At 31.8% G+C, this 134,074-nt stretch overlaps 12 protein-coding genes and 1 pseudogene across 15 annotated transcripts; 10 read left to right on the top strand and 3 right to left on the bottom strand.

Moving 5' to 3' along the window:
* The first annotated feature begins 577 nt into the window (after positions 1 to 577).
* LOC108321735 (2-alkenal reductase (NADP(+)-dependent)) lies at positions 578 to 4,465 on the top strand. The gene is made up of 5 exons (XM_017553581.2): positions 578 to 1,095; positions 1,183 to 1,363; positions 3,221 to 3,387; positions 3,551 to 3,633; positions 3,815 to 4,465. The coding sequence occupies exons 1-5, from the start codon at positions 865 to 867 to the stop codon at positions 4,191 to 4,193; spliced, it is 1,041 nt and encodes a 346-aa protein (XP_017409070.1). The 5' UTR covers positions 578 to 864; the 3' UTR covers positions 4,194 to 4,465.
* Positions 4,466 to 13,468: 9,003 nt separating this feature from the next.
* LOC108321711 (14-3-3-like protein A) lies at positions 13,469 to 16,250 on the top strand. 2 transcript variants are annotated; one of them, XM_017553545.2, is made up of 5 exons: positions 13,469 to 13,621; positions 14,090 to 14,600; positions 14,685 to 14,807; positions 15,329 to 15,445; positions 15,977 to 16,250. In XM_017553545.2, exons 2-5 carry the CDS (start codon positions 14,121 to 14,123, stop codon positions 16,025 to 16,027), a joined length of 771 nt encoding a protein of 256 aa, XP_017409034.1. In that variant the 5' UTR covers positions 13,469 to 13,621; positions 14,090 to 14,120; the 3' UTR covers positions 16,028 to 16,250. The 2 variants fall into 2 exon arrangements, with proteins under 2 accessions (XP_017409034.1, XP_017409036.1); XM_017553547.2 differs by having other exon boundaries at positions 13,617 to 13,756.
* A 1,436-nt stretch (positions 16,251 to 17,686) lies between these two features.
* On the top strand, positions 17,687 to 23,621 carry LOC108321704 (glycine--tRNA ligase, mitochondrial 1). The gene is made up of 7 exons (XM_017553536.2): positions 17,687 to 18,729; positions 19,120 to 19,314; positions 19,401 to 19,625; positions 20,047 to 20,106; positions 20,873 to 20,953; positions 21,051 to 21,456; positions 23,197 to 23,621. The coding sequence occupies exons 1-7, from the start codon at positions 17,743 to 17,745 to the stop codon at positions 23,427 to 23,429; spliced, it is 2,187 nt and encodes a 728-aa protein (XP_017409025.1). The 5' UTR covers positions 17,687 to 17,742; the 3' UTR covers positions 23,430 to 23,621.
* Positions 23,622 to 25,108: 1,487 nt separating this feature from the next.
* LOC108321605 (uncharacterized) lies at positions 25,109 to 31,109 on the bottom strand. Its single transcript, XM_017553416.2, has 14 exons — positions 30,950 to 31,109; positions 30,508 to 30,825; positions 28,062 to 28,199; positions 27,810 to 27,891; positions 27,563 to 27,639; positions 27,192 to 27,298; positions 26,731 to 26,845; positions 26,524 to 26,640; positions 26,337 to 26,428; positions 26,145 to 26,211; positions 25,981 to 26,059; positions 25,811 to 25,902; positions 25,560 to 25,703; positions 25,109 to 25,445 (listed from the first exon to the last, which is right to left on the bottom strand). The coding sequence occupies exons 2-14, from the start codon at positions 30,751 to 30,753 to the stop codon at positions 25,419 to 25,421; spliced, it is 1,383 nt and encodes a 460-aa protein (XP_017408905.1). The 5' UTR covers positions 30,754 to 30,825; positions 30,950 to 31,109; the 3' UTR covers positions 25,109 to 25,418.
* A 14,338-nt stretch (positions 31,110 to 45,447) lies between these two features.
* LOC108321612 (uncharacterized) lies at positions 45,448 to 48,121 on the top strand. Its single transcript, XM_017553427.2, has 2 exons — positions 45,448 to 45,856; positions 47,518 to 48,121. The coding sequence occupies exons 1-2, from the start codon at positions 45,552 to 45,554 to the stop codon at positions 47,939 to 47,941; spliced, it is 729 nt and encodes a 242-aa protein (XP_017408916.1). The 5' UTR covers positions 45,448 to 45,551; the 3' UTR covers positions 47,942 to 48,121.
* Positions 48,122 to 50,219: 2,098 nt separating this feature from the next.
* LOC108321700 (uncharacterized) lies at positions 50,220 to 56,295 on the top strand. Its single transcript, XM_017553530.2, has 4 exons — positions 50,220 to 51,658; positions 53,679 to 54,250; positions 54,375 to 54,594; positions 54,799 to 56,295. Exons 1-4 carry the CDS (start codon positions 50,414 to 50,416, stop codon positions 56,146 to 56,148), a joined length of 3,387 nt encoding a protein of 1,128 aa, XP_017409019.1. The 5' UTR covers positions 50,220 to 50,413; the 3' UTR covers positions 56,149 to 56,295.
* An 8,402-nt stretch (positions 56,296 to 64,697) lies between these two features.
* LOC108321619 (uncharacterized) lies at positions 64,698 to 65,987 on the bottom strand. Its single transcript, XM_017553434.1, has one exon. It carries the CDS (start codon positions 65,985 to 65,987, stop codon positions 64,698 to 64,700), a length of 1,290 nt encoding a protein of 429 aa, XP_017408923.1.
* Positions 65,988 to 73,276: 7,289 nt separating this feature from the next.
* LOC108321618 (protein SAR DEFICIENT 4-like) lies at positions 73,277 to 74,304 on the top strand (annotated as a pseudogene).
* A 3,325-nt stretch (positions 74,305 to 77,629) lies between these two features.
* Positions 77,630 to 80,018, top strand: LOC108321617 (protein HEADING DATE 3A). The gene is made up of 4 exons (XM_017553432.2): positions 77,630 to 77,852; positions 77,937 to 77,998; positions 79,655 to 79,695; positions 79,789 to 80,018. The coding sequence occupies exons 1-4, from the start codon at positions 77,652 to 77,654 to the stop codon at positions 80,016 to 80,018; spliced, it is 534 nt and encodes a 177-aa protein (XP_017408921.2). The 5' UTR covers positions 77,630 to 77,651.
* A 13,201-nt stretch (positions 80,019 to 93,219) lies between these two features.
* Positions 93,220 to 95,815, top strand: LOC108321659 (protein FLOWERING LOCUS T). The gene is made up of 4 exons (XM_017553477.2): positions 93,220 to 93,429; positions 93,507 to 93,568; positions 94,627 to 94,667; positions 95,417 to 95,815. The coding sequence occupies exons 1-4, from the start codon at positions 93,238 to 93,240 to the stop codon at positions 95,638 to 95,640; spliced, it is 519 nt and encodes a 172-aa protein (XP_017408966.1). The 5' UTR covers positions 93,220 to 93,237; the 3' UTR covers positions 95,641 to 95,815.
* A 14,623-nt stretch (positions 95,816 to 110,438) lies between these two features.
* LOC108321706 (uncharacterized) lies at positions 110,439 to 114,462 on the top strand. Its single transcript, XM_017553538.2, has 7 exons — positions 110,439 to 110,733; positions 111,741 to 111,912; positions 112,069 to 112,118; positions 112,723 to 113,023; positions 113,301 to 113,489; positions 113,583 to 113,765; positions 113,931 to 114,462. The coding sequence occupies exons 1-7, from the start codon at positions 110,543 to 110,545 to the stop codon at positions 114,174 to 114,176; spliced, it is 1,332 nt and encodes a 443-aa protein (XP_017409027.1). The 5' UTR covers positions 110,439 to 110,542; the 3' UTR covers positions 114,177 to 114,462.
* Positions 114,463 to 118,352: 3,890 nt separating this feature from the next.
* Positions 118,353 to 121,265, top strand: LOC108321637 (protein NRT1/ PTR FAMILY 6.1). Its single transcript, XM_017553448.2, has 4 exons — positions 118,353 to 118,851; positions 118,980 to 119,197; positions 119,476 to 120,056; positions 120,155 to 121,265. The coding sequence occupies exons 1-4, from the start codon at positions 118,626 to 118,628 to the stop codon at positions 121,023 to 121,025; spliced, it is 1,896 nt and encodes a 631-aa protein (XP_017408937.2). The 5' UTR covers positions 118,353 to 118,625; the 3' UTR covers positions 121,026 to 121,265.
* Positions 121,266 to 123,048: 1,783 nt separating this feature from the next.
* On the bottom strand, positions 123,049 to 127,037 carry LOC108321737 (uncharacterized). 3 transcript variants are annotated; one of them, XM_017553585.2, is made up of 9 exons: positions 126,451 to 127,037; positions 125,737 to 125,820; positions 125,525 to 125,612; positions 125,108 to 125,287; positions 124,827 to 125,006; positions 124,539 to 124,712; positions 124,171 to 124,322; positions 123,912 to 124,038; positions 123,049 to 123,313 (listed from the first exon to the last, which is right to left on the bottom strand). In XM_017553585.2, exons 1-9 carry the CDS (start codon positions 126,615 to 126,617, stop codon positions 123,302 to 123,304), a joined length of 1,164 nt encoding a protein of 387 aa, XP_017409074.2. In that variant the 5' UTR covers positions 126,618 to 127,037; the 3' UTR covers positions 123,049 to 123,301. The 3 variants fall into 3 exon arrangements, with proteins under 3 accessions (XP_017409074.2, XP_052729343.1, XP_017409075.2); XM_052873383.1 differs by lacking the exon at positions 125,108 to 125,287; XM_017553586.2 differs by lacking the exon at positions 125,737 to 125,820 and having other exon boundaries at positions 126,451 to 127,035.
* Between the last annotated feature and the right edge of the window lie 7,037 nt (positions 127,038 to 134,074).

Genomic DNA, 134,074 nt, shown 5'->3' with positions numbered 1-134,074 from the left:
TAAGTAAAATCCACTGACACTGTAATTTATTTTACACTATTATGTAATTAAAATTGTTGTCTATAATTATTGAATTTTAATGGTCACGTTTAAACTAGATTTGAAATAATTTTTAATTAAATACCAATGTATTCTTTTTACAACTATATGAACTTGATCGCAAACTATAGATGGGGTCGCATCATTCACCTTGCCTATTCTCCAAGTATGTCCTTTTTTCTTTAAGTAAAGATTTGTTTTCAAGTTTTATGTATAAAATAAGATTTTGCCAAAAATGAGAATCCCATCAATTTGTAAATAAATAATAGGAGATGAATAATCTGAATTAGGATTATAAAATGAATTTTAAGTACAAATGAAAAATGTTTATCGACAACATACTTTATTACTATTTGTAAAAAAAATATCAATCTTGTTAAATAAAAAAAATAGTGGAAATACATATTATAACAAAAATATATATCATTAACCAAATTTACTGAAAATTAAAAAACTACGCAATTCTAATTTTTAATAATCAATAAAAATGTAATAAAAAAAATCATATATTTACATATTTACATTGTACTGGTGTTCCAAACCAAACAAACACTATAGTTTTGCTACTCTTACATGATTCCATTAGAATGGCGATTAGAAAGGTCAACAAGTGACAGACGTGAAGGGTGGTAGGTAGAATGAAGAAGACAGCGGCATCGGAACACGCGTCGCAAATCTAGCTACTCGGAGGATGAGTTAATTAGGTGCACGTGTCATGATTCAAACGAACATTTTCCATTGTTGAACTTTGACAGAACTTTCAGTTCTAGTAGTCTCTTCTCCTCTTGAAAAGCGCATTTCAGTTGGATTAGATCTAATCCCATCATGTCAGAAGAAGTAGTGCAAAACAAGAAGGTTACGTTCAAAGGCTACATAGATGATGTTCCCAAAGAAACCGATATGGAACTCAAGCTTTCAAACATTGAGCTCAAGCCTCCGCCGCAAGGCTCGGCAGCAATTCTCGTGAAGAACCTTTATCTCTCTTGCGATCCATACATGCGAGGTCGCATGCGTGATTTCCACGGATCTTATATCCCTCCTTTTGTCCCTGGCCAGGTTACAAACTACTAGCTGCTTTAATTCTGTTATACTGTGATGCCATGTGATACAGTGAATAACTGATTCCTGTGTGTTTTGACGAAGGCACTTGAAGGATTTGGTGTGTCTAAAGTTATACACTCTGATCATCTAGATTACAAGCCTGGTGATTTGATTACCGGGTTCACTGGCTGGGAAGAGTATAGCCTCATCCAGAGAACACAACAGCTCAGAAAAATTCAGCCTGATGATCGCATTCCTCTCTCCTTCCATGTTGGTCTTCTTGGTATGTGGCTCCCCTCAATCTTTACTATCGACTTACCGGCACATGCTTCTTTCGTTATTTTGTTTGCTATTTGGATTTATATCTTATAATATGTGCTTGTGCTTCTGGATATCATTTATGAGTTCATTGTTAGTTATTAGTATAAGAGCATAATAGTGCAAACTTCACTATATTGATTGTGACTTGGCCCATCTTAAGCTAAGTGTGAGACAATTGATGCACTATAAAACAATTTTTCCTTCGATAATTGTCTCACTAGGATTCAAATTTCTCGATTGTTATTTGGCTCACCTATCCTAGTAGGACAATTGATGCAATTTGCAAGATTTTCCTTCTCAACAATTTTCCTACTAGGAATTTGAGTTTTCAATTCTGACTTGGGCAATCTTAGGAATAATTGATGCTATCTGCAATTATTTCCCCTTTAACAATGTCATGAAAAATCCTAGATTTGAGGATTCTTGTGTCCCGCTGTAGTTAAACGGTGTTAAATGTAGGTCACCATTGTTGTTTGAGGGTAAGGGTACCAATTTCGAAGAAATGTACACTTGAAGGGAAGATTGTCAGGATTTCAGGCGTGAGTTTGAATTTCACTTTGAGTAAGAATGAGAAAAATAAACAATATACAAGGAAATAAAACCCACAAACTCATTATGTTTAGATTTTTTATTTAGAGACGGCGTCGTAATCTCTTATATGAGTTGTCTCGTTATTAGTTGGTATCAAATCTCCTTTGTATGCTGATGATTTGTTTGTCTTGGTGGCTTGTTTGGATGAGTACAATATAGATTGGATCTTGTATCGAAAATTTGGTACTCGTGGTTAAAAATGTTTATGCTCAAAGAGTAATATACTAATTGGAAGGCACTCATATTTCAGAGTTAGATTGTCAAGAATCTAACGGTTAATTTGAGTTCCACATTGACGTGTGAGTTTTAATTCCCACAAGCTCTTTCTTCAATTCCTTCTTTATAATTTTACTCTTTCTATTGTTTTCTTTATCTATTTGTTTATGAACAATGTTCTGAAACCTGTTTCACAGCTATACTGAGAGAAAAATCCACCACTGTTATGGGCTTCTTTTAATAAACTGAACCGATGCTAGTTTTGTTTGTCTTCAAATTTAATTTGTTATTGTTTAAAATATTTAGTTTTGTGTTGTGTTCAATAGTTTTAAGGATGATAGACCAAACAAAAATGTTAGTATTACTGATGAGAAAAAGTGCAGAAACAGTGGAAGAATTAGACTGAGAAACAGGTAACCCTCTCTACCCACGAACTTGGAAAATCATCTTTTCCCAACCTACAACCAAAAACTAACCAGATTGATCTCCCCTTCTCCTCACTCCACTTTGTCTAAATCATAACTAGCTTCTTCCATTGTCTGTGTGTGGCTCCTCTATGTATTATAACATAATAGAATACGCTGCTGTGTGTAACTTCCTTTTTTTTTCGGATTTTAGGCCCAACATCGCCCTCATTCATAACCAAGTGCCACTAGATTTGGTTTTTAGGTTACTGAAAGTGTTGATAGTTCCTTTGTACCTATAGATTCACTCTGTTGTTGAACATTATAGTCACTAATTGATAAAGTAGGATTCCTTCATTTTAAGTTTAGTCATTATTTTCAGATACTGCGGTTGGAAGGAATCCTCTAATTTTAGAGAGTTCCATATTTTTATCCAGTTATGTCTTTTTTTGGCACAGTTGTTATGAACATGTAAATCCTTTAAACATTCAGGCTCGGTGTTTATCTTTCTTTGACTTACGTATGGAGATGAAATCACTTTCCATTCCTCTACTGGTGCTCTGGTTTGATAAATAATTAACCATTCATTTTTTCTTTTAACTTTATAGGAATGCCAGGTTTTACTGCATATGCAGGATTTTTTGAGGTTTGCAGCCCAACCAAAGGAGAATATGTTTTTGTATCTGCAGCATCTGGTGCGGTAGGTCAGCTTGTAGGCCAACTTGCAAAGCTGCACGGTTGCTATGTCGTTGGAAGTGCTGGATCAAAGGAAAAGGTCAGTTTCACTAATGATTGCCAAAAGTAAAACTGAATGCTTGAATTAGTTGTTCCTTCATGAACACAATAGATGAAGTATTGACTTTTAGACACATCGATGCACACAGACAGTATTTGAACCTAGTATTTTGTTCATTTTCTTATTGAATTTGTTGTATTAGGTTGACCTTCTAAAGAATAAGCTTGGATTCGATGAAGCTTTTAACTACAAAGAAGAGTTAGACCTGAATGCGGCTCTACAAAGGTTGGTAACAGTCTCGGGAACATAAAATTGAATGGCTATTGTCTACGGAAACAAAAATGGTTTTTTAGAAATTTTCTTGAGAAATAAGATTCCAATTATTTCTACTTCTCACTGGTTAGTTATCCTTCATGACACTGACATTCAAAATTCCAGACATCATTTATCCTGGCTTACATGACAGGTATTTTCCACAAGGCATTGACATCTACTTTGACAATGTGGGTGGGGACATGCTTGATGCTGCTCTCCTTAACATGAGGATTCATGGTAGAATTGCAGTTTGTGGGATGGTATCTCAGCAAAGCCTTTCCAAGCCCAAAGGAATATACAATTTATTCAACCTCATCTCAAGGCGCATCAGAATGCAGGGTTTTTTGCAAAGTGATTACTTGCATCTATACCCGCGCTTTTTGGAAGATGTCTCAAATTATTACAAGCAGGGAAAGATTGTGTACATTGAAGACATGAATGAAGGCTTGGAAAGTGCTCCATCTGCTTTCGTTGGACTTTTTCATGGCAAGAATGTGGGTAAGCAAGTCATTCGTGTTGCCCATGAATGATTTTTAGAGTATCGTGCTAGGCACTGCTAGCTGAAGACTGATATGTTTTAAGCATATTTTGTTGAGTTTTTTGGATTTACTTGAACTGCGGCTTGGCCTTACTCTATCACCTTCTACCTTTTGGAGAAAATGTAAACTTTGTAATATGCCTAAATTATCTAGAAGATAAAGTAGCTTCATTGGGTATTTGGCTCTTCGAAAATGAAAATACGTGTAAAATAAGAGAATCAAGAGTAAATATATCCATGATCTCACTTTTTCTCCTCCCTTAAGAGACAGTTAAAATTGCATCTGGTTTGGTTAAATTAGAACAACAAAGATAATTAGAACTGTACAAGAAATAGATGAGAGGTATAGAGCTACGAAACTCAAATCATGTTCTCTATCCGAGTTTCATGATCAGTTGAAATTAGAAAACTTCAGCATAACTGTGAAGGGTATAGCATAGGACTTAGCAGTGAACATAACCAAATGCTGAGGGCTTTCTGATAAACCCATTCAACGTATTCTAATTACATGTGATATTTTTGTAATTGTGTCTCCCCTTTCCTGTGGAACAGTACCCCTAAAGCAATAAGAAAATGTCAAAGGGAAAGATAAATCAGTACTCTTTCCGCTCGATGAATATTTACTCTGTAACCATTTCTATATTCGTGTAAATATTCGTTATTCGAGTACTCATTTTTTTTAATATACACGGATATATGTGGATATCTGTAAATATTTATAACAAATATTCTAAAAATATTTTAATCATAAAAATGTATAGAAGAAATTATATTAAAATATAAAAGTTATAAAAAATTGTATAGTTATGAATATAAAAGATATAAAATTACTGGTATCCGTTTATCATCTCTTAATACGTAAGTGTGATTAAGGCCGAATGAACTTCTGAGGTGAAGAACTCCACTGCACGCTATTTCTTTATGCCTAAAGCCCAAGAATTTACACCTAGTTATGCTAGAGGCTTTAAAATATTTAAGTTGTAGAGAGGATTTACCGTTGACAAATATACAAATGACTTCACTTTAACTAACCCCCACCGCACCTAAGTCCTACAAGTATAAATATACTATGCACACGTATTTTAAAGTACTTTTACTTCCATCTCTTCACCAGTCAGCTTCATCTATATCTCCTATCAAAAGTAAATCTATGGAGCCTTAGGCTCGACCACTCAGTTAATAGACATTACAATTCGACATTTAAGATAGTAGAAACAAAAAAACCAGAAAGCATTTCCCTGTATTTATGAAAAGCCTTAAATAATCCTAGAACAAATTGACGATATTTTAATAAAGTTCTACTCTTCTTTGAGCACCAATTCTACGCTCCTTTACAAGTTCTTAGACAATTTCTTTAGGATGTATGGTCACATCATCACATTATTATACATTTTTTACTTTTCTTTAATTAAAGGTGTCCATTTGTCCTAACTGGACCACTTTCTTTTTTTTAGGTTTAATATCACTGTAGGTCCCTATTTTGATCATAAATTTTAAATAGGTCTTCTTTCTTTTCGGCGTATCAATTGAGTTCTTATTTTTGTAAAATTGAATTAATTACAGGTCTGCCGTTAAATTGGACAAACGGCCGTTACAGTATTGGTTACGTGGCATGGTTCAGTGCAGTTATTAATCAGACGTGGCATTTAAAACGATTTTTGTATTAAATAATTGGTATGCACAGATGTATATTAAGTTTTAGGTAAGGGCAAACAAGGAAATATGAAAAAATTAAAGGGCAAGACGTTTTAATTGAGGAATGCAACTGAGATTGGGGAAAGAAATTGAGGGTTTTTATTATTAGGGTTCGCGTGAGAGGCCAAAAATCGCGATAAAGGGCAAGACGTTTTAATTGAGGAATGCAACTGAGATTTGGGGAAAGAAATTGGGGGTTCTTACTACTAGGGTTCGCGTGAGGGAAAAAATCTCATTCTTTCTTGGATTCGAAGCGCCGGTGTTCGTGGGTGAAGATTATGTAGTTGGAAGTGGGAGGGTGCGCGTTCTTTGTTCGATTCGAAGTGATGGATAATGAAGTGCAGAAGTCGCATTCTTGTTCATCTTCGACATGCAATGGGTGGCGGAATCAAAACTGTGATGTCGTTTTTCGTGGTGGTGGAGTATCTACCATTGATGGTGTATCACCCATTTGCCTCTGTGGAGAGAAAACAGTGGTAAGAACAGCTAGAACTGCTAAGAACAGAAGGAAGTAATTTTGGAGCTGCCCTAAGTACAAGGTAAGAACGTGTAGAAGTAGTGTTTTGTTTGAGTGGAAAGTCGTTTTAATTGTTATTTTTTTCACAGACTGGACATGAAGGTGGTTGCAATTTCTTCAAATGGTGTTTTGAAGACGGTAATGACAAAAGCTATACGAATGTGAAGTGGGAAGAAAAGCATGAGTGTTTGTCAAAGACAGGAGAAATGGGAGGTGGATCGAAGATGATGAGTGATTTGATTAAATCTGTCAACATTGTGGAGAAATGGATGAAGGTGTTGCCAAGATTGGTTATTTTTATTTTTTTACTTAATATTATTGTAATTTCAATATGGATTATAAATCCATAATGTAGTAGTGTTGATCGTATTCTTAGGAAGAAATTAGCCGGGTTTTTCTCTTTGTTAGGATGGAACTGTTTATGTATATGACAAGATGTGAAGGAATGAAGTTGTGTTACTGAAGTGATAAACATAATAAATTGAGGTTTTGGTTTAATGTAGCAGGTTTTAAGGCCTTTTGAAAATTGTTTAATGTTTATTTTATTCACAGCAATGTTATATAATAATTAACGCTCGGTCCGGTCATCCTACCGTGTCTATCGCTCGTCCAACTAGCTCCATGTTCCCTAGCGTTCGGTTTGGTCGTCCTCCCTCGTGTACCGCTCGTCCAACTACGTCCATGCTCAAGACCGTTCGGTCTGGTCGTCCACCCTCCTGCATCTCTCTTCCAACTACCTCCGTGTTGAAGACCGTTTGGTCTGGTCATCCTCCCTTGTCTACCGCTCGTGCAACTACGTCCGTGCTCAAGACTGTTTGGTCTGGTCGTCCACCCTCCTGTATCGCTCTTCCAACTACCTCCGTGCTGCAGACCGTTCGGTCTGGTCGTCCACCCTCCTGTATCGCTCTTCCAACTACCTCTGTGTTCCCAACCGTTCGGTCTGGTCGTCCTCCCTCTAGCGTTCGGTCCCCCTCTCTCTCCCTCCCACACCTTCTTCTCTTGTACACTTTCCAGCCCCTAACATGTGCTCCCTGCCTTCCAACGTTCGACCTTTACGATCGATACCGTTCGGCCTCACTTCTATATAAGACGTCAAAGAAGAAAATTGTAATATATCCAAAACATTGTAATACATCCAAAATAGTTCCTGGTCATTGACAAAATAGTTCCTGGTCATTGTAATACATCCAAAACATTGTAATACATCGAAAACCATACATAGTTGGCATCATTTTCATTCATTAAATTACATAGCAGTAAAACTATAAACCTTGTTCCTTAGACTATTACATAATAAGATCCTTAAACTTGGCATCATTGTCATTTATACACACATCTATAGTTGAGCTTCCTGGTCATTCATACACACTTTAGATAACTGTGATGATGGCATGATTGGTTCTTGGGTTGCTTTGGGGCAACGACTCCTGTTGTGCCCAACCTCCCTACATAGCCCGCATCTCTTCCGCAAACCACCCTTGCTCACTCGTGAATCATCCTTTCTGATCTCCCACTGCTCTAGTCTTCTTTTCCTTTTAGGTCTTCCAGGCATAACCTTTTTCCTAGGAGGCATGACATCCGGATATGGTGTTAGGTCCCACATGTTGTTTCCGTTGATGGGATATACGATTGATGCATAGGTTTCTTCATAGGTGGACTTTAGAAAGCAAGCCGGAATGAACTACTGGCCATCAATATTAAGAAACTTCATTGCGGCTAGGGAGTGACAACATGGAATTCCTGTGATGCTCCATCTCCTGCACGAGCATGAGAACTCGTCTATGTTTACAACAAATTATTCTCCACTTTGGGAGACGTGTCTTACTTCAAAGAGTTTGTGTGCTGACCAGCTATAAAGAAATAAAAAAAAAAATTAAACAACACATTTAAGTGTCTGACATAAAGTTTACCAAGGAATGAATAAACATTTATGAAGTTATGAAGAAAGTTACCTAGGTATCCAGTTCTTGGTTGCTTGGGATTCCTTTGTAAATCTGGCCTGGATCTTTGGACAAATTGGTCCTGAAAATGATTGTATCTTAGACCTGTTTTTTGCCCATCTTTGCATTATGTATACCCTAATTTCTTCCAGCATTGTTATGATTGGTTTAGTCCTGGTGTGAACCAAGACACTGTTGAAAGCCTCACTCATATTGTTGACCAATGTGTCACATTTTGGTGTTGGACTGAATCTGGACCTTGACCAATATCTACAACAGATGATATATACACATGTTAAAACTGCAACTAATATGGAAAGACATAAAATAATATAGAAAGGGCAAAAATAATTAATACAAACTGTCAACCTTGGAGGGATGGCAATCAAATGCTTGAATGCGTCTTCATTTATATCTTTAATGTTTCTCATCTCCCTTTCCCAGTTTTGTGGATGAGTGGTAGTAGCTGCCCTCCACATTAGCTGTTTCAGATTTTTACCAGGAAACTTTTTCCTAAAGTTTGAATATAAGTGTCTGACACAAAATCTCTGGTCAACACCTGGGAGTAACTGTTGTATGGCTGGTAGTAGACCCTGTGGTGTTAACATAAAACATTTATCACCATATCAAATTAATGAACCAATATACGAAAGAAGCAATTTAAATATGATTATTACCTTTTGTTGGTCGGAGACAAAAGTAATTGAAGAACATACTTCTCCACCACCAAGATCATCAATCAAAAGTTTCAAAAACCACATCCATGAATCTTTGTTTTCCACTTCTACCACCGCATATGCAATGGGCAACATTTGATCATTTCCATCCCTCCCAACAGCCGTCAACAGCTCACCACCATACTTCCCTTTCAAAAAGGCTCCATCTAATCCAATTATTGACCTACACCAGACAAAACTGTCTTTGCATGCCTTCAGACAACAGTAAAATCTGTTGAAAATTAACTCACCCTCATTATTCTCAACATGGACCTTAACTGTAGATCCTGGATTTCTTTCCAACAACTCATGCGCATAATCATATATCCTCTTATATTGTTCATTAAAGGACCCATCAATTTGATTAGAAGCAATAGCTTTGGCTCTATAAGCCATAGACCTTGATATACCTATGTTCCACTTCCTTTGAACTTTTTCACGAATATCAACACCCTTCATCTTAGGATTTTTCTTAACTGTTTTCACCAACTTTTTGCTCAACCACTTGGCGTCAACTAACTTCAGGTTGAACTCCCTACTGCATGTATGAATGTCTTTTTTAGTTCTCAACTGCCATGATTTTACAGCCTCCATATAACAAAGTATATGGTCCATGGGCATTCTCCTTTTGCACCAAAGCACTTCATCATCAATCTTCTGTTGTCATTTTTTACAAACTTTCTATTCCTCCCATTTTCCAAGGCATACCCTTTTAGAGCATCTAAAATATCTTGCTTTTCTGCAAAAAAAGTCCCAACTTCCCATGTAAAGTCTACCATACTTTTTGGCATACAAAAAATACCAAACCTCCCATAACCTTCACTGTCATTAACCTCTTCATCACTATCTGTTGCACTAAGAAATTCCTCAGATTTCCACTCAAAATCTGACAATCCTCTATCGTCATGATCATGACATTCAACACTGACATTATCACGGTCATCATCACTGTCATAAAGACTTTCTACTTCTACTTCTACTTCGACATTACCATCTACATCACCATCTATATCACATTCAACAGTCACATCTACTAGGCCCTCTAAGCACTCATTATTTCCATGTACATCACCTTCTTCGGTAGATGTACTCCAACTACAAACATAAACTTCATCCTCCACAAATCCTTCACACACATTCAACTCTTGCTCTTCTTCAACCTCATGCAACTCTTGTACGTGACCATGACCTTCAACCTCTACTTCAACAGCACCACCATCTTCTTCACCCTCGTTCACCTCTTCTAAGTCACCATCAACTACACCATTTACTTCAACACCGTCACCATCTTCTTGACAAACATTCACCTCTTGTAAGTCACCATCAACTACACCATTTACTTCAACACCGTCACCATCTTCTTGACAAACATTCACCTCTTGTAAGTCACCATCAACTACACCATTTACTTCAACACTGTCACCATCTTCTTCACAAACATTCACCTCTTGTAAGTCACCATCACCTTCACCATTTACTTGAATAGAATCACCATCTTCTTCACCCTCTTTTTGTACTGTACCATTACCTTCAACTTCTCCTTCATCATTAGTAATGTCTTCAAGCATATGAATGACTTCGGGATCAGAAACTACATGGACAACGTATAAATGAACTTCACCATTAAGCCTAGCTAAGTTAGCCATATGCATGACACCTCTGTCATCAATCAATTGTTCCAACCTATTTTACAACACTAAACCCCCTCCTAAACAGTACCATAAATCTTTAAAATTGTCATATCCTAAACTTTTGACTACACTGACAACCACAAAAAAACTCCACATGTCAGGGTCAAAGGACAAAGTTGTTGTCTCCCCTTCATACTTTAGGGTACTATCATTAATGAACTTTCCTCCATGGTGGAAGACACACACAATAGCGTCCTCCATTACGCACAACACAACATAAATATATCTACAGACCTATTATGAAAACATATCACGACAAAAAAAATATATATTAAAACAGGCACAGAGATCAAATAACTTTAAACATACGCACTCAAACAAAGTCAAATAACTTTAAACATACATGGGGGACCACCAAAATGCAATCAAAGCCAGAGACCAAACCATACATCAATGGGGGACCACCACCAAATATTGTAGTTTGATTCAATAAAAACGAAGACAATAAAGCACAAACATTGACCTTCCTTGAGATTAACCTCCACTCACCACGTGCTTCAGCTTCTTGCTTCCAACAACAAAAGGACCCGCACCTGACCTACCGAGACACGAACCCCTGCATGCACTATGCCGCTTCAGCTCGAACTTAGGATCGCAATTTTTGGCCTCTCACGCGAACTCTAATAATAAAAACCCTCAATTTCTTTCCCTAATCTCAGTTGCATTCCTCAATTAAAACGTCTTGCCCTTTAATTTTTTCAAATTTCCTAGTTTGCCCTTACCCAAAACTTAATATACATCTGTGCATACCAATTATTTAATACAAAAATCGTTTTAAATGCCACGTCTGATTAGTAACTGCACTGAACCATGCCACGTAACCAATACTGTAACGGCCGTTTGTCCAATTTAACGGCAGACCTGTAATTGATTCAATTTTACAAAAACAAGGACTCAATTGATACGCCGAAAAGAAAGAAGACCTATTTGAAATTCATGACCAAAATAGAGACCTACGGAGACATTAAACCTTTTTTTTATTTATAGAACTACAGAATGAATGTGGAAAAAAATATAAATTTCTAAAACACCCTCTTAAAGTGAATTAAAGTAAGGATTAAACAGAGTTTCACTTCATAACAAGACTTTAACTAATTTCTAAATTCAATATTTTAGTATTGTCTAGCTGAATCACTCCATGAAAATTAAGTTCAGTCCATCCAAATTGAAATTCTTGCCAAATGGACTTGTAAGGTAAGGTTTGAACCACCAAATTATAATATATAAGTGAGGTTCAAACCTTACCTTACAAGCCGGTTTTGTGGGGTTGAATTAGTCTTAAAGTCCACTTCTAACATGGTATCAAAACCATGATTAAAGTCTATCCTAACGAGTTCTATGTGGACATTTCTGTTTTCACCAGTTGTCGGATTCCTATTGGACCACCCCATTAATTTCTTATTTCTTACTTTTTTTTAATAATTATCTTTAATTTTAATTTATTTTTTATATTTCTACCATGTCAACGTTCTCTTTCTTAACCTATCTAAACACTACAGTAATATAGGTTAACCCACCGACCACCTATCATTAAAAGTTAATAGAAGAAAAGAAAAGAAAAATAGAGATGTTAAGAGTGTCAACTGCTGCAAAAATTCTCTTCACTTATAATATTTACTGAAGAAATAACTGGAAAATCAATTCAGCGACAAACAGATTCTCTTTGTTGTCCAAATTGTCTCACTGTCGTTATTTTACTCTACAACAACCCCTAACAAACATTTGATCAATTTATCAGTTTTGGGAGGAAACCAAATTCCAAAATAATAATAATAATAATAATAATAATAATAATAATAATAGTAATAAAACTGAATGAAGTTTTAAGTTGGATATTAACTCTTATTTTTAAGCTGAGTTGTTAAAAATTTTCATATTAAGTATTTAAAATTGTTACACTTCTAATTAAGTTATTGTTATTAATTCATATTTTTATTAATTAAGTACCGGATATTATTTACTTACTTATTTTTAACTAATAGAAAATAACATTATAATTAATAAAAATAATTGTTGTTTTTTTTTATTTTAATTAAAAATTTACTATATAATAAGATTGTCATTTTTTTGTTATCGTAAACGATGATTTTATTATATAATTATAAAAGGTATTTTCAATCAAAACAATAAAACTATTGATTATTTTATACAATGTAATATTTTTTTAATTAAAAAAATATTTCTTTAAAACACCTGAAAATAAAATGATCAAGATGGTGATATAAAATGAGAAACCATTATCACCTAATTAAATGAAAATCTAAACTAGAAATATTCAATTAATTATTATTAAGTCTAATAATAACAAGATTTGGCAACATTGTGGAAACATGCATGCATCGGTTTTATGACTAGTAACTCGTGGTTTGTTGGGTCCAGTGAAAACGCACGCAAGACAGAAGAAAAGTTGGCATAAAAAACAAAAAAAACAAAAGCACCATGTATGTTACCGTGAATTGAAGGCGAGGATGGGCCCACTTCAATCCAACTAAGAATATACATATTCAGGAATTTTAATTAAACCTAATAATTTGGTATTACAATATCAGTAAAAACTATATGATTAAATTACAAAAATTCAAAATATACCATTATTCACTTATTTACTATTAAAAATTTTAATTTTGTTCAGAAAAAAATAATTATAAGTTATTGTACAGAAAACCACAAAGACAACCCTACTCATCCACTGCAACTCTACTAATTCACATTCCGCAACACAGGTCAACGCGTCCCACTTCCCACGGAATCTCCGCCAACCACCACGTGTCAGATTGTCATTGGACCTATACTCTCCTATATCAACGCCTTCATCTTTGGAACTTTTCCCCCTTTATTCATTTTCATCCTCTCTCTCACAGGTTCGTTCTCTCCCCTCTCTCTTACCTCATCACCGCACTTTCATCTCTTTTTAGGGTTTCCATTCCGCCTATATTTTTTCTGTATTTTGTTTCTCCTAGGTTTCATTCATCCAGATCTGCATCTTCTATTTCTAGGTTTTCAGTCTCACCACTCACTCCTAATTTTGTTTATATTCATGTTTCCTAGATTTATTTTTTCATATCATTTCGTTTATTTGAATGTAGTCCAATTTCCTCTTCGTACGGGAAAAAAAGTTTAATTCGATAAACGGATTTTTCTGTGTATCGAGTTATAGTGAAACTGATCTTTATTGTACAATAAATTAGTAATTATAAAATTGGGAGTAATTTTGTTTATTCAGTGGGAAACCTATACTCAAAATTGTTAAAATTTAAATTAGTTTTAGATCTAGAATAAATTCTGATTAACTAAGAAGTGATTCTAGGTAGTGAAATTTTGCATTGCAGGATTACGTGGTGAGGTCCGCATATCTGAGAAATGGCAGATTCTTCCAGGGAAGAGAACGTTTACATGGCGAAATTGGCCGAGCAGGCCGAGCGGTATGAGGAGATGGTTGAGTTCATGGAGAAGGTAGCGAAGACTGTGGAGGTTGAGGAGTTGACTGTGGAGGAGAGGAATCTTCTCTCTGTGGCGTACAAGAATGTGATTGGGGCGAGGAGGGCTTCGTGGAGGATTATATCCTCCATTGAGCAGAAGGAGGAGAGCAGAGGCAATGAGGACCACGTGGCTATTATAAAGGAGTACAGGGGAAAGATTGAGACCGAACTCAGCAAGATCTGTGATGGGATTTTGAACCTCCTCGAGTCCAACCTCATCCCTTCTGCTCAATCTCCCGAAAGTAAAGTCTTTTACCTTAAAATGAAGGGTGATTACCACAGGTACCTTGCCGAGTTTAAGACTGGGGCAGAGAGGAAAGATGCTGCAGAGAGTACTTTGCTTGCTTACAAATCCGCTCAGGTATGTATACTGTTGTTTATCTTATGGAATGGTAGTTGTTACTACTTCGTAGCTGAACTGAAAATTTGTGTTCATCTGATGCAGGATATTGCTCTTGCTGACCTGGCCCCCACCCACCCTATTAGGCTTGGACTTGCTCTCAACTTTTCTGTGTTCTATTATGAAATCCTTAACTCACCAGATCGTGCTTGTAATCTTGCCAAGCAGGTATATCTAAAGCCTTTTAATGTCTTTTTCAATTCCTTGCTGTTGTTGGTATGTCTCAATTGTTCATGGCTTAAAAATTGTTTGAGTTGTCGTGTGTGGACTTCAGTCTTTGTTGATTGGTCTGATTTTCTAATCAGCTGGTGCTCAAGTTCCTCGGTGTCTTGATTCACTGGAATCTGTTGTGTCCACTCATTCTGTGTTGCTTTGAAAAGTCAGTTTTTGAGCAGAGAAGTTAAAAAATGCATTTCACAAGTCACAGCATATGCAATTCATAAAATATATAATAATATCAAATGCGCTCATATGTTTTTTTTCGAAGATCATCTGAACTTACCATTGTGATACTGCTTTCAATACTGTTCACCCCTTAAAATTTACTTTTTCCTTGTTTGACAATGTTAATGCCCCATTTCATGTTATGACGTGTATGGATACTCTGATGTATTTTTTTCCTTCATGCATTGCATTCCTCTATTCTGCTTTCCCTTTGGTGATCTTGGAAAAATGCTTAACTATGGCAGGCATTTGATGAGGCAATTTCCGAGCTTGACACATTGGGTGAAGAGTCGTACAAAGATAGTACATTGATCATGCAACTTCTCCGTGACAACCTGACTTTGTGGACATCAGACATCACGGTATCTCTTTCTCTCTTGTACTGTATGGTACTAAATATTTTAGTTTTGCATTTAACTGTAGACTTCAGAGTAGAATTTTTTTCTGGGCACGTTGTGTTATCTCCTCTCGATTGTTGGAGAAAGTTATATTGGAAAGGAACAAGCCATGGTATATGGTTCTTTAATAAGCTGAACACCAACATAAACCTTTCATTTGTAAGATTCCAGCATAGGAAAGTTGAAAACTAATCTAAACTTGTTGGGTTTTACATTATTCTAGTTGTGGAAATCGAAATACTAAGTACCCTCTCTGATACAGTTGATGTCATGTCGTAGTTTGATAGTCTTTAAGCTTTTCTCAATGGACTAGTTAAATGTTATCCTCAACTCAAATAATGACTAACAGTTAAAATATATTGCGCTGACTATCTTTCTGTTGCTGTTAATAGCTTGTTTAGATATATAGGGAGTAGTTTTAAGTTGCCTCTTTTCTCATCCGTTTGAGATTGTATATGTTTCGAGTTTTTCACTTGAATTGCCTTTAATATTCAGGACGATGCTGGGGATGAGATCAAGGAGACAACCAAGCAACCAGGTGAATAGGCCATGACAGTAGTGATGTGTAGTTGATGGGATATGTATTAACCCTAAATTAATATAGATCCAATGTGGCGTGCCATAGTAGGATTGTATTAATGAATTTCATAATTTCAAGTGCGAGTTGCGCTTGGGATTTACAATGTTTCAGTGGTTCTCTGTGTTTTATTGATGAGATGAATGTGGCTTGGTGGTTTAGTCATTTATAAAATTTTTATTGTTGCGGGTATATGAATTTTAAGATTCATTTTTGCATTTAATGCCTCTTTCTTTATGCTCCCGAATCTCTTGCAGGGCCCAATCGAGCTAACCAAACTTTCTTTTATAGCAAACAAATTCAATTATCTTGAAACTTAATATATGTTCCAGGCTAATATTTTATTTTATGACATGTCTTTAAATTCTGCCGAGTTTTTGTAAAATTAGACAAATTCGACAAAAAGATATTTTTGTTTTATTTTCAAAATATTCCTTGTGCATTGTTTTTTGGATAGGATACAAAATAAAAAGAGAAAGAAACACGTACCTGTTGTGAAAAAATAGAAATATATTTATTATTAATATTATTAATTTAAATTGCTTAATATATTTTTGTCTCTTTTTTTAATGAACGTCTTTGTCTCGTGAGTGATTTATCTTTATTAATGTGAAATAATAAATAAGATAGCTGGTGCTATAACTTTCAATAAATTGCATCATTGCTATGCTCAATGTTACAATAATAAAATAAAAGATCTATGCTCCATCAATAACCTAGCTTGCTGACGAGTAAAAACTAGGATATATAATGTTCTTTAACAACAAATAAATCTGTACTAATGTTTATAAAAATAACATGCTACCTGTTGTAATAAATTTTTATATCACCGAATTCTCGATATCAAATATCAACTGAATTTATCAATTTCTATTAAAGAATTTGACTGAGAGGATGAAGAAAGGAACATACATTTCTATAGTAGAATGTTCAGAATTTGCTTATTTCACAATTGACTAACATTATTTGATCCGTGATGCTGTCACAAACTATAGTCATTTCTTCTTCCATTTCCATGCTTTCTTCGTCTATATTTTTTCCAGATATTAAAAAAAGTCTAAATTATTATAATTTAGATTTTTAGATAATAAAACCTTAAAATATATACTGTTCTCTAAAATCTACAATAAATTTTTTAATTCAAAACTATATTATGAATTTTATATCTATTTATAAATTTCTGAATTAAATAATTAATCCTGAATATGCTTTTAAATTACGTAATCTAAAAATATATTATAAATTTTAATCACATAATTTGGAAACGTATAACTTGAAGTTTAAATTATGAAATCTGAAAACATGTATTAGGTTGTATAAATTAAACTATGTAATTCAAAAATACATTAATTCAGAATATAGTCTCGAACATGATCTCGAAATTCTAGAATGAAATTTTCAAAAATTAAAAAATTCACTTTGAAATATTTTTAACATAACTAAATTTCTAGATCAAAATTTTCAGAATGTAGATTATACCTTCCAAATCAATTTTTTTCAGAATAAGTTAATGATTTAATATGGAGGTGCAGAAAGCAAAATCCCCGAATAGATTATTGAAACAAGAAGTCCAACCGGCCCAGTCTGATTAGACACCAAAAAAGACTTAGCCATTATTACCCTATTGTGTTCATTGGTATTCCCCCATCCCAGTGAACACTCTCTTTGGTCCCTGCGAAATGGTATGCTTAAGCATTTAGTGAGAGTTAGAGTGAGAGTGAGAGCGATAGCAATAGCAATATCTTCTTCACCTAAAATATCTTCTCAACTTCCAATTCCATCCACTTTCACATTCGCCTTCTCTCTGTCATCTTCTACCATGGCCGCCACCGATGACTCCCTCCGCAAATCCCTTGCCGACAAGCACGCCGCCGTCGAGGCTCAGGGCAACACCGTCCGCGCTCTCAAGGCCGCGGGCGCCCCCAAGACGGAAATTGACGCTGCCATCGAAGCCCTAAATGCGCTCAAGCTGGAGAAAACGTCCATCGAACGCTCCCTCATCGGCGGTTCCGACACCCGCGAGGCGTTCAGGCAGGCTGTGGTGAACACCCTGGAGCGGCGTTTGTTCTACATCCCGTCGTTCAAGATCTACCGCGGTGTTGCCGGCCTCTTCGACTATGGTCCTCCCGGCTGCGCCGTGAAATCCAACGTCCTCTCATTCTGGCGGCAGCACTTCGTTCTGGAAGAGAACATGCTCGAGGTGGATTGCCCATGCGTCACTCCCGAAGTCGTTCTCAAAGCCTCGGGACACGTGGACAAGTTCACCGATCTTATGGTAAAGGACGAGAAGACCGGCACGTGCTACCGCGCCGATCACTTGCTCAAGGATTTCTGCAACGAGAAGCTTCAGCGTGATCTCGCCTTGTCCTCTGACAAGGTTTCGGAGCTGAAGCATGTGCTTGCCACGTTGGATGATCTCTCTGCAGAGGAGCTTGGCGCTAAGATTAAGGAATATGAGATTGTTGCTCCTGAGACTAAGAACGCGCTCTCTGCCCCTTACCCTTTCAATTTGATGTTTCAGACTTCCATTGGCCCCTCTGGGTTGAGCCCTGGGTTCATGAGACCTGAGACTGCGCAGGGAATCTTCGTGAACTTCAAGGATTTGTATTATTACAATGGGAACAAACTGCCTTTTGCCGCGGCACAGATTGGTCAGGCGTTTAGGAATGAGGTGAGGGTGTTTTGAAGTTGCTGTTGCTTTGTCGAACTTGGTTTGTGTTGATTTAAGAGTTTAATTTTGATACTTTCTAAATTAAACATTAAGGCACTTTTGGATAAGGTTTTCCACCCTACTCCACAAGAGGAGAAAATGTGAAAGTTAAGATAAATAAGGTTTTTCAAGAAACTAGTTCTAGTGTATGGGAAATTGATCTCACTCTTTATTTTTTTGTAAGTGCTGATGGAAAATTTTATCTCAGCATAACATAAGCTGCTAACCGTTGAAAGCCGTGATTTTTAATAATAAGAATGCTTGTAATTGCACGACAGGTGGCAATGTGAAATTCTTTACTCTTATGGGATTTGGAATGAATTAGGGTTTATATGGTTTTTGTGTGTGTAGATATCTCCACGGCAAGGGCTTCTCAGAGTTCGCGAATTCACATTGGCTGAGATTGAGCACTTTGTTGACCCTCAAGACAAGTCTCATCCTAAGTACGATGAGGTTGCGGACTTGGAGTTCTTCATGTTCCCGAGGGAGCAGCAAATGTCTGGAGAGTCTGCCAAGAAGATTCCTCTTCGTGATGCTGTTTCCAAGGTTGGTTTGGTTTCATGTTTGAAGTTATCATGGTGGTTTTTGAGCTTCTGTTCTTGTTCCGCTTTTTTATGGCTTGTTCTCATCAGGGAATTGTCAATAACGAGACTCTCGGTTATTTCATTGGGAGAGTGTATCTTTTCTTGACGCGTCTTGGTATAGACAAGGACCGATTGAGGTTTAGGCAACATCTTGCAAATGAGATGGCCCACTATGCTGCTGACTGTTGGGATGCGGAGATTGAATGCTCCTATGGATGGATTGAGTGTGTTGGAATTGCTGATAGATCTGCTTATGATTTGCGTGCTCACACGGTAACCACTTTGTCTAACTCTATGCAATGGTATTGTAGTTCACAGTGTTTTCTTTGTTGACTTTAAATACTATCTGTTGCTATAATTCAGGGTTGATGGTGTTTAAATATCATATTTAACTAAATGTTCACATTTAGGTTTTATGTTATACAAAAAACAAGTTGTCCTTTTATTGAACTCTCCCGGTTCTTGTTTCTTCATCACTTGACCATCTATAAGTTTAGTTTTAGGTATTTGGACTCTAGCTAGTATTTAATTTGGCTAAAAATGAATACTTTCGCTTAAAATTAAATTACATTGACATTGAGGAATGGCTATATATTGATGGGGTAAAATGTATTTAATATTGAAGCAAAAATAATTATAGTCTTATGATGTGTGAATTTATTCATTTTCAAAATGCTCGATTTTGATATCGCAGGATAAAAGTGGTGTTCCACTAGTGGCTCAAGAAAAATTTTCAGAACCTAAGGAAGTGGAGGTACTATTTAATGCTGAAGTTGTTGTTTCTCTTATGCATATCTATGTAGCACAACCACGGAGCACCATGCATATATATATATATATATATATATATATATATATATATATATATATATATATATATATATATATATATCATGAATTATTTAAATTGACAATCGAGATTTATAGGTACAAAATCATCTATAATAGAAGTTAGTCAAATATAACAATATGAACTTATTGTTACCCAATACAAAGTAATATAATCTACCCATCTAATGTTCAAAAAATGAAAAGAGAGTTGTAATTCGTTTAAGAGATTTTATCCCCTTCTTGATCATCATTAAAAGAAAAGGACGCTGACTGAGATTCTTCTAAAGACAAATTAACCACTTATAATACATATATATACTTATAAAAGGATCACATTATATAAAGATATGATACAAGAATAAATGAAAACTTTCCTAATAATACATATATAATCTAAATTTTCCTGATTATATAAGATATGGTACTTATTTTTATAATTATAATACAAACTTACACAATAAGTTTGAGTTTTTAACTCGTTATGTCTAATCTTATTCATGCTATGTTGGAAATGTTTTTCAACTTGCATACTTCACCAATATGCGATATGTGTCAGAGGCAGGGACACCATTGAGAAGGCGTGTCTGAGCTTCTTACTTTGATATGCACGACTTGTCCCTTCAACTTCATGCACAACCCTAAAAAAGTATTTTGGCCATCATTGATCAAGTTGATTTTCACTGTTTCAGAAATTGGTTATAACTCCTGTGAAAAAAGAGTTGGGTCTGGCATTCAAGGGAAACCAGAGGATGGTGGTTGAAGCACTTGAGGTAATTGATGCTGTTGTCTTTTATGCGTCTTTAATAGAACCATGAGTCTTTTACAAGAGCTGTTTTCATTACTTGATTCTCCAAATCTTCTCTGCAGGCAATGCCTGAGAAAGAAGCTTTGGATATGAAGGCTGCTCTGGAATCAAAAGGGGAGGTGGAGTTTGAAGTGTGTACACTTGGGAAAAATGTGACTATTAAGAAGACTATGGTGACCATTCAAAAGGAAATAAAGAAAGAACACCAGCGAGTTTTTACACCCTCTGTGATTGAACCATCATTTGGGATTGGACGGATAATTTATTGCCTCTTTGAGCACACGTTCTACACAAGGCCAAGCAAAGCGGGTGATGAGCAGTTAAATGTATTTCGCTTCCCTCCACTCGTAGCTCCAATTAAGTGTACAGTTTTCCCACTGGTTCAGAATCAGAAGTATGAGGAGGTTGCTAAACTCATTTCCAAGTCCTTAACTGCTGCTGGAATTTCACATAAGATTGACACTACAGGTATGTGGGTGACGTTCTCTTTCATATGTAAAATATACTGCCAGTTGATAATGTAAAAATATTTTAGGTTTACAGTTTACACTTGAATGATTGCATAAATAAATATAAAATGAAGAAGTTAATTAGGATACAATGTGGATCATGGTTATCAAAATTGCGAGTCAACTCGTAAACTCGAGTTTACATTCTCACACCCGGTAGAGTTGTTTTTTGGTAGGCTGTCTAAACTCGAGCAAACTTGGTTAAACTCGAGTGAAATCACGAGTTTAGATGAGATTCAGCAAGCTCAGTTGGACATTAGAAATTAGCTAGAAATTTTACTGACTTTTTTTCTAGGTCAAAATATATGCAAAACGCATCTAGGGAATGCTTTCATGGTTCATTGGCTCTCTCTTGCAAGAACCTGGCTGCTTTGGGTGCTGATGTTGATTCACCTATTGCACCAACAATTTCTCCTGATATCTTCTACGCTTTGCTCCATCTTTGTGTTTTTGTTTATGATTTTCCTCCATGCTTTGCCATATCTCAGTACTTTCATTTTTTCTCTCAGCCTCACTTTTAGGGCCCGCTGCACATGTTAGGGTTTTAACTTTTTCAGTTTTAATAACCTCTTATTATTCTGGACTATTGGGCCTCCCTTTTATTATGCTGCACTTTTGGGCTAACATTTAAGTTCAACAAATTTTTTTATGTGAAGTATAAAATATAATCAATTAAAATTATAATAGAAAAATATTTAAAAATATATAATGATAAACTAATAATTATAATCCTGTAAAAAATAAAAAAATATTTATAACATTATCAATATTAAATTATAATGTTATTTATATTTATATGAAATAAACAGTTACGAGTTTATAAAGCTCCCACAAGTAAGCACAAACTCTCGAGTTTGACAATATTGATAATATTGATATAGATAGGTTTTTAGAATTTGGGCCTTGGAAGATTAGAGATCCTTCATTCTGACAAATGTAAAATGAATCAGAGAGAGAGCATAGTTATTCAACTAAATCTTCTCAATTTCAATTTATGGCTTCTAAGGTAATCCCCACTTTAAGGGACAACATACTCACTAAATAGAAGCAATCTCCGAAGCTTCACAAATCTTTTCTTGAGCCGAATAAACCTCAGAATTATGTACCACGACAACACTAAAGCTACTCAGCTAAATTGATCAAGGGCACACCCTGTTTTCCTGAATAAGCTGTCAAACTATGTTTTACTCAAATTTCTTTTTCAAAATTAGAAATGCAACATTTTGGGTGAGAGACCGAGGATCCTGTTCTTAAAGGTCAATATTTTTTGTTTTTTAAACTATTATAATTATGCTTCTCAAAATTGAATAATTTGAAAGCTGAAGGAATGTCCTCATTCAGGGGATAATGCCACAGTTATTAATATAACATTGATCACGATCTGTGGGATACTAGCCATTCCAAAATATCTTTGAAACTGCCTTGCGAGAACAATATTTTTTCTAAATCACATTGGGTATGGCTGAGAGGCAGATTTGGTTTTCCATACTCACCTGTGTTGTTTCTTTTTTTCCTTTTTGTGCAAGGCTTTGCTTTAGGCTGGGTGAAAGTTTGGTCTTTCGCTACTCTGTTCAAGAGTTTTTTTCTTAAATTAATGTGTCTTGCATTCATAATGTATCCCAATTTTGTTATAAAACCCAAATACTAATTTATCTTTTTGTTTATGAACTCGTTAATATCTTCTAAAACTGTTTTGTAGGTACATCAATTGGAAAACGATATGCAAGAACAGATGAACTTGGCGTGCCATTTGCTATCACTGTAGATTCAACATCATCAGTGACTATTCGGGAGAGGGACAGCAAGGATCAAGTGCGTGTTGATGTGGAAAAAGCTGCCATTGTTGTTAAGGAGGTAACTGAAGGCCATAGGACTTGGGAAGATGTGTGGTCAACTTTACCTCATCATTCTTCTACATCTGCAGATGATTGAATTTTAATAGTCGCCATCTAGGTTGAGATATGATAGTTTTCTGTTACCAAATTTTGTGTTGTTTTTGAGCTGTGAATCAAACCACAGGGATATTACTGATTGTCAACTAGTAGATACCCCTTTCTTTTGTTAAATGTTTCTTGAACATTTGCAATTGTTTGTAGTCAATAGATAAATGCTATTTTGACAAAATTCTGATTTTCTAATTGCGTCTCCACCTTTTCTCATTGGAGATAGAAGCTATTATCTTTTCTAACTGCAATCAGGGCGGCGGATCTGAAGAGTACTTCATACCGTTATGCTACATGCCTTAACCTAGAAATGATATATTTTTAATTTGGTTTTATCTGATATTGTTCTTCCCACTTCGTTATTTGTTCAGGTTTTATCGGAAGCAAGCATTGTCATAAATTTCGTAAGGTAGCTGCGTCCTTGTTCTTTTTTTTCATAGCATTTTATATTAAAGAAATTTGCTATTTATCTCTGTAATTTAAAGTCATTCTTGTTAATTTTTAATGTTTTTTAAGAAAGAAAAAGAATTTTTACTTTAAAGATAAGATCTTAAAGAATTTTTGTATATAACGTGTGGAAAAATTATATCAGCTGTATAAACATCTAATTTAGAATACAAATGAATTGAAATTATATCAAGAACAATATTAGATGCGGTTTAGGAGCAAACGCATGCGTAGTCTTAGGAAGCAATTGCCACCTTAGTAATGTGTATATTTGGAGTACTTTTTCAGGTAGTTGTTATAAATAAATAACATTATCTTTTTAGAGTATATATTTTTATTTTATTTTTTAATAAGTAGTGGTTTCTTTTAACTAAAATAATTATTTTATGAGTTTTATTTTTTAAATATTGTTTTTTAATTTGACCATTTTCAAACAAATACATAAAAAATATATTTTTATAAAAAATATTTATATTTACTTTTATAATTATAATTTATTAGTTTTTTATTAAAAAAAGGAAACATGTGTTTGGATAATGAAAATTTATTATTAATCAATAAAAAAATATAAATTTCTAGTTAACCGACCCACTTTTAGAAAAACTGAAAGGCTGTGGTATATTGGCAACCTTCTATCCTTTCGTTGGGATAGGAATCGTTGGTCACCCACTTGAACCACACTTTTCGACCACAAAAAAGCCCAAGATATATATTATCACTTACAAGTGATTGTTAGATAGCCCAGAGTGATTGGTGGCAAAAAGATAAGACCCAATAAGGTTTTGCTTTTCAGACACTTTATCTTTATCATTTTTTTTGGTCTACATCCTTCGAATTTTCCATATTCGTTTTCTTCCTTTGGACTGGAATGGGCCACACGAAATCTTTATTCTATGACAATAAGTGTAAATAATCATCGAAAGAAAGAGAAGATGATTTGCACGAATGAACTAGAATCAACTAATGCTTCCGGTCGCATGTGATTGATTATTGATGGAAAATGATTTACATCCTTTAATTCTGTTAACTCAATAGTTAAATTATCAAATAAAGAAAGACACGCAGACAATATTTTTAATCTTGAGATTAGTTACCTTGCGTATTAAGAATTAAGCTATTTGGATAACACAAACGAAGAGAAGCTGTGTATGGAAAAAATGGCATTTCTAGGCTAATAATAGTAACAATAAAAAAATATATAAACTAAATTATACATGGATATCGTGGTCCAATGCTTACTCTATGATTTCAAAGATATAGAGTAATAAAAGTAGACATTATATGGCAGTCGTACTATAAACAAAAAGCTGCTCTATATAATCATAGAATGGTTTCCCCATATCAAGAAATTTAGCTAACACTAAAATATATTTTCATGGTGCATGCAAGTGACGCCTGCAAGAGATGAGAGGAACATGAATCCCCAACAAAACTTTCATCATCATAATGAACACCTCACGTTAGTTGTTCCTTTAAGACGCAGTCCACCGTATATAAACTTTACCAATACCATGTGTATGTATCTCTCTCTTCATGTACCAACTCCAACTAGCTTCAACTGTCATGGCAAATGGTCAATCAGATTACCATATCAGAGCATGTCAACAATATAAACTTGCAAGTGAAGACAGAAAATTATGATAACCAAACAGGCATAGGACAAGGAATTTACAATGTTATTGCGAGGACTCCCCCAGTAAAACCCTTGGAGGAAAATTGGAAAAACGTTGCAAGCTGCTAGGATATAAATCATCAACGCATGCATGCCCATCCATTCCAAAAAAATAGTCAATCGTCTATACCCACACACGTCAACCTGCAAGGAGTGGGAACCAAAACTAAGAATTCCTCCAAAAAATATTAATGTACGATGCTATCTAAGGCAAATTTTTAAAAGTTACAAATCTCTGTATAAAATCTAACCATTAAGTATATTCCGACAAAGAGGATGCCTGCAGTACCAGCAGTGACGCACGTGTAACTGAAGGAATACAGAACCTTATTTATATGCATTCCTACAAGAACAGCCACGTCAATATCTATACACGACGTAAATGGCAGCGGAAAAATGGTCTTGTGCAAGAAATAGTTACCAAATAAATCCAACGCAAGGCCAAAAACTACAAGACAAGAGGTTGGGATCGTCCAGTATATGGTTCTAACTCTGTGGTCCTGCATGCAGCAACAAAGAAACAACTGAGTAACTTACATGTTACAAGCAAAAACAGCAAAGAGATAATACAAGAGTAAGTATTACCTTAAAATGGACAATAATATGTCCGTAGTGCAACCCAACCAAGCAAGTAACAATAGCCATCACTGAACTATAATGCCACAAAATGGATACAAAATTAGGGACAATAAAGAATAGCAAACATTCTTATTAACTATATTGGTCACTTTTTCTTTCTCTCTCTCCTCGCTGAGACTGACATAATGAGTTGTTCACCTTAGGAGTCCTTCGGGATCAAAAGGGGCCTGACACCAAGCAGGAGCACCGGGAGGCAATGGTCCATAGTTGGGAGAATTAATGCTGCATTCCTATGGATAATGATAAAAGGTAAAATATGTAAAAATTAGAAGCCAAAATAACTAGCATAATGGATCAGAAAAAATAAGAATAGAGAGGATCATACAGGCGTCCGTGCATATATTGGTCTCCTGTACAGATGTTGGATACCAAATAACGTTCTATCAATCATCCCAACTGCGTTGCAGGCTGGTCCAGTGTCACCCCTTACTCCACATTTAACCTAACAAATCACATTTATTTCGTTTTAAACCAATACAGAAGTTAAATTCTTTCGAGTAAACTTAAAGCAACACGAGAAATCAATACTCACAGAAAATGTCTTCGGCTCTGAAGAAGGTTCAGTTTGAATTTGATACTCCCAATCAGGAACGTACAATCCATATAGCAAGCAAAGATATACGAAAGAAATTATAAGAGCCACAACCCTGTTACAGTCAAACAGATTTGGGAAACAGAGTAAATGGAAAAGTAAAAGCACGGGCATGAATGGGAAAAAAAAAACACGAGAAGTTTCACTAAATAAAATTGAGAAACAGGTTCAATGGAGAAGCATTAACATTAAGAATGAACACAAGAATTCCTTCTCAACAAAATATGGTTGAGTAAAAACAGATATGGACATGCTGCAAATAAAATGCCATGCCATGCACCAAACTAATAAATAATTAAGAAAAATGAAATACATTCTAGTGTGTTCCACAAAGTTTAAAGAGTTGTATTGTTGTGCATTTATCAAATGTGAAGTAAAAAAGTAACAGTTCAGAAGTTTACCACTGGTATCGATACTTCCTTAAGAGGGATGGTCCAGAATTAACAGTATCATCACTCTTGAGCCAAATTTCACACAGCGCGGCGACCAAATAAGCTAACGCAATTCTCTGATATCAAATGAAGAAAATAGCAAAATTATGATGACAATCTTCAACTTTCTGGTCAGTTGGACGACTATAAAAATTACCATTGACCAAAAACCAAAACTTAAAAGGGAAAATAATTAGATCGTTAACAATTAGTTGATTTTAATTTGTGTTCAAATTTCTTGAGAGCACACAAAAGTTACAGCTGACAATTAGACCTGAAGTTTTCTCCTCAACAACCAGTCACAAAGAGAAGCAAAGAGAACCCTGGCAGAGAGAGTATACCTGCAGTATTCCCATCCATCTTATCTGTTTAATATCCACTCCATATGTCAGATCGTTCACACGATGGAAATAACCTCCTGCAGAAAGGTCAACAATATTAGACATTTGAAAGAGATATGTAACATATACGTATTACATAAACGAGGTTATGAACAAAAACACTATCCTGTTTCAACATTCAATCTTTTTAGCCTGACATCCATTAAAAACAACATTCTAAAAAAGCTTAAAATTTAGTCAATAATACCTTGAAGAAAAAGGCCTAACACAAGAAGTTTTAGAGCCCGTAAACCTGCTTTTCTTGATGCATCGACTCTGCAAGACAGTTTCTGTTGAAGAAAAAAAATGGAACAATTAATATAAATATTTATAATTAAATTTTCACAACAAATTCTAGTTCTATTTTAAATTTCATAAAACAATCTAGATCGTAGAACTGCAAGAAATTTGGCAACGCTCATATTCATATTTGAGATATATAACAGTTCCAATTGCATACCTTGTATGTGAGAGCGAGGGAAACACCAACAATAAATAGGAAAAACGGCATGACATAATCAGCTAGTGTTAAACCATTCCATGGGGAATGATTGAGCGCTGGAATGAGTCCACCGGCATCATCAACCAGTATCATCAGCTGTGCATCAAAATATGATAATGTCAGTAAACAATTGTCAAACATGAAAAAAAAAAACAAATTTTCTGTCTGAGATATTAAGACATATCGTGTGTTCCTAAAACATATACTCCATTCGCATAAAAATGAAATACCAATGGTCCCGTGGGATTCCCATCCGCTTGATATTCATAGATTAATCAATTCTAAGATTTTAGGTCATTACACCTTCATCTTTCATCAAAGATCCAATAGTTTGGTCATGTTCACCAGAACACAGCATAACTTACATTATCGCACCAAACACCGTATGACTAAATAGGACAGCTTATCTTATCCGTACTAATTTCATCAGGCGCACCAAACAATGTTTAAAGTCTAAGAAAATATCGTATGAAAAATAATTACTTATACAAATGTCTAATAGAGTTTATTGAAACAAAATTCATGTAAGAAATTATCATCTTAGACTTCTTAGTCAGTGACGCATATTTGCCAACAACATTGGATATGCATGTAACTTGTAACACGTACAATGATCCAGTGTATCATGCTGTTTTCCAAAGCGAATGGCAAACATTGCGTTTCTTCGTCATCACCAATTCAAAAAAGTAATACAAAAGTAGGTCATAGTGGTGACCAGTCGGTATTACATCTAACCGATTGCACGTTATGCTGCCTCCACCACTCTTTGCATGATGCATCAGTGAATTAAAATTAATCAAGATAAACCAGTAGGAAATTTCTGATTATCCTAATCCATTTACAATAGTTTATTTTTGTGGTCTTGGTTAGAGCTACCGTATCAAGTCATGCGTGAAAAGAGGTTAAACTTAGGTCGAATCAGAACTACACGAGAAAACTGACGTTCACTGTCAAACGGTTTTTGGAGGGGCCAAAAATCACTGACTAATAATATATCATTAACTTCGTTAAGAATATCATATGAAATTTTTAGTTAATTATGATTGAAGTGTAAAGAAGGTTGAGAACCAAAACAAGCACTCGTATTCTCATTTAGGAATCAATTAAGTACTTACAATCTTTTCTTCTACGATTAAACCTGTATGTTCAATGACATAAAAGCAAAAATAAAAATCGGGAAAGAAAACTAGTAATAAGAGGCCGTTCACGACATTAGGGGGATTGGGACATACAAATTATTTCTTAAATCAATAATCAACAATTGGAAAAACTATTTTTTTCCCTAAAAACTTCTCGGGGAAAAGAAGGATGAAAGTAAAAACGTATAAAGAATTTGAAACACAAATAAAAATTCATTTAATACGCCAAAATATATACAGGAATAAAAATGGTATTAAAAATATTGAGTGTATTATAATTATAATCAGATAATATTGTGGAAATTATTCTAAAGAGCAAGCAGCCGTAAAGCTGTTTAAGTAAATTGCTCCCAGAAGAAAAAGTAAAGAGAAATAACCCAAAGTCTCCAAAAACGGTGGGGGTCAAAACAAATAGTTTATAATTAGGAATGCAATTTGAGATAAGAGAATAAATAAAATGTATAAAATAAGAACAAAAAGTGGCAAATGTTGGTTTGGGTTAAAAGTAAAATGGAGAATATTAAGGAATTTGATAAAAAGGAGGCAAAGTAGCCGTAGTGCTATTTATATGGACGGCTTTCCAAATGACAAGAGATGAGTAACAGACCATCTCTCCAAATAACACCAAACAAACAAACAAACGCTATTCGTTTCTTCAAAGTAAAGCAACGTTGCTTTAACACGTGCACAACCTTTGCACTGCAATTTCGATTCTCTGCGATAACAAATTAAAGTCATCACAGAAAAAAAGAAAATATCATCAAGAATCTCTCCTTTCAATCAATCATCCTTTCCTCCCCTCCAATCATAACAACCATTAAAAAATCAGTGATTACTGGTTCGCATTGCGCAACTACAATCCCCAGCCTCCTCTCTTTAAAAATCGAACAAGAAAGGAAAGAAAGAAAAAATAAAGGACTAAAACGACGTCGTTTGTCCCTTCCCAAAATTGCGAGGAAGGAAGCCTCCCAGGGTATTCCTTGACTGTTATGTTTCTCGTAACACATTTTGAAAAGCGTAACTAAATTCCTAATTAAGAATTAATCACGTATCAAACTCAAAAAGAAACGGAGATAAGTTGGGTCCCACACCCACCGCGAAATCCAGGGGCTAACTTAAAAAAAAAATCACCCTAAACATGACAGATTAAGTGATTAACATAACAGCTAAAACAAATCTACCAACAAAAAACAAACGCTTATTTTCTCAACAGCAAAAATAAAAATAAAAATTAAAAAAAAAAAGCAGAGGATGAGAGTGATTACCGCGACGGTGAGACCGCGAAAAACGTCGAGGGAAACCAGACGCGGAGGTTTTGGCACAGACTGTGGTTGATTCCTGGAGGAGGTAGAAGGTTGTTCCTGAACGTTGTGAATGTTAAGCGGAGTGGTTTGAGCAATGGTGGAAGAAAATGTTTGAGATCTTGATTCAGAGATCTGGCTATGGGGTAGTGCCATCTCCACGTCATCTTCATCATCCTCAAAGTTCTTGATAGCCTCGTAACTCGCCATCTCCCTGATTAGCAATGCTTCTTCTTCCTGTTCTTCCTCTTCTCTCTCGCTACCATCTATTTATACACACATCTACATGTATATTCAAATCAATGAATAATATTAATAATAATAATAATAATAATAATAATAAATAATTGATTAAAAGAATCCCTCTTTCTGAGTGAGTGAAGAAAGAAAGAAAAGGTCCTCTTACTTGAAGAAACAATGCACGCACTTCTTGAAGGAGTCGTCTTCTTCTTCTTCTTCCTCTTCTCTGTTTTTTCCTCCTTCTTCCTCCGTTCCTTCTACTCTTCCCTCAACTTCTTTCTTCGTTGCCTTCGTTTTTTCCCCGTTTTTATAGCCAATTTCAACAACTCACAATATTTTGATATTTTCCGTCTCTTATTCCTCTATTTATTATTTATTTTTAATTCTATAAATTATAACATAATATAAATCATATACGCCCTTTAAAAAGCTTCCTCGGATAAGATTGTGTAACTCCTTTTTAAAATTAAAAAAAAATGAAAAAAAAAAGACCACTGCTGCACTGAATCTGCTTCAATTCTTTCCAAAGTTTAATAATAAAATAACGCACTGGTAATTATTTAATAAATATTGCACTTAATTTGCTTATATATTTATTTACAGTATGATAAATAGTATATAAATTTATTACTAGTTGAGGTGCGTGCCACTAACCATTAACCACATTACCACGCTCTTGTTACCCCTCATCCACACCAAGGCCACTCGTTATCCCCGACTATAATATATATATATATATATATATATATATTATATTCTACTAATAATTTACTAATTAGTCGCTTTAATTTCTCCTCTTTAAATATCTTGATTATTTTCTATGTTATTGTTCTGGTGATACAATATTTAAATATCATAACAAAAATTCAACTTTGAATATTATATAGTATATATTAATGTTAACTATTTTATTTGGTACAAAATATCAAAGGTTTTTTTTTCTCACAGAACATTGAATATGTTTATTTTTATTGCGTAATATATGTAGCAGCACTGGTAGTAGTTATCTGGGCATTTATTTTTCTCGATTCGCGTTTTAGTATTTTACCAATAAAACGAGATTTAAATAATTCAGAAGAAGGTAAGATTTAATGTATTTTATATTCAGAAAACAGTATTAATTATAATTAATATTTTTATTTTACATAGAAAGAGTAATAAAAATTATGCGAGGGAAATCTAGCAAATCTCTTGGGTGTTGTTTTGGGCCAGTGAGGGAGGCGCTTGAATTTTGAGCTGGTTAACGTGCAAAATCAGAAACAACGAGATAATGAAGCTGGTAAAAAATATCGTCAAAATGTTAGTTACGGATTTTTTTTTTTATATTATATTTAACATAACCTATTAATGGTTAATATTTGTCCGTATCCTGTTTAGGGAATTGTGGTAAAAGGTCGAACTGCATTGTCCAATTCTAAATTTTTAGGTTATTGTTATTTGTTTGTTTTTTCTATTTATATTTATAGATTTCAAAATAATTTTTTATTAATAAATCTAATTAAGATCTAATTAGTATTAATTATGTTACTTAAAAGTATAACTAATGTCATGAAGTGTTAACTAAAAATAATATTCGTTATTATTAAAATTTCCGATGTAAATGAATAGAATGAGTGTTGGAAAAAGGTCGAAGAGGGTGTATTTTCAACATGTTAATCCGAAGCTTTTGATTTGTTTTAATTGATATTAAAATGTTGGGCACATTACGCGACACTGATGCGTTCGTAGTTCGTTTGTAATGGGTGATTTACGAAGGCATTGAAAGAGTGAGAAGACGAATTCCCCAAAAGTGTAATAGAAAAGACAGATGAACCACTTTTTGAAGAAGAGTAATGTTACAAAAACTTGTACGAAGTCAATACTCCTCAACTGAAACTTTCCAAATATCTGAACCGAGTCCCTGTTGAAAATTTCAACACTTAATTCCTAACCACGTTTCCTTTTTCTCTTCAGGCTAATTCAAACACGAAGTGCAATTTGGCGTTAGATACTTGTGTATTATGTATACGTTGGTGAATAAAAAAGTTGAAAATTAAGGTTGTTTTGTTTCCATTAAACAAGAAATAAACATGAATTTAATTTAAACTTTTGATAAAAAATATTTTGGAGTGGTACTCAAAATAAATACGTAAAAACTTCCCCTAAAACGAATAATATTTTATCATTGAAAATCTGTGTTTTTTATTATTGATATCAAAATTCATGATTTAGATCTGATGAACATAGACATTTAGTTTCCTGTAAAGGAAGTGAAAAGTTATAATTTTTTATTTTAGAAAATAATTATTAAGATGCAGAGAATATCTTATCAAAAGTGGAAATTTATGGGTCGAATTTTTTACAAATGTAAATAAAAAATGGAAATAGAAAGAAAGGATGATAGAAGAGAGAAACAGCCACCACGCAGCAAAAGGAATAAGAGATTCCGAACACGTTTTTTTGTTGGAGAGAAAAACAGTATATGCACGTTTGGAACATCAGAAACAGTAAATAATGCAGAAAGTTTAATTTGGGTTGATTATTTGATTTTATTCGTTATTTGGAAGTTTACAGAAATTATACAATAAGTAAATTTGGATAAAAAATAGAGAAATAAATTATTTGATAGGTATGAGAAATGGATGATTTAATGAGTGTGAAAACGTTATGAATTAGCCATGAGATTCCGTAACTCCTGCTGTACCACAATATTTTTCCACGATATCCGCTCATAAATTTGCTAATAAACGTTTGGATGTGACAATTTGACAAGGCGATAATATGTTGCGTTTTGTCGTTTTGCTATACAGTATGTCGTCGTGGCAAAATTCAATTTCTCATAATGTTCGAATTCTTTTAACTTTTCTACTTTCTTTTCGATCTTCAAACGTGAAAGAATTTTTAACACTTTTTTCTTTTTTGTTTTAATGCTTGATGTGGAATAACATTGAGATTTCATAATATTGATTTGTTTTCAAATAACCTGTTAAATATTATTATAAATTTTGACTCTAAAATCTATTAATCATTTATTATGAGTTGTTCGATGAAAATGACATCTTACAAAATATTTGTTCTATAATTTTTATCTAATTAAATTTTTCAATCAAACACTCATAATATGGCCAGTAAATTAGATAAGTGTTTGAATGCAGAATGATAATACGATGAATAATGAGTTGAGTTTTGATCACACAGAACAACATATTCTGATAAAACAAATGATAAGTTTATTGCGAGTCTAATAAAAAATATATATTTTAAATCTAATTTAATTTTTATAAAATTAGTTTGTGGAGTAAAATTTATATTCAATGTAGTATTTTTAATTCATTTTTTTCATGATGAAACATATATATTTTAATCATCAAATTAAATATTTGGGGATAGTTAAATAGAAAATAATAAAATACTTCTGATAAATAATAAATATTTATTGTTATAAGATTACTAATATTTTTTTTTCACAGACATACACATTTTAATGGTGTAATTAGATATTCATTAATGATGCGATAATAATCTAATAATAAGTAATACGACAAAATCAATTAAAAAAAATTCATTAAAATAAAATTTAGATGGTTCTAATGTTATATTGAAATATAAACTTTGGATCTATAGAAGTATTTATATTTATTGTTTTATTAGCCTTTAAATAAAGTTTAAAATATAGCAAACTTCCTCATGCTTCTTATTCTATATTAATTTTGTTTAAACTTATTCTATATTAATTTTGTTTAAACTTTTTATTGATAAGAGGGGAAAATAAAATAGAAAGTGTTTTGTAAACTACATTATGCACATTTGTGATGTGATTGAGAAATTTCAATGAATGTCATTGTTATGCAAGTGGCTTTAAAGCCTTTTTATTTTATTTTTTCTGATATTGGTTGGCAGATATATAGATATTTATGCAACGACCCTTTAAATTCCAGACAACCATAATACATTTTGACACTCTGGCTTTTATTTTCATAATGATTGTTCTAACACGAAAGTCTTATAATATATTATTTAGTCATGAAACTAAATATTTTTATTATGATTTTATTTAAAAAATTATTTCTATAAATTGATGTTATCTCATTACTTGTCAAAACAATAATTACTTTTCATAATACTGAATGAATTCTAAGAAATAAAATCATATGAACAATATAATCTCACATAAATCTTAAAAAGCATACTCTCGAGAAAATGCACACATCAACAAATTAGAGTCCAAAATTGTTACAAACTCTATCAATACTCACACAACAACTCCTTAATATTTAACCATAACAATTTAAAAATCTTAGCGATATGTAAGAAGAATTACTTAATGGATTTTAAATGAAAAAATTGTAAATAATGAAAATTGAGTTATTTTATATAAAAAGACAAAAGTGGATTTTTCAATCATTAATTAACAAAAAGAAAATGGAAGAATGCATTTTAACCCTTGCCCAATAAACAAATTTAACAAATGATGGGATTAGAGTTTTTTTTTTTTTACTTCTTTTTAAAATATTAAAATATTACCAAAATAATAATAATGATAATAAATAATCTTTAAACAATTAGTAGACTAATTGTTAGAATAAAAGGTACTAAAATAATTATTTTAAATAGAGGGAGTATAAGTGTAATTTCGCGAAAACTTAGAAGATATTATTGTACTTATTTGAAGAAGAAAAAAAAGCAAAAAACAAAGCATTATTCGAATAAAAGAGTATATTCGCGTCTTCTTAAAAATACTGAATAAATTAAATAGTCCATCAACACAAAATAAATTAGCTGAACTTAGTATTTTGTGGTAGAGAAATTACTTGTTATAATTGTCATAAAATTGTATATTTTCTCATTTTTAAATAAATTAAATTGATATGGAGACAAACTAATCGTATTCTCGCATAATACACGTCCCGTATAGAGACAAATTAGTGTAATTTATCATAATTTTTTTCAAAATAGTAACATTTTTTTGTCGTAATACTGAAGAATTTAATCACCATTCTTCTCAGAGTAAAAAGTAAACATGATTTGTGTTTGCTTATTTGTTTTGCAATCATAATACATGAATTTTATGCTTACTTTTTTTTAATAGAATTTAAGATAATATCATGTATAAATTATATTTTATTTACATTAAACATTGTGATACATGTTAAAATTAATCCCGTAACATATTTTTTTAATAGACTATTTCTTTCAACCACATGTTTTATATTCTTATATTCTTAAAAAACGGCTTTCCATAATAGTGAATCCATTTATTATATATATATATATATATATATATATATATATATATATATATATATATATATATATATATATATTAATGAAATACTATTTGATCCTTAAGTATATTTTAAAAATAAAAAAATAAAAAATAAGTTATGAAAATATGAAAAATATTTATATATAAATGATCTATTTTATTGCTTATAATATTCTTAAATCATAATATAAATTTATATCAACTTAAAATAAATAGATAGATAAAAACACAGTTAGGAGAAAAAGAAAAACATAAAGTAAACTAATAAAATAGTATGAAGAGAAATTAATGTAGTTAAAAAACGTAACTATTTATATTTTAAATGTTTTATTTTATATAATTAAACTTCTCAGTACAGGACAACTTTGAGGATTACATAATATATATATATATATATATATATATATATATATATATATATATATATATATATATTTTTTTTTTTTTTGTAACATTTCATAATTCATAATTTATATATTGTAACATTATATTTAGGGTAACATCCGGTAATCTCACACTTGAACATTTATAGTTGATATATATCCTATACATATGTTTTAAACTCAGAAACAAGTAGGTGAGTTAACATGCAACAAATCATTTATAAAACATGCATAATTACTTTGATACAAACATCATATAATAATTATGTCAGACACCCTCATACCATCATACCACAATCACACCATAGATACTCATCCTATGATACCACAATTCCTATTAGACACTCGTCCCACAATACCCAATATACACTCATCCCACAATACTCAATAGACACTTGTTCCACAATACCCAATAAACACTCATCCGGATGATACGTTGATGAGCGGTCACGGGAGGTCATGCACTTGTGATGACTTCTACTTCTCCTTACAAATACACTTCTTATTTACAGATTCCAAACAACAACGTAATTAACACAGAAATTCAATATAGATAGATATACAGTAAGCATTAACAGTATTCACACAGAATTTCAAGACATGAATAGTAATAAAATAGTACTAAATCATAATACAAAAGCTTAGAAGGGTTAGCTCCCCTACCTCTATTCCAGACTTCTCTTGCTCCGAATTTCTTTCCCCGAAAACCTTTTAGAACCTCTATTCTTCTTGCAACTAAAAATTTCTCCCTAACTCTTTCTTCTCTATTTTCTCAAGCTCTCACTTGATTCTTCTTCTCTTTGTGCAGAATAACATCTCCTCTCATGGCTATTTATAGTCCAAAAATTTTACTATTTAATAATTTTTTAATATTATTTATTATTTTAATATTATCTTATTATATTAATATTTTAATAATCACTCGGCCTATTTGATCCCTCAATAATGCCTTAAAATCTGAGTGCTTTATCCACTATCAATATTTTAAATTTTATTATATTTTCCATTCACAAAAAAATTCATTTCTACTAGTAATAAATATATATATATATATATATATATATATATATATATATATATAAAATATTTAATTATCCTATTTGTAACAAAAACAAACTATATAAAATAATATATTTATTTATAAAAATAATAAGAGAACATAAAGAATTTTATTAGCCATACACTATATTCTTACTTTTATAAATATCCTATACAATAATAGGCTGATTGACTTATCCAATATTACTTAAATTTGTAAATATATATAACCATAAACTAGCATTTGATCCATCATAAACATATTAAAAGATTATTTATAATTATATTATTATCTTTAACAACGAAATTCCTTATATATTTTTTGTATGAGTATTTAATGTACACATTATATTAAACTTAGGTATCTCTTACCACATATGTGTATGAGAACCACAATAGATATCAACACACACAATCACATCACAGTAAATACCAACATGCACAATTGCATTAGACATTAATATACATAATTGCATTAGACCACAAATAGGTATTTATATATTTATATATAATGCACAACATTATGTTTATCATATACAATAGTATACAATAACATATACAGAACATTACGTTTAACATATACAATAAATAAATTATCATTAATATAGTCTGTTACGGGAAAAATGACTTTTCCTATCATAAATTTAGAAATAATTTAGATTAAATTAGGCATTAAATAAATATTTTATAATAAAATAAAGAATAACTTATATTATTTTTAATGAAATAAAAAAATTAACCATTATAACATCTATAAGGTTTTCATTTCTTATCCATTTAAGATTATATTGCAAAAACAATAATTTATATCTTATAAAAAATCTAAACGGTTTGTTTTGCTTTCAAGACAAATATTTCTCTTCATTTGGGTCAAATATTAATCTAACTTACAACAACATTGGAATTTAGTTAGAAATTATAATAATGTCTTATTTGTTTAATCATATTTAAAACGAGAGATATATTCAATAGGTTCTTTTACGAGAGAAAAACAAAATAATTATAATAAAAACAAACAACTATTAATCATGTACTTACTTTTATAGGAATGAAAAAAAAATGTAATGCCATGATTATTTTTGAAAAATAATTTTAATTCATATTAAAATATTGATTATTTGTGATAATATTTAACAATTAATATCTGTTTTCAATCTTTCATTCAATTAAAAGTATATTTTTGTCAAAATATTGTAGGGTCACTCGTGTGTGTTTCTTTTCTCTCTCTAAATTTTAGCATTTTATGAATAAATACGTGTGTGTTATACTTTCTCGTTGCAATTTTTTTTATAATTTTTTCATTTTATTTTATACATAAACATGATTCTGTTTTTTCAATCATATTAGTTTTTATTTGGTAATCATTGCAAAAAGAGTTATAGTTTTCTTTGTAACTATTAAGTTTTTTCATCGGGTAAGAGTTTTTTTTTTTTAACAAAAGAGTAATTAGAAAAACTACAAGCAAAACATTTGAAAATTGTAAATAAAAATTAAAATTAGTACAATTGCAATATTCGAAACATATTTATTTTATTTTAGTTAAATATTAAGAAAGAAAAAAATTGACATAAAATTCCTATTAACAAATTGTTTTCATCAAGCTGTACCACTAGTTCCAATGATAGATCTCCACGCGGTATTGAAAAACGGTTGTTCTCTAATAACATGTGAACTATGGTTTCGTTTCATAATCTTAAAAAATATTTATTAAATTTAGACTATATTATATTATATTATATTTGGAAATATAGAAAGATAATTTAATTGAGTTTTTTCCTAAATTAATATGTAAAGTTTTGAATATTTTCATACTTTGGACAAGACCATCTCGTTACACTAGAGCAATTTGAGTTTTAAATCTCTGTTATATATTTACTTTTTCAACAAATGAAAGTTATAAAGACGTAATGACAATTTTAAATTTTTTTGTGGATTTATAAGTTTTGGTTGTCAACTTAATCGAAATTTATTAAATGTTATGCTTTGATCGATTAACAACATGAGATTCACAAGTTTGCGAAAATTTAAAAAAATATTATTATTTTTTAAATTATTTTAACTTAATGAATAGACAAAGGATTTAGTTTTTTAGGCTATAAAGCCTATATGCTTCAATTGTTATAGAATCAAAGCTTAAATGTTGAAGAAAATTTATAAGATTGTTGCTAAAGTGATGTTTAGACTTTGAATTTTAATAAAACTAAATCCTAAAAATGTTATGCTTTAGTTTTATTAATAACTAAAGTTTAAAACCTTGGGTTAATTTTTGAACTTCTCTTTAATATGAAGGAAGAAATAAAAGTAAGAAATTATTTAAAAAAGATGTCTACATTATGCTTCAATTATATTCAAAACTGAAGAATAAAAAGGTATTAAGTTTCAATTGTTGTAGTAATTGAAGCATAATACCCATTATGATTAAAAATATTATTTAATTTTAATAATATTAAGTTTTATTTATGATAATAACCGAAGTTTAATATATATTTTATTTAAAATATTATGTAATTTTAAGGGTATCATGATTAAGAAAATAACTTAAGTATAATAAAGATTTTTATATCTCGATTTATGACCAAAGCTAAAATATCATTCTTTTTTATCTCATTTAGATATATTTTGATTTTATAATCGAAACAAGATATTCAAAATAATCAGAACTAAAACTCTTTCGTGCATAACTGCTACAAACATATTTTTAATTAAAATACTAAAAGACATTCATATAACTCATAATAATATTTTACATTAATCATAAAATATTATATTTTTAATATGTGAAGACAAATAATCATGTAAATTAGTTTATTAAAAAATTAAATAAAAGAGATTGAGTTGAAAAAAATATACAAATTTCAAGTATTTAATAAACCAAAACAATTTAACAAAACTTCAATTAAAAATATCATAATCTATTTAAAATTTAATTAATTAGACCTTACAATTTAATAAAACATAACAGCAATAATTTTCCACGAAAAACTTAAATTAATTCATCATTTTAAAAATGATAAGTTGTAAAGAGCTAACTCATATGGGGGTATTCATTGGACATTGGACTGACATAAAGGGTGGAAAATGAAGGGCCAAACCACAACCACAGTGCACAAGATAAGATGATTTCGTATGTTTCAGATAATGTATGATCACGACACTGCACCGTCCATTTTGTATACGTAACTTGGTCGAAATGGCATGAACAATGCATCATTACCATCATACATGCAAATCCAAATTTTCAATTAATTAATTATACAATTATAACCATTAATTTTTTCTCATCGTGTGGTTAGTGCACTATGCATCAAACCAGACAAATTAACCTAAACCAATGATCCTTAAGGTAGTTGTTACAGCTGCTGTTCTTTATTTTTAAACTGCTTCAACTTCGTTTTTTAACCCTAAAGCATAATTAAAATAGTAGTTTCATCAGAAAAGCACATCTCCAACATTAGCATGTGCATTAGTTTGTGACTTAAACCAGTATTAACCTATAACTCCTCCACTCATTCGCCACATACATGTACTTTGTATTCATGTATTTATTTTAATCACCTTTTAAGCATCCATAATTGAATTAGTCCCTAGATTCTCTTGCTTTGCATCAAATGGTATTAACCAAATTCCAAAAATATGCACACTATCATAAGCAATAACACTAAGTGCATGATTTATTGCACTTTCCTGAAAAGAGTAGGTAAAAAAGTTAACCAATATAATTTAAATTACAATATCTTCTCTTCCTGTTGTGCTCACACTGTCATGTTACTTTATATTTTGATAACAAGTGGTTATTTATATGTTTTTACCAATAGGAATTTTATGCATATAAAAAGAGTTTTCTTAGTCTTTGTACATTCATCATGAAACCTATATTTGATAATTACTATATATATATATATATATATATATATATATATATATATATATATATATATATATATATATATATATATATATATATATATATATATATATATATATATATATATATATACTTAAAAGGTTTCAAAACCAATTAGTCTATGAATTATTTAATGGACGGAAAAGTCATGATAAACTCCCTTCCAACCAAAGTACATTAAAACATTTAATGAATGTACTTTATTAATTTTAAAGTAAATACCTAATTTGGTGTTCAAGAAAAAATGGTTGACTTAATCTAATCCTATTTAAGACTGTTTATATCGAGTTTGTTTCTTTTGTGTGTTTTCAAAAGTTGTCTTTATATTTTAGAAAATTCCCAATTTTTATAGTTCACTTCTTAATTATTTGTGTTTTATTTTATTTATTTTCATTATGGTGATTGAATCTTAAATCTATCATATGTTTAAGGTAACTTTAAGAATTAGTTTAATTAGTCAAATTATAGAAAATATATATTTGTGATTTAAAATTTTGACCATTATTGAAGTTGTTTAGATTAAAATCATGGAGAAGAATTTTATTCAGTGATTAAAATTATCTAACCTAAATATTACAAGTTTTTTTATTCAGCGATTAAAATCATTGGTCACCCAAACTGACTCATACAAATATTTGGTGAAATAAATGAGTGATTACAAGATTCTACGTTTATGAATTTGAGAATTTGTTTAATGAGTTTTTAGGTTTAAACTGAGATAGTTAATTATTCAAACAATAAATTTAGGTTTTTAATATTTTTTATTTACTTTTTTTTAGTTCATAAGTTTCTAAAACACTTATTATTTATGAATTATTTTTAAACTTTTAAAATATCATTATTTATTTTTCATAAAGTTATATTAAATCAATATTTATATGCATGTACACATTAATATATATATATATATATATATATATTTTTAGGGACAATCGTTCTATCCTGACTTGTTACTTATCATGATTGTGCACACTTTTTCACATATATTTATATATATATATATATATATATATATATATATATATATATATATATATAATACTTTTTCGGTTATGTAGGGTTGAGGGACGATCATCCTATCCTAGCTTACTTCTTATTAGGATTGTGCACGCTTCTCCACGGGTAACATCGGTGTTTGATCTGTAAGACACTCCAACGCTCAAGTGAAATATGTTTTTTAAGAAGGTCTTAATGAATTGAACTATGCCAAAAATTGTTTTTATCTTGACATCAAACTTACATTTATAGAGTTTATGATAATCAAATCTTATTTAACCATTAATAACCGTGAATGTATCCATTGATCATCTGTTAATGACCGTTACACAATTAATTATCTCTTAACTACCTTCAACGACTGTCTGTTCCTATCGGTCATATCCCATCAGTTGACAGTTCATTTTATCGTGTACCGACCGACACACCATATATTACACGTACTAAATATAAAGACATAAAAAATACAACTATTGGTAGAATAAATACGTTTTTATACTAAAAATAAAGACATAAAAAATACAACTATTGGTAGAATAAGTACGTTTTTTCCTTATTTTTGAACAATTTTTTTGGAAGAAAACCCCATCATTTTTTTAAGGTTTAATCCTTTCGGACATCCCTATTTGTGTAGGGTTGTCTCAAATAGGTCCTCGTATTTATTTTTATCTTAATTAGGTCCCTATTTTTGTAAAATTGAGTCAATTGGAACCTTGCCGTTAATTTTAATAGACGGCGTTAAATTTATTGAGTCGTGGCATGCTGATGAAGCAAATTTTAATGACGTGGCACGTGGTTGTGTAATTTATTTTATTTCAAGTTTTAAATAATTAAACCTAATTTATGACTGATAACAAAATAATTAACCCTAATCTTTATCGCCACACCCCTTCAGAACCTTGTTCAGCATTCTGTCACACACGCTGCGTCCTCCACCAGCTTCAGCACCTTTTCCACCGCTGCTGCTCCCAGCACCGCCTCCGCTAACAGCCTCGCGTGAAACCACCATCTTCTACAGTGGTCCACGCAGAACTCCCTCCCCGAGCCTCTGCACGCCATCCTCCTCCATAACAAGCATCACAACATCATTCACGCCTAGCAATGAGGCATCTCATTGATCAGGGGATTCGTGAGCTTCACCGCCCTTGGGTTCTTGAAATCTGCGTGTAGAAAAGTTGGGTAGCCTCGATGATGCAAACCAAGTCGTTCCCCAAAACGCACAATCTGCAACGTTGTCCTCGAAGCACTCTTTTCCTAGAGAGAGGTTAGGTCGCCGGAGGAAGAGAAGAGAAGAGGCGGCCGCCGGAGGAAGAGAAGAGGCGAAGCTTGCGGAGGGCAGACTCGGCGTGTAGCTGGACGATCTTGGAGTCGTCACTGATGACGGCGACTGGGCCGCCAAAGGGCGCAACGACGACCTTGGTAGTAGCGGTTGTAAAGGAGTTGCCACTACCCAACGATAGAGACATTGGCCATTGAAGGGGTGGGAAAAAGAGGGCAATGCAATTGATATGGTTAGGGTTTGGAATTGAATCAGATAATGAACATTGATCGATCGCGGAAGCGGTTCAGAGGAATTGGGAAGAGGAAAGTCGTATACTTTCTTCCTAATTTCTTAGTTAAGTGTTAAAAATGTGTAGTGGGACATGGGATTTGTGTACTTTGTTCCTAATTTCTTGAACGTTTGTCCCCAAGTTCCACTTCTTGGCCTCCAAAGGCATCTGGAAAGGTGTATTCTTTTTAGTTTTCTCTGTCTGGTTGAGCTTCTCAGTTCTTTGGGATGCACTTTCCAATTACCCAACAGGAAGAAGATTTACTGTTTAAGATTTGAAGATTCTGAAATATATAAACCCCTTATGTTGTATTGAATAAACGGAATTGAGGCACTGGTTGCTGATTGACATAAAAGATAAAATACTTTTTGAATGATCTGTGTGAAATCACTGCAACTTCAAAAACCCTAACAGGAAGAGGACACCAAAGAAGAAGACAATGCTTTAAATTTCACCTAATGCATAATTAAATTCCACCTAATACAATCTCAGTGTGCCACGTCATTAAAATTTGCTTCGTCAGCATGCCACGACTCAATAAATTTAACGCCGTCTATTAAAATTAACGGCAAGGTTCCAATTGACTCAATTTTACAAAAATAGGGACCTAATTAAGATAAAAATAAATACGAGGACCTATTTGAGACAACCCTACACAAATAGAGATGTCTAAAAGGATTAAACCTTTTTTTAATAGTTTGATATGTATTGTCTTTATTATGTATATTTTTTAAAATACATCTAAATCATATACAGTTATTTTTTAATTTGAGTGTTTGATAAATCTTGGGTGTAGGTATATGCATATATATATATATATATATATATATATATATATTAAAGGTGTGATTTTTTTGGTAGGTGATTAGTAAAGACGATGAAGAAAATAACAAGTGTGATGTTTTTGCAGTAGGTACAACACCAAATAAAGGTTAACATGATATAAGAAAATCCGAAAATTGCTAGGATTTGAGCTGTAGAAGATATTATATATTATATTTTTGGAGAAAAAACTAACCTTTTATATGGTACCAGTATCTAATCGTCATTACAAACACAATATTAATTCTAAGTCACGTTTCTTGTTTAAATGGTACTATTTGTATGTCTACATTCCAACAACGTAATCCAAAAGTTGCAAAAACATAACCTAGCATCAAATATACTACAACCTTGTATGTGTACGATGAAGTTGTTGTAAATTACTCTATTCTTATACTTATTTATTTTTTCTCTTACTAATGCAAATATCTACATGATGCATGTCTCAATATATTATTATGACATGATTACAAAATAAAATTGTAAACTTTGAATGAGTGTGATATGTTATTCATTATTATATTACGTTTTGAATTTACATTAAACTTATACTTGTAGTACATTATAGTTTTCTTACTATATTACTATATATATGTTTTTTCATATGTTTTCAAGGGAATTAAATTAATACAAAATTTTTATTAATATTATAGCGATAGGTTTTGAAAATTACCGTGGAGAAAACACAAGCATTTTAAAAAGAGAATAGACAAATCTGACATCTTCGTATCTATAATATTTAACAGTATTAAATAATAGTAACAATCTAATAGTTTAACTCTAGTGGCGGCTTGTGGGTCGGTTGATTCAGAATCCAAATCGCGGCAACGATGGGGCGGGGGTGGTGGTGGAAAGTGGCGTTGTTGGCGGTGGCAGTGGCGGTGTGGAGAGGTTGGCAAGGCGGTGGATGGGACAGGGAGGAGTCTTTCAGGTTGGTGAGAGAATGGTCGGAGAAATTAGGGATTTGGGCAATCCCTCTGTACGTGTCGGTCCACACGATTTCCATTGCCCTCTGTTTGCCCTCTGCAATCTTTTTCGAAACCGCCGGTCCTCTTCTCTTCGGCTTTTTCCCTTCCGTCTTATGCGTCTTCTCCGCCAAAATCCTCGCCGCCTCACTCTCCTTCTCCATCGGCAGGTTTATACATCTTTTTCACATCTCTCCGCTCATTTTTTAGGATAATTATTTGGGACGTGCAATTAGGACTACTGTAGTCGTTGACTTTGCTTTCAATGGGGTTTTAGCTTGATAATTGTCAATTCGTTATAAAGGAACGATTAATGGATAGTTGATTTTGGCGTAGGATCACTAGCTGTTGCTGATCAAAGCAATTCTCCGAATTTCTGTTATTTTCTGGCTGCATTTAAGACTGAATAGCTCATCTTTAGGAATTTAGTCAGTTGCCGCAATTTTCAATTTATGGAAACTACTTATTGATCCGAACAATTTGGAGATCACGTCTTGCTTGATTAGTCCAGTGAGCAGAGGGAACAATGAATTATCCTCTGCTGTTAGTCCTCATCATGATTTTAAAGTGTGACTGCGAGTTTGTTGTGTTTTGTGGGAAACTAAGGCCCTAATTGTGGTTTCAGACATAAAAAGATCTATATATTGTAGTTGAAATCGTGGTTGTGGACTGTTTTTTAACACCTCGGTCCTCTTCAATCTTGTTCATTAGATGGTTCTAAAGAACTTAATTGGAATTTGGATTTCCTTTTGTCTATGGAAAAGGAGTGCCACGAACTTTAGTATCGTTCTCTATTTGGTGTTTTTCTGTTTATGTTAAGCTTTATGCCTTTTATTGTGGGAATCTTTTGGGCAAATATTGTAAGCAAATTGGAACTACTTTTGTGCTGACTTGTGTTTGTTTTATCTTTTTGTTTTCTTTGAAGAGGTTTTATTCTCCTCTTTAGTCTTTTCTGATTATTTTTCGCTTTGCATTTTAATAAACTTTTACCCTTCTGTAAATGAGTCAAAAATAATAAGAGAAGCAATGACACACTTTGGAACACAACCCTTTTAATACACTTCATGCTACTATAATCTGAAATCTATCCAAAATAATAAAATTGTATGGGTCGCCCTTCATATTTAATGAACATCACTGATTATTTTGTAGTTTTTAACCAATTTTAATCTGTGGAAATTGTGTTAGGGTACATGTCGATGACTTTCTTAATTATAAACATTTGCTAACTTGTTAACTCATGTTAAGGAAGTAGTAACTAGTATGTGGTAACCAGGTTTTAGAAGACAGAATTTGGATTGGGTCGGTGTCCTTGGTTGGTTTGTAGAGGTTTTATGTTCAAACGCGGTGCTGGCATTGTACCAAAACATTTGTGAATTTTGTTGAAACCGTGAGTCTATGTTTACGTAACTTGTATCTTCGCCTCAGGCTCAAGTAGGTGGACCTAATTTACGTCCTTGGGACTGGGAAGAATAATAGACTTCTAATTCAAGCTGGGCACAAAACGTGTTGAGTTTTTCTTTATTGCTTTATCAGAATAGAAATTCAAGAAAATCATTTCCATTTTAGTTTTTTCACATTTGACTTTACCACCGACTGCCAAGAAGAGCTGCAAGTGTATATACAAGTCAGCAGTAAACGCTTATTCATAGGTTTATTGAGCTAGGCTTTTACGTGAATACTATTATAGTTTAACTAGTCTAGTTAGTAACAAAGATATACACGTGCTAATGACGTATTGTCGATTTAATTGCATATGCTAACTTAAGCATGCATGTAATTTCTAGGGTGTTTCTCTCTGTTTGCTGTGCTGAAATTTGGGTTCTTTCAGGTTGGTATTCAGGAGTTCAAGCTCAGCAATGGACTGGGCCAAAAGAAACAGATATTTTCACATGATCTCTAGAGGAGTTGAGCGAGATGGTTGGAAATTTGTTCTTCTTGCTCGCTTCTCACCCGTGCCCTCTTACGTTATTAACTATACCTTAGCGGCTACTGAAGTTCGGTTTCTTTTGGATTTTCTTCTTCCTACCTCAATTGGATGTCTTCCCATGATCTTGCAGAATACATCTATAGGAAGCCTTGCCGGTGCTGCTGTTGCTACGGCCTCTGGCTCAAAGAAATCTCAAATTTGGTCCTACTTTTTTCCTGCAGTTGGTATTTTGTCTAGTGTACTTATTTCTCTGAGAATTAAAAAGTATTCATCCCAAGTTTCAGTAGCTGAAAACCCGCCCAGCAAAAAAAACATCGATGATTAGTGACCTACCTTATCTGATTAATAAGAGTCGGAGTGCCTTAAAAAAGGTCAAGGATCATCATTTATTTAGTATTATTAACATTATACACACACCCTATAAATGTATTTGTTGTGACTTGATCATCGTTTAGTATTTGGTAGTTGCATTTCACAGTTCAATTATGCAGACTTTGGTTGGAGAGCTCTTGTTTAATTTTATTTAAATCCTTTCTCTAGATGCAGTAGTTGAACGTGCACAATAATTCTTAGCAGAATCGTTCACGAAGTGAGCTGGTGTATTAGGTAGTAAGTGTGGGTGATTGGTGGTCCTATGTGAACCTTTTCCGTACTAAAAACTCGGAGTAACGATCCAGTGGTACGATTACGTACCTTTGTGAGTGAATGAATGGGAAGAATATGTTATGATATGATGTTATCTGTACGCGTTGAGCATTATAAAATGTTTGAATTCTATCAAAAAGTGTCACAAACAAGGGTAGCTTCATTTGAGGCCAGGCTAGAGAATTACTACAAAAAAAGACTGATGCATCTGTCTGCAATTATTAAGAGGTATTGAGTTGTTAAGAAGTTATCAAGGATACAATGGACCGAATGGTATTTATTCATTTGAAAAGGTTTATAAACACTGAACAGCAGTATTTAAAATAATAAGAGATGGAGTGAATTGTACGCCAGCAGCGGCAGCAGCAGGAGGCAAGAAAATAATCTTAGATATTAATGAGGGCGATAATGATTCCTGCAAAGGTGCTGTTGCACAGCGTAAATGCGCGTAACAGGTGGCTGCACTGGCATTTAAGGGGAACCACCCGTCCCATCGGTCATTATCATGGGACTTAATCAAGCTTCATATGTGAAAGTGCAGGCATCAAATTTTCAAAATTATACGATGCCGACAACAGAAAAGGACCGGATCTCATCCTCCTAGGAAAACTCCTCTTGAAGCTGTAATGTAATTAGGTTTTACGTTCGCACAAACCAAACAAAACACCTACTCAAGTTGTTCCTAACGTAAGTCACTCTCTCTGTCTGTGAATTACAGATGCAAGATCGAAGAGACAAGCAAGTGTACCCACGCACAAAACACACCTCTTCGGACGAAAGACACACCGCGCTTTCTTTCACCACAACTTGTTTCGTGTCTGGTTCCACTGTCTGACACAAATTGGACTCATCTCTACAAGTTACTTCTCTGTAACTTTTGGATTTCACACAAAAATAATGAGGATATTTATGCACATCTACCGTGCCAATAATTTTTTTTTAACTATTGAAGCCATATTGTAGCTTCCCTATTTCATTTTATAGAAGCTAAATTACTCATTATTGGGAAAATTAAGGTTGTAACTAAAACTCTCAATTATTGTAGAATGCAAGAACAAAGAAGCAGGTGGGAAACAGCACACATAGAACACAAGTCTTCCAAGGAAGGCCAGACGCCCTTTCTTTGAGCCCAATTCATACAAGCCACACCATAGGTTTCTACTTTAGGCAAGGACTTCCTGCACCCTATCAAATTACTTGGTACACCCTGTCAAATTTCTTGGTGCACCCCATTGAAAGTCTCATAAAAACTGTTTCAGTAATAGAAATGGAGTGATTGTCTAACAGAAAAAAAAATGAATTCCGGAATGTAGGGATATAGTGCAGGATCTAATAGCCTCTACTTTATAGGGTTTTTTTACAAGCCCACACTATAGGCCTCTAATGGACTGATTTAAAAAAAATGAGCCGATCTTTGGAGAATACTCAGCCTATTCTTTTGCACCTCCACAGTTGTTTCCTACACCTTCCCATTAAAGGTGAATGATAATAATGAACTTTTAAAATTTTTATATTCTGAAAAATGTTATCCAGAACGTATTAAAAAGTTTTCCAATTAAATATTGCGGAGACCTTCTAGAAAAAAAGTATTTTGAGAAGTTATAACTCTTATATTTTCAGAAAATAAAATTTTAGAATAAATTGCAAACTATTTTGAAACATTTATTTCATGGTAATAAATCTTATTATTGGGTTAGGCAAATGTACTTAAAAATTAACTTTGAATTATGCACTCCAAAGCGTATTTTAGAATTATCATTTCATAATACATTTTTTTCTGAATGCGACGTGTAATAAATTTACGAAAAGTATATGATATGGTAATTGCATCATACCGAGGGGACGAAAGAAGAAACAATGGGGGTGTGAAAAGCAATTGTGAGAATAAGATGGGAAAGTGCGTAAAAGAAATAGTCCAGTCTGAGCCCACTAAAGGAGGAATTGTTTGAGAAAAGAAAGGCCCACGAAATGCAGAGACAGAGAGGAGAAGAGAAGCAACTAGTTTGACCAAAGAAAAAACAGAGTTGAGAAGGAGTATACTGTAGCTAGTTCTGGTGCAGATGAATGTATGAATGAATGAATGAAGTGAGCAATTAGCTTCTTCACCGATCAAGTTTTGGGGAGAGGAGCAAAGTGAAGAAGAAATAGTAAAATGCTGCAACCTCGCGCATTTCGCCCACACGTAACCTTGTCCTCATCCAACAGCGCCCCCTCCTTCTCCTCCTCCCCAAACCCTAACGACTCCCACCCTTCGCCGTCGCGTCACCTTCATGGCAATGGCGTCTCCTCCACCTCCGCTTCCTCCGCCTCCTCCGCCTCCTCCAGATCCCTCAAAACCCCCTCATCATTCGCCCACAACTACCGGATCGCCATCGCCCTAATCCCATCCGCCTTATTCCTCCTCGACCTCGGTGGCACCCCCGTCGTCGCCACCCTCGTCGTTGGCTTAATGATCTCCTACATCCTCGACGCCCTCAGCCTCAAGCCCGCCGCCTTCTTTGCCGTGTGGTTCTCCCTTATCTTCGCCCAACTCGCCTTCTTCCTCTCGGCCTCCTCCTCCCTCCTTGCCGCCTTCAACTCCTCCGTCGCCGTTGCTGCCATCGCCTCCTTCCTCTGCGCCCACACCACCTTTCTCCTCGGCGTCTGGTCCTCTCTCCAGTTCAAGTGGCTCCTCCTCGAAAACCCTTCCATCGCCGTTGCCCTCGAGCGGCTGCTCTTCGCTTGCCTCCCCGTCTCCGCCTCCTCCCTCTTCGCCTGGGCCGCCATCGCCGCCGTCGGAATCAACAACGCCGCCTACTACCTCGCCGCCTTCAACTGCTGCTTCTACTGGCTCTTCTCCGTCCCTCGCGTCTCCTCCTTCAAGACCAAACACGAGGCCAGGTATCACGGCGGTGAGGCTCCCCGTGACAGCTTCATCCTCGGACCCCTGGAGAGTTGCATCCACACTCTGAACCTTCTCTTCGTTCCTCTCCTGTTTCACATTGCCTCCCATTACAATATCCTTCTTTCTTCCGCTGCTTCCTTCTGCGACCTCATCCTTCTCTTCTTTCTTCCCTTTCTCTTTCAGCTCTATGCTTCCACCAGAGGGGCGCTGTGGTGGGTCACCAGCAACCCCAACCAGCTCCACAGCATTCGTATAGTCAATGGCGCTGTTGCTTTGGTTTTTGTCGTCGTTGCATTGGAGGTCAGGGTGGTTTTCCATGCCTTTGGGAGGTACATTCAGGTGCCTCCGCCGCTGAACTATGTTCTTGTGACTATTACCATGCTTGGAGGGTCTGCTGCTGCCGGTTCTTATGCCATGGGTTTGGTTTCCGATGCCCTCAGCTCTGTTGCCTTCACTACTTCTGCTATTGTGGTCAGTGCTGCTGGAGCAGTTGTTGTGGGGTTTCCCTTGCTGGTAAGCAGATTTAGAATTGTTAATTTTATTCATCGTTTAGCCTTTAGATTTTTGTATTGTTGTGAAGCTACTTAGAGTAGGAGTGAGCTAGTGTTACAATTACAAGTTTGATTAAATTGTTGGTCAAATCCCTTTGGTGCCTGCTTGCTATTGTAACAAATTCATTGTGCTGAAACAATTTTTCCTTAACATGTGCTTTTTGGCACACTTGGGTGGAAACGTGGATCTAATATGTATACGCGAGAATGGGAAGAATTATAGATCATTAGATTCAAGTTAGCCTCAGAAGTCAGCATGTTTTCTTTTTTGTAAAAGTTTTTAGCTTCATTATAAATTTAGAGTAGAAATCTGTGTAAACTATAGTAATTTTTTATATTTTTTCTTTTATTTCACTATTGACCACTGAAAGTGCTGCTGGCGTATACAATAATTGGTGGCAATTAGGATAAGTAAATGAGGCCGTTCTGTGTATATTATTCTAGTTTAACATATACAGTAAATTAGAATGGCTTTTGAATAAAGTTACGTTTTGGACATCATTATACAAAACTGAGAAAGCACCCAAACAGACCCAATTCTAACCCCATGATCCCCCACATGGCTTGTGAATTTCTTACTCGCATCTGTCTATATGCTATACTGTCACCTTTCACCAAAAATCATTATTCCGACCTATTAAATTCTAAACCTTCAAATGTTTTCGTCAACATCTCCCCTTTAAAGGCATTCTTGCACGGCGAACTAGATTACTTCTGTATATTTCCATTTGATCCATTTTTTTAATCTATTCCGAGCTGAATAAAATATCTGCGTAGTACTCAAGGTTAGAGGTTTAAAAATACAGTTACAAAATGCTAAGCTTCTTGCAATGTTTCGAAGAAAACATTAGATGTACAGTAGGATCCATCTAATGATATATCATTTATGTTATATATATATATATATATATATATATATATATATATATATTGTGTGTGTGACATGTTTGGTTAGAGGGTGAGCTTGGGCAAAATGGTAAGATTTGTGGTGGTTTGGCTGCTCTTTTGTGTTACTTGTTTGGTTGGTACTATCTTGATTGGTCAGATACTTCTATAAATCAAGAACCAAATCAATCAGTGTTGCCTCAGAAAGAGCTGATCCAAACTCCTTTTCTATTTATCAACTAGTTCGATCAAGTTGATACTGTTGATTTTGTCCCTAATCTGTTCATAAGTTGAGATTCAGTCTGCACACACACATATTTATGATAGCCAAGCCTTGGTTGGTTGTATTGGTTTTATTAGTAATTTCAGTGTATTATTTGACATTACTATTTCATGGTAGTGCAATGTAAATTTTTTTGATGTAAGTACGCTTACGTCGTGCAATTATCTTGTTTTAGTATGGGAAACGCAGATTTATGCCAATACATATTCAAGGTCAATCTTTTGATCTCTGGGTGTGCTGGCATACAGAGATATGGTGGATATCAGGTTATGTAAACCTTTAAGCAAAGAGCTGTTTTGACATCTAAGTTACCTGGGTTTAAGCTCCTTAGTTTAGTCTTTTAAATATAAGTGAGAAAAATGGACTTTCCAAGCCTTAGAATACATTGACTATATTTCTAGTTCATATGAGGTCTGAAAAATGATAATATTGATACAGTTTCGGATAACAATTAAAACTAGTATGCTTAATTTTAATGCAAAGTTCAGGTTTATTTGTATTAAATAATTAATCCTTGTAACATTTTAGTTATATTTGCTAGTGTTCTTTCGCACCGCTGCTCATTAACTAAGCCACCTGTCTAAGATGTGGAAAGCTGAAAACACTGCTTAATATTCTGTTATTCATATTGCTTCACGAAGCAACTTGGTTAACTGCCTGCATTTTTCTTAAGAATTGAACTTTTTGAGTGCTGACTTCGTTGGTGGATGATGATAATATTGCTTTGTATGGGTTAATATGTATATTTTTTTTCGATTAGCACTTTTAGATTTTCTCTTTCTTTTTCTGACATATTTCACCTTTTGATTTGCAGTTCCTCCCTCTGCCTGCAGTTGCGGGCTTTTATTTGGCTCGATTTTTTGAAAAGAAGAGCCTAGTGTCATACTTTGCTTTTGTTATTCTTGGAAGCTTGATGGTAACATGGTTTGTTCTGCACAACTTCTGGGATTTAAATATTTGGATGGCAGGGATGTCCCTTAAATCTTTTTGCAAACTCATAATAGCAAATTCTGTCTTGGCTATGGCTATTCCTGGTTTAGCTCTACTACCTTCAAAGTTGACTTTTTTATCTGAGGCTGGTCTGATAAGTCATGCGCTGCTCTTATGCTACATTGAGAACCGGTTTTTCAATTATTCTAGCATCTACTATTATGGATTTGAGGATGAGGTGATGTATCCCAGCTATATGGTTGTGATGACAACTTTATTGGGTTTGGCTTTGGTGAGAAGGCTATCTGTGGATAATCGAATTGGAGGAAAAGCAGTTTGGATTTTGACTTGCCTCTATTTTTCAAAGATAGCCATGTTGTTTATTTCATCAAAGTCTGTTGTATGGGTTTCAGCAGTTCTCTTGTTGGCTGTTTCCCCTCCATTGCTTCTTTACAGGTAACTTTGACAGTCTCTGGAATTTGTCAGTTGTGGGGGATCCTACCTTAAGTAACCTTCATATTTTTGACCTCTAGACTTTATTTTCAAACTTGTGGTAATTCACTGTTGTTGGATTTTGTAGGGAGAGATCAAAAACAACTTCTAGGATGAAACCATGGCAAGGTTATGCACATGCCTCTGTAGTTGCCTTGTCTGTATGGTTCTGCCGTGAAACAATTTTTGAAGCTCTCCAGTGGTGGAATGGAAGGTCTCCTTCTGATGGTTTAATTTTGGGATTCAGTATACTGTTGACCGGATTGGCTTGTGTTCCAATTGTTGCTATTCATTTCTCACATGTTTTGGTATGTGTATCTATCTAATCCTGTGATTTTCATTGTTGATTTTGGGAAGTGGGATTTTATGATATCCATTACAATTTACTAACTTTTACTAGTAAATTCATTCACCACCAAGTAAACATTATCTGTGTTGACAAAGTAAATAGTCATGTCTTTATTTTTAAGCTGCTTCTAAAGATTGATCATAAGCTGTTGTTTTCTTTGCAGTCTGCCAAAAGATGTCTAGTGCTGGTAGTCGCGACTGGTCTACTTTTTATTCTGATGCAGCCCCCTCTTCCTGTGTCATTGACTTACCAATCAGACCTGATCAAGACTGCCCGGCACTCTGCCGATGATATCTCAATTTATGGATATACAGCTGGCAAGCCTACCTGGCCTTCTTGGCTTCTTATTATTGCAATTTTGCTGACTCTAGCATCAGTTACATCCATTATACCCATCAAGTACATTGTTGAATTACGGACATTTTACTCCATTGCTATGGGGATTGCCCTTGGTATTTACATTGCTGCTGAATACTTTCTCTGGGCTGGTGTTCTGCATGTTCTCATTGTTGTCACTATGGTTTGTGCCTCTGTTTTTGTTGTGTTCACTCATCTGCCCTCTGCTACAAGCACAAAAGTTTTACCCTGGGTGTTTGCTCTACTTGTGGCTCTCTTTCCTGTTACTTATCTTTTGGAGGGCCAACTGAGAATTAGAAATATTCTTGAAGAAAGTGAGCTGGGAACTCTGGGTGAGGAGGAGAAGAAGCTTACAACATTGCTAGCAATTGAGGGTGCCCGGATATCTCTTCTAGGTTTGTATGCAGCAATCTTCATGCTTATAGCTTTGGAGATAAAGTATAAACTTGCTTCCATTTTGCGGGAGAAGGCTGTTGATTCAGGTGGAGTCAGACAAAATCATGCTAGTCAAAGTGCATCTTCAAGTTTCCTGCCAAGAATGAGGTTTATGCAGCATCGTAGGGCTACTACAGCACCATCCTTTACAATAAAGAGGATGGCTGCAGATGGGGCCTGGATGCCTGCCGTTGGCAATGTTGCCACAGTGTTGTGCTTTGCTATATGTCTTGTCCTGAATGTTAATCTTACCGGTGGCTCAAACCGTGCCATATTTTTCCTGGCCCCTATCCTTCTGCTGCTTAATCAGGACTCTGATTTTGTTGCTGGTTTTGGGGACAAACATAGATACTTTCCTGTGTCTGTAGTCATATCAGCCTACTTTGTTTTAACTAGCCTCTACAGCATATGGGAAGACGTTTGGCAAGGAAATAGTGGATGGGGTCTTCAAATTGGTGGGCCAGACTGGATTTTCGTGGTGAAGAATTTGGCCCTTCTCATTCTTACATTTCCCAGTCATATACTTTTCAACAGGTACGTGTGGAGCCATACGAAGCAAAGTGACTCACCCCCGTGGATAACTTTGCCTCTTAATTTGCTTCCCATTGCATGTACAGATGTACTCAAGATTAAGATCTTGGGTATATTAGGAGTTATATATTCCTTGGCTCAGTATCTAATGACTAGGCAACAGTATATCTCTGGTCTAAAATACATCTAAACAACCGTCATATATTCTGTACGATATGTTTGTCAATTTAGGTATTGATGCACATGCTTGTCTTGCCTAAATTTGTATGAGGAATATGGTGAAATGCATTTTTGTTATTACTTTTAACCCATCCTGAAAATTTCAAATCTCTTTACCTTGATGAGTTATAGTTTGGCTACTTATGTCGTAGTGTGGTTTGACGTGTCTGATGCTTCTGTGGAAATCAATCGAATTGATATGAAAATTATGATTTACCCTTTTGCTCTTACTATCGTATTGGATGTGCTCACGAATACCAAATCATTATTAGTAATTAAGGAATGGTTTCTGTTTGTTAGCTTGATCTGATGAGTGGGCGTAGTTAACATTTTGGGTTCGTCAGAACGATGTATACAATAGAGAACTTGTATTTGATTTTATTAAGGTGGAAATTCGTCTGTTAGCGATGGTCATAGCAGAATGTATGAAGTAACATTGTTATGAGCTTGTGACGGCTTGAGCTTATTCATAAGCTCTTTTTGATGAACCTTCAAACTTTCTCTACTTTTTAAATTCATATTATGTTTTTGGATAAATGACCTTCATCTCCCTAATATTTTAATATTTTAATAAAGATGACGCACACCTTATTATATTGAAACCATTCAATTTGTTTGTTTACAAAAACTATTTAATTTTTACATTTTCATTTTATAATTTTTTAGTTAATGTAGTATTTTAAAACAAGTAAGAAAGTTGAGTGACATTTTTTTTAAATACAAGTTAAATGAGTGGAGTTACTAAAAACATGAGGAATGAATGCTTATTCAGAAAATAAGAATAAGTTTGTATATCATTTTACTGAAACCATAAAAGGAATGATTGTTTATTCTAAAACAAAAAATTACAAATGTGGTTTAATATAAACTCAATTTAAATAAGACAAATACAATTTTGTATAGAAAAGATCAACGTGGTATCTGGGCGAATGTCTTCCTGCACCCCATGTTTTCTTTTAACACTTTATATTTTTTAAATCTTCAATTATACCCCTTCTGAAATTAATAGAAAGGCATAATATAAGATTATTTTTTGTGTGTTTTAATTATAGTTTCGGATAGTTGTTGTAGATATTTTGGATTACATAATTTAAAAATAAAAATTATTAATTTTATATATTTTAGATTGTACAATTTGAAATTTATATTTGTAGTATAAATTTAAATTTTAGATTATACAATTAATAAACAAATTTACATTATAAATTATATAATTTATAATATAAATTTGAACTTGAAAAATAATTCAAAAAGTAAATTTTATTTTGGACTATATTTACATTCTTGATATACAATTTGTAATGTAAATTTAAAAAAAAATTTAAAAATATAAATTATATTTTAGAATTCGTAATAAAAATTTATATTTAGAATAATATATTTTGAAAGTCTATAATATAATTTTACATTATAAATTATATAATCTAAAATAAAATTTAGTTAATGCAAGTCAAGGGGTGGGTTTCTTAGGCAATGGAAAACCTGAAATAAAATTAAAATTTTAAATAATTTTTTAATAAAGGATTACGAAGTCATTTTACTAAGACTACAAGATTATAGTGTGCAGGAAGAAAACATGGGTTCAGGAAGAAATCCCCTCTTCTGATCCATTGAGCCACAAAGGGCTAAAAGTCTAGATTCCGTTAATTCTTTAATATTTTAATTATTATTATATATATATATGTTAAAAATATATCTAATGGTGTAAATATTCTTTAAGTATTTAATTGATCAATTGATATATTTAAATAAATTAATTAAAAAAATATTACTTTTTTATATTAATTTTATAATTAATAATTTTAAGTTAAATTTTAAATATAAATTATTTAAATTATAATACTAATATATATTTACGTCTTTCTAATATAATAATGTAATACAAAGTATTAGTTTTTTATTTTTAGTTAGTTTGTTATTATTTTTTATTTGTATTTTGGACCTAACTTATATTTCTTCTATTATAAATAAAGGACTTATACTCAACATAAAAGAGATTAATTACATACATAGTTTTCACTATGCTCAACATGATATCTAGATTTTAAGGTTCTTTGGGAAAACAATTTCTCTTTCCTCTACCATTACACCCATCGTTGTTGGCAGCGCCATCGTCTACTACAGCCACTACCAGACTTCTAGTTTCGACCGATGATCACATAGGTTTTATTCTCTTGGCCATGCGACTACCATGCCATCAACGACACCTTCATCAGATCTCCTATGCACTCTAAGCATCTATTGAAGTTGTGAATTTTCTCCCTTTTTCGTTGTGCATAGTGGCATGTCTAGTAGCAATTCAGAGTGTTGAGGTTGCTCATTTTCCTTTTTCAGGTTCATCATGCGTTGTCGCATGTCCTATCTCCTCTCAAGCAGCTATTCATAGCATTGAGGTTGCTTTTTTTCCTTTTTCAGGTGCCTTGATTGGAGAATTTTGGATTTTTATGGTTTTTCTCTCCTGTTCATCTATGGATTCTTCCAATGTCGTCTCTTTTGACCTCTTTTTTATTACCATTGCGTTTGACCCTTCCATATATATATATATATATATATATATATGCTTTTCTCATGAAAAAGATGACTTTTGTTAGTTTATTTATAGCCTTGGTGACTCTCCAACAATGACCTCTTTTTCCACTAGATGTCAACAATACTTTCTCAACAATGATTTACAAGAAGAGATTTACATGGAGAAAGAATAGATTTACATGGAGCAACCTCCCAGATTTATTCACTACAAGAAAAACTGAAATTACATACCGATATTTACATACGGATTCTAATCCGTATGTAATGTAGGTATTACATACGAATTTTTATTTACTGATAATCTGTATGTAATATTTGTATGTAAGTGAGGAGCATTGTGGTGGAAAAGTTTCATAAAGACTAAATCTATATGTAATGGACTCCAATTCGTATGTAATTGAAAGTGAATCTTTCCTACCGAAATTACATACGGATCTGGAAAAAAAATTATTTAAAAAAAATAATGAGGTATTTGTCTTACGAAACCCTCTTCCCTCACTTTATTGACTTCGTTTCCTCTACTCTCTCAACGAAGAACCTTCTTCATGGAAGATGCTCTAAGGAGAAGACCGAGTGGATCAAATCAAATGTAGTTTGGACTCCTTGAAGCTTCCTCCATGAGTAAACGCAGTGGAATGTAAGAAAAGTGGTGAACAATGAGACGACAATCGAATTCAATGAAGGACCATAGCAAGAGAACTCGAAAGAGGAGGAACGCGCTTGTAAAACCCTTGGTTCGTGATAATACTCCAGGAGTGAAAAGGATTAGAAAAGGAGTGAAAAATAGGAAGATTGTTTAGTGAGAAATGCGATTTAGGTCGCGTGTTCGGTGGAAAAGGAAGATTCAACAACTGGATTGGTGCCAAAATGAGGATGTAATTGGTGAATTCGGTGGAGAAGGTTGTAGCAAGGACGAATAAAGTCGCAAAATGCGATTCGGTGATGTGAATCACGACGATGAAGGCTCTATGAGAGTGATGAGGTGAGGAGATTCACGAGCTCTTAAAGAAGCTAGGTTTAGGTTATTGGACTCGTGAAATCTCAAACCGTTGTCACTACATGACCGAGCTATCGTTCCATAACCACCATTGCCTCTGCTCACCTCTTACGAGGGTTACAAAGGTTAGTGCATTCATATTAGGTTTAGTTAATTACTTTGTTAAATATGGTTTGGATTGGACATGTTTTTGGAAAACGGTTGTTTGAAACATGTAGGTGTTTGAAGGTGGACCTTGTGAGGAAAAGACTCGAGGTGATTTGATGACTTTGATAAAACAATCAAATGAAACTGATGCAAATGTTCAAGTGAGTCAGATTAGCACCATCTCTTCAAGCTTCACAGATCAAGGTAATAAGTTTCTTGATATACTGCTCATCAAAATTCAAAGTAATAATCTTTGGATTCTTAACTCTAGGCAACTGATCATGTTAGCATAAGTTTGGAAATTTTTTTCTTATGAATATGTTAATAACATAATCGTGAATCTACCAAATGGTATTAAAAATAAAGCCACATATAAAGGAGTTATCAAACCGTGCTGCTATAATTTTACATGATGTTCCTTTTATGCCATACTTTAAGTATAATCTTATCTCAATTTCGAAACTTGTTTCTCCCAAACATGTTTCTCATTCAAAAGTACAATTTTTTTAAGGTTTAATCTCACCAGAAGTCCCTATTTTTGTCCGAAATCTTAAATAGGTCCCTTTTCTTTTTGGCGTATCAATTGGGTCCCTATTATTGTAAATTTGATTCAATTAGAGGCCTGCCGTCAAATTCACCAAACGACCGTTTAATATTTGGTAACGTGGCATGCTCAGTTGAATGAGTAATGACATGTGGCATTAAAATTGAGTTTGTTTTAAAAAAATTTTAAGGAGAGAGGTGATATCAGATTGAGGGAAGGGCAAAGGTGGAAAGATTAAAAATTTTAAGGGTTGTCTGTCACCTTTAAAATTTAGATATGCAACTGAAACGCAAAAAAAAATTTGGGGGTTCTTATGATTAGGGTTCGTTTGAAGGGGGAAAATTGCATTCTTTGTTCGATTCGAAAAGATGGATAATGAATTGTAGAAGTCGCATTTTTGTTCATCTTCGACATGCAATGAGTGGCAGAATGAGAACTGTAGTGTCGTTTTTCGTGGTGGTTGAGTATCTACGATTGACAGTCACCCCTTTGCCTGTGTGGAGAGAAAACGGTGGTAAGAACAGCTCGAACTGCTAAGAATAGAGGGAAGCAATTTTGGGGCTGCCCTAAGTACAAGGTAAAAGAACGTTGATGAGTAGTGTTTTGTTTGAGTAGAAAGTCGTTTAAATTGTTTTTTTTACAGAATGAACATGAAGGTGGTTGTAATTTCTTCAAATGGTGTTGTGACGATGGTAGTGAGAAAAGCTATACGAATGTGAAGTGGGAAGAAAAACATGAGTGTCTGTCAAAGACAAGAGAAATGGGAGGTGGAACGAAGATGATGAGTGATTTGCATAAATCTGTTAAGGTTGTGGAGAAATGGATGAAGGTGTTGATAGGGTTGGTTTTTTTTATTTGTATACTTAATATTATTGTTATTTCAATATGGATGCTAAATCCATAATGTGTGTTGGTGGTTTTGTTAGGATGATATTGATTATGTATTTGACTATGTGAAGGAATGAAGTTGTGTACTGTTTGCGCGACAATTTTGTGTATTGTCTTCAACTTGAACTTGGCACAATTTCCTTGGTCTGTGGTTTCATAATTTTGCGATACAATTGGAAGATGTACACTGTAAGATTTAGCTATTTCATCCTTAAAGGGAAGTACACGCATACAACATTCCAACCAACTGAAGCATATTTTGCTTGACTAAATGGCCAGTGCCTAATAATGATAAAAATATTTCATCAACCAAATCTGCAAGCTCATCTAATAAGAACTGAGTGGTCAATTTAACATAATTCATCATTCACCAAAACCAATCACCAGAAGACTAGAATCTGAATCAACGAAATGCCCTATTGATCACTACTCTTTTATAGTACTTGACATGTCCTAAGCCTGATTTGATGTTACTGAACATATGGTAGAATCTGAATTCTAAAGTAGTTATTTTTATACAGAACATGACGTGGCTATAAAAGTATGAGAAATGGATAGATAAATCCGTGGAGAATAATCCACTGAATGTGGTGCTTTGGAATCAACTATTACACTTTGACCATCCAGTTTTGGAGTCAATTGGTGCTTTGGAATAACAAAAAGAAAAGTTGGTATTGAAAGCAGAAACAACATTGTGCAGAGTTAATGGAATACCAGAAGGGGCCCAACATTATTCAAGTGATAAAGCAGAACAATGCAGAGAAGCAAGCAGGGAAATCAGAAATGTATATTTATTGGACCGTTCTCAACTTTGAGGTTAGTGCCTCAGATAGGAGGTAAGAAAACCTCAACAACAACAACCTGTGCAAAATGATAGGGTTTTCTACCGAAACAGTTACTGTTATTTATGGTTTGAGTGTGTTGAGACCATTTCCTCGTTTTCATAGAACCAGACAAAAGATATGAAACTAATATGAATATGATAAGTACATAACAAAAAAACCATCAACATTGTTCAATCAACTATTACATAATAAGATACATAAACATGGCATCATTCTCATTCATACACACTTCTATGTTTGAGCTTTAGGTTGTTGACAAACTTCAGATAATTGTGATGATGGGATGTGATGGAAGCAGCTCCTCTCTTCAAGATTGAGCAGTTCCATGAACCAGAAGTAGGCAGCGGAATGGTTTGATGAAGGAAAACGGAGGTGCACACCAGGTGTTCGATGGAAGGTTTGGTGCAGTTTTGGAGGAGCGTATCCAGTGGTTCTAGCTCAGACAGCCTTCCAAGGGGGAAGGAAGCTAGAGATAAGTGTGCTAAGAAGGCACAAGTCAGTGAACTTGAAGAAGAAGTGGCTGAAACCAATTCAACAGCATTTCTTTATGCAATTCAAGTTAAGTGTTTACAATGAATCAAGCTCATTTTTATAGGTGCGGATGAGCTGGGAACCGTGCAAAGGAAGCTACTCAATTAACATGTGCTGATGGAGATGACCAGCGTGGTTTGCATTCTTCATAAGAACAACATTTAACACGTGTAAAATGTGAAATGGTTGATGAAGAAACGCTGGCTGCTTGTGTTTTTGGTTGGGCGCATGCTTTGCTGTTTCACATGGAAAATGTGGAAAATGTTGGCAGCTGGTTGTGTTCCATGTGGGAAATGTGCTTCAAAGGTGAGAAGCTACACGGCTGGCTTGGAAAATGCACTCTTCTTAGCTTCCTTTGTGCTCCCTTGATTGGCAAGCTTCCTAGGATGTGTACGCATGGTTTCCCCACCTTTATTGGTGACCTACAAAACAAAGTAAAGGTATTTAGTTTAAAAGAGAATCTGTCTAAGACTTAGATAAGGAAAGAGTTTTGGAAATCTTTATTCTACTTCCCTTTCTTTAGTCTTAGTTGTAGTTGATACTTCTTTGGATGGGAAGTCCCTAAAGGGGTTGCCATCAGGATGATTGGTTCTTGAGTTGCTTGAGCTTTAGGGCAACGACTCCTGTTGTGCCCAACCTCCCTACATAGCCCGTATCTCTTGCGCAAACCACCCTTGCTCACTCGAGAATCACCCTTTCTCATATCCCACTGTTCCAGCCTTTTTTTCCTTTTAGGTCTTCCAGGCATAACTTTTTTTTCTAGGAGGCATGACATCTGGATATGGTCCATGGGCCCACATGTTGTTTCCGATGGGGTATATGATAGATGCATATGTTTCTTCATAGGTGGACTTTAGAAAGCAACCCAGAATGAATTGTTGTCCATCAATATTGAGAAACTTCATTGTGGCTAGGGAGTGACAACATGGAATTCCTGTGATCTGCCATATCTAGGAGGAGCATGAAGACTTGTCTATGTTTACAACAAATTTTTCTCCACTCTGGGAGACATGTCTGACTTTAAAGAGTTTATTTGCTGACCATCTGTGAAAAAATTATAAAAAAAAATTAGAAAAGCTTACCTAGGAATGAAGAAAGTACCAAACACATGTAAGAAGTGGAGAAAAAAGTTACGTAGGGATCCAGTTCTTGGTTGCTTGGGATTCCTTTGTAAATATGTTTTGGATCCTTGGACAAATTGATCCTGAGAAAGATTGTATCTTACACTTGTTTTTTGCCCATCTTTGCATGATATAGACCCTCATTTCTTCCAACATTGTTAGGATTGGTTTAGTCCTGGTGTGAATCAGGACACTGTTGAAAGCCTCACTCATATTGTTGACTAATGTGTCACATTTTGGTGTTGGACTGAATCTGGACCAATATCTACACCATATGATATAAACAAATGTTTAGAGTAATAAGTACGAAGTAAACAGATTTCTCCTACTCAATATACCGGTATTAAACCTGCACCTAATATCTACTTCTACATGGTATGATTTCATAGCTACAGACTTAAATGAATAAGTGGTATAAATTAGAAAGGGAAAATTAAACAATACAAAATATGAACCTTGGAGGGATGGAAATCAAATGCTTGAATGCATCTTCATTTACATCTTTAATGTTTTTCATTTCGCTCTCCCAATTTTCTGGATGAGTGACAGTAGCTGCCCTCCACATCAAACGTTTGAGATTTTTACCTGAGAATTTTTTCCTGAAGTTTGAATATAAGTGTCTGACACAAAACCTCTGGTCAACACCAGGGAGTAGCTGTTGTATGGCTGGTAGTAGACCCTGTGGTGTTACAATAAAAAAGAACAATTACGACCATATCAAATTAATAATTGAATGTACGAAACAAGCAAATTAAATATGGTTATTACCTTTTGTTGGTTTGAAACAAAAGTTATTGATGAACATACTTCTTCACCACCAAGATCATCAATCAAAATATTCAAAAACCACGTCCATGAATCTTTGTTTTCTCCTTCTACCACCGCATATGCAATGGTCAACATTTGATCATTTCCATCTCACCCAGTAGCTGTTAACAGCTCACCACCGTACTTCCCTTTCAAAAAGGCTCCATCTAATCCAATTATTGACCTACAACACACAAACCTATCTTTGCATGCCTTCAGACAACAGTAAAATCTCTTAAAAATAACCTCATCTTTATTATTCTCAACCTCCACCTTAACTGTAGATCCTGGATTTCTTCCCAACACCTCATGCGCATAATCATATATCCTCTTATATTGTTCATTAAAAGACTCATCAATGTCATCACAAGCAATAGCTTTGGCTCTATAAGCCATACACCTAGATATACCAATGTTCCAATTCCTTTGAACTATTTCACGAATTTCTACACCCTTCATTTTAGAATTTTCCCTTACTGTTGTCAGTAACTTTTTGCTCAACCACTTGGCATCAAGTAGCTTCAGGTTGAACTCCCTGCTGCATGTATGAATGTTTGTTTTAGTTCTCAACTGCCATGATTTTACAGCCTCCATATAACCAAAGTATATGGTCCATGGGCATTCTCCTTTTGCACCAAAGCACTTCAGCCTCAATCTTCTTTTGTCATTTTTTACAGACTTTATATTCCTCCTATTTTCCAATGCATACCCTTTTACAACATCTAAAATATCTTGCTTTTCTGCAAAAAAAGTCCCTACTTCCCATGTAAAGTCTACCATAATTTTTGGCATAGAAAAAGTACCAAACCTCCCATAACCTTCAATGTCATTATCCTCTTCATCACTATCACATCCACTAAGTAATTCCTCAGATTTCCAATCCTCATCTGACAAACCTCTATCATCATGATCACCATTATCAACACTCACATCATCACTTTCATCAATTTCATCAATACTTTCTACTTGTACTTCTACTTCCGCATTACCATCTACATCACTGTCTATATCACATTCAACACTCACATCTACTAGTCCCTCTAAGCACTCATTATTTCCATGTACATCACCTTCATCAGTAGACGAACTCCAACTAGAAAGACTAACTTCATCCTCCACAAATCCTTCACACACATTCAAGTCTTGCTCTTCTTCAACCTGATGCAACTCTTCTACGTGACCGTCAACTTCAACCTCTACTTGAACACCATCACCAGCTTCTTGACCCTCATACACCTCTTGTAAGTCACCATCACCTACAACATCAACTTCAACAACATCATCTTTATGTTCTTCATCCTCATGCACCTCTTCTAAGTCATCATCAACTACACTATTTACTTGAACAACATCACCATTGACCCTCATGCACCTCTTCAAAGTCACCATCAACTTCACCATCTACTTCAACACCATTACCACCTTCTTCACCCTCTTTTTCAACTTCTCCTTCATCATTAGTAATATATTGAAGCATATGTATAACTTCCGGATTAGAAACAACATGCACAACGTATAAATGAACCTCACCGTTAAGCCTAGCTAAGTTAGCCATATGCATGACATCAGTGTCATCAATCAATTGTTCCAACCTATTTTCCAACACTGAACCCCCTCCTACACAATACTATAAATCTTGAAAATTATCATATCCAAAACTTTTCACTAAACTCACAACCATAAAAAAACTCCACCTGTCAAGGTCAAAGGACAAAGTTGTTGTCTCCCCTTCATACTTTAGGGTACCATCATTAATGAAATTTCCTCCATGGTGGAAAACACAGACAATATCTTCCTCCATTACACACAACACAATATAATTATATCTACACACCTATTATGCAAACATATGACGTAAAAAAATATATATTAAAACAATAAGAACATGCACTAAGACAGAGTCAAATAACTCTAAACATACATGGGGGACCACTGAAATGCAATCAACAACGCAGACCAAACCATACATCAGGGGACCACCACTGAATATTGTACTTTCCCAACTATAAAAGCAAAGACAATAAAGCACAAACACTGACCTTCCTTCAGATTAACCTCCACTCACCATGTGCTTCAGCCTCACGCTTCCAACAACATAAGGACCCACGCCTCACCTCGTGTTTCAACTTCTTCCACCAACTCGCACATGCACCCTCGCGCTTCGAAGACAATGTTGTTCACCAAGGAACCCTCGCGCTTGCAATCGAACAAACAACGCGATTTTTCCCCTTCAAACGAACCTTAATAATAACAACCCTAACAAAGAACGCGATTTCCCCCAATTTTTTCCCTAATGTAAGGTGACAGACAACCCTTAAAATTTTTAATCTTTCCACCTTTGTCTTTTCCTCAATCTGATATCACCTTTCTCCTTAAATTTTTTTTAAAACAAAACTCAATTTTAATGCCACATGTCATTACTCATTCAACTGAGCAAGCCACGTTACCAAATATTAAACGGCCGTTTGGTGAATTTGACGGCAGGCCTCTCACTGAATCAAATTTACAATAATAGGGACCCAATTGATACGCCAAAAAGAAAAGGGACATATTTAAGATTTCGGACAAAAATAGGGACTTCTGGTGAGATTAAACCTTTTTTTTACTAATGGTTTTTTTAATGATGTTTCTCATTTAGAAGTACAACATTGCTCATGAGAATCTTTTGGGTTAGTATTTTATCTTCTATATCGTCTTGTAAATCATTAACATTTTGTATCACTCAAGTGTAGAAGCAAATATTTCCACTAAGTCTTTATGAATTATATTAGTACCAAGCTTGACACTGTAAGACCCATGAAAAATATTTAGATTTAATAAATAGTAGTAATTTTTAATTTTTACGGATAAAAATAAAATTTAATAAAATTATGGCAAGAAAAATTAAAATTTATGATAGATAATTATAATAATTTTAGAGGAAGGAGTTTAAAATTTTGAGAATTTATTTTAGAAGATTTTGAAAAAAAAGTGAATAGTAAATAGTGAATAGTAAAAAAAATAAAATAAATTGTGGAAGAGATAAACACTCCACGTAGAATTGAATCATCAGAGATAAGAATTTAGCAAATGGTGATTAAAATAATATTTTTGAATAGTAAAAATGAATAGTAAAAAAAAAATGAATAGTAAATTTTTTTGGCTATAAATAGCAAGGGAGGGAAGGCTGAAACTTGCACCAAAATTCTAGAAAAATTTGTGAGAGAAGAGAGTTGGAGGAAATTCTAGTTGTAGAGGGGAAATTCTGGAAGTTTTCGGAGAACGGTTTCATAGGAGGAGATTAAGTCTGGAATAGAGGTAAGGGGAGCTAACCTTGAGTATTTTGTTTTGTATTATCTTGAGTCTTGAATATGCAATATTTTGCTTTTGTCTGATCTTAAATCTTGAATATGAAGTATTTTGTTTCTGTATGATCTTGAATTTTGAATGAGAACATGCTTCTGTGTTTAGATCCAAGTGTGATACTTGTAAAATGTGATGTTGATTATGTTATGCCATTTGTATATTATTAGTTGTTTATTTTTGTATTTTTGGATGGATTAGAAGTTGTCTAACCGGCTCTGCCAGATTCAACTTCTTGTATTCCCCATACCTTTTATTGTTTTCTTATTTATTTATATTGTATTTTTGGAAGGATGAGAAGTTGTCTAACCGACTCTGCCAGATTCAACTTCTTCTTTCCCCAGAACTTTTATTGTTTTATCTATTTTCAGTACATCTTTTTGGAAGGACGAGAAGTTGTCTAACCGGCTCTGCCAGATTCAACTTCTTGTTTCCCCAGAACTTTTACTGTTCTATTTAATTTTTATTGCATCTTCCTGGAAGGATTAGAAGTTGTCTAACCGGCTCTGCCAGATTCAACTTCTTGTTTCCCCAAGAATTTTTATATATTAAGATTATTTTAATGATTGTCAAACATTTGATTCTTCTCTGGTGACCATTTATAGTAATATTTTATTATTGTTATTTTGTTTGTAATATATTTATCTTGTATGATTTCTGTGATGAATGTATTTTATGATGTTGATATGAAATTATGCATCTGAACATGATATGAGTGTTATGGGGAGATTTTGTAATGGTATAATATGAGTTGAGGAATATGAGCATGATATGAGTCTAATGGAGAGATTCTGTAATGATATGGTATTAGTGTATATATTGATGTTGAGGGTCCTGTAGTCGGAGGTTATCCTGATACTCTAATAATCATCCAGTCTCAAGTAGAGAAGGATGAATTATGTGGTGAGAGGGGCAGGAGATCCTGGTCTATGTGCCGGTTTTGGACATAGTGTTGAGGATTAACCTTGTGAATGGTATGGAGTATTTTGGAAGTATATTTGTAAGAAAAAGTAGAAGTCATCACAAGTGCATAACCTCCCGCGACCACTCATCAACGTATCATCCGGATGAGTGTCTATTGAGTATTGTGGTGTTTATTGGGTATTGTGGGACGAGTGTCTAATAGGAATTGTGGTATGATGGTATGAGGATGTCTGACATAAATATTATATGATGTTTATATCAAAGCAATTATGCATGTTTTATAAATGATGTGTTGCATGTTAGCTCACCCTTACTTATTTGTGCATGTACCGGAAAAATCATATTTTTGCAATGATCGTATAACGTATTTGTTATACGGGAGCAGATGAGGGAGTGTCGTCTAATCCAGTACAAGTGAAGATGGAGGAGGAAGGATAGTAAAGAAAAACTCGAGTTGTCTTTAAGTTGAAATCTGAGTTTAAAATATGTAATTAATGTGAAATATTTTATATTTCCAAATGAATGACTGTAGAAATGTTACAGTTTTCATTTTATTTATGAAATATCAAGTGTGAGAATTTGGGATGTTACAGACACATACAATTTGTATACATTAGCTTGAGAAAGAGTGTTAAATATATTATCTTTATTTTATATTTATCTTTTTTTAGTTAATTTGTTATTACTTATTTGAATTTTGAACTTAACTCATATTTCTTCTATTATAAATAAAAGACCATATATATATATATATATATATATTTATTGAACAAGACTAATCCCATATAGTTTTCACTTTATTCAATAATTTTAAATTTTAATTAAAAAAAACCTTATTAGTTCACCTTTCTGTTCAACCTTTTTTTTTTTCTTTTCTATTTTACTCCTTATTCGGTCCAAGCATGATGGGACTAAAAATATGAACTTAATGGACTGAAACCATTGTATTCCAACTAATAATTTTTCTTTTTCTATACCAACTCTACATTTTAAATTTTAATTATGTTTTATAGTATATAAAATCAATTATATTAAAATTTAACTATAGATACAATAATTATTCTTCTTCTGCATTTTGACACGTTCATATTTTTTCTGAACTGGTGATTAATCAGCATGAAAAACCAAAGAAAATATTTTGCAGGAAAGAAAGATGATTGAAAAGGAACCTAGGAAGAAAAAGGGCAACGAATATTTCAAAATTTGAAAGATGCATTGTCTTCTCCAAACTTTAAAAGATTCTTCTATGGAAGATACTGACATAGCTGTTTCCTTCTCTCTCTGTACTTTCCAGGTTTTGCTAACCTAAATGATTCCGTTGACTTTATTTATAATATGTAAATAAATATATCACTACCCAATCAATCATATTAATTGATTTTATTATTTCGTTAGGGATTTCATCCCAAACTAATCCAAGTTAATCATAAGAATTAAAAAACATTAAAAAGATAATGTCCTGTTAAACATGATATTTGTATATTAATACAATTTGTTTCGATTTATGAATTAAGCTCAACAATTTTTCAAACTATGTTCGTTTAATTACTTGCAGGTAATTATTTGTTTTTTTATTAAAGTAACTAATCTGTATCAATTTAAAATATGCATTTATTCAGTGTATTAAATGTAACAAACTTACTGCAATACTTTAAATTTGTATTTATATATTTTTGGATAGTTTTTGAATTAATAAAAATCTAATTACGATTCAATATCATTTTTTAACTTAAATTAATTATCATCAATCTTAATTTTTGTTTAAAGTTAATCCTTTAATTCATGTTACTTGTTAATCAATTTGCTAAATGATCGATAGAGTTTAAATTGACTAACAGTTCTTCTAACAAACTTAGTGCAATACTTCAAATCTGTATTTATATATTTTCAGGTAGTTTTCGAATTAATGTCAGTCTTATTACGATTCAACATCACGTTTTAACTTAAATTAATCATTATGAATCTTAATTCTTGTTTAAAATTAATCATTTAATTCATGTTACTTGGTAACCGGTTTGCTAACTGATGCTACTGATCATAGAGTTTAAACTAATTAAACTCTAATTCTTTTAATAAGTTTATTAATGTATATTAATGTAAATATCTTATACATGAATTATTTGATCACTTATGTTACAAGGTTGGAAATTTTGTGTATAATTACAAGGCTGGAATTTTTTTATATGAAGTTATTTGTCTCATATATTAATAAAGAGAATATTTGAGAGGGATGTGGTGAAAAAGAAAAAAAAAAATATGTATAGGAAAATAAAAGAATATGTTTGAGAGATACAGATTTAGAAAAGCAAAATATTACATTAAATTCTGATTCTTACTTTCTGCCACCTTTTAGCTCTTGGAGTGCACAACCAAAAGAAGATATTCTGAAAATCAATACTTCGCACATTTTAGAATATGTTTGAATCACTCACAAATTTATCATTTGCCTCCACGCATTTAGAATAATAAAAATTCTATCTTTTATTTCTTACTTCCACATAAATAAATATCATAGTCACAGTCGCCACTACAACTACGTAACTTTTACATTTTCATAAAAGAAAAAGAAAAAGAATTTCATTCCTAGTAATCTCATAGCATTCATAAATATAAAGTATAACATGTGAAATTAATGTAATTATAAAGTGATCAATAATATTCATTTTCTGAATAGCTGACTTAGTTTGATTTAAAATTTTGCGAAGAGATCAAATTAAGCCGTATTAATATTTACCTAATATTATACAAAAAAAAATTTGATGTTTATAGATCATTAATCATCTTCTTATTATGGTTAAATTTTAACAAAAATTGATATAAATTACAATTTAATGATATCTTTTTTGTATAAATTATTCACAATATAATATTTAATAAAAATTATGATTCCTGATTTTTGTTCGTTGTTATGAGTGGACATATTCTGACAATTGCACATTTTGAATAATTGAATCATTGAAGAATTTTATCATCTACTTTCATATCTGCTCAACTCCACACATCTAGAATAAGGAAATTCTCTCTTTAAGTGGGCCATCATACTATGCTTCGGATATTCATAAATAAAACAATAACTTCTATTCAACAAAATTCCTTTTTCTACGAGGGCTTGGGCTTCTACAGCACCATACAAACAATATAATAAGCATTTTACCCACACACTTGTAAAATAAGAATAAAAAATGTTGTACATATAGATATTGAGTAGCTAATACAAACATAAGTTCTTTGAAGGTTTATATATATACATACATGTATCTATGTATATATATACATACATACATGTATGTATATATATACATGTATGTATATATATACATACATGTATATATATACATACATGTATATATATATATACATACATACATGTATGTATATATATACATACATACATGTATGTATATATATACATGTATGTATATACATACATGTATGTATATATATATATATAAAATTAAAAATTTAAAAGTGAATATAAATTTTATATTGAATAAAAAAATTAAACAAAATATAAAAGAAACTCATAAACTTATTACTTTAATTTTAAGTTAGATATTAATTTTTTTTATCTGGATTGAATTTATGTTTTATTTGTTTTTTTTTATTTTTTTTTTACGTAAATCCTTCATTAAAAGATCTATTACTTCTATCAAAATTGAAAGCATTAACTAAAAAATATATATCATATTATAAGCAAAATTTTATAGATGAAAAAAAAAATCCTTAGTATTTTACATTTGACTAAATTACATCAAACCAATTGCTCAAGTTGAGATAAAATTGATTTATATCGATTAGATTCAGTTAACAATCCAGTTAAGTTAAACATATTAATAATCAAGTTTAATAGAATTGGGATATGATTAGGTTGACTCTAATCAAAAGACCATAAAAAACCTACAAATTTAGGTTAAAGTTATGATTGTTGAGACTTTTATGACACATTTATTACAAAATTAATTGCTAAACTAACTGAATACCGAACTGACTTAAGCATTCAAGTATTTTTAGTAGGTACACTCGATCGGTTGGAATATCCGAATAACAAAAAAGGAAGCTAGAGAGAAAGATTGCTTGAAGTGAACACTCGACTTCGTACATCCGAAACAAGAGGAATATGTAAACAACCAGATGGACCCGATGGAAGTGATGAGAGATGAGATGCCAAGGAAGTATGAGGAGGAGTACGAATGTTAAGCATCAAGAATGATATCATTCGACAAGAGAAGGAGGGAAAATGTCATGTCCACCCCGAATCATTGGAGGCCAGGCAAGCAACTCCGAGAGGAACCAAATCGAACGGTCCAAGCCAATAGCTTTGCCACGAGCAAGGACCATCATCATTTTGTCGCAACTATCAACATTGTCAATCTGTTGCAGTTTGTTGTGGGATCATAGAAGCACATATGCCCAATAATTGGACAATGTCGACTTTAGACAAATACGATGGATCTACAAACCCCGAACGAGCATATTTGAATCTTACTACTGTACACAGAACTTTTTATGACAGAAAAAACAAGCTTACTATGATAGATATTACAAGTAATAGTAAGTTCAACTTACTATGACACATTATTGAAAACTTATCATAGTAAGTTTGGTTTGCCATCCCCATGCATCTTCTTCTCCGATATTCATATCTGTAAATAGCTTATGCAGTATCGTCACCCACCTTACTCTGATAAACCTCTTTTGATCCGCATTCCCTCAAGCCTCAACCATTCTCCAAACCACAATTCACCAACATTACCCTCTCTCTTATTCTTCTTCCCTTCTCCACATGCCTTGTTGGTCCTCTTCCCCGTCTCTCCCTTATGTTGGCGTCAAACCCTAGCTTCCATGGGTTCCACTAAACTTACCCGACAGGGAAGTTATGTCCTTTTTATTTCCACCATCGGCCAAACCCTAGATACAATGGATTCAACCGAACTCATATTTTACTGAACCTCATGCATATCTTTCCAAATACCTAGCCAAACAAGAGAGTCAGGTTCTGATGATGGTTGGTTTAGGTGCCCTAGTACCGCACTTGATTAAAGCCCATCTTTTCGCTGTACTCAGTTTGAGAAAAGTCGCCATCTGGAACATAACTATGTAAAATGCAACCACTTTAACAAACTTAAGAAAAATGAGGAGTTTGTTGGGTGAGTTTTGAGGGTTATGGGTGTTTGGACGAGGTTTTCAGATTGAGGGACATTCTGAGTTGTGCCATGAATTCCGAGAAACCCATTGTGAAGGGGGAGAGGTTCATCATTTGGATTTGGTGGGTTCCTTCAAGCCTTTGATGATGGAATGTGATGACGACGCCATAAGGAGAGGAATGATGTTCGTTGACAATGAGGCAACAATAGTTGATGCAAGGGAGCTTGTGGGGGCTTTTGAGAGATGGGCCATCAAAAAGATGAGATTTGAGGGTATTGGAATGGTACTCAAACAATATAGAAATTAAGTATTTAGACATACTATGACAGGTGTTGAACTAATATTCATAATAAAGTCTTGCTATTACAAGTCTTGCTAAACATGTTATAATAAATTTTGAACATAATTTCAGTTTTATCACTACATCTCACTTACTATGACTGGTCCACTACACCTATCATAATAAGTTTTTCCTTTTCACTTATTATGACAAGTCTCCTTTTACCAGTCATAATAAGTGTTACTTTTATTATGAAAATATCATTGGTTAACTTATTATAACAGGTCTCCTTTTACTAGTCGTAATAACTGTTACTTTTATTACGAAAATGTCATCAGTTACTATGACATGTGAACTACACCTATCATAATAAGTCGTCATAGATTTCACTTTTTCACTAATGTCTTCACGAACCAGATGTGCTATACATCATGAGTGGTGCCATTTGGTGTCAGGTTTTCTCCACCTCACTGAAGGGCGAAGCTCTAGCTTGGTTTTCTACGTTGTCGGCCAACTCCATAGACTGCTTTGCAACCATCCAAGCAAAATTTAGAGCTTAATTTGCAATGTGAAGACCACACGAACTAACGTTGATCACTCTCGTTAAGAAAAGGATAAGTCTCTTTGGTCCTTCATTGAGAGGTTAGAGAGATGTCCTTGCACAACCAAAATCTCAGTCTGAATGTGGCCATGAACCACTTCTTAATGGCGCTATGACCAACAATTGGTCTATAATCTCAAGGAGTCTCATACACTCGATCGGAGTATCTTTAGCAGATACACATGATCGATTGGAGTATCCGAACAACAATGAAGAAGATTAGTTGAAGTGAACATTTGTATCTATATACCAGAAATATATATATATATATATATATATATATATATATATATATATATATATTTAAAATTTTAAGAATGAATATAATGTTAATTTTTTTATGTGAATTGAATTTCTAACCTATTTGCTTTTTGTATTTTTCTCACGTAAATCCTTCGTTGAAAAAAAATTACTTGTATATAAAAGAGAAGGAAGAGAAAAAGCTCTATTAATAAGAAAAATAGATTTTACAAACTCTAACAACATTAAAATATTATTTTAGCTAAAATTAAATAATTGATTCTATTTTTGACTTGTGCTTTTGAAACCAACAAACTTGAATAATGAAATGGATAATATATAGTTCAATTCAACAATGAACGAATCTCAGTTATAACATTCTAAGATAGTGGTAGAGATAAAGATGTATTAGAAAAATCAAAGTCACTTATGAAATAAAAATAGGCAGCATTGAAGAAAGAATGTCAAATAATGCATTAGTTATTTTGTAAAATGATCTCAAAACTCGACAATGGGATAATTTCGATGATGGCAATACTCTGAGGTCATGAAACTCAATTGCTAAATTTGATAGGAATATTCAAAAGGTGAAAGAATCCAAGACTTTATTGTGAACAATTTTTTGTTCTATATTCTCTCTTTATATATCGACAATAACTTATTTCATTGCATATACACTATATTGAGAGAAAATGATCGAGTGAGAACAAACTCAGTGGAGAATATATGATTTATGATATCTCAATATTTATAATAATAAGAAAAATATGTAAAGTATATAAAAGGATTTTCAGTGTTATATTCTTTGAAAATGTAAATTATTTTTTTCAGTACCAATTATAAGAATAATATGTAAAATAATATAGAGTTATATATAGTACTGTGTTTAAAATACTTTCCAAATCTTTTTAACTTCATGTTCTTCTTACTATTTCCGTAAATCCACTTATTTTCACTCACGGTCTTAGGCTGATTAATTAATTATATGGTAATTTTATAATATAAATTAAAACCCGTTATCAAAATAACTGAATAGAGACTCATTTATTGATTTAATTGAAAATTTATCAAGTTGTGCACATGAATAACTATAAGAATTTTTAACTAAGAAAAAATATATAATGTATAATGACAGAAAATAAATGTATCTTAAGCGATACAAAAGGAAATAGTCAGTAAGTCTACAAAACTTTGAATAAGATAATTATGGGCGTGCTATTTATATGCCCTACGAAAACAGTCAAGTAAAATTCATTGAAATTTTTCTTAAAAAGGATTCATCGAAATTTGTAGTTTTAAATACCTGCAAGAATGCCTACAAGTTATAAAAAAATATTTACTAAATATGACATTGAACTCTTATGCTTTTATAAAAATAATAATTATGGGGTAATTTATCTAAATAATAAGAATTATTCCAAATAAAAAAAGTCACCTATTTTTATTTGTTTGAAAAAAAATTATACATATTCTTAAACATTAATTATATTATAATTATAAAATAACATAATAAATAATTACAGAATATCTTATACTAAATATTGACTATTTTTCTCAAAATTACAAAATCAGATAAATCATATTGAGTATCATGATCTTTTTATAAAAGCATTTTTTCAAATATATAGCAAAATTTATATCCAATACATCACTTTAATCTATTTAAGTCAAAATTTCTAAATTTTAGTATTAAATATTTAATTTTAAATTTAATTCAATTTTACAAAATTAATTTATAAAATGAAATTTAGACTCACACATATATTTTAAATTGGTTGTATTTTTCCTCAAATACTGCTCTTATTTATATGTTGATTATGATTCCATTAATCCTGTTAGATGTACTAATAAAAGCTTTACTCACAGTTTCAACTAATGTTTTAATTTTTTTTGGCAGTTGAATGCAAATGTATGTTAATGTAGTTAGTGTCCATCGCATTTATCTTTATTTATTGATAGAAAATTATTCTGTTCTTTTATATCTCATTCAGAATAATATATCTTCTTAAATACACACATTGTACTGCATTACAAAAACATTATTATGCAGTATAATAATCTTCTAATGATTGATAACTCGACCAATTTATTGTATTAAATAAATTATTATTTTAGCAGAAAAATTGAAGTCTTTTTTTTTTTCTCAAACATATACACTAGCTAGAAAAGTGACTCTTTAAACGCTTTAAACACTGTAAGAATGTTTCTACAGGTAAACAATAAAAATTTGAATTTGAATAGAACTGATATATTTGAGGAATTTATTCTTAAACTTGATCAAAATTTTATAACAACTACTGACAGGTATTGCAGGAACACATAACAACCAATCAAGTGTAGTTTTTGATTCACAGTGATTTCTCTGTGGTTCCTAGTTTGTTTGTCCTGACTGAATAAAATGAAAAGAACAAAGTCAGAATCTGATGATGTTACAGCAGTTGGGAAAACTGACGCAAAAGCATATATAAAGGGAAGCCATGTCCATGGTTTGAATTAGGAAAGTGAGAAAAGAAAAGCATATAACATTGAAATCATGCGTGGAACAACGAACCCTCTTGTTGTTGGACGTATAATAGGAGATGTTGTGGAACCATTTGCATGTTCCATCCCTATGAGAGTTGTCTACAACCATAACAAAGAAGTCATCAACAGTGGTGAGCTCAAACCCTCCCAAATAATCTCCCATCCGAGAGTTGAGGTTGGTGGAGATGATCTCAGGACCCTTTACACTTTGGTACGACCTCTTACTTACCAAACAAAAAACCAAACATGTCATGTTCTTGATTAAGGTAAATCATGCTGTATACTCATGTTGTAGGTCATGGTGGACCCTGATGCACCCAGCCCAAGTAACCCAACTATGAGGGAATATCTTCACTGGTAATTAACTTCTCAATGCAATTGTTATCTGAATCACTATATTTCATAGATAGATAGTGTTGAAATGTAATGAGATATTCATTTTCTGCATAATTGTATCGTCTGTCTTCGTTTTTTATCTGTTGGTAGCTGAATCCATGGAACACCAGAACAGCAGCATGTGCACGTGCTTAGGGGAGTGGGCTTTTAGGGTTCTTATATTCTGAGGAGCTTCCTTTTAAGCACCTCAAACTTTCTTCTTAAACCTATATATATATATATATATATATATATATATATATATATATATATATATATATATATATATATATATATATATATATATATATATATATATATATAAAGGTGAAAAAATATCAAATTATCTACGAGGTTTCAACTTTTTTTTATTATACAATTTAAAAATATATTTCATAATTTAAAAGCATAATTCCAATTATATAATTTGAAAATAAAAAAATTCTAAATTTTTGGAATATATTTGATATTTGAAATTATAATTTTGATTTTTTTCAACATGGATCATAGGGTGGAGAATGAAAAAAAAAATACAATCGATAAAGAAAGGGGTCCGTCATGTCATCACCCAATGGGTCATGGTTGGGTATTCGTCTCTCTCGCCATAAGTTTGTTTTTTTTTTAATTTTATAATTCAAGTAATATATTTTACTCCACTAATTATGTTACTAAAATAACTTGCCACTTTATATACCTTCTTAGTTTAATTTTGATAATTTGAAATACTATCAATCAATTAAAAACACACTCAGCATTTTGTTAACAAGTTATAATTTTTATTTTATTTGATTTCAGCACACATTTTATTTATTTTACACTGTAAAATACTTTTGTAGGAAAGTTATTTTTCTAAAAGAGGAGTGATTGAAAGTTTCCTTTAAGGAAGGATGACTATTGTAATAAGAAATATAATACTTTCTTAACATATGGCATATGGAGTAAAAAACTTTTAAAATCAAAATTAGAAAAGAAAAAGTTTTGTTGTCTTAGAAGGAAAATGGGGGGATAAAAAGCAATTAATAACAGTGGTAAATGTATATTCCTCTTGTGACTATAATGAAAAGAAGACTATATGAAAAAAAATAATTACGAGTAGGAACAATGACCATAATATATAGAGTACGGTGTATGGTAGAAGATTTTAATGCTATAAAAAAAATTTAAAAAAAGAGAATTATTCCAGGTTGTAATAAAAGGGAGATGAAGGATTTCAATATTTTCTTAGAAAATATAAATCTCAAAGACATACTTAAGATCGGGTGAAAATACACAAAATATAGAACCAATTGAACTACAAAGAGTAGATTGTATAGAATCCTGGTATCTTAAGAGTGACTAGATTAGGCCAGAAAACAAACCTTTTAATCCTTAAAAAATAAAATAAAAACTATTCTATTTATTACAATATTTTACATTATGTTAAAAAATTACCATTAAATACATAATTTAAATTGCTAGCATACTTCTAAAATACGTAAGATATAACTTGCTAAAGTTAAAAAAAAAATGGATGTATGCTATCGAATCTTTGTGTTTGTTAGGGTACATGAATTTTTTTAAAATAATTAGTAAGTTATAATTACGATTATCTTAGAATTAATATAAAACGCTGTTTGTTTTTCTTGGATGGATTTTTAGGTTGGTAATCAACATTCCAGCGACAACAGGGTCAAACTTTGGTACGTAAGCTTTGTTTTCCAGTTTTTGTTTGTAGTAAGAGAGAAAAGGTGGTAATAATGTTTTAGTAAGCATGACATATATTAAATTGACAGGAGAAGAGATTGTGAGCTACGAAAGTCCAAGACCGACATCAGGGATTCATCGTTTAGTGTTCGTGTTGTTTAAACAACCTGGTAGACAATCCATACATGCTCCTGGGTGGCGTCAAAATTTCATCACCAGAGATTTCGCCGAATATTACAATCTTGGATCACCAGTTGCTGCTGTCTTTTTCAATTGCCAGCGTCAATCTGGTTCTGGCGGAAGGAGGCTCATCTTATAAATATTATATATATATATATATATATATATATATATATATATATATATATATATATATATATATATATATATATAATCAAAGGGGAATATTTATGTACTATTACGAGTCTATGTTTCGTCTTAAATAACATGTTTGATGGTGATTTTTAAGTGCTTAGAACTTATGTTATAAAAAAGAATGAGATTTTCATAAATAAAATTGATTATGTATTTGGTTGGTAGCTTTATGTGTTAAACAATGCACATTTATTAGTATTTCACTTCTTTCTAACACATCCAACTCAGAATAACCCAAAATTCAATATTAAGTATAAGTCATTGATTAAAATAGAAAATAAAAAAATTACCTATCACCCTCACCGAATATATTTTGAGTATTTATTTCCTGTATCTCTCCACATTTTTCCATCTACTTTCACGTTTCAAAAGTAACATTTTCTTTTAATGAATTTCAAAATTTATTGAAAGATTTTTCCGAAAGCTTTAATAAATTTTAAAATTTATTATTTTCTTGAAAATTATTTTAACAGATTTGAAATCTATTGAAAGAAAAAAAACTGAATTGTAGAAATTTTTTTAAATGTAAGAAATTTTTTTGACATTTTAAGAAAATGTAGGAGTACTACTGGAATAAATATAAAGAGATGTAGGGAGAAACACTTTATATATATTTTTCATGTCTCATTGGTGAAGTTTCACAACTCAATAGAAATGTCTAATGGACCAGTAGTACTAAGCCCAAATGTAGATATATGTAGGCCCAATATTTCATTGGGATAAAGTATTTTACAACCCAACATGATGCAAATGTAGCCCTCTTAAGTTTTGAAGATTTTGTTTTAATATATATTTATCTACATATATATAAAGAGAGTTTTCTTTTTAGTATCTACGTTTTTTTTTAATTTTATTTTTAAATAAGTGTTTTAATTAAATAATTAGTTTACTAGTTTTATCATTTGAGTAAAAGTTTCTTTGAATTTAATCATTTTTTTATTTGGTCATTTTTTAAATTTATTTTTTTTTCAATTATAAAAGTGCCTACAAAATAAATAAAAAATCATCTATAATAAAACGATAAAAATTAATTATATTTAATTTTATAAATATAATAATAATAACAATAATAATACAATTTTATTATCATTGTAAAAGGTGAATATGCACCTAGCTCATATATTCTTTTTAGTATATAGAATTTGGATTGGTGTGAAGAAAAAGGAAATACCTCTATGATATTATTTGTATAAGGACGGATTCAGAGAAAGACAGACATGAACCCAAGCCCTTCCTCTTAAAAAAAAAATACAATATATATATTAAAACAAAAGTATTTAAATTTATATATAAATTATATATTTTATATTAAATTTTATTTTCTTTCGATCTTTTCTCTTAAATTTTTAGATCTCTCTCTGATTTGTATTGTATCTAAGAGATATTATATAAAAAATTATGTGAAATATGTTAATTACTACATCTTTCCCGTAGATTATTTTAGCAAAATTATTTGTCTTTTTTACGAAACAGATGGGAAAATTGTTTACTAATATTATTTACTAATTTGATATGTAAATGTGATATTAATATTGATAGAATTGGGCTGGCTGAGATATCAACGAATGTCACTTACTTTCAAAAGCTACTTTAGTCAACTTTCTCTAAGAAAACCTACTTTATAAAGAAAGGAATCTGAAAGTTAATTTTGAAGAAAGATGTTTGTTGCAAAGTTTTTCAAATCAAAAGAAAATAAGGTTTAAATATATATATATATATATATATATATATATATATATATATATATATATATATATATATATATATATATATATATTTAAATTTGAATACTTTTTTAGTCTTTAAAATTAAATTTGTTTTCACAAATTTTAGCAATTTATTTTAGTTCTAACTACTATCATATTACACTTACTGACTTGTCTGTGAATGGTTAGACATTACTAAATATAGTAACTTTTTTACTTTTTTTTTTACTTAAATCTTTGTAGTCCAAAATTTATTGTAGCACCCAATTCAGAAGTAAATTTTTAGTCCTTAAATGAAAAATTCACACTTTAAATTCTTCAAATTTAAAAATAACTTTTTATTCTTTTTTATTTTAAATTTGTCATCCAAATTTAAAATTTGTTTTTGTAGCAGTTTAATCTCGAAACATTTTTTTTTAAAGTAAAAATTGTTGAAAATTGATTGACATAGCTAACACATGTTTCATTTTAAAAAAGAGGAGTTTAACACCATTTTAAATATTGTTTATTTCCCTCAATCTTCTTATCTATCAATAATAGTGGTTTGAAAAATTGTTATCCTTGACCATAAATGTAGCTTTTTCTTATACTTATTGGTTTCACATTTTTAAAAATAAAATTTTGAACAGATCAAAGTTTACATACCAGACTGTAATACAAGTTCCTTTTTCTTTTACTAAATTTTTAAAATTTAAAATAACAGACAAATTTGTCTTAAAATATTATCAATGTTAGAAAATATATGTATATGATATTTATAATTTCATAAGTATCTATAATAGGCCATAAATCCCTTTTTTTTAAGCAGTTCTCAATTTCCTTTTGAATAATAAATGTTGATTTCTGATATTTCTTTTTTTAGAATATTTTTAATATTTTATAAATTTTCTCTTTGATGAAGACAAAGAGAAAGAAATTGGAATGATATGTGTGTTTATATATGTAGACCACGATCCTCTATATAATAAAAAAAGATGGTTGTTATAGATTTTACGGATATTTATTTATTATTTTTACTTAACTTTAACAAACAATTCATATTCAGTTTTGATTTAGACGTTGTTTTTTCTCAATTTAAGAGATCATCGTTTTAACTTTATATTTAAGACGCTGAAAAACAAATCTTAGTTGAAAAGACTAAAAGAACGTGAAGAATTGAGAAATTAAAAAAAATGAAGTATATTAGATAATAGTATATCACTTTAGTATGTGGATGTTTGGTCCTGTGTGTAGAGAAAGCGAGGAATGGGAATATGGTGTTTGATCCACACATTACTATGTATGTGGTCGCGCACGCAAAGATGCCTGATGGTTAAGTCAACACAGAAAAGTTGCGAATATGAATGTGCAAAGTGCAAACTAGACTTCTTAAACGGATTTTTAATTAGTGATGATAATTAATGACACTAATATTCTTATCTTAGGTTGACTGAACAGAAGATATAAAAAAAATAAAAGAATATATTTTAATACACATAAATCTTCTACCTTTATTTAATATTTTTTTATATTTTATATATATAAATTTTAAAATATAATTTTTTTTTATAATTATTTTATCCGTGTTAAATGAATATAAAAGTATATTATTATATTATCGGTGTATGATTATTCGTAAGAAAAATTGGTGGTGTGTGGAAGCAGAAAAGGAAGGTGTTCACGTGAATGGTGAAAACGCCTAAGGGAAGAAACATTCACAATCGTGAACTTTCTGGAGAATCTGATGGCAGTGAGATATTTAGTTATATTCTTTGAGATAACATAGGTGAAGGGAGGTGAACCACTGAGAATGTTTTTGAGAGCTTTAATAAAGTTGGCAATGGACCCATAAGAACAAGCATTTCAGATATGATGGGTGTCGTGTCGTGGGAAGATCTCTGCTCTCAAGGAACCTTTGTTTTCTTCCTATGCTTTCTCCAACGGCTCTGTTGATCCTACGACGTGTGGTGTTCTGCCATCAGTTGTTCCCTTAATAACATGAAAGAAAACGTGAAGAGGCGTAAAACACTTTCAATTCACAATTCTCTTCCTTTCCCAACCGCGAACATCGTAATAACACCTGCGATATATTTCAATTCTTATCGTCACAACAAATTTTCTACAAAATTACATGTTTGGAAGTTTCACGTCAGCTAAGCTACAGACAAGTTTAATTTACATTTAGATGTATAACTCGATTTTGTAGAGTTGAATTACATTTAAAATCTAACTTTACTAATTATTTTTATCCTAAATTATAATTCTCAAACTTATAAATAAATAAATATAATTATTTTAATTTAATTATAATTTTAATAGGAAATCATTTGAACGTTACTAATGTCATCGGAAATTTAGAAACATAAATGAGACAAATTTATCGTCACAAAATTTATCACTTTTAAAATATTAATTCAATTTTTTTCTTTTTAATTTTATGTCAAACTTTAAACTTTTACTATTTGGATTCCACCCTTCAGATTTGATTAATTAAGCAATTTAAAATTAATTAAGCAATTTAAAAATAAAAGTAAAAAATCTAAAGAGTCATCCGCAAGTGGGCAATCAATTTCAATAAATTCTATAGTATGGACCACTACAAGGAATATTTAAAAGCTCAATTATTTTTGTAAAAAAATTGTGATAAAATCTATTATTTAGATAAATATTTAAAATAAATTGAAATGTTAAATGTAATTTTATTTTATTCCCTTTTAGATTTCATGTTCACGAGAATGTTGTTAGATGACTTAATGATAACATTATCAACTTGACTTCAATATAATTAGGATGATGTTATTTAAACATTATTTGAGATTAAGATGTGGTCAATTGACATAATTTTCATGATTAAAGTTAGTCATTTTTTTTTCAAACTAAAGTTGATTATGATTATTTTTAATGATATAATTGAGTTAATTTTTCATAGGTTATGTTTTTTATCAATATTTTTTGGTTGGTGTCAAGCATGTTTATTTTAGATTGATCATTTGAATTTATTTTTAATTAATATAATTTGAGGCTTTTTTGCTACGTCTGTAAGGACTTTTCTTATTTTTTTAAGTTGATGTTGTTAAGATGTTTTATTTAAACTAATATAATTTAAATTTATTGAATTTTATTTTTTGTTTAAATAAAATATTTTATTATCACTAGAATAAATAAATAAAAAGTAATATTAAATAATATTCAATTATTCAAAAATATGAAACGATGATGTTTTATACTCGTGATACATTTTTCAAGACTATTTTTCAACTCAAGTCTACAAAAATCTTTTTAGCATGAGGCTTTTATCAAATGACATCTACTGACTGTATTCTAACAATTATTTCAATTGATAAAGTTAAAGTTGTTTTTTCAAAATTATTATTATTTGTTTGTTGACCTTCTAAATTATATTGATTAAGAATATCTCTTAAAGAATTGGTTAGAAAACTCACCGTCAAAGTTAGTAGAATATTTTCTTAATCATTAAAAAACTATGTTTAATTAGAAAAAAAGGGTATTAGTTATGTCAATTGAAAGATAACAACTGCTATATATATTTTTAGGGTTTATATACTCAATAATATTATATTTTATTTATTATGTTTTTTAAGAGCGAATACAGGATAAAAACATTATATCATATTAAAGATAAAAATAAGAATAAAAATAAACTTTTATTTCAAATAATCGAATCCGTACTCATCTCATTTTGTTTTTACGAGTACTTCTTCTCATATTAAACTACTTCAAAGAAACTCTACATATTCTTTTATTAATAACTTGTGTGCATGTGTTATTTTCTTTTCATTTACAAATCGCTCATTCTTTAACGGAGCACTTTCATTATTTTTATTTCTCCATACATAAAACAGAGAATATATATTGTGTGTCTCTCTTTTTTTCTCATTCTAATTCTTTTCTTGTTTTTCTTACTTTCTGTTCTGTTTTTTTTACAATTTTTATTATTTTATTTATTATTATTATTGTTATTAATATTTTTATTATTACTATTATTTATATTATCATGATTTTGTTTTTTAAATTTAAAATTTTTAGAAGTTGAAAAATGAAAAAAGTAAAAGCAGATAAATGATGAATAAAAGTTGAGGTAAATTAAGTGTACAATTTTTATCTCTAAAGTATCATAATTGTGTAATTTTGTGTAGACATTTTTTTTAACATTTACAAGGGATATATGTCATGATATTTATCGAACAAATAATAGAGTTAGTATGGATTTTAAAAAGTGTTGGTTTAATATTTTTTAAACAATTAAGGAAGATAAATGTACAATAAAAAAAAAAGCTTGGGCAATTTGACAATTTTCAAGAATGATGAGTATAATTTGCTCAAATAATAATTCGAGGGACTAAAGTCGTAAAATCTTAAATTGTAGTGACTAATAATGAATTAAAGAGGAGAACTTAACTTGAATAATAAAAAAACACAGATATCGAATATTCAAAATAAATAACTCGTTCTCCCGTGTTTCTTAGTATCATGAAGAATTTTAAACTTTATGTAATTTGTTTTAAACAAGTATATGCGCCTTGGTCTATTTTATTTTGTAGTCGTTGATGTCTTCTTATTTTTATTTATAATTTTTGAAGTTATATATTAAAAGTTATCAATTTTATTATTATTTTTTTAGTTTAGTTTTCACCTACTCTTATTTTAAAAAATACATAATTATTTATTTTTCACGTAATCCTTTAAAAAACAAAAAACATTAAAATTAATTATTATCCTTGTCTATTTGTAGTTTTTTTTTTTTTGTATAAAAATGATAATATTTATTTTATCTTTTGATACTTTTTATCCTGAAAGAAAAAATTAATTAAGTTAAACTAATCACTAAAAGATGAATCTCTCACGTCGCCTCCAGAAGAAAAGAAAACACACTACAAAGAGAGACAAAGTGGAATCCACCCTCCTATCCTATGAGCTCTAGTAGATAAAAAGAAAAGGTAAGTATTTAAGCAAAATAAAATAAGAAAATAAATAAATTAAATACTTAATTATTAATTTCTAAAACTTTATGTTTTCGTTCCTCTATTTACGATATATATATATATATATATATATATATATATATATATATATATATATATATATATATATATATATATATATATATATATATATATATATATATATATATATATATATGTATGTATGTATGTATATGTATATATTAAAATATTCAAGTGTATCTTTATATTTATTGTATAAAAAATAATAAAAATCAAGAAAATATATACTTAATAAATCCTTTGTTTTAATAGTACAATTTTATTCGTTAAATTATCTTAATAGTTAAAACTAAAGGATCGATCTGTCTGCTAACAATAAAGATTAAGCCAACAAAATTTATTAAACGATTGGATCTAAGTTGAAAAAGTGTTAAAAAAACAATATAAAAATTACTCATTTAATATTTTTTTTTCAGTTTTAAATCAAGATATTTCCTAAAAAGTGTCGTATAAAAAACTTCGTCAAAAATCTTTTAGTAATTAGACGTTCTGACATATTTATATTTAAAGAAAACTATAACAAATACTAAAAAATTGGAAAAAAGCTATCTGAAGACATTTTAATTGAAGATCATAAACTACTAAAACAGGTTTAAATTATTAATAAAAAATTAAATTAAATAAATGACATAGCCAAATTACTTTATTATGTTATGTTAAAGGTTATGAACATAATACACTCACAATAAATCATGATATGTCCCCTCGATGAAAATAAATTATTCTACTAATAGATAGAAAAATAAGATTAACACAATAATATTGTAAAGTCCATTAAAAATAATAATAATAATAATAATAATAATAATAAATATATATATATATATATAAAATAAATAAATAAAAAATAAAATAAAAATAATATGATTGTAAAATGTCAAATAACCTTTCAGAAGTGGAATGGTGAGCAAGACACTTTTGGTGGTGAAGTCAAAATATTATTTTTTATAAAATAGTATTTTTAATAAAATATTAAAAAATAAATAAATAAATAAAACTACTTTCAGAAGTGGAGTTAAGGAGGAACAACTTTTTGTAATTGGATTTAAATATTATTTATAATAAAATATTATTTAAAAAAAAAAAAACCTAAATAGTGTCAAATCTTAGCCTATAAATAGCAAGCATGAGGAAGGCTGAAACTTGCACCCAAAATTGAGAAAATTTTTGAGAGAAGAGAGTTGGAGGAAATTCTAGTTGCAAAGGGGAAATTCTGGAAGTTTTCGGGGAACAACTTCTAAGCAGGAGATTAAGTCTGGAATAGAGGTAAGGGGAGCTAATCTTGAGTAATTTGTTTTGTATTATCTTAAGTCTTGAATATGGAATATTTTGCTTTTGTCTGATCTTAAATCTTGAATATGGAGTATTTTGTTTCTGTATGATCTTGAATTTTGAATAAGAACATGCTTCTGTGGTGAGATCCAAGTTTGATAGTTGTAAAAGGTGATATTGATTCTGTTATAATATTTCTACGTTGTTGTTACTTAGAATATTTAGTTGTTTCTTTTGCATGTTTAGAAGGATGAGAAGTTGTCTAACCGGCTCTGCCAGATGCAACTTCTTGTTTCCCCAAGAATTTTTATATTAAGATTATTTTTTTATGATTGTCAAACATTTGATTCTTCTCCGGTGACCATTTATAGTAATATTTTATTATTGTTAATTTATTTATGATATATTTATCTTGTATGATTTCTGTGATGAATGTATTTTATGATGTTGATATGAAATTATGCATCTGAACATGATATGAGTATTATGGGGAGATTTTGTAATGGTATAGTATGAGTTGAGGAATATGTGCATGATATGAGTCTCATGGAGAGATTCTGTAATGATATGATATTAGTGTATATGTTGATGTTGAGGGTTCTGTTGTTGGAGGTTATCCTGATACTCTAATAATCGTCCAGTCTCAAGTAGAGAATGATGAATTATGTCGTGAGAGGGGCAGGAGGTCCTGGTCTATGTGCTGGTTTTGGACATAGTGTTGAGGACTAACCTTGTGGATGGTATAAAATATTTTGGAAGTATATTTGTAAGAATAAGTAGAAGTCATCACAAGTGCATAACCTCCCGTGACCGCTCATCAACGTATCATCCGGATGAGTGTATATTGGGTGTTGTGGGATGAGTGTCTATTGAATATTGTGGGATAAGTGTCTATTAGGGATTGTGGTATGATGGGATGAGTGTCTATGATGCGATTGTTGTATGGTAGTATGAAGGTGTATGACATAATTATTATATGATGTTTATTAAGTGTATCAATGTAATTATGCATGTTTTACAAATGATTTGTTTCATGTTAGGTCACCCCTACTTGTTTGTGTTTGTGCGATGATCGTATAATTATACGGGAGCAGATGAAGGAATATCGTCCGATTCAGTGCCAATGAAGGAAGAGATAGAAAAATAAATTAGAAGAGTTCGAGTTGTATTTATGAGTTTTTAGTTGAAATCTGAGTTTAAAACATATATATATATATATAGGTATCTTGTATGAAGTCCTTTATATTCATTATGAGTGGTGGTGTAATGCTACAATATATCAACTATGAATTATCAAATGTGAAATATATATATTACCGTGTGACCGAATGTAGAAATGTTACAAAATTTATAAAATTTATTAAATGTCGAGTGTGAGATTATGAGATGTTACAAATATAACATATAGAAATTTCAAAATCTAAAAAAAATCATAATTATTATCTAATGACAATTAGATAATAATATTAAATGAAAATTTGTACAATAAATAAATAACTTTTTTATGTTCTTTGACTCAGGGTACACTTACACTTTTCAAAACAAAAATTTAGTTTAAATATTATAATTGTTTATTACAAAAGAATAAAAAAGAGAGTCAAAAACAAACTTAAAGTGTTTTTGACTTTAGACATCTAAAATTATAAACTTATAATTCATTATATAGTCATTATCACACATGTTATTGTTTATCGGAAGTGATTTTAAACTTTTTAAAATATATTATTTTCATTTGATAATGCTATCAAATGTGACATTTAACAGTGCTATCAAATGTCATTACAACTTCAATAATAAAAAATGATTATCTAACAACAAAAAAATTATATTTTTAGGTGTGAAAGGTCATGTTAAGCTATAATATACTAAGAATATTTTACCGAACCACAAGTATTGATACCACTCTCATAAGAAAATATGTATAATCATAAATAATATTATCATCTTTACCCTCAAGAATCATCCATATAATTTTAAGTATACTCACATGCTCCAAAACAATAATTTAATCCAAACCTTACAAAGTTTTAGCAGAGAATAAGAAAAGTCAAATATAAACTTAGATATTTTTATTTTGACACATATAAAAACATAAACTTATAGTTCATTATATAACATCATTTCTTATATTAGGTGATGTGAAACTTTAAGAGATATTATTTTGATTAACTCAATAATTATCCAGTCCAATAAATAAAAGGTATTACTTTTTTATAATGTCTATTAAATTTTTTTTTGACAATGTTGAATCATTTTCTCTTATTCTAAAATGTTGATTGTTTTTAAAATTTTCACACACACACACATATATATATATATATATATATATATATATATATATATATATATATATATATATATATATATATATATATATATATATATATATATATATATATATATATATATATAAAGCAGTGGTGCAACTAGATGGGGAGTGTATATCAAGATAAGTGGAAGATGATATAAATCAAAGAATGAAAATATCAATTTGATTTCGTCTACTGTTTTTCCTCCTAATTAATTTGGTGGAAGCAGAATAAAATGGTTTGAAATGAATTTCTTTTGTTTAAATCAAAGTGTAGCCATTTTAGGTTTCTAAAAATACAATGCTAACCGACATCCATGCAATCCTTTATTTTCTTTTTAAGTTTTTTTTTTTCCATTGGTTTTCATTTTATTTCTCATCTTTTTATAATCATATTAGGCGCGATAAAATTAAAAAGCACATTTATTCAATTAGAATTTTAAGTAAAATATGTTTGTTTTTTTTCCTCTAAGTCCTTTAATTTTTAAAATCTTTCGTAATTTATGATGTTGACAGTTTTAATTCTTCTTAACTACCCTTATGATTTAGAATTAAAAATTATAAGTATTTATACTTATAGAGATGCAGTTCTTGGTATTTTTTTTCTAGATTCGAAGTCATTTCGAGGTAAAAAAATATACTTTACTAATTTAACGTGGATTTTAGAATGTTAGAATAAACTAAAAATAGAAGATAAATTAAGGGTGATTAGAATGTTAAGTTGGCATATAATTGTATTGATTACATAGTAGATTAAGTATAGTAATTGGTTGGCTTCATTATGACCTGAGAAAACGTTAAAGTTTCCTAAATTTTTTATTAAGTAAGGATATTTCATTGAAGACAAAATTCAAATGAAATAATTTTCATCCCTAATAATTTTAAAAAAATATTATTTATATTCATATTGCTACTTAATTAACGTGAGATTCTCCGTCCAAATCATGATGAGTTTATATAATACTTACAAAAACATATTCATTTATCATCCATACTTATTATGATATAATGATATTTAAATTTTAAATTGAATCATATATTAGTATTTTTTATAAGATGTACTAAATACAAATTTTTTGAAAGAAATCTACCATTTGTTTGAATATTTTATTGTTCTTTGTGTATATATTAATTGTAAGTAGTTCGATATAAACGAAATATAATTATCATTTGCTCATATATTTAGTTTATTATAATTAACTCGTTTTTTTGTGTATTTATATTTGTTTCTTGTTATAATTGTGTCATATACATCAATGAAGGATGAAGCATGTTTGGATGAAAATTCTAAGCCGATTTAGAGAATTCTATACTTTAAATAAATATATTTGATCTAAGAGTTACCAGTTTTGTAAACCTTTTTATTTTATATAAAGTTTAGAGTATCACTGCATGTTTATATTTGATAATAAGTTTCCTTGAAGAATAAAATATTTTAGATTATATCAATACGAAAATTAAACTCATTTATTGCATGCTAATTTCTTTGATCATTATTGGGTTTTAAAATCTGGAAGAACAAATGATTTACTTCTTTCATATAAAATATTTCATGTCATGAGTTGTTCCATCTCATTTATTTTATTTTTAGTCTTATCTCTTTCTATTTTATTCCATCAATAGCTAAAAATCGAAACATAAAGTAAAGATGCTTCTTTTAATTTTTTTAACACGTGAAGCACTCCCTCCTTTTCTCTTTTCAATAATGCTCTTTTATAAATACAGATCTAAATATTATATTAAAGAAAAATGTTCATGATTACATTATCAAAAAAATATAGATCACTCCAATTCAATCTAAATATTGAATTGGGTGCTTTTAATACTTGAGTAAATCTCAATTCAATCTACTCAAATTTATTATTTATTAGATTCAATAAATTTCTATGTTAAACCCATGCTTTAAACTTTCCTATTACTATAATATATTTTTAAATTTTTTTATTATATATATAAGTTTATTTCAGAAAAAAAGAAAGAAAAAATTCACATATTTTTTTTGTCTTAATTTCCTTTTTCAAATATTTATACCATTTTTTTTAACTTTAATTTTTGGTTTGATTTATTTAAATATACTATTTAGTGAAAATACAAATAACATACATGTATTCGAGTGTTTATTATTCTCTATATCATGATCAATAATCTCACATGGCCTAAGAGTAAGATTAAAGATGATTTATATATTTATGAAGTTTCACGTTCTAAAATGGATCGTATCTTGAATGTATGATGATTTTAACGAAGTTTCTTAACAGATTTGAAATCAAAATATTGGTGTTCACTGATAACCGAACATTCAATCCCTTAATCCTTTCTTAGGGATGATTCCAATACTCATTTTTTTTTCACCATTCGAGACATCTGTAGACAAAACTCAACAAACAATATGTTGGATGTACCTTGATAAATTCTAACTATATCGCTCGACAAACTTAAGGTCAGAATAATTATAAATAAAAATAATATATTTTAAAAGTGATAAATATAAGTGTTGGAAGTCCCAATTTCTACTACCACGCACGAGATGTCTATATCTCGACGTGAAGGAGGTGTGTTGGAAGTTTCACATCGACTACAGATAAGGCCAAAATATAATATATAAGTGAGGTGCAAACCTCACTTTACAAGCTAGTTTTGTGGGATTGAATTAAGCTTAAATAATAAGTTGGTCTCGTTCAAAATATATATACACACGTGTGTGTGAATAAATGAAATGGAATCCAAGTCCCTTAAACAGTCCTAATATGTATAAGAAAAAAAGAAAGGAAAGAATATATGGAAGTCACATCAGAAAGACATTGCAAGAAGGTGTATAAATAGGCAGAAGCAGATTAAATTATGAGGTGAATTAAAGGGAAGAAAAGATCAATAATGGAGGGTGCTCTTGTAATTGGACGTATAATAGGAGAAGTTTTGGATCCATTTACGAGTTCTGTGAGTCTGAGAGTAGTTTATAAGAATCAGACAGAAGTTATCAATAGTTGTGAGTTGAAACCTTCCCAAATAGTGAACAAACCAAGAGTTCATATTGGTGGAGATGACCTAAGAGTCTTTTACACTCTGGTATGCTCCTTTTTCTCTCTTTCCATTTTCTTCTTCTTTCAACACTCTGTTTTTCCATGCATTTTTTCCATAAACAGATAATGGTGAATCCTGATGCTCCTAGCCCAAGTCAACCTTCTTTCAAGGAATATTTGCATTGGTCAGTTCCTTCTCTTTCTTCACTTTCTTCATTTTCTACCATAATCTCAAACTTCTACATAAAACACTTCTTTCCTTATTTTAACATATTAACCATCACTTTTTTTATGTTTACAAGGATAAACTAAACTTAGCCCTTATCACAATTACTGTATAGATCATTTTTCTTTTCACAGGGAGGGTAAAAAATATATTGTAATTTAAGGTTTTCTTTACACAGCTTTTTAGTATACTGTAATTAATAGTTAAAAGTTGAAAATATTGGTCAATTTCAAATACTTAAATATTGTCAGTAGTTTACTTTTGAATTTGCCAAAGTATTTTATTCTCTTAATTCTAAAAAAAATCATAATATTTTCATTCATGAATATTAATTTTAAAAATTATTTAATATCATGTTATTGTAAATAAAATCAAATAAATAGATTAAGGTATATAATATTAAAAGTTTATATGTTATTGTTCAATACAAAATTTAAAAGAAAAAGTATTACTTTAAAAGAAAAAGTATTACTTTAAAAGAAAAAGTATTACTTTAAAAGTACAATTTATTCAACAAATATACGAAAATAATTAAGAATAAAAAGTTAAATACATATTTAAAATATAAAATCTGAACTGAAATTGAAATGAACAAACGGTAGTCATAAACATTTTAAAATATAAAAAAAAAAGTAGATTTCAACGTAATCAATGCATTTATATATTTTTTTAGAACAACAAAACTTTACATTAAATAAATATAATTTAAAATAAAGTAAAAAACGTGAGAATTATTTAATAGAAAAGGTAGTAGTATCAAATTGAGAATGGAGTACCCACAAAAAATTGAAAATAAATAAATAAATAAATTTAAAAGTGGTATTTTAGGTCAAGTTATGATTTGAAGGAGTGATAGAGTGAACAAGTTCTCTTCCATGAAAGGTAAAGAAACCCCTTTGCTCTTAATTAAGATCTATTTGATTTAAATTTCAATTCCGTACAATAAATCGATCTTTTAATGAAAAGTGTTTGATAATTATGTGTGTTGATAACTTTCGTTGTTCACCGAATGCGTAGGTTGGTGACCAATATTCCAGCTACTACTGCGGCAAACTTTGGTACGGCCACAACATTTATTTTGTAATGTTTTTGTCGGAATATATTTGAATCGTTGAATTTTGTTTAGGAGCAGGTCATTGAAACTAAAAATATTTATTAATTTCATTTTATACTATTTTTCTTTTTTTTCTTTCAAAAATATAAAAGATATTTTTGTTAAGATCTAGTAGTAAATTTGAGACAACTTGATTTTTTTTTCTTATATATTTTAAACCATATCAAATCACATATGATTAATTCTAATAATGTTACCTGATAGACTTAAAATTAAAATATAAACACTGTGAGACTGAGATTTTCAAACGAACCATTATTCTTTTAAACCTTCCATAACTCTTAAATACCAACTAGAGGACTTATATTTTTATCATACTTAATAATTTATGTCACTTAAAAATCGAAACATAAGATAATTTAAATATTTATTTTATTTTATTTTTAAATAAAATTCAAACAAAGGAAAGACTCTAACTCGAAAAAATTTATGTTTATACCACATCTAATAATTTAAATTCTTTAAGAGTTTAGGTTTAAGAAAATTTAAATATTCTTTCTATTTCAAAACGTTTTTAAAAGCAAACTATAACAAAATGCAAATTTTAAAACGAATAATATCTCAAAATAAAAGTAATCGAGTCTAAAACTATCATTTGACGAATTTGAAATAAAGCTTGATTTGAAATAAAAAATAGCTTGTGTGAAATAATATTTTCTTTTGTTTATGATTAGTGTGTGATGTATGTTACAGGACATGAAATCGTGGAATATGAAAGTCCACGACCAACGTCGGGGATTCATCGTATTGTTTTGGTGTTGTTTCGACAATTGGGTAGACAAATAGTGCATGCTCCAAGATGGCGTCACAATTTCAACACCAGAGATTTTGCTGAAGTTTACAACCTTGGATTACCAGTTGCCGCTGTCTATTTCAACTGTCAACGTGAAAATGGTTGGGGTGGAAGAAGGGCATAGAATTTTTTATACAGATAGCACACGTTCTCTAAAATAGTATACTATAATTTTTATCTATTCAGATACTGTAACTTTTATCTATTCATATACTTAGTTTAGAATTCGATTTTAAAAAAAATTAAATTCTGAACTAGCACAATAAAAATGTATTATGTGAGTAAATAAAACTTACAGTGTGTTATTATGATAATAAAAAAAATTACTATTTGTGTGAAAAATTCTCCTTCGTTTTAACCTCTATTCTGAAATTAGACTTTCTATTATTCCGTTATAATACTTTTCTCTTTATATATTTTTTCCAAATATTTAACAACAAAAACTTACAAAATTTCGCTAATGAATTGGAATTTGTTTCTTTTAATTTTCATATCTAAATTTTGTCTTCTGTATGATTTTAGTTTCTGGGTTTAAGAAAATCTACATTTTTAATTCAATATTTCATTCTGTATGTATTTTATTTCTTTTATCTTGTTCCGGTTGAATTTTAAACCTAACACATTGATTTAAAATACCATAAAAATACTTTATTTGGTTAAAATAAAATAAAAAATCATTAAATTTTTTTCAAATTTATAGACTAAAACCAGAGGAAATAAAATAGAGAGGCTATATTGTAGATAAAAAACATAAAATTTAAACCGAGAAAAAAAATTATTTCCAGTGAAAAGTAAATTCCACGGAATTAATTAAAAAAATTATAAAATGTATAGAAACTCTGGCTAAGGCCCATGATAGAAGCCCAAAGTCCTCGGATACATCCAGGGTGTTGCTCCCTCTACCACTACACTTTTCTCCCTCCACCTCCTCTTTACTATTTTATCCCTCAGTAAAATTTTATTTTTAGGGTTATTATTTTTTAATTTTACCCATTCACAATCTATTTCATTAATAACATATTCTAGTCCCGTACATGAGTAAAATATTTTTCTTTCATTTTAACATTATATTTCTTCCTCTCTTTTTTTCGTCGTTGTGAGATATTACAAGTTGCAAAGGTTGGTGGTGGTGGAAAGAATTATCAAGCAGTCTCTCTCGTGGTGCAGTGCGTCGTATTCGAATAAACCTTGAAATAAAACCTTAAAATAAAAAACGTAACCTTTAAACGGAAGTGACATCCGTTGAAGGATGTCACTTCCGTTTAAAGGTTACGTTTTTTATTTTAGAGTTTGTTTTATTAGGTTACATCTCCATTGATGTATACTTCCCCATGCTGGTTGATGCTCTGGACGTTCCTTAATGTTCCTCCACACCACGGCGGCGACGCTCCTTCACACCATGACGGCAATGGAAGCTTTCAAACCAAAAAAAAAAACTGGGAAGAAAAAGGAATAGAAGTGCGGGAGGTGGGCAGGTGAAACGAAAATGGGGAAAGGAGAAGAGAGTTCCGTGGGTGGGTGCTGAGAAAGTAAAATTAGGGTTTCAAATTATTTAAAATTGGGTAAAAGTAAAATTTTTTTTTAACTTAAGGATATAATTGTATTTAAAATAATGTGAGGAGGTTGAGGAAGTATAAGGTGGTGGTGGAGGGCGCAACACCCATACATCCAATATAAGAGGGTTATTCTCTACACCATCTCAGATTTCTCCTTGCACCACCACATTTTTAAAAAATTCTAAAATTATTCTTTATATTTTAAAAAATCCTACACTCCCACTTCTTTTCTTTAAGGGATGTCAACATCCGTTGAAGAAAAAGTTCTTCAACGAATATGTCACATCCGTTGAAAAAAAAATACTTCAACGAATGTGACCACATCGGTTCAAGCATTATGCTTTTTTTTTTAGTTTTTAATTTATTAATTTATTGTATATTAAATTAATATATAAATATTATTTAAATTTCTTTTAAATTTGTTACGTAATTATATATAAATTAATTTTATTTTAATTAATGAATTAATTAATATTAATATTAATTTAATTATATTATTTTTTAACTAATTATAAGTAACGGATATGTTACATTCGTTTAAGTTTTTTTTTTTACTTTTTAGTTTATTAAAATATTATATTCTAATTAATTTGTATATTATTTAATTTTTTTTTATTTTTTATAATATATTACATAAATTAATTTTATTTTATTTAATTAAATTAATATTATTAATTTAATTAATTTGATTTTTGTTTTACTTTAAATTAATTAAATTAATAATATTTATTTAATTAAATAAAAATATTATAAAAAACAAAATTAATTAAATAATCTATAAATTAATTTAAAATATAATATTTTAATAAAATTAAAAATTAAAAAAAAGAAAAAACTTGAACCGAAGTCGCCACATCCGTTTCTTAAAATTAATTAAAAAAATATAATTTAATTAAATTAATAATAATTATTTAATTAAATAAAATAAAATTAATTTGAATAATATTATAGAAAAACAAAAAAATAATCTATAAATTAATTTAAAATATAATATTTTAATAAACTAAAAACTAAAAGAAAAAACCATAAAACTTAAACGGACTGACATGAAGATTTCTTCAATAGAAGTCCACGTCTATTGAAGAAAAGAAGTGGAAGTGAATGATTTTTTAAAATGTAAAGGGTTGTTTTGAATTTTTTTAAAAATATGGTGGTACAAGAAACAATATGGGTGGTGTAGGGAGTAACCCTCCCAATATAATTTAGTTGGGCGTACACGATTTGTTTTCTATTTCATTTTTTCTATTTGATTTCTAACGTTTTATTACTCCACCCCCCACTTTCTTCTTCTCCGCGAGACACTAATTTTTGTTTGTCTTTTCTCTTACTGCTATGTTTCTTCTCCTTCTTAGTCGATTTCATCTCATTCCCTTTTTTATAAATAAAATACAAAAACAAAAACTGATTTATTTGGGTTAAAGTTTCTTCTTTTGGTTCGCTAGATTGGAAGTTTTTTAATGACGGAAACGACCACAATAACAAGAAATTCGTATTCGATTCACATTATGTGACAGACATAATGAAGCAGAAAAAAAAAACACCATAATAACAAATTGGCTTCATCAACATAAAAATATTTATATTTCGACTAATTGAAAACGCCGATCACTATATAAAAATATTTAAATAATAATAAGATAAAATGATAGCCTAAAGCAGTAGGGCAATGGATGACAAAAATATTTATGTTAAAATATATTCATGACAAAAATGTAGTTGTTATTGAAAATTAAATGTCTTTGTTGAGTTCAAGATAATAATGAAAAAACCTATTTATTTGATGGTTGGAGCCTTTAAGCTGAGCCTTATCCACAGACAAAAACATCATTATAAGAAATTGGATTTCATTAATATACCCCAAATCTGAACACTGATCAAAATATAACTATATGTAAATAATAATAAGATAAAGTGATAGGTTAATCTAGAGGAAGAAACCTATGGTGACAAATTCCTATATTAGCCCTTTTTGGGTCAACTTAAAAAGTTGCACCAACTTTTTCTACGCAAACTTACACTTTTTAAGTTATTCTTAATAGTATTCAAAGAGTATTTCTACTAATAAATACGATGAATTTACATAATAAATAAGAATTATTTATATGGAATAATCTCTAAGTAGTAGGTTAAATAAAGCAAGACAAAGAAGAAAATTAGAAAACAAATGAAATGTTAAATTTAGAGGATTCATTTTTCTTAACTAGAATATTTTGGTGCTCATAGTCGGTAAGTAAAATTAGTCATGCATCACACTTGTTTTTTATTTATTTTTTATAGAAAGATATTATCTTAAGAAATGAAAACAACTAGAAGGATTATGTCACAACATGAAGAAGATAAAACAAATATGATGATTCAACAAGATAAATAAACTTTTATTGAGTACGTAAAGTTTTAGAAGGAAGAATTATTTGATAAAATACTATCTCAATAACCTTTAACATGAAATATTACTAATCTTCATTTTTATTATGGTGTTTTTCGCTGTAGGATTTTTGGTGAGGCATAAAGAAGATTGCAAGAATAAGTATATTTTTGAAATTAAGAAAAAGGTGATACAAATTGATTATCGAAATATAAAAAATTCACGACGTTCATTTACAATACAAGTTGATGATCAAATAATCTAATGTGATGATGATCGAAATATAAAAGAACATTGATCGTGCAATCACAACGCCAATTAATAATCAAATTTTCGTTGATTTCAATTCTATCACAACACAATTCGATGATCAAACATAAAAAGAATGACATTATGGATTGTCTGAACATAGTTCGATGACATTGATCGTCCGATGACGACAGTGTCTGATGATTCTGATATAAAAATGGTAACATTAATCCTTCCATCACAACACACTGCGATAATTAAAATATTAAAAAAATGATGATCACGATAAATTGATGTGTTTGAAATATCTGGAATCTACAAAAAGGTGCAATCATAATTGTATGATCACAATCTTAATCTTTGATCGAAGTTGCTACAAATAAACTGTACGGCGATCATACTCATCTAATCAAAATTATTTTTATAAGATTTGTCTCTAAATATTAGGTTAAATAAAAAATAAAATATTACTATTAGGTTTTTATTTTCCCGAAATTTTCTATTTGCAATTCTCAGCACAATATATTTCTAATAAAGCTACATGATTCTGTAATATTTTCTTCCTTGTAGTGAAAATACAACTAAACTCATGATATATTCATAATTTTCGTTTTTTGTTGATAGTTTGTTATAATAAAATACAATGTTTAATCTAATAAAGTGAGCAGAAGATGGGGAGTCCATCCCTGCAATATATTTGAACAAAAATATATAATATAATCAGTATATATATAAAATAAAGTCAAAACTTTACTTAAAAAATAACTAAAATTTTACATTTAACATTCTCTAAGGAAAAAATAAATAAATTTTATAAATATTTTGGAATAAATAAAAATATATACCTTCATCCCAACAAGTGTAAGGTATCTCTCTCACGACCACATATCCAATACATCATCAAAATGTTCGGGATAGCATATGCATCTTGCAAGTTGCAAAAGCTTTCTTTAAGAATTATTTTTTATGTATTTTTCTCTTGAATTGTTATTGAAAAAGAAGATGGGAATCTAATTAGGATGCAATATGAGTAAACACAAAATATATATATATATATATATATATATATATATATATATATATATATATATATATATATATAGTATTTCCCCGTAAACTCATAAATAGAAGGAACAATTAACTCTCAAATTTTCTGGAATAGCACGTTTTAGGGTTTTAATTAATCAAATTAATAGTAATTTTATTATCTGCACTGGTAAGTGTCCCTTCTATTATGCAATTTATTAACTTTTTATACCTTAATTAAGTGACACTGTTACTTAATTGGTGATGCTTTCAAATATGATTTATGTCTTAAATTAATGTCATATTAATATAATCTAATAAAAGTGTTTATAAGACTCAAATATTTAATTTCACTGTGGTCGTAATGTTCACGTGATATTGCATCAAGAAGATATTCTATGTTTCTAATATCTACTTTTCAATATTCTTTTGATTCAGAAAATTCTGAACTTTTTTATACCTTTTGTTTTCTTTACTCTTCAGGCAAAAATATATTCTATCATGACTTATATGCTTTCTAAATTTGTATCCATATGTTTTCACTTTTTTTGTAATAAACCGAATCATATGAGTTGATATGGAAAACAGAAAGATTCATCTGTTTTTTTTTTTTTTTTTTATTGATTCTTCACCTTTATAAAAAAAATCTGCAACTTTTTTATACTTCATCTTATACATATGGGTTTAAATGTGAAGAAAAACATGCTATGCAAATATCATCCATCTTTCCAACAACGTTATGTTGGACATATTTTCTTGTGGGATTTCCTTCCACCTTTGTTCATGATGTTGTGCATAAGTCCATTACTTTTAGTCATATCTTTCCCAAGGTATATGATATATCTTTTGACCTGGTTAATATTGCCCTGTAGGTAGTCCATATTGACAAATATCCTTCTCACATAAATATGTATAAGCTTCTTACGACAGTGTTTTAATTGAATGCACAGGACATAAAACCCAATTGGAATATGTGAAGGTTGCTGCTGTCTTGTTTTTGCTCTTTATCCATGCCTATAATCTTATTTGAGCCATACATAGAATTTCTTCTCCATCTCCCTTGCTTTTGTAAACAAAATGCTATTTCTTCAATATTATATACTCCACGTAGTAGCTATCCGCATCCCCCTCCAAATGGTATTTCCCCTTTTGTTCAATTCTACTTGGTAAAAGTGTTTAAAGTGTGTTTTTACTTGGTTATGGTTTGCATTGTTTGCACCACCCAAGTATCACACATATGCTATGTATCGTATGACCAACTTTGGATTGGACGGACCATATAGTGAGGAATACTACGATGACCACTCCAGAGACCAAGACATTGTATCATACTGACAAAACGTTAAAAAATGATTAGGTCTGATGGATATTAACTTATGACAAAACATGATTAACACCAAATGAGGCACGATTAGGTTGTCAAAAGTTCATTCTGAAATATATACATACAGGTTTGAAGTAAAGAGATTTGTGATTATATTTATTATACATTAATTGCTAATTTGTTAAACATTCATTGATTTTGACATTTTAGTACCTATTTTGATCTAATAGTGACAAAAACGAATATCAAAACATACAGAATTTAGTAAATAACTAATTTCGACTCAACCTAAACTTGTCATATTATGAAATTTTTAGGTTACACCTTAAAAATAGATGATTGATTGTCTCTCCCCACACATAACACAAAATTCTCTAGCCTACAATCTCTTCGGTTTAGTTGGTCCCTAAATATTTTATTTAGCATGATCCTCCATGAAAAGTATTGGGTTGATAGTGCTTTTATTGTCCATAATGGTACGTATTAAAGCGTGGAGTTATGTTAAAATTTTGCTTTTATACTCTTAAGAATGTGGGACTATTGAAAATGTTGTTTGATTATTAATACTGGAGCAGCTATAATGAGACTTTTTGCGTGCATGCATGGATTCGGGGAAGAGATAGTGTCGTACGAAAGTCCACGACCAAGAGCAGGGATTCATCGAATTGTGTTTTCGTTATTTCGACAAGAACGTAGACAAAATGTGCAACCTCCAGGGTGTACTGCACCTTAAACTTAACCAAATCAGGAATGTCAGTAAACTGTTCGATAGAATACCTGAAAGGGAAGTGGTTCATTAAAAAGTTGTGAGAACAAAACTGTTAATAAATAATTCTGGAATACGTTATGGTGTTTTCTAAAACAATGAATTCAAATAATATCTATGTATATATGATCTCAATCAACCTTAAGAAAGTCTTTTACAACACGTAGCGGCGCCGGTGCTCCGTCGGCAGCAACGCAAATCTTCGTCGACCGCAAACCTTTAATTGCCTCAACAGGCAAAATCCTAATCTCGGCTTTGAACCCTCACACGACATTTCCAAGTTCAATTCTTACAAGAGCGACTTGGATCTCCCGCTTCACCAGCTGTTCCAGACCACTAAGGCGACAAAGTCGATGCTCCGACTTGGCTTCGATGCCGGCGGAGGCACCTAGTCATTCGCCCCGCGATAAAACTCCGCAACGTGACGGTGGTGACCACGACGATGAATGTGGCGGCGCCATTTTATAGTATTCATAGCTTATTTTTTTTGGAAGAGCTTATTTTGTACAATTTATAATTCAAGTTTTGAAGGAAATAAATGCTTGTAAGAGGATAAACTTTTGTCAATTTCATTATGAATGATAATAACATATTAAAAGAATGCTTTCTGTATTGTGGAACCAAATATTATGCATTACTTTATGTCTTTTGCTCTTTTGTGCTTAATTAAGATGCAAGATGGAACCTCAATTAAGAATAAATACTTTTCACTTTCTTCAAGTCTTATTTCATGATAAATGATGCGTATTGGGTGGACAAGGAAATGAGATATAACCTTTGGAAAATTTGCATTTTATGGGAGCAATAATATAGTTAACAAGTCTTTTAATTTTATATGATTCTATATTGTATTTATAAAATTATTATTATATATATATATATATATATATATATATATGGTTATAGAGAGATTCTAGCTAAGTTGTATGTTTGTTACAAAACTCTGTTTCAATTTTTTTATATTTAAATTATTTATGAAAAAGTTTTTATGTATGTTACTTAATAAAACTTTCGTATGAAAGTTAACTACGAAGGTTTTTATAGGTAAGTTAATTACTTACGAATTCTTAGTGTAGTGAATCACCACCCTTTTAAGTAACCCTCATTTGCATAATATATTAAGGACCAACATGTGATATCCCTTCAAAATGCAACATACCATACTTATCAAGCATCATCCTTCTAAAAAAAAGGAAAATTCTCATTAAATTAGTAAGCTCTGGTTCTTTCAATCTGAAAAACTTTCATGAAAATCTTCATCTATAGATAACTTTTATCCATGCACCTATCCCAAACCAGAATCTGCGTTAAAGTTGTTTGGTGGTTTATCTCAAAAGCTTTATACAACAAAAGCCAAGTGACTTTGTAAAATTTTGACTTGGCCATTTATAAAACTGAAATCTGAATTTGATAATAACGATTTTAAAATATAATTTAAGGTAAAATCAATAGAAACTTAACGATACCGATCTCTGATCCAAGTAATTTACTATAAATTAAGGCAGTTGAGTTCAAAATTTAAGGCAGAGATCCTTTGAAAACAGAAAAGTATGGGCAAAGAAAGTGAGAGGAGCATGCAGACAAGAGAAAGGAATAACAGAATATGGATCAATGACTTTACAGTTGGCACAGAAAGTTATCTATCTAATCAGATCATGCCGTGTGGCCCTTTGGAGGAACAACAACACCATTGTTCTTTGGTAGAGGCACAAAAATACGCACTTTAAAAAGTGACACTTTTATTCTCTAGTATTACCAAATCATAAACATCAACTTTAAACAGATTGTCCAAACCTAAATAACATGTTCTGTAATATAACAAGACAAGTTTAACGTTGTAAATGAGTGGAATAACACTTAAGTGTGAAGTGCTTACGACCACAGCTTAAAGTATGTGGCACCAGAATGCATCTTTCTAAAGATTTTCTTTTTCCCTCGCATAAACTTGAAGGAATTTTCACTTTAAATGATACGGAAATAAGTATATATGGAGGAGAAGAATCTAGAGATAATGAATATCAGTAAACGTACGCAATTGCATGCATAAATAGGCATTTCGCTCATTCATTGTAGCTCAAAGAAGAAACCAAGTTATATAGGTGAAGAGCTTATATTATATATAAACATTAACTATGCCTAGATCAACAGATCCTCTTGTTATCGGAGGTGTAATAGGTGATATTTTGGAGCCATTTCGAAACCCTGTCCTTTTCGAAACCAGTGATCCAAAAATACACAGATTACTTTTGGCTTTATCTATTTCCTGCATATATGGGCAATAAAACGTACTGTGTATGGATGCATATCTATTCATTTTCAATTACTATATATATATCCTGCAAACTGTCAATATCAGATATTATTATAACATGTATAATTTCGTTTATTATACTAACTGAAAATAACTGATTTAGAAAATATATACAATATTAGTAGTATACTACGTTACATATTGAGTCCATTAACTTAATAAACTAGTAATGTTTATTTTAATGTTTTAACTCTGTCAAACGAATTTATTGAAAAGATAAATGACTAAAAAGTAAACTGACATTTGCATGAATTTTATTGTATGGTGTGTAATCCTCTTTAAAGCCCATTCACTAGTCTGGCATAATAATATGCCCTGTGTTGTGTGGGCTTGGATTAATGTACGTACTCTTTTAGGCTCAACCTTTGTCCACAAACAAAAACATCGTAATATAAGAAATTGGATTTCATCAACTGCCCCAAATCCAACCACTGGTCCAAATATAAAAATCTGAAAATAATAATAGCTTAAGTTAAACTTTAATTTCTATTTTTATCGAGTTTAATGTGGTTTTTCTTTTTAATGTTCTCCAAAATTTTATTAATTTTGGTTAATTTGATCTTTTTAGTAATTGTGTTTAAGTAGATAACGAAAGGTGAATTATGTATAACACGTGTTCGAGATCCTTTTAACTTTTTATAATTTTTTATAATTTTTCTTAATTTTAAAAAAATTGTTTACATGTCAAATCAGCATCGTGATAGCAACATTATGTTACATATCAAGTTATTATGTCACATGATAATATTAGTGTCGCAATTTAATCATAATTTTCTTTAATTTAATTGAATTCAGTCTCTCTTCAAATTGAGACCAAATTTAATTGCATAGAGGAGAAGAATCTAGAGATAATGAATATTACGCAATTGCATGCATAAAAAGGCATTTTCCTCATTCATTATAGCTCAAAGAAGAAACCAGGTTATATAGCTGAAGAGCTTATATTATACATAAACATTAACTATGCCTGGATCAACAGATCCTCTTGTTATCGGAGGTGTAATAGGTGATGTTTTGGAGTTTACAAGTTATGTTTCTCTCAGGATATTTTAAAACGATTCATTTCAAAAAGTATGAAATAATCTTAAGTTTAAACTTTTCATTTTTGATGTTTAATAATTTGAGTTTTAATTCAGATCTATCTTTTGTTGAGTATAAATAAAGTTGCACATCAGTTCAAACAAGAGATGGACATGAATTTATATACACATAAGATACCTCTATTAGTAAGAGGTCTTTTGGAGTGATACCAAAAGCAAATTTGTTTGGTTCAATGCGAACAATATCTTAACAATGTGAAGATCTATGTGTGTGTTAAATCTCCCTACAAATGGTATCAGAGTCATAGTTCTTGCAAAACAAGAACATCTTACCTAGATTTCGGTCTTAAAAACCATTCCACTCTCCTATGCATTGCATAATTTGTTGTTTAATCTCTGTCGTATACTCTTGGAGTTCCACGTTAGCCCAAGACTACATTCCCTTTCCTTTATTTTGTAGTGCATTCGTTATTCGCATATCTCTTTGTTGCTTGAGTTTGTCCTCTAGGGTTTAATAAAAGTTTATCATTAATATGATATATTATACTAACTGAAAATAACCGATTGAGAAAATATATATTATATTATTAGTTTAATAATACATTACATATTGAGTCCATTAACTTAAACTAATAATGTTTACTTTAATATTTTAACTCTGTCTAACAAATTTATGGAAAAGGTAAAGGACTACAAAAAGTAAACGAGCAATATATAAACTTATGTACATGAAATTTTTCGAAAAAAAAAATTCTGGAACTATTTTTGGATTTCGAAAAATAAATTCCGGAAGTGTTAAGATGCTGAAAGAAAAATGATTGGGTACAGGAAGCAATTTCCTGAATTTTATTACCTAGAGCCAATTCACATCATCTAGCATAATAACATGCCGGTTATTTTTCCTGCACCCTTTTTATATTTCTTCTGGCACCCCTTCATATTTCTTCTAGCACCCTATAATTTTCAGAATTTATTTTTAGGAATGCTATAAATAATTTTGGAATTTTCTTTTGAAAAACAATCACCTTCTTCTATTATACAGAAAAAATTCTAGAAACTCTTTTATGGATGGAGGGAGAAATTGATGGAATGTAGGAAGCAACAACCTAATTTGCCTTTGATACAGAAGTGGGAGTTTATTCTTGCATCTCGTATTTTTCTTTCTACCTCTCAAAAAAATTTTAAATACGGTAAATAACTTTTTTTGACTTTGACTTGGTCAAAATATAATTATCCTTTTTTTTCTTTATTTATTTACTCAGCAATCCTCATCCCTCACGTTTACCGTAGCATCCTACACTCACCTTCCCCTACCTCTACAAGCACAATGATTTTTTTCCGCAAATCGTTAATGCAATTTTTTCTTTCCACAACACTCTTCTCAAGTAAGTTTCATTCTTTCTTTTTTGTTTTACATTTTTATTATTGGGAATAATCAGGGTGAATGGAATTTGAAATCCGACATTTAGATAATTAACTTTGGTGGATAGGTGTAGCAGATTTAAAAATCTATAGTACAGTGAGATCTATTGAGGGAAGATACCCTGTTTCAAAATTTGTATTAGGGTAAATGTCATATTTTGAAATAAGTTTAAAAAAGACCATATTTGTAAATCTGATTTAGAAAAGTAAAATTCGATTTAGAAAGGTATCATATTTCAAAATTCGTTTTATGAAAGTATTGGTTTTCAAAATCTGAGTTAAGAAAATACTAAATTTAGAAAAATAATTTAAGAAAGTATTAGATTTTGAAACAGTACAGGAGTCTTCTTAATTTTGAAATCCAGTTTAGGAGTTTATAAATTTTGAAGTTTAGTTTAGGAGTCTCCAATCAAAATCTGGTTCTATTATTATTTTTTTTAATTTGATATGTTTTGTTTTTGTTATTTTTTAAAAAATATTAGTTATTTGTTGTGTTTTGGTTTTGTTTTTGTTTTTCTTTTTAAGTTTAGTTATTTGGTGTGTTATGATTTTGTTTTGTTTTTCTTTCTATATTTAGTTATTTGATGTGTTGTTTTTAATGTTTGTTGGAATTTGTTTGTTAAAAAATGAAAAGAACGCAGGGTATCTATAAAAATCAGGTTAAGACCTTTAGACATGGTGAAGCTAGAAGGAAATTCACAACATATACTTGTAGAAAAGGTCATCATACTGAAGCTAAAGAAACGACACCGTTAGCTCACTTAAATGTTCATGAGCAACACGAGAATGATATTGAACAGAACAAGAATGTTGGACACCAAAAAGATTCATTAAGTAGATATCCTGAAAGTCTACATGACATTCTATCTTGACCAACTATGTCAATCATGTAACATTTGCGTTGTAGGAAGGTCATGTAGTAAAGTATATGATTTTTTTTTTGTTGCTTTTGCTTATTGATGATGTTTTTAAGTTTTATATGCAACTGTTTTGTTTAGGACTAGGTTAGATAAAGTTGGTCAATGAGAAGATGCATTAAGTGGATATTCTGGAGGTCTACATGATATTTCTTTCTTGATCAACTATGTTTGATCATGTAATATTTGCGTTGTACAAAGGTTGTGTTACTAAAGTATGTGATTTTTTTTGCTGATTGATGTTGTTTTTAAATTTTATATGCAATTGTTTTATTTAGGATGAGGGGAGATAAAGTTGGTTTCCCATGGAAAAAAGTTAAACAAATTTGGAGCATGTCATGTGATTATTTAGAATTTTATGATGAACTTTGGTTAAATATCTCTCTGTGATATTTTTTATGATTATGCTTATAATGGATGTTGTTATGGATACCCTCATACCTTTTTGGGCTTGCACCGCATGAGAGCTACATCTGAAGTTAGGCATACCTCACTTGTTGAATAATAATAACTGAAATAGAGATCAACAACAAATTCACAAGAACACACCAAATAAATAAAGTTTAAAAAATGACAAAATCAAAACACATCAAATAATAATAAAAAATAAATAATATCAAATTTCGAAATTCGACAAACTACTAAATAAAATTTCAAAATTCAAACACTCCTCAACTAGATTTCAAAATTCGAGACAATCCAAAATTGAATTTTAACATTCGAAACACTTCTAAATTAGATTTTAAAATCTCATACTTTCTTAAATCAAGTTGTTGGAAGTCTCACGTCGACTAGAGATAAGGCCAAAATATAATATATAAGTGAGGTGCAAACCTCACCTTACAAGCCGATTTTGTGGGGTTGAGTTAGGCTTAAATCCACTCTCTAATATGGTATCAGAGTCATGGTTAGAGCCTATCCTAGAGAGTTCTATGTGGACATTCTATTCTTCTATTTCACCCGCTATCGAGCCCTTACCGGATCACCCAATTTCTATTATCACGCACGAGATGTCTATATCTCAACGTGAAGAAGATGTGTTAAAAGTTTCACATTGACTAGAGATAAGGACCTCACCTTACAAGATATTTATTCAAGATCAGATTTTGAAACCTGATACTTACATAATCCATTTGTTTATCAGATTTTGAAATATGATAACGATTTATATTTCAAAATCTAGTACGTGAACTAGGAATGAAAAATAATTATATAGATTTTGATAAAAAAACTCGATAAACATCGGTGTAAGGAAAATACATGTACTCTCATCAGAAAAATCTGCTGCAACCAAACGAATGAAGATGAAATTTCATTTTATAAATGAACTCTGATGAACAAGAAGAATGTAGTTGAAAAAGAAAAATATTGTTGAAGAAAAAGAAGAAATTCATGAAGAAGAAATGAAGTTAGTGAGAATGACTTGAGGATGTTAAGTAAATATAGCATAATACACGGATAGGTAAACACTAATTACTGCATACCTAATTATAATTTGATAGGATTATAATAAACTTGGGATGCAGAAAGAAAAAAAGCGGGTGCAAGAAAAAAAAACTTACAAAAGCACCATATGGATTTCACCAATATAACCCAAATCCTAACACCATCAGTCTGAAGTAGCTAGATGCTTTCCAACAACTCCTTATTTTTTTTTTCCAAATCATTCAACATAAAAAAATATCTGAAAATAATATTTAAATTTTAACTAATTGAAAATAGTGACCAAAATATAAAAATATTTAAATAATAATAAGATAAAATGATAGCGTATACCAGTAGCACAGTGGATGGCGGCTAGGAGACGAAACCAATGTGTCAAATTCCCATATTACCCCTCTCGATGCCTCTTATTCGGTTGCTCTGCCTCTGGCTTTTCGGTCAACCCAAAAGCTGCACCAACTTTCTCCCTACCAACTTCCTCATGTAATAATAAAAATAAAACTAAGTCTAAAATGCATAACTATTGTGTAATATATATATATATATATAAACTGAAGCGATTGCTCCTACTGCACTGACTGCTGCGTTTGGTGTGTTGCAATTCCCAATGGCTTTCGTTTCCAAGCTCTCAACGCCAAACCCAGCTGCTTCCTTATCAGAAGCGCTTCGACCCGGACGCGATTCTTCTCGCAACGGCTTCCTCTCCTTCAGACCTTCTTCTTCCGCCGCAAATTACAAAATTAACCTCTCCGCTTCGCTCCGATCTCGTCACTCCCTCCCTCTTAAAACCTCTCTCCGGTAAGTTTTCTCCGATCCCTCTCGCGCTTTTATCGGATCGCCATTCCTCCACCTTTTCTTTCTCCTCTCTCTCCACTTCGCTCGATCTCTCACACCGCATCCACATGCACCTCTTTTTTTATTTTGTTTTTTTGTTTTTCCCGTTTTCGTGACTTGAATCGCTGAAGTTGAAAGAAACAGCAAGCGATCGCCATCGTAATCGTCGTTAGGTCGTGTCTGGTTGGATGTGACCTGAGTGGTAGAAAGTGGTGGAAAGATGGAAGCTGAAAATAGATACAAGTTTTGATAGCTGGTACAACTTAATTTTTATGGAAGCGGGAAAGAGGAACGCGTTTTGTTTTTTATTTCTTATTTTGTTTTTAGCTGAGATTTTCGTTTCAAAAGTTTTTAGCTGGTACAAGTTTTTTACAAGAATGCTCGCATCAGACTCTGTCTTTGCAATTTTCGTGCGAGCTGTCAATTGTGTTGCTGTGAACTGGGAATTGCGTGCTAAGTATGATGCACATGCGGATAGTATGATTATTCTAAAAAATAATAGATTTTTAGAAAAATATGTTGGATACGATCATAGGATGCATATATGATGCATATCTAGATATTTATTAGAAATCATACGACATAGAGAAATATATACAATTTTGTAAATCCAAGTTGAGAACATATTTTTTTATTACTGGAACTAATAAAAATTATGAGTAACCAATCACTTTCTCTGTTGTCTACTTATATGATTATTATCAATCTCGTTCCGTTCTTGAAATTATCCATAAAGAAGACAAATTTAATTTTTTCTTGAAATTATCCATAAAGAGAACAAATTTCATTTTTTGGTTCATCAGGGACAATGCTGCTTTGTTTCTTATAAGTTATAGATAGGTTGGTGGGGTCATTTGCCTATATAGACACTTCCAAATGCCTCCTTAAGTGACGAATATTTTCAAGGAGGCTTTGTTTTTTCTTAAACAGTTTATATGGGAGGCGAATAGTTGACGCTTGTTTTCATTCAGGATTAAATGCTCTCAAACTGATGGGAATGGAAGTCCTGCAAAGAGGACTGTGCTTCATGATCTCTATGAGAAAGAAGGGCAGAGTCCATGGTATGATAATCTCTGCAGACCTGTTACAGATCTGCTTCCTCTAATAGCCAGTGGTGTCAGAGGTGTCACCAGCAACCCTGCGGTAATGTTTTTTATTTCTGAAATGTTTTCCTTATCCTGATAATGATAATAATACAGAAATTGAAACTGATTAATGTTCCAAACATTTCTTGCGAGTTGTAAGATGCATTCTTTGCATGTTGCTATTCTAATCTGCTGTCTGTCCATGTGATTGCAGATCTTTCAGAAAGCTATCTCATCCTCTGATGCTTACAATGATCAGTTCAGGTACCATGAATATCTTATATAAATTCTGGCATTACCTTTTATATCTCAACAGGCAATGTGGTGGACAAGGTACTACAAACTGTGAGGCATGGATACAGATCATACTTGTCTGTGTATAGTGTGTCTTTTCAGTGTATGAGCCCATGTTTAGCATATCTTTTCTCATGGGAAGCATCTGTGTTTTTTTTTTTTTATCAAACGCTCTCTCTTGGAGCTGCAAAAAGGAAGTGATTGTTAAGTGACTGTTTCTCCAAATTTAATTGAAACAACACTTAATTGTAGTTTTGTCAGTCTACTCACAATATAGTTTAGTGTAGTAAAAGTAAAGTACACCAATGTGACACTCCTTAGCTCCAATTATTCATGTGATGGGTAGCTCATCACTGCATTAAGTATACTGCTGAGTCTGATTTTGGTTTTATATTCGTGCAAGTTTATTATTGTATACTGTTATCAAAAGAAGAAAAATATTAAAAAAGAGAGAAAATAATGGTTTTCGGTCTTATGGACATGTTAGTAACGGTCTTATTGGTGTACGTTGCACTGTAGTGTAGCAATATCCTTTCTACTGTTATATCTAAAAATAAATTACTCAATCATGCAGGGAACTTGTGCAAGCTGGGAAAGACATTGAAAGTGCATATTGGGAACTTGTAGTAAAGGATATCCAAGATGCCTGCAAACTATTTGAACCAATCTATGATCAAACAGATGGTGGTGATGGCTATGTTTCTGTTGAAGTATCTCCCAGGCTCGCAGATGATACTGAGGGAACCATAGAAGCTGCAAAATGGCTTCATAAAGTGGTTGACCGCCCTAATGTGTATATAAAGATTCCAGCTACAGAGGCATGTGTCCCTTCAATTAAGGAAGTTATTGCTAATGGGATAAGTGTGAATGTGACGGTGAGTTTGTGCTACATCCTTTCATATAATATAAATTAAATAAATTAGTTTTCTATGGTATGATTTGCAATTCTAGATTGGCTTATTGGTACTCCTGATAAGCGATCCTTTAGATTTTGCATTGCTACCATGACGAATTGTACTGTTATTTTAAAAGCTCAAGCTCGTGTCTAATAGGAATTTGAAAAGTCAATAGTCCTGACCAGTGACATTTGTCTTGATCTCTTTTACTTGCATGGTTAAAGTATAATTATGTTTCTGGTACTTGTGTGTACAGCTGATATTCTCTCTCGCAAGATACGAAGCTGTTATTGATGCTTACTTGGATGGTCTTGAGGCATCAGGGTTAAATGACCTCTCTAGAGTTACGAGTGTTGCCTCTTTCTTTGTCAGTCGAGTTGACACTCTCATTGACAAGTCCCTTGAGAAAATTGGCACCCCAGAAGCCCTTAATCTACGCGGCAAGGTAACTGTTTATGGTTTACGAAATGTCTATTCTTGCCTTTGGATTTATTACTCCTGTGAATTTATTCTCGTAACGGCTCATTGAATTTTACAGGCAGCAGTTGCCCAAGCAGCATTGGCTTACCAGCTCTACCAAAGGAAATTTTCTGGTCCTAGGTGGGAAGCTCTAGTTAAGAAGGGAGCCAAGAAGCAAAGGCTCCTCTGGGCCTCAACTAGTGTCAAGAATCCCGCCTATCCTGACACCTTATATGTTGCACCTCTTATTGGACCTGACACTGTAAGCTATCTTATTTTTCATTTTGTCAGTTTATAATTAGGATACTTGATCTGAGGCAAATAATGGACTCCTTGTTTTTCCTTGATTGTGTTAACAAACTTAAAAGTCAAAGGGCTTACCAATATTTTTTGTTGTTTCTCATTGCAACATCTTCTTACTTGGCAGGTATCAACCATGCCAGACCAAGCCCTTGAAGCATTTATCGATCATGGTACTGTTTCCAGGACAATAGACTCAAATGCATCTGAAGCTGAGGGAATATACAATGCTCTCCAGAAATTGGGTATTGACTGGGGCCATGTTGGTAACCAGCTTGAACTTGAAGGAGTGGATTCGTTTAAGAAGAGCTTTGACAGCCTCCTGGATTCGCTGCAAGAGAAGGCAAACTCTCTTAAGTTGGTCAGTCACTGAAGTGTGATCGTCATGGTTAGCAATGCTGTGTATGATGCCATTTATGGATTAATAAAAGGCAGTAGCTGTGCACTCTGTGCTGCTGTAAATGTGCTTCATGGAGTCATTTAGACGGATAGTGATACGATGGGAATGGGAAATTGTCCACTTTGAGTTGAGCGTTTTTGTTTCTTTCCCGTTATGCATTATGTGTGCGATTTCATTCCTTTGTGCTTGTGATGTCACTGTGTGTCAACTCTTACATTTTAGTTCGAATATTTATTCTAAAAGGTCCCTTCCCTCTTAACCCTATCAAGCCATTTCTAATATGAAGGCTTAGGCCTGAAAGATTGTGAAAACGACGTATAAGGGAAATTGGAATTTGGTGAGCTGCCTCAGCAAGGGTAGTTGCTACATGCTCCTCAAAATTCGAAGTTTTATTTACCTTTTAAAGTATTATGTGAATATAAAAGTCATCACTCGTGGATCCAATTTTGTATTCCAGTTTAGTCAGTCTCAAAGGGATGCATGAAGTGATTTTTAGGTGTTCCTGGCATACAAGCATGGCAAAAAAAGGGTAAATGGTAATGTTATTTCACCTGAAATCAATTATATTTTAAATTTATGTGAAAAAAAAATCTTATACCTAGTTATACCTATGGTTTTTTTTTCTTCTAAAATTAGACTCAAATGATTTGACAAATTATGTCTCTCACTAACCCTTAATGCTATAAAACCTAGTGAAAATTATCATTTTAGAAACTCTATAAACGAGGCAATCATAAAAGTTATTCAATTTAAAGCAATGAGAAAGAGATAGATCACGGCTGAGAATAACAAATAGTGCATATTTTTAGAAGCTTAAGTTTACACTAGATTTGTTTGACAATTTTTCTATAAGACTTCAAAAAAAATTGAAATTTGATTCTCTATAAATTAAAATTAGCTCATGGTTAAAGAAATATTGCAGAAAAATTCTTATACAATTTTATAAATTTTTAATTTATACACATTTCAAAGCTAAAAGGTTAGTTTTAAATTTAAAAATAAAAAACTAAGTTATCTACAATTTAGAGGATTGAAAAATATTTCATCAAGCTTCTTAATGCTGTTAAAAGAAATCCTTTTGGAGTAATATTATAACTACATTTATGAACTGATGAGATAAGTTCCTCCAATTTATACAATTTATATGACTCAAGTAAGGTGAAGACTTTCAAAGAAGTTAGTAATTCTGAAAGCTTGATGTTGGTAGAAATATGGTGCACGTATGATGGTTTTAATGTGACGAGATGATGAAATAATGACTCATCCTCCAAGTTATATGACTCAAGCAAGGGAGAAAGGTTATAATGGTATTTGGGTGCTTTCAAAAAAGGTTGACAAACTCTTAAGAAAATAACCTAAAATGGGTGTTCTAGCCTTAGTGACCTAAATTGAGTAGTATGACACAAAATTGACAGCATAACAATATTTAATTCAAAAGTTAATGATAACATTCTGGCAATTTTAACCTTTGTTGACTATTTTGCTCATAACTTTCTTTACAAAACTTCAATTGGGATGATTATTTCTTTTGTTGGAAACAGATGACTTGGGCCTAAGCCCAATAACAAATCAAAAACTCATTACCCGTGGAATTGCTAGAAAGATCCAACAAGACCTTGAAGACACCTCCAAAGAAGCCCAAGCATTGTTTGCCCACTTTCAATGACAATTAGAAGATCCACAAGAAGACACATCAGAGCCCATTCTAGTCCATGGAGAAGGCTAGAGAGATCAAGGGCCAAGAAGCCCAATTCGAAAGGCGCTGAGCGAACAACCTAGGGTGCTAGGCGCCGCGAGTTTTTCTTCTTCTTTAAATTGCACTTGTATCTTGTGTTCTATGATTTTCAACATGTTTTTCACACTTTTCCACGTGGCAGCTGATCTACTCTTTTCGGTTGATGATCAACCCAGTAGCTAGCTTGAGCATGGGAGGGGAATTTCCTACAAATTCACCCTCTCCCTTTGTAAAATTCACTTTTGGAATTCACATAGAGTTATGTTGTTGCATTCTAGCAAGCTCTTCTCTTCACCGGAAGTCACTCTCTTTGCTTCTTCCCTCGCCCCTCTAGCTTCCTTCCATAAACACCATTAACCTTCACTTAAACCATTGCCAGTTTTATTACTCTAATACCATCTTCATTGCTCACTGTTTCATGGCTTCCAATGTGCTGGATCAAGCCATCAAAACTATACTCAAAGGGCTTTAATTTGACTATAGACACTTTTTTTTGGACCTATGTGCTATACGCAATTTCACTTTGAAAATCATCAACTTTACTGCGAGAACTATTTTGTGTGTAAAAGAGGCTGATTTGGACCATTCCAAGATAACTACAACAAGACAAGGCTAGGAAAACGCTGGGACAAACAAAAATAACATAAGCTCTAATTACTAAATGATGGAATAAGCTCCTCCAAGCTATATGACTCAAGCAAGATGGAGACTTCCAAATGGGTTGGTGGTTGTAGAAGCTTGATGATAATGGAAATATGGTGGTGGGTTCGATATGGAAAGATGGTGGCTTCTCCTCCAAGCTATATGATTCAAGAAAGGGGAGAGGTTATGTTGGTGTTTGATCTACTCTTAAGAGAGGTTGAGCCAACTCAAAAGGAAAGGTGGACAAAGGAAACCTAGAAAAGGTGTTCTAGCCTTGATGGTCTAAATTGAGTAGTATGATACAAATTTGGCAGCATAATAATACTCAATTCAAAGGTGAATTTACATGAGGGAGACACATTTATTTATAGGCTTAAGGTGTTTTCAAATTATAGAAGCAAAACCCTAAAAACCTAAATTGGCTAGCTTGGACACCAAGGTAAAAATCTACTCCATTAGGAGGAAGACATATGACCACTAACATAGGAGAATCCTTTCTATTCCTAGAATGGCACATAATAACTACCTATGAAAATCCTCTCCATTCGGAGCATGAGACATGGTAAGAGCATATGTCTAACAAAATAGGGCAATTTGGAGACCACTCTAACCAAAGACCCACACGCTTCTAAAATGTTTGCTCTCCAATTAGGTTTTTATCATAGATCCATGTGTCTCCTTAGGTCCATATCCTTTAAACCCAAAACCCTACACTACAACCTGAGGGCCCAAATATAAGATCCAAAAGAAACCCTACATTTCTTGGCTCATTATACAAAACCTAAAATAAACCTAATCTACTAAAAACGCATTATTGGCCAATGATAATAAGAGTCTGGACTCACTTTTTACAAATGTATGTTTGACCATAACTAGAAGACATATCATCAAGAATCCACCAAATATTTCATGTTTACCTTATAAAGCCTTTACTTTTGAACTTTGATGCAACTACAAGTACAAATGCATGTGCTCTTCACAATATACATTGCATTATTCAAGCACAATAAGGTGATGTTGAAATTTTGAGTTCATATCAGTACTAGAACTATCAAATAAGCAATGTGTACAAGAGGATTCGTTTCAAATAAGCAGAAGATTTAAATCTTGATGGAGTTGTGTGGAGAAATTGGACCACAACATTGAAGTAGAAGAATTTAAAAGCAAACTCAAAATTTCAAGCAGCTGACAAATCCCCAACCTCCCCCATTCATGTGGAAATTTATGTGCATCCATATTTTCATGCTGAACAAACCCAAAAATTCTTAAGCAAAGCGACAGTGGGAACATGATTTGAAATAAACTACTACCACTAACATGCAAACACCAATCAATGACAGCAATGGTGTCAGCCTCCATAGCAGATGACCATAAATTCCCTGTGTTCAATTGGACGGATTCAATGATTTTATTTTTTTCGAGAAAAAATAACGTACTTTTCTTAATTTTAATGTGTTCAATGAACAATTTTGAACAAAATTACATTATTTTTTCTGAGAAAAACTCATTAAATCTCTTCCTCATATTGATGTACAGTGTTGTTGTACTGCCATTTATTGTGCATGGTTGGTTTCAAGGTGTTGGTTGAATCTTCCTTTAATGATGGGCCCTTTCCCTAACTGTGACAAAAAAGATCAACTGTTTAGAATTCCTTCACTCTTAACTTTGGATTCATACATAAGTAAAAAAAAAAAGTGACATAAATTTATCTGTCAAACTCTTAGAAGTAACTCTAGTCAAGGAAATGTAGGGTCCAAACCTACACCACAACTGATTTCTTTTCCTTTTATTTTCCTGTCTTGAAGAATTAATCAAGGTCTGAGCACATCCATAAGTAGAAGAGCAAGGCCAACCAAAGAAGTAGGAGAAGTTGGTGGCTTTAGTGTATCCATATTTCAGAATAATTTTCTCCCACTCTTTGCTTTTTTTCATTGCTGATTAGTGAAAGCTGAAGAGGTAGATCCATGACCCTTTTCATGTGTTGTGAGGTTTTGATCTGAAGATTGAGGAAAAGTAGTAGTAGGTAGTGTTGTGTGTTAAGAGTGATGGATAGCACAGAAATCAAGTCACCAGCAGAAAGCTCCTTTGAAGGGACACCAGACACTTCAATGAACAGAAAGAAGCTAGCCATATACTTCATCGAATCTGAGGATAGAAGAATGGCCTTTGGTCGTGGATACACAGCAGGATCTACACCAGTTGATATCCATGGCAAATCCATTGTTGATCTTTCAAAAACTGGTGGATGGATTGCAGCCTTCTTTATATTTGGTACATATTCATTCTCCATTTATGCGTGTGCTTGTGCAGTGGACAATACTGGAACAGAACAACTAGTGGTTATGTTATTATGAACATGTGATTTAAGAAAGAGATTCTGTGTTTTTGTGTTGTTGTAGGAAATGAAATGGCAGAAAGAATGGCTTATTTTGGGCTTTCAGTGAACATGGTTGCCTTCATGTTCTATGTGATGCACAGACCATTCACGAGTTCATCCAACGCAGTGAACAATTTCTTAGGGATATCACAAGCTTCCTCGGTGTTGGGTGGATTTCTAGCAGATGCATATCTTGGACGCTACTGGACAATAGCTATCTTCACCACAATCTATCTTGCAGTAACAACACTATTCCTCTTTCACATCAATAATATATCTTATATCAAATTCTACTCTACTTTCCAAAGTTTAATGCTTCTGCTAAGTTCATCCATCTTCTGTAATGGGTCAAAGTAAATTGTAAAATTTCTGATTCATGAAAAATTCCCTATTATTTATTTTACTGTTATACTTTCAGAGACACTTTTTTAAGGTAGAATAACAGTAATAAGCACATATCTTTATTTACATGTGTTTATATAAAACATTTGATTTCAAGGTTGGATTTTTCGAAACAGGGTTTGACAGGAATAACACTGTGTGCAACAATAGGGAAGTTTGTGCCGAACCAAGCAGAGTGTGACCAACTTTCTCTGCTGCTGGGAAAGTGCGAGCCAGCAAAAGCATGGCAAATGACATACCTTTACACGTTTCTATACATAACAGCGTTTGGAGCAGCAGGGATAAGGCCATGCGTGTCATCTTTTGGAGCAGACCAGTTTGATGAGAGAAGCAAAAACTACAAAGAACACCTTGACAGATTCTTCAACTTCTTCTATCTGTCAGTGACCATTGGAGCAATTGTGGCCTTCACAGGAGTGGTGTACGTGCAGATGCAATATGGGTGGGGATCTGCATTTGGGTCACTCGCAATAGCCATGGGAATATCAAACATGGTCTTCTTCATAGGCACCCCTTTGTACAGACACAGATTACCAGGAGGGAGTCCTCTAACTAGGGTTGCTCAAGTTCTGGTGGCTGCATTTCGAAAGAGAAATGCCCCTTTTTCAAGCAGTGACTTCATAGGCTTGTACGAGGTTCCTGGTAGACACTCTGCTATCAAGGGAAGTGGAAAAATTCCTCACACTCCTCATTTCAGGTCATTTTTTCACCCTAAAGCTTTTAACTTTTTACAATTTATGATAAAGGGTGCAAGATTAGATAAGTGGTGCTTTCTGTTCGTTCTCTTCATTTAAGGTTTCTTGACAAGGCAGCTCTGGAACTGAAAGAAGACGGTGGAAATCCGAGTCCATGGAGGCTCTGCACCGTGACTCAGGTTGAGGAAGTGAAGATCCTTCTGAAACTGATTCCCATACCAGCCTGCACAATCATGCTCAACGTCGTTCTCACAGAGTTTCTGACTCTCTCAGTTCAGCAGGCATACACTCTTAACACCCATTTGGGTCGTCTGAAACTCCCAGTCACATGCATGCCCGTCTTCCCAGGCCTAAGCATTTTCCTCATTCTATCTCTCTACTACTCCCTTTTCGTCCCCATTTTCCGACGCATCACCGGCCACCCACACGGTGCCTCTCAACTTCAGAGGGTAGGAATCGGCTTGGCTGTCTCCATTCTCTCAGTTGCATGGGCTGCCATATTTGAACGATACAGAAGAAACTACGCAATAAGACATGAATACGAGGCTACTTTCCTCACGCCCATGCCTAACCTCAGTGCTTATTGGCTGTTGATTCAATACTGTCTCATTGGTGTGGCCGAAGTGTTCTGCATTGTCGGCCTCTTGGAGTTCCTTTACGAGGAAGCCCCCGATGCCATGAAGAGCATAGGCTCTGCTTATGCTGCACTCGCCGGTGGCTTGGGTTGTTTTGTGGCAACTATTATAAACAACATCATTAAATCTGCCACTGGGAACATCGATAAAGGACAACCTTCTTGGTTGTCTCAGAACATCAACACTGGCAGGTTTGATTACTTCTACTGGCTTCTCACGGCTTTGAGCACGCTCAATTTTTTCATCTTCGTATATTCGGCTCGTAGATATAAGTACAGGGCACAGGAAGATCGTGAGATGGAGAAACATGAAATGTCATACGTTGGAACATCCTAGTTTTCAACACAGTAAAATGCTGTCTTTGATCCATTCAATAACTTGTAATGGTGTTCTCCTTGTGTGATAACGCACACTAGTTAGGAGTATTCTGCATGAGATAATGATTTCCTTCTGAAGGATAGTTACTCCCTCAGGTAAACTTAGTTAAATTAAACACTTTCATGCTAGCAAAGATGATAAGAAAAAGAGAGAATTGCATAGATATTGAGTAGTATACGAATTCTGCTTAATCTTTTAGAGTAGTTCAAAGCAGTTTCTTGAGAATATAATATCAAGCAACTTTATATAAAAAAAACTAGGGGCAGTTACTTCGTGCACCGATCATTTTCTTTCTGTACTCTATCATTTCCGGAATTTACTCTCCGGAACACAACCTCGGAAGTTTTTGATGGGTTAGTGCAGTTCATGGCCCATCTAATTAACAGTATCGTAAATTTTTAACTAAATTAGTTTACTTAACAATTTAGATAAAAAAAAAATGGATCAGAAAATGTAGGTTTTTTGAAATTTCGTATTTAAAATCATGAAAAGAAATAGGTCGTCCACACTGTTAAAATTTAGGAATTAAAATAAATAGTAAAACTAAATTATTGATTAGAAATTTTAAAAAAAGATAGAAATTGTAACTTCAACTTTATTTTTTACTATAAAAATCAAATAATTTTTTTCACTCATCGAATTAATATTTTTTTTTTTGCTTCTTATACGTTTAAATAGAAAAAAAAATGAAAAGTGGGCATATTAGGAGGCGGTAAATAAATAAATAAAAACTTAATGATAATTTGTTTTATTTAATATAAAAAGAAATATTTGCATACACTAAAATTTATTTTAATATTTGAAGTTAAATGAATAGTTTAGATTAAGAGATACATATAATGTAATTGTTATATATAAAGAGGTTAATTAAAATAGGAAGATAATCAAATGGTTCACATTTCTCTAATGGAAGAGTCTCCATTTACTGTCAAAAGGGGAGGATCCACTCCATAAAAGAAAAGTTTTATTAACAAACTATTTAATTACTAGAGTTAAAACTGAACTTGATTATTATAATACAATAATTTTTTAGTTAAACTGTATTTATAAATTATAATAGAAACATCTTTTAAATAGTTTGGAGAGTTATGTATAGACCAATTAAATTAAAAATTATAATTGCAGAAATATCATTTACCTTCTTTAAAATGATGTTAAAGAAGGTTTTAATATTATGTGTGACATTTATATGTCCTCTAGATTTAGAATTGACATTCGTCTCAACTATAATTTTAATAAAAATAAAATTAATCTACCTAAAATATTTAATAAACAACACATTTCTCTTATTTTAAACCCTAAACCCTAATAATGAAGTTGTAATTTTTTCTAATGATTTTCATAACCTACAAAAATCATCGTTACTATGATTATTGATGTAACTAATAACAACGGGTTTTCATCATCCAGAATGTTCTAAATTAGAGTTTTAATAAAAATCATTTATAATTTTACCTTAATCATAATATCATATTATATTAACTTCAAAATTTCACATTTATTAATACATTAACACAAATAACCAAACAAATGACAATACTAGATAACAATCAAGTCACCTAATTCAAAAATATAAAATTTTAAATATTTAACAATTTTATTTATGAAAACAATTAAAAAAAACTTTTAACTTAATTAAACTTTATATTTATCATTATAACCACCATTATTATTGCCTCCAATCTTGCAACATATTTGTGTTTTAATTATGATATACATCAAATATTAAATGTTTATCAAAATCTTATTATATGGTGTTATCTTCTCATGACTATCAAACTAACTCTTATATTTGATTATCATCTAGCACAATACGAGAAACTATTGGGTCATGTACAAAAAAACCAACCAAAGACCTAGACCCGTGAAATAACAAATTAAAAAATATATTCAGTTTAATATCTATGCATTTTTCCACTCGGACATAAAGGTAAAACCAAAAAAGACGTGCATCACATAATTGGATGTGCAATGGTAATAATAAACCAAAAAACACTATTTCATCGCTTCCAAAATCTCCAATCCACGTTCCCCATTGGGCACCAGCTAATTAGGATGGCAATAAAGTACAAAAATAAACCTACAAACATAAATCTACAAACATGAAAGAATTCCCCAATACCCAACACTAGCTTTTACATTTCCTTTGCATTCAACCTAATATTACTTCCTCCAACAGCATGCGGTGGTCAGTCTCCCATAACCCTTTAGGTCAAAATCCTAAATCTCCTCCTTCAGTGTTTCCTCTACAAAGAAGCCAAAATTGTTAGTTCTCTGTAACAGTACAATGCAATCACGTCGGTTGATAATGCATACACTAAAAAGTCCCTTTTCAAATTAAAAGCCAAGCATAAGGGAAGGGAAAGTGTGTATCTGTTGATGGATAAAACTCAAATTTTCAAATACATACAAAATTTGTGTTGGTGGTGAGCAAATTCCCTCAAGGGGCATTTTTAACTTTATTTCGTATTGTGCGGGTATCATAGTATCACTTTTATTACTGTGTTCAGCACACAGCTCAGAACTATCAGTAAACAACTGTACATATAGTATAACTCTCCATGACCAAAAATTGGTTCGAAAATTACAAAACTAGTCGACAAATAACCAACTCTACACGCTTACTCCAGAGGAATAAGACATTAGTTTATTTAAATAATTTTTTATTACACACAGTGGATATTAGAGCAATCATCAAATAATTTGGTTGGTCATATGCAATGCAGATGCAACAATACATAAACCACATCCACATAATTCGACTTAAACAAAATTTCGTATATGAAGTTCAAAAAAGTAGTCTACAATTTTCACATAATAATTTCAAAGAATAAAATGTCATACCTTTCGCTTGTGTACTCGGCTCTTTCTGCTGCTACCTTTACCAGATCCCATTACTTGCTCTTCAGTTCTATCTTCAAAGGGTAATGTTTTGATTTCATCATAGAAACTTTCTGTTAGACCTTGCAACCTGAAATAGAAAAAGCACAAAAGCTAAGAGAGAAAAAAATGTATTTAAACAAAAATACTATCACACATTTAATTCTTTTTACTTGTTAGGAATGGAGAAACAAAAGGAAAACATTCCAAACACTTCCCATACCCATTTCTTGATTTCTTCAAGCATTTTTCTCGCTTCCTCTCCTGTTTCGTAAGAGGAACACGAGTGAACATCTCCTCCTCTTGCTGAGCGCGTTTCTCCATCTTGGAGACAAATCTATCAACTTCTTTGCTAGCTCCCTCAAAATCCCTCACCTGAGTAGAGTAGTGAGCAGCCAAAACAAACCATTACGTAAAATCATTAAATGCAAGTTCGGATAATAGTTCAAAAAATATTCTTAGGAGTTAAAAGTACTTTCGAGAAGGATGCTCTCTTTGTACATTTGAGTCTGAAAATACTTTTGAAAGGAGTTTAACTGAAACCCAAGCATACTATAAGTCATAATGATTCAGCACTAAAAATAACTTTACCTCTTCAGGTCTTTCCTCCATATCATTCATCAATGTCCTGATATAATCACTCTGCTTAGCTTGTTTCAGAATTTCTTTTTCTCTTCGCAAGGCATTTCTTTCATGCTTAGAAGGTTTTTCTAGATCCATAGAAGTAGGGGCAAACTTTACAGGTTGATATGTATCATGTCCATCCTACATCATATAATAAAAGTTAGATAGACCAGGAAAATACCCTTTTCAAGATATTACCATCCTGCGTACACCAAATTTTACACCATTTATAATATCACATATACACTGACTGACCTGCAAGGTTAAGTCTACTTTGCTAACTAGCATGTCAGGATTGGGACGATACTTTGATGCATCCTCACTCTTATTGGACGCATCTGGCTCCGTACTTTGAATATCACTTTTGGCTGCATTTTCACCAGCCTGCACTAGTTTCTGGATTTGGTATTGTTGTTTTCTGTCAATTGGCCGACTCTGCAATGGAAACCAGGAAGTCAAATGTTTAACACATAATACAATGTAAATATACACATGGAAGCCCTTGAAGATCAACACACAGAAGGATAAAACTATACCTTTTCCAAAAACAATCTTATCTCTACAACACTTTGAACAACAGGGTGATCTTCTATTGATAACCCTTTAGCCTTCCGCAATAAATAATAAACAAGGGATTGACAATAATTCAAAAGCAGCAAATTCTTAGCCTCAAGGTAGCTAAATCCATCTGCTGTAGGATACTGACCTTCTTTCACCTGGTATAAGAAACATCGAGAGACACAATAATAATAATAATCATATCATTCATTGATATCAGGGTATATTTAGCTATAACAGAAAACTTATAGAATCCCCAAAAAGGCCCAAATTGCGAAACTTCATGTCCAAACAACAGAAAAACTTTTTTTTAAATCTTAATATTATATGAATTTGAAATGACGTTAACGGAGTCCTTAAAAAAAATTACTTGAATTGAAAAAAGGGCCACTCACTTTGGCAGTTAAAGATTGAACTTTAAGCCTCACAGTATCGAGCCCTTCCTTCATCTCTTTCAACAACGCCGCAAGTTTAGGCGATTCTCTGCGAAAAACGACAAGATTATTAAAAGATAAAGGCTCCAATTTATTACTTGCGTATCAGAAAATTTGAAGCAAACACAAATTGATGCACGTTCAAGGAAGAGGAACAATTCAAAAAAACCTACTCTTCCTTGATAACGTCCTCATCTAAATGCTTCGCACTGTTTTCCATGACTTGAGATGATTTTCTATAATCTCCAATCCTGAACCTTCTTTTTGTAGGAATGTGAGTGATTAAAATTTGATAGAAACAGAAATTAAATTATTGATGAAGAAAGGTTAAGGAGAAAAATGAACAGAGAGGGAGCGAGAAAGATTCAACGACCAAAGACAGAGAGAAGGTGACGGCTTCTTGGCGGTGGATGGTTTTGAGAGTGAGATACTGCGGCCGAGGAAGGGATTTGCGAAACTGAGAACGGGGCAAGATACCCAAAGAAACCTTTTTTTCTTAAAAGAACAATATTTTACTATTTGTACCCTTGCTGTATTTAGTAATATTTTCGCTTTACTTTATTTTTTCAAATAAATTATAAAATATATAACTAACGAAAATATATTTGGTTTAATAAATCAATTCAAATAGTCCATGAATAGAATAAATCAAGTTTAAAAATATAGTAACTTAAGTTGAAGTGAATCAATTCCTATCAATTAAAAAACCACTAGAAGGAGTTTAATTTCATTCACACTGTGACATTATAAAAATATTTACATTGCATCTACAGTCAAGTATAGAAAATTTGTTGAGCTTTATAGTAACTATTATAAGATCATCTCTGCTTGATTGAAAGTATAAAAATCTTAGTGGCATGGAAATAAAACACAAGCAAAGTCAGTACCTGCAGCAGACATTCCAGCAACCAATCCCAAAGCTTCCAGAAGTCCAGCCGTGATCGTTCAAGCAGCGATTGACGGAGAAGCGTGAGGGTTTCTCTAACGCGGGAAGGAGGGAAGGAAAGGAGGGTCTGGCGCCGTGACCGACAGTGACTCCGGCGGCGGGCTGCATCGCTGGCGCGATCTTGGTTCACGGCTCGCGGTGGTTGGCCTCACCGGTGGTGGCGTCGGCGTGGCGCGGAGAGGCGAGAGTTTCTCTCTCGCGCGAAGAAGCGGAGAAGAGGAGCTTGGCGCGGCAACCGGTGGGGTCTGTGGTGGCGATCGGCGCACTGGTGGTGTCCTGGTTTTGCGGTTGGCGGCGGCCGTTTTGGCGGAGGCGGTGGCGCGTGTGCGCGAACAGGCGGAGGTCCACTTTTAGCTGCCTCGTTTGGGAGAGGGGCTTTAGGTCTCTAGGTTTTCTGAATGTTGGAATGGGAAGAAGACTGGCAGAACCCCTAATGCTTCTGCGTGAAAAAAAACCTTGGGCCAATCCAAATATTTTTAGAAACAAAAAAGACTCTTTTCTTTCCTACGCGCACCCCCATCTCTCACCCTTACCCCCATACGTCCATCCTCTGCCTTGGGCTCAGGCCCGTTCTGTTCCTAACAAACAAAAATGTTTTCTCCTTCGCGCAGCCTCCGTTTTTCACCCACGCACCCCATACGTTCTCTTGGCCTGGGTTTCAGGTGCATCCTGTTCTTAAAAAATAATAACAAAAGAGATAAAATTCCTTTTCTTGCCTGTATCCCTATTTTCACTTCCTCATCTCCTTGGGTTTAGACTTCATTTATTTATAAAAGGAAAATTAGTTTAGACACCTCCCTATTCTCACTTCCTCATCTCCTTGAGTTTAGACTTCATTTATTTATAAAAGGAAAATGAGTTTAGACACCTCATTTTTTTTATTTGCGCATCCCTCACTATTTGTTTATTTTTATTACTTATTTATTTATTTGCTTTTCTTTATTTATTTTGTTTTCTCATTTGTTTTATTCTATTTGTTTTTTTTTTCTATTTTATTATTTTATTGTTGTTATGGTTTTTATTGTTTTTATTTTATTTTATTCTAAATATTTATTTGTTTAAAAATACATATTAATAATACATAAAAATATATATATATATATATATATACAAAATTTACAAAAATATTTTAAAGGTTTAAGCACACGTGTGACCCTTTGCGTCGTTTTTGTGTTAAAAATCTTTACTTCTTTCTTATAAAAAATTACAAAATACACAGTTTAAAGAGTTAAGCACATGTGTGACGCTCGCGTCATTATTGTACTAAAAACTTTTTCTTCTTCTTATAAAAAATTATAAAAAACACGTTTAAAGGTTTAAGCACACGTGTGACCGCTCGCGTCGTCCTTATGCTAAAATTAAAAAAACCACGTTTAAAGGTTTAAATGTGAAGTTTGATATCTTTGTCAAATTCTAAGTTTCTTGAATAGTTTATGTTTGCATATATGAGTAATATTAGAAAAATCTAACTCATGTGATATCAATGTTTAAAAAAAATGAATTATATTTATTACACTATTAATAATTTTTTTTATAATTTATTTTATATATTACTATTAATGTTGTCTTGATCTTATTAAATATTTTAATTGCTGATATAAATAGTATAAAAAAAAATTCAATAAAAATTAAAAAAATAAAGTTTAATTAATTACATCGTACTATAAAATGTAATTAATAAATTTATTAACAAATTTAATTATGAATACTATTTTTATAAAACAAAATGTATCAGGGTTAGTTATTTTTATTTAAAAAAAATATCCAATTTGAGTGAGGAAGAGATGATGAATAATTATCCAAGTTTGTTATAGTACATTCTTCACTTATTTTTATTTTCAATTTAATAATTAAAAATTAATTTAAATTCAAATATGTATTAGTATTATTTACAAATTTAACTTAAAAAGTATTTTGAATAAATAAATTTGAATATTTAAAATTAAACCAATAATTATTATTGAATTTGATATATTAAATTGTAACTTATCATATCTTACATTTTTTTTCCTAAGTTTATTAGAATTCTTAAAATTTTACTACAATTAGTTTTATGAACTCTATTTTTTTTTTAAATATTATAGAACCCTAAACTCATATTGTTTTATTCCAAACTATATATATAAACACTCCTACAAATGTTAGACATAAAATAAACTTTTATTTCAATGGATGTGATCTTTCATTAAATGTTTTTTTTTCTTTAATTGGTCTAGACAAAAATATCTCATACTATATCCTGCAAAATTTGTCCTTATCAAACACTAATTTTCTCAACAACTTAGGCCTCATCACATACATCCTAGCACAATTACCCTCCAACAAATTTATTATATAGTTTATATTAATTATAAATAAAATATTATTTTTATTCTCTTAATTTCATTTTACATGTTTTCTAAAATAAATACCTTTGAAATCATCGTAATCTACTTACATTCTAATTGTATCAATCAAAATATAAGAATATATTTTCCTAAAAAAGATCAATCTTGCTGTACCATTTGTTTCAAGCAAGCTTCAATCTTAAAAGGAAAATACATACATGAACATCTATATGTAAAGTAAACATGAGGGATTAGATTCTCTTTGTCTCCATCCATGAAGAATGAAAAAAACTCGCATTAAAAAGTGTCAAGTTTATTATTTTTATATTCATCTTTTTCGGATTCTAGTGATAACTGAGGAGTCCCTTTTAAATTAATTGTAATCTGTCATGGACAAATCATAATTTCTTTTAAATTAATTGTAATATGTGATGGACAAATCATAATTTCATCTTAAATTGTAACATTCCAAAATACAGCAATAAACTATATATTAGAATAATCACATTAATAATAATTCAGATCAGTCTTATACTAGAGTCGAGCGTACGCTCATGGCCGAACGGCCTTACAGAAAAGGGTTACAAATTTAAGCCGTACAAAATAAGTAAACCTGACCGAACGGTTTACAAAAGAAAATACCGAACGGTCATTCTTAACGAAAAGGAAGGTGATAGAACAACCACCTTACTATAACTAGACTATTGACCGAACATCCTACTGTTCGGCCTTAACTTCAATTTCAACCAAATTTTCTTCTCCCAGCGCCTCTTCCAGCAGCTCGTCTCCTTCTGCTCACATCCACACGGATGATCATTGCAATGACAAGGACAGACGTACAAAACAAGACAACACAGGAAACACAGGGTAAGCTTATGTAATTTAATTTCATGCATAAACATACATTTCAAATAATCAAACACACCAAGTAAATTCAACATACGTATCATACAAAGCCTATCACTAGATTGACTGTCCAGACTGTATGAAATCTGTGTAGCTACAGGCGTTCGTGCACCCGGGTGATGTAGTAACTGGAATACTCTCATCAGCTGCCACTCGAGGTTAGTCCTATCGGTCCAAAGTACCCCTAAGGACTGGGACCTCCTGTCGTTCCCACACATGGCCTACCTTCCTCTACATGAAGACGAGTACCCACGGAACATCAGGATGAACAGCCAGCTTAGCAATTCCCACACTCATACTTTACAAATTCAATATTCAAACATGAGTCGTTCCTCCCTGGAACGCTCGCTCGTAATTCCAACACATTTCATTCATATCATATTCTCCTCATCTTCCATTATCAACCATCTCAGTTTCGTCTTTCATTATCAATCATTTAAATTTCCTCTTTGTTCAAAGATTTATAAAGACACCAGATACCGAACGTTCAATCCTCACTCAGAATAAGGACGAACACTTGGAACGAGACATAGAGGTCTCCGGTTCCATAATAGAATAAGACTGAGAGGGTTACTATCGGATTACGAAAGAAACCAACATCAACTGCATATCGCAAGAATGACTAGAACGAACGTTACTTACAAAGTGAGTCAATTAGATGAACTGACCCTTGAGAGTTCTAACCGAACGCAGAAAGAACTAGGCCAAATACTAAAGCTCTAAGCCGGAACCAAATGGACATATACACTTCAAGACTTTCAGAGAAGAATACTTAGAAGGATTCACCTGAAGAAACCGAACGCTTAAGAATATTTAGTTTACTTGAATTTACATCAAGAAATTCGAATGCCAGTAAATGACCGAGCACGGTAAAGAAGAAAATTCTATTGAAGTTAGACGAACACTATTTTTCATCAAGATAAATTATACAAGAAACGAGTACGAGAGCTTGGTGTAAGACCGAGCACTACTCAATACGAGCGCTAGGTGTAAGACCGAACACTAATGAACTTATAATAAAAGGCTTGATAAATATAGTCAGATAATATTGAAGTAGTGTTTACGAACAACGAAAATATAACATTACATATATATATATATATATATATATATATATATATATATATATATATATATATATATATATATATATATATATATATATATATATATATATATATATATATAAATTAAGTTATCACAAGATACCCAGATACAACTGTGCTTGGTCGAACGCTCAAACATAGTATTACCACACGAGGATGTTCGTCCTCAACTAGGATTCTCTCCAAATGAAAGAATCTCATCTCAACTATGTTTACCAGAAAAATCGAACGGTTAATGACCGTTCAGCAACGAACGTACACTTTCATATGAGAAATTTCATATTCCGAATTCGTTTGTATCTGCCTCATTTCTTAACATATAGTTTCATAACTTTATACATTCATATCATAATCAACTTTCATACTTCATACAATCCATATCATATAAGTTTCATATATTTCATACATTATAACATAACTCAGCCATATTTCATTTCCACTCATTAAATAAACGAACATTCATGCAATCCAATCATATCAATCATCATGCGTCAAAGTCATTCAGTCAACTAACAAATGTTCATACAGTACAATAGCATACAAATTAAATTAAGTAAACTTCCCTTACCTCTGAGCGTGACCGAGCGTTTCCAAACGCAGAAATACAATTTCACCACTACAGGTTCTTCTACCGTCAACGCTCGACAATTCAAACTACAACAAGTGACAACCCGACACTATTAGAACCACACATTTTAAGAATGGGGATCAACACACGAACCCAGAACTGGGTTTGCATGTTTAGGAAAACGAACGACAGAGCGAAGAGAAGGACTTACCAGCCCAGCTTCATAAACCGAACGGTTTATCTGGAAGCTCTTGACGCCGGAAGTGCTTCTACGGTGCTGGAATAGTGATCAGAGAAGAGAAAGTGAGAGTTTTCTCAAAGAGAAGATGAAGAGGATGTAGAGAGAAGGAGGAGAGAATGAGATTCTTCAGAAATCTGAAAAGAGGGTGCATGCAGAGAGAGTGGGGTAGATTTTCTGAAAATCCAAGTTTTGCTTCACACTTCAAAAACGGACGTCCCCTCATCTGTCGACACCTGCTTTCCACCAACTGATTTCCGGATCCTATTCGCTTGACACCTGGCGTCCGTCATCTGAGTGTCGAACCTCCCTCTTGACACGTGAATTTTCACTAAACAATACGTACGTAGATTTTACTGGTTCTAACATAAATCTTACGTATTTTTATTTATTTATTTACTAATATACTAAATTTAGTTTTATTTCCTTTATAATTGTAATTTTTATATTGTTTTTAAAAATAGGCGTTTTAAATTCATTATTACAGACAGTTTACACTATTAATATTTTAAAATGAAATGAAAATCCATTGCTAATGAACTTATAAATATACCACGTAAATGAAGCTAACTACCAATATATTAATACATTTTAATAATATATCGCATTTTAATTTCAACAAAAAGAGACATGGAACTACGAGTAATATAAAAAATAATTATATGATTATAGATTTTCTTGAAAAGAATTAATCCTTGTCTATCCACGTGCTTTACAAGCTATGTCATTCACCACTAACAATTTATATTACATTAAATTTTTTGAAAAGACAGTGAGCAAAAAATAATTGTTTTTACTTGAAAAAAAAATAAAGCGAGAGGGTATTATAAGATGAATAATTAAAAAGAAAACATGTTTTGTATTATATTAAAGTTTTTACTGTTTTACTTTAACTGTAGCGGAATGTAGCAAAATGTCAAGTCACCGATTTGACGTATTAGTCATCGTTTGCTGCGATGAAATATCGATTACAGCTAATTTCTTAAAAAGTTAAGGTTTAGTGAAATAAGATTGAAAGGAAAAACATGTTCTTGATATTCCTACCCTAATTTTCGACGCATTTTAAATTTAATATTTTTTCTCAATTCTCATATAATTTTTCTAATTCTTCGTGCATAAATACAGTTGTTAGTAATGAAAAAGGACATGTTACATTATACTGCCGATCAAACTAGATTTGGATTTGTTTAAAACATGTAATTAAAGAAATGATTTTTCAAGATGATTGATTAAGGAAACATAATATTAATAAAATATGAAATATAATTTATTGTTTCGTTCTCAAATTTATTGGATAACATTGTATGTTTTAATATCTCTATTTGAGATATTGTTCAGGCTAAAATTGTATTATTATTTTTGTTATTAAAAGACATAATGTATATATTTAAATTGATATAGACTTTTAAGCAAATTAAGACGATTATGTATATTGGAATTAGCTTCAATGTAAAGTTTTACAAAAAAATCATTCTTATGTATTATATTAATTTTTCAATCTAAAATCTATTAAAATAATATCAGTCACTATATTTAAAATATTATCAAAACTCTATGCTAAAATTCTATAATGATTTTATCTTTAAAAAATATATTTAAACTGACTATCTTAATTCCTAAACAATATTATGTATTGAAATTATACAATAAATAAATAAAAAAAGACGTTTTAATTAAATATTTGAATTATTGAGTAGTTTTTTAGTTATATATAGATTTAATCATTCACTAAGTCCCTATTTTCGCATGGAATCTCAACTTCGTCCCTTTCTTTCTGAAAATATCAATTGGGTCCCAATTTTATGAAAATTGCAACAAATGGATCCTTTCTGTTAAATAGTGTTAAACGACGTTAAGTGTTGTATGACCTAGTATGCTGACAGTGTTATTTTTAACACACGTGGAATTCTCACTTCACATAATTTTCCTCAAATGAATATCAGACTTCCAGAGTTGCAAATTCTAAAAGACCTAAGATAAGTATGCTTTATATCTAACACTTTGGAAGCTGGTACAGTGGCCAGAGGCAGAGGCAAAGACGTCAACGTGGGGATTCCAGACGGCGGAGTAGACGCAATAGGCGTGCTCCTTGAAGGTGCAGACGCTGGTGGGGCGGTCGAGGGTCCGGAGCTTGACGGTGTCATCCCAGAGGAGAGGAAAGAGTCGCGGCAGACGGGGTTGTAGTCGGCGGAGTGGATCGGGTTGGAAGTGGGGGGCAGGGCCAGGTCGTAGAGCTTCACGGAGCCGTCGGCCACGGTGGCGATGACTGTCGGGATTAATCGGAGATAACTGTTGGCCACGGCGGCGCGGTAAATGAAACCGGACTCACCGTAATCGGAGATAACTGTCGGGATTAATCAGAGATAATTGTCGGGATGGCTCCGCAATTGGAAAAACCTAAACTGGAAAACCTAAATTGG

This window comes from Vigna angularis, chromosome 2, assembly GCF_016808095.1.
Source record: "Vigna angularis cultivar LongXiaoDou No.4 chromosome 2, ASM1680809v1, whole genome shotgun sequence".
Classification (NCBI taxonomy): Eukaryota; Viridiplantae; Streptophyta; class Magnoliopsida; order Fabales; family Fabaceae; genus Vigna; species Vigna angularis.
The sequence above is the reverse complement of the archived record's forward strand: the minus strand, read 5'-3'. Positions and strand labels throughout refer to the sequence as shown.

Coding starts and splice junctions, on each gene's coding strand:
- LOC108321735 (XM_017553581.2), top strand. CDS start 865: ATGTCAGAAGAAGTAGTGCAAAACAAGAAGGTTACGTTCAAAGGCTAC. Junction 3,388..3,550: donor GTGCTGGATCAAAGGAAAAG/GTCAGTTTCACT, acceptor TTGTTGTATTAG/GTTGACCTTCTAAAGAATAA. Junction 3,634..3,814: donor CTGAATGCGGCTCTACAAAG/GTTGGTAACAGT, acceptor CTTACATGACAG/GTATTTTCCACAAGGCATTG.
- LOC108321711 (XM_017553545.2), top strand. CDS start 14,121: ATGGCAGATTCTTCCAGGGAAGAGAACGTTTACATGGCGAAATTGGCC. Junction 14,601..14,684: donor TTGCTTACAAATCCGCTCAG/GTATGTATACTG, acceptor CATCTGATGCAG/GATATTGCTCTTGCTGACCT. Junction 14,808..15,328: donor CTTGTAATCTTGCCAAGCAG/GTATATCTAAAG, acceptor TAACTATGGCAG/GCATTTGATGAGGCAATTTC.
- LOC108321704 (XM_017553536.2), top strand. CDS start 17,743: ATGCTTAAGCATTTAGTGAGAGTTAGAGTGAGAGTGAGAGCGATAGCA. Junction 19,626..20,046: donor ATGATTTGCGTGCTCACACG/GTAACCACTTTG, acceptor TTGATATCGCAG/GATAAAAGTGGTGTTCCACT. Junction 20,107..20,872: donor CAGAACCTAAGGAAGTGGAG/GTACTATTTAAT, acceptor TCACTGTTTCAG/AAATTGGTTATAACTCCTGT.
- LOC108321605 (XM_017553416.2), bottom strand. CDS start 30,753: ATGGCGAGTTACGAGGCTATCAAGAACTTTGAGGATGATGAAGATGAC. Junction 26,212..26,336: donor GATCCCGAAGGACTCCTAAG/GTGAACAACTCA, acceptor GTGGCATTATAG/TTCAGTGATGGCTATTGTTA. Junction 26,060..26,144: donor ATATTATTGTCCATTTTAAG/GTAATACTTACT, acceptor TGCTGCATGCAG/GACCACAGAGTTAGAACCAT.
- LOC108321612 (XM_017553427.2), top strand. CDS start 45,552: ATGGGGCGGGGGTGGTGGTGGAAAGTGGCGTTGTTGGCGGTGGCAGTG. Junction 45,857..47,517: donor CTCTCCTTCTCCATCGGCAG/GTTTATACATCT, acceptor GGGTTCTTTCAG/GTTGGTATTCAGGAGTTCAA.
- LOC108321700 (XM_017553530.2), top strand. CDS start 50,414: ATGCTGCAACCTCGCGCATTTCGCCCACACGTAACCTTGTCCTCATCC. Junction 51,659..53,678: donor TTGTGGGGTTTCCCTTGCTG/GTAAGCAGATTT, acceptor TTTGATTTGCAG/TTCCTCCCTCTGCCTGCAGT. Junction 54,595..54,798: donor TTCATTTCTCACATGTTTTG/GTATGTGTATCT, acceptor TTTTCTTTGCAG/TCTGCCAAAAGATGTCTAGT.
- LOC108321619 (XM_017553434.1), bottom strand. CDS start 65,987: ATGGTGAAGTTGATGGTGACTTTGAAGAGGTGCATGAGGGTCAATGGT.
- LOC108321617 (XM_017553432.2), top strand. CDS start 77,652: ATGCGTGGAACAACGAACCCTCTTGTTGTTGGACGTATAATAGGAGAT. Junction 77,999..79,654: donor ATGAGGGAATATCTTCACTG/GTAATTAACTTC, acceptor ATGGATTTTTAG/GTTGGTAATCAACATTCCAG. Junction 79,696..79,788: donor GACAACAGGGTCAAACTTTG/GTACGTAAGCTT, acceptor TTAAATTGACAG/GAGAAGAGATTGTGAGCTAC.
- LOC108321659 (XM_017553477.2), top strand. CDS start 93,238: ATGGAGGGTGCTCTTGTAATTGGACGTATAATAGGAGAAGTTTTGGAT. Junction 93,430..93,506: donor TAAGAGTCTTTTACACTCTG/GTATGCTCCTTT, acceptor TTCCATAAACAG/ATAATGGTGAATCCTGATGC. Junction 94,668..95,416: donor TACTACTGCGGCAAACTTTG/GTACGGCCACAA, acceptor TGTATGTTACAG/GACATGAAATCGTGGAATAT.
- LOC108321706 (XM_017553538.2), top strand. CDS start 110,543: ATGGCTTTCGTTTCCAAGCTCTCAACGCCAAACCCAGCTGCTTCCTTA. Junction 110,734..111,740: donor CCTCTTAAAACCTCTCTCCG/GTAAGTTTTCTC, acceptor GTTTTCATTCAG/GATTAAATGCTCTCAAACTG. Junction 113,766..113,930: donor CTCTTATTGGACCTGACACT/GTAAGCTATCTT, acceptor CTTACTTGGCAG/GTATCAACCATGCCAGACCA.
- LOC108321637 (XM_017553448.2), top strand. CDS start 118,626: ATGGATAGCACAGAAATCAAGTCACCAGCAGAAAGCTCCTTTGAAGGG. Junction 118,852..118,979: donor TGCAGCCTTCTTTATATTTG/GTACATATTCAT, acceptor GTGTTGTTGTAG/GAAATGAAATGGCAGAAAGA. Junction 119,198..119,475: donor TCACCACAATCTATCTTGCA/GTAACAACACTA, acceptor TTTTCGAAACAG/GGTTTGACAGGAATAACACT.
- LOC108321737 (XM_017553585.2), bottom strand. CDS start 126,617: ATGCAGCCCGCCGCCGGAGTCACTGTCGGTCACGGCGCCAGACCCTCC. Junction 125,821..126,450: donor TGCTGGAATGTCTGCTGCAG/GTACTGACTTTG, acceptor TACAAAAAGAAG/GTTCAGGATTGGAGATTATA. Junction 124,323..124,538: donor TGGAGGAAAGACCTGAAGAG/GTAAAGTTATTT, acceptor TACTCTACTCAG/GTGAGGGATTTTGAGGGAGC.